A 144,179-nucleotide genomic window follows, 5' to 3' on the forward strand; every position below is an offset into this window, starting at 1 on the left:
GACTTGCACACACTTCTTCTCTTTCCACACACCCCCCTGGTCTGCGAACAGCCAGTAAGTTGCTTTGTGTATTTGTCTGTGCAAAGAATCAGAAAACCTTTATTCGTCTCACGGCGGGGGAAATGTAAAGTGTTACAGCAAAGAGGACTCTTTAAAGTAGAGACACTACAGACTGATATACACCTGAACATCAGCAGGAGAGGACTCTTTAAAGTAGAGACACTACATACTGATATACACCTGAATATCAGCAGGAGAGGACTCTTTAAAGTAGAGACACTACATACTGATATACACCTGAACATCAGCAGAGAGGACTCTTAAAGTAGAGACACTACATACTGATACACCTGAACATCAGCAGGAGAGGACTCTTTAAAGTAGAGACACTACATACTGATATACACCTGAACATCAGCAGGAGAGGACTCTTTAAAGTAGAGACACTACATACTGAAATACACCTGAACATCAGCAGGAGAGGACTCTTTAAAGTATAGACACTCCATACTGATATACACCTGAACATCAGCAGGAGAGGACTCTTTAAAGTAGAGACACTACATACTGATATACACCTGAACATCAGCAGGAGAGGACTCTTTAAAGTAGAGACACTCCATACTGATATACACCTGAACATCAGCAGGAGAGGACTCTTTAAAGTAGAGAGACTACATAGTACTGATATGAACCTGAACATCAGCAGGAGAGGACTCTTTAAAGTAGAGGCACTATATACTGATATACACCTGAACATCAGCAGGAGAGGACTCTTTAAAGTAGAGACACTACATACTGATATACACCTGAACATCAGCAGAGAGGACTCTTTAAAGTAGACACTACATAGTACTGATTACACCTGAACATCAGCAGGAGAGGACTCTTTAAAGTAGAGACACTACATACTGATATACACCTGAACATCAGCAGGAGAGGACTCTTTAAAGTAGAGAGACTACATAGTTTACTGATATGAACCTGAACATCAGCAGGAGAGGCCTCTTTAAAGTAGAGGCCAGACAATACTGATGATACACCTGGAGACATCAGCAGGAGAGGACTCTTTCAAAGTAGAGACACTACATAGTACTGATATTACACCTGAATCAAGCAGGCAGAGGACTCTTTTAAAGTAGAGACACTACATACTTGATATACCCTGAACATCAGCAGGAGGAGGACTCTTTGTAAACGTCGAGACACTACATACTGATCTACACCTGACATCAGCAGGAGAGGCACTCTTTTAAAGTAGAGACCACTTACATACTGATATACACCTGAACATTCAGCACGGAGAGGACTCTTTAAAGTAGTAGCCACTTAATCGTTTTTTTCACAAGTAATTCAACTTCCGGTTAATCCATTCTTATTCAACAAAGCAAAGAAATATCTTGAAGTCCTTTCATCGGTAAATGAAATATAAAATGTATGTGAAGTTATGACATCAAACCCAACAGAATGATGAGATACTGTAAAGAAGTTCATCCTTTTAATTTATTAAATTGGATAATTCACCGGGAAAATTGCATTTCTGTTGAGTGTACAGTGTGTGCAGGTGGACTATAATCAGCTTCTCAAGATGATCAAAGGAATGCAGCGTTCAATTAAGTGGCGCTGTCGAAGGCGTGGGATTGTTCAAGAAGAAGAAAATAGTCTTCCTGCTGCCATTGTGTGGAATACAAATTGTTCCATTCTTCTGTTTAAGTCTGGCTGTGTGAGGCATACAAGCTTTTACTGTTCTCTACACGAATGTAGCACTGACAAATATTTTCATCTTCCAGGTAAAGTGTTCAGTCCAGAACGGCTCCGCTCTTATCGACCTGACTCCTCTTCATTCATGTCAGCGGATACTACACAGCAACCAGGTCGGTGGGCCCAAGGTTTTCATCACTGTGAGAAAACGACTATGTGAAGATATATAATGGAGAAAATGGCTTCGCTGGCAGAGAAAGAAGTCACACTCTGTTCAGTTATGCAACTTTCTCTCGGCTTTTTGTTCATGGTAAATGCATGCGAGTCGCTCTCCTCTGAGACTGTTGACCTTCGCTGCTTCTATACAGAGACGTGGAGAGCGACCTCTCGGACCATTGTTAGAGGCTGAGTGCTGTTGGAAGCTTCTAGAGGTTCCTCCGTCGAAGAAAACACAGTCTTTACAGGAAAATATAATATTGTTCTCGAGTGAGTGGAACAATGGAGCGTGAGATGGGCCGGAGAATCGGAGCAGCGGGTAGTGGTACTGCAGTCGCTTTACCGCACCGTTTGTGACGAAAAGGGAGCTGAGCCAGAAGGCCAAAGCTCTCTGTCTACCGGGCCATTTTTGTTCCTACCTTCACCTATGGTCATGAAGGATGGGTCATGACCGAAAGAACGAGATTGCGGATACAAGCGGCCGAGATGGGTTTTCTCCGCAGGGTGGGCTGGTGGTCTCCCTTAGGGATAAGGTGAGAAGTTCGGTCATCAGGGAGGGACTCGGAGTTTGAGCCGCTCCTCCTTCGCGTCGAAAGGAGCCAGTTGAGGTGGTTCGGGCACCTAGTTAGGATGCCACCTGGGCGCCTCCCTAGGGAGGTGTTCCAGGCACGTCCAGCTGGGAGGAGACCAAGGGGTAGACCTAGGACCAGGTGGAGGGATTATATCTCTTCGCTGGCCTGGGAGCGCCTTGGGACCCCCCAGTCAGAGCTGGTTGATGTGGCCAGGGGCTCTCTGCTGGAACTGCTACCCCCGAGACCCGACCACGGATAAGCGGGAGAAGATGGATGGATGGATAATATAGCAACAAGGGGTTTGCTAGCGGTGTCAAAGACAGTCAATTGAAAGCTTCACACTCATCTACCTTAAGCAAACTGTACTGTGTTTGCAGAATCGATAGCAAGCGAATTGTTACGTTGCATTGATTAAGTTGCTCAGCAGATTGATGAAAAGGCGAATATGTTTTCTACAGTAATGGTAACTGGTCTGCATTTACGACCCCCAAATCCATGTCTTTGGATCTGAGACTTCTATGTGCTGATCTTTAACCTTTTAACCCCTTTTTTATATATCTTTTCAAATCTCTTGTCTCGTGATTCTTCCACGCTGTCTTTAAATAAGGGAGTTGACTTACTGGTTCCATGTTCCCTCTCTCCCAATTCTGTCCTTTCAGATGACACCGTGGGCCAAGACGACGGATCTCCAGACTTCTACATCAACATCTGTCAGCCTCTGAACCCGATCCCCGGGGTCACCTGCCCCCCCGGAGCGGCCGTCTGCTCAGATCCTGATAATGGACCCCCTGTGGTGAGACACTCACAAACACAACTATACTGTACCTCAGTGTTTCCGCCAGACCAGGGCTGAGACGGCGCTCGCAGTTCACGCACGTGCTCCACTAGCACCCCCCCGTCAAGGCTCGCCGGCAGTACACTTTCCGTCACAGGAACACGCTTTGCTGGCGGCGAAAAGAATCCCACCAGACTCCTTTGCCCCTCCAACAGAGGTCCTTTCGTCATTTCAAGCGATAAAAACTCGATCTTCTCTCGAATTTTTTATTTTTTTGTTGGACAATGAGGCAAGACGCCCCCCTGCGGAAACGCTGCTGTACCCTACATACCATCGAGAGGCACAAATAGACCACTTTTTGCGTTTTTAAATATGATATGGAGGGTCTGCAAGTTCAGCTGTTCTTCAGGCCATGTCTTTTTTATGCTGCTGCAACACAAACATTTCCCAAATTGGGATCAATAAAGTAGTTCTTATATTATCTTATCTTATTAGTTTTCTTTTTTTAATCTTGCATACAGTTTGGGTAGATCTTTTTACTTAAGGGGCTACAAGAAACCGTGACAAATATTTGACTCTAATTCGACTTCAGGTATTTCTAGATATCAGTTGTGGCAATATTTATTTCTAAAAATGAGAACTTTCTTATTGACTTCTGCATAATAAAAATGTGTTTATGTCACGCAGTAAATCTCAATTAGAATCTAATGATCCTCACTTCTTGTCCTCTCTCTCAATGTGTGATGTGTTTCTTTCCTGTCCTCTTTCACTAACATTTCCTTTTTCCTCTCCTCTCGGTTAACCGCTCTCTGTCTGTCTCCTGAAGGACATCGGGCGGTACGACCAGCGGTCCTGAGATCAACAGCGCTTCAGGAGAAGTGTCCATCACGTACAGCAGCTCCACGCAGTGTGCAGCTGACCATGCTCAGAACTACACCTCCACCATCATCTTCACCTGCCAGAGGGACTGGAGCTGGTCAGTCTGACACTGGGGGGACAGGAAGAAAGGGGGGGGAGTGAGAGAGGAGGGAGATTATTTAAATATTTGGCATTTGGAAGATTTTTTTTTTTAATTTGAGCAAAACTTAAAATTTGAGCAAAATCCACTTTTTCTTTTCTTTTATACGATTTTTTAAAAAACAATCTTAATGCATTTCTTAACTTACATACCTATCCTTTTATATCTTTATCCAGGGCTCTCCAAACTATTTTTGTGTTAAACTTTCAGAAACACTTTGATTAAATTATTCTCAAGTCATTCATTTTTTACATTTTTACATTATTTTTGAAATAGTAGTAGTACGACTTAATTCTAAAAATGTAGACTTATTCTCATTATTCCAGTTTTTTTTATTTAAAACATTTTGTTTTTAATCTCAATATTTTGGCTTTATTATCAACGTTTCCATTCATTATCAAAATGTTGTATTTATAATCCTTTAACAGAAGATGATATTACCTACACATGCCACAGGTCTTTTTGCTTCTCTGACGATGTTTTTAACAATTTCAATGCATTTCTTAACTTCCATACCTATACCTGTTATATCTTCATCCAGGGCTCTCCTCAGATGCTGAGGCTGCAGCAGTGTGTGTAATCTGTTCGATGTGGGCGACCCCCTCTGGTGTGTTCGGACACCACCCACACCAACACCAGCGGCTGCCAGCTCACTGACTCCCAGCTGCAGTTCACCTTCGACCTCTCCACCCTCTCTGGCCAAGTCCAGGTGAGCCTCATCGATGTGACTATTCACAGAAAATATATCTGACTTGAGCTGTACATGAATATATTCTTTATCTTAGATTATTAGAGGGTTCTGAGTTTTCTCTTTCAATTGTATGAGTTTATAATCTCTGAGTAGATTTGAATTATTTTCACTAAAATAGTCAGTTTTTACATTTGTAATCCCAAACAATATTTTTTTTTATATATAATTTTTTTAAGCAACATTAAGTTTATGAAAATTCTGAGTTTACATGTTGTAATATTACTCCCCTCCCCCATTTACTTTAAATTGCCCTTATAAGCCTTCAGTTCATACTTTTATTGTAGATAACATATTTTCTATCCGTGAAGCAGGGTATCCGTTAGCCGGTAATTACCGTTTTTTAGCTGGTAACATTTATTAAAACCCGGTAAATTCAAAACAGAAGCATTTTTTGAAAAATGAATCTGAACTTTTCGATCTGTTACGATTATAAACTGAAGCCCCATTAACTGACTTTTAAACATCAGCATATCCGGTCATCGTCCGGTAATTACTTGCTAACGGAAACTCTGCTACTCAATTATTATTATTGAAACATGACCGGTAAGTTTCAAATTTGGCCGGTAAAATAAATTATTTCACCGGCAAGAAATAATCCTAGCGGAAACCCTGCCGTGAAGGTAAAGTCAGACAAAATGAACTCCAGTTATTCACGTGTGTTCCCTCGTATTGCTTTTAGGTGTACGTCTATAGATATGATAAGGTAGTAAAGTGAATTCTCTGTATGTCAGGTACCTGTGAACTCCAGCATTTACCACATCAACGTCTGCGGCTCAGTGACAGAGCCGGCCTGTAAGCAGAGTGCCGTCTGCAGGGTGTCTGGTTCTGGTTCAGAGAAGTCCGCCTCGTCTTTTGGGATCAGCAAGGCCATGACGATGGACTTCAAACACGATGAGGAGGCTGTGCTGATGCAGTACGGAGGGGGGATCCATGCCCACCAGGTACGTCTGTTTTTTATTAAAACGACTAGAATCTGGCTTTGGACCTTTCTTTTAAAGATAAAGTATTTTTTTAAAGTATTTGTATTTTTTTTAAGTATTTTAATTGTTTGTGTGTTTTGTAGTGACAGATGATGGCGACGTTGTGTTTGTTCCCTTCACCTTCCTGAAGAAGTCGTACCACCGAGTGCACCAAAGATGGACGGTCTGACGGCAGGATGTGGTGCGCAACGACAGCCAACTACGACACGGACGAGAAGTGGGGGATCTGCAACGCAGGTGACCGCTCATTTCGGTTTCATTTATTTATCTTATATTCTTGACTCGTCTTTATGTAAGAAAAAACTCAGAAAACAGATTTAATCTTTAATTAAGCATTTTCCAAAACACATGGTGTGTCTTATAAGAGCCCTTTTAAATGGGCGTTGTTGGTAGCTGATGAACATTGAGTAAGAAGACATGACATTTCACTGCAAGAAAGGGCTTAAACCCACTAGTACTTCTTCCCATCTGGCAAGGGTAGCAACGTTTAATCGACTAGTCCACTTATCCTTTTAATAATCCAACGAATCACTTACTTTTGAGGTTTAGGTCTCAAGATGTGATTCAGTTAGTCACAAGAGTTTAACAGAGCAGGTAGCACATTTGAAAATGTCAATAGTTGTTTTAACTTAAATGAAATCTGTGCTCATTTATGATACTAAATTAGAAAACCTCAACTTTTTCTCATTTGTTTAAACCTTCTCAAAATGCTTTTTTGAGTTGCATTGTATTAAAATCCCCATTCCTTCTCTCCTTTCTGAGTAACATGTTCTGCTAAACACCTGAGCTCTGCTAAGCGCCCCGATAAACATTCCTGTTTGTCATTTTGCAATAAACGAATTTATATAAATAGTTATCACCGCAATAAACCGTATTTAATTTACATTATTTAATTTAATATTCTGTTCTTGTACACATCATATTCTAGTAACTTTTTGCACTACTTTTTTCTTTTGTATTTTATATATGTTTGCATTGTTGGAGGAGCTGAGATCAGAAGAATTGCATTGCCATCTCTACTCTGTAGCTTTGTGCACATGACAATAAAACCCTTTGAATCTTTGAATCCTGCAGCCTCTGGAAAGCGCCAGTCCTCCATCCTGTTCAGCTGCGATCAGTCGGAGGGCCACGGCTCTCCTAAGCTGCTCTCAGAGACGGCGGGATGTTCGGCCACCTTCCAGTGGCGCACCAGCGCTGTGTGTCCTCCCGTGAAGATGGAGTGTAAGCTGGTCAGCCAGCATCAAAACCTTCGACCTGCGGACCCTCTCCTCCCTCACCGAGCCCTGGAGGTTCAGCCACCACGGAGACTCGTACGTCTGATCTCACAAGATTACATTAGTTTAGAGTGGTTCCCATCCTTTTGTGTCTCGTGTACCCCTTGAGCTGGTCGCCATTCTATAAGTACCCCCTCACTCATCTGTGATAATTCGCCTACATTTTTTATTGTATTAAACCCTTTGTTATCGTGTTTAACCCAACTGCTCCCAAATGAAAATCACTTGTAACTCACATAACTACCCAGAAGTCTTTTAACTTGTTTTAGCACCTACTGTATTTACAATGTTGTCTTTTATGCATGGTTTTTATGAACCTGTTATTCCATTATGTTTATTTATTGTGTTCCTTTCTGTTGTCTTCTTATTAAGTGTTAATGACAATGTAAAGCACTTTGACTTGCTATATAATAAAATGTGCTATATAAATAAACTTACCGTACCTCTCTCCTTTGTGTTCCTCAGGTACTACATCAACCTGTGTCAGGGGATCCACGGCGGGCTCACAGGATGTCCTGAAGGAGCCACTGTGTGCCGGCGCTCCGCAGCAGGAGCCACACACACTCTGGGGAAGGTTTACACCCAGCAGATGACCTACACTGGTGGGTAACTGAGGTCATAAGGGAATATCTGTAAAAGATCCACAAATCAATTACTAATTTTGGCAATACAAATGTAAAGGATTGAAAATATTGAACATATTTAATCGAAGTTTTTTATTTTTGTTTCAGTTAGTTTTAAAGGGGACCTATCATGCAAAATGCACTTTGTGATGTCTTTTTATACATAAACATGTGTCCCCGGTGTGTCAGGGAACTCACGCAGCGTCAGAAAATAAAACCCTCTCTCTTTTCCTCCGTACCCAAATCTCTAAAAACGGGGAACAACGGAGCTGATCCAGATTTGCGTCCGATATGACGTAATATCTGAAATGTGGACCCACGGCCCAATCAGAAACGTTGCTATCAGAAACAATGCCCGACTGTTTTGGACGTAATATGGTCGGTGTTTACATTAGCATCGCTAACACTCAGAGCTAACCTGTACTGGAGAGCATGTGTGTGAAGAAGCAGGAAGTAAAAAGGAACTCCCCTTGTGGTATAACCGGCAAGAGAGAAAGCCTTTGAGCTCCAAACTGTTTCAGAGACAATCCTTGATAATCCATGATATGGCGTTTCATCACGGCAGCATTTAGTTTAGACAGTAGCTGCCGGGTCCCGCATGAGCTCAGACCCCTCCTTTTTTAAAGCTTTATACCCAAATCAGCACTTTTGAAACAGGAAGTGAAACAGAGGGATATGAGGCATGGCTAGAATAGGTGATCTGTTTGGTATTTTGAGCAAAACACTTCATAGACATGTTTTGTATATATCTGTATATATCTGAGACCTATGCTGTTGCCTAAACATAGCACGATAGGTGACCTTTAAATTACTATAGATTCAAGATTCAAAAGTTCTATTGTCATATGCACATAACTACAGTGTAGAAATGGCAATGACATTCTTCTGACCTGAGCTCCTCCAACAATGTAACATATATAATAAAATACAAAGTAGTGCAAAAAGCCTATATACTTAACCTTTACAGGTCTTACCTTACCTACCTTTCCTAGCTTCGTAAGCTTTTACCTCTACCTGTAGGTGCTGTTTTGGTATTACTCGTTAATCTTCTTATAGCTGTGTTTTTTTGTGTATATCAGAAAATGTCCTGATCATAATCTCAAACCACCTCTGCAGATGGAAAGATCTCAGTGAGTTACTCAGCGGGAGACGATGTGTGTGGAAACGGCGTGAAGGCGAAAGACTACGATCCAGCTGAGCTGCGGCTCCACTGTGGGACAGCCCGCCCTCATCAGGTACACAGAACACACACCTGTTTGTGAAAAGATCCTTTTGAATCCCACATGAAAGAGCTTGGATCTGTTAGAAAACAAGCTTTAAGGTGTTATTTAATTGGATTGGATCATAACTAAATTAAGGGGTATTTAAAAAAAAAAAATGAAACAAGCAGGATGAGATGATTTTGTTACATATTCACAATCTGCGTCATTGCACCTCTCATAATGACTCACAATGAACTACACTCGCGTGCACTTGCTAACTGCCTGTTAATGGCAGAACAGAATATTCTGTGTTAAGTTAAACTTTCTCTGGTTTAAGCTTACTTTGGCGTGCATTGCCAAACATAACTCAGCACACTTTGATTTTGTTGATAAAAAAAGTTTTGTAGTTAAGAAATGTCTGATTGTCTTTCTTCAGCTCTCTTATGTAAAAAAAAATGTTTCTATATCTCCATGTTTAGATTAAGATGAAAGCAGTCTATTATTAGCAGTATATTTTCAAAGGATTTTTTTACTTGACCAAATACAATATTACTTGTTTCAACTTTAACCTGACGGTTTCACAGCATTAGCTTTTCCTTCCTTTGGTTTTAAATTCACAAAGGTCCTGAACTACTCAATCTGCCACCAAGCACTAACCTTCTTCTGTTAAAGCTGCTATATGAATACCTTATGATTATTGATGCTATCTGTTTCTGTGCTATCAGTTTTGATGAGGCCTCCTGTGAGTTTGTGATTGGCTGGGAGACTCGCTCGGCGTGTGCGGTGAAGCAGCATGAGGTGGAGATGGTGAACGGGACGATCAAGGTCCCCGACACGGGAGCTAGCCTCAGCCTCGGAGTGCTCTACTTCAGGTGAGAAGTAGAGCCCCCTCTTCTTCATGTCTCTTCTACATCAACATGTGTCCCCTCTTCTCCATGTCTCTTCTACATCAACATGTGTCCTCTCTTCTTCATGTCTCTTCTACATCAACATGTGTCCCCTCTTCTCCATGTCTCTTCTACATCAACATGTGTCCTCTCTTCTTCATGTCTCTTCTACATCAACATGTGTCCTCTCTTCTTCATGTCTCTTCTACATCAACATGTGTCCCCTCTTCTCCATGTCTCTTCTACATCAACATGGTCCTCTCTTCTTATGTCTCTTCTACATCAAACATTGTGTCCTCTCTTCTTCATGTCTCTTCTACATCAACATGTGTCCCCTCTTCTCCATGTCTCTTCTACATTCAACATGTGTCCCCCTCTTCTTCATGTCCTCTTCTACATCAACACTGTGTCCCCTCTTCTTCATGTCTTCTTTTCTACATCAACATGTGTCCCCTCTTCTTCATGTCTCTTTCTCACATCCAACATGTTGTCTCCCTCTTCTTCATGTCTCTTCTACATCAACATGTGTATCCCTCTTCTTCATGTCTCTTCTACATCAACATGTGTCCCCTCTTCTTCATGTCTCTTCTACATCAACATGTGTCCCCTCTTCTTCATGTCTCTTCTACATCAACATGTGTCCCCTCTTCTTCATGTCTCTTCTACATCAACATGTGTCCCCTCTTCTTCATGTCTCTTACATCAACATGTGTCCCCTCTTCTTCGTCTCTTCTACATCAACATGTGTCCCTCTTCTCATGTCTCTTCTACATCAACATGTGTCCCCTCTTTCATGTCTCTTCTACATCAACATGTGTCCCTCTTCTTCGTCTTCTACATCAACATGTGTCCCCTCTTCTTCACGTCTCTTCTACATCAACATGTGTCCCTCTTCTCATGTCTCTTCTACATCAACATGTGTCCCCTCTTCTTCATGTCTCTTCTACATCAACATGTGTCCCCTCTGTGTAAAGACACTCTGAAAGTTTCAGGAACAAAGATTCTCTCTCTTTTTGATCCATTTCTATAAAAACCTGTCTGAAAATGAGCTGATCAGATTTTGGCCACTTTATGATGTCATAACGATGTGTTGTCTTGTGTAACCATTAGCCAATCACCAACCAAGGTAACCCCCCCCCACCCACCTTATCACCTGCATCTCCTCCCAGAATACCATTAGGCGCGTTCACACCGGACTACTTTTCCCCGTACTTTTCCCATTTAGTTCCGTTAGTACCCCTTATGTTGCGTTCACACCAAAAAGAGTACTTAGTGCCGGGAACTTTTACCCCCATTTTTCGTGCCTGCTAGAGAGGTGGTACCAAAAAAGTACCAATTTCTATTGGCTGGGCGAATTGCAAACCACGCCCCATAAAACTCTGAAAAGTTTTGTGAAGCCGCCATTGTATTCGGAGAGAGAATAACTAATGGGAACACAAAAAAAACATGGGAGCGGTGGAGATGAGGAGGTGTCGGCGTTCGGGCGATTTACTCGGAAGGCTTCAGTAGAAGCTGCTGGGACTCCCAGCAGCTTCTACTGAAGCCAGTCCCCAACTCCGGGGACTTCCGGCCGGGGACTTTGGGCGGCAGTATACGCCGTGAAGTGGTTTGCGGCCTGCCAGTAAACCCAAAGCAGCAGAAGAAGAAGTGACGTCAGCGGCTTCATTTGCCTAATCCTCCCTCAGGGACTTATTCCGGTGTGAACGCGGTTGGTACTTTGTGCCCTGGGGTACTAATTGCCGGGGCACGAAGTACTTGGTTTGAAATCGGCTAATGTGTTCTTTTTAACCAGATGTCTCTCAGAGGGGCGTGGGAGGGGCTCCTTATTTTCATCTAAAGTAACAGACAGAGAATCAGCACTTTTGAAACAGGGCTGAAACAGAGGGGATTATGGGTAATGCTGCAATGATCTGTTTGGTGTTTCAGCCAATCAGAGACAGGCTCTGTATATATCTGAGAGCTGTGATATATTGATGAAAAACAGTATACTAGGGGACCTTTAATGCTGATCTCTGTACATGTCTTCATGTAGTGTGTATGTACATGTGTCCCACCTTGTTGCAGAAATAAGATTTTGGTGTTGGTCTGTTTACACCAGGGCGGCCCAACATTGGATTAGATTTGACTCACTAGATTTTCTTGCAAAAACAGTAATTTATATATATTTTTTAAAAATATATATAGGATAAAATAAATTATAAAATACATATTTTTTTGTGAGATAAAAAAGGCATAATAAATATATGATAATAATAAAAATAGGGATTTTCCCAAGTACTCAAAAACACTTACAAAAAATAATTTCATAATGCAATAGAATACATTAGAGATAAAGAAACAAGAGAAAGAATCAGTTTTGGCTCTCCAAGGGAAAAGTGTATGCACTCCTGCTTTACACCCTTTCTCTCCCCCTGCTCCCCTCAGCCAACACGAGGCGTCCGGAGACATCCGTCCGAACGGCGACCGCTACGTGTACCAGATCCAGCTGTCCGGCATCACCAACCCCTCGCTGTCCACCTGCATCGGAGCAAACATCTGTCAGGTCAAACTCAACGCAACGTACAGACGCAGGATCGGATCCTCCAGCAAGGCCAAGTACTACATCAAAGGTAGTTTAGTCACTAACTTACCATATCAGGAAAATGTGTTGATCCTAGTTATTTATGTATTCATTTATTTAACTGGACACAGTGCACATTAATCAACATTTCTGTGCCAGAGTTAGCCAAGAGGTTATTTTTCATCCAGAGTCCCTGGACAGATTTTGTAAGTCAACCTAAAGACACATTTCATTTTAAACAAGTAAATACCATCAAATAAAAACATGCAACATACATTTCTGGAATACTTAATACAAAATGAAAAACAAAACAATAAACAAAACAAATAACACAAAAGAACATGTTAAAACACAGACAGTGGGTTTAAGGAGCAGAAGTGTTGGCAGAGCTGATTCCTCACTAACCGTGTTTTGAGTTGGTTTTAAAGGGGACCGATCATGCAAAATGCACTTTGTGATGTCTTATACATCAATGTGTCCCCGGTGTGTCAGGGAACTCACGCAGCGTCAGAAAATAAACCCCTCTCTCTTTTCCTCCGTACCCAAATCTCTAAAAACGGGGAACAACGGAGCTGATCCAGATTTGCGTCCGATATGACGTAATATCTGAAATGTGGACCCACGACCCAATCAGAAACGTTGCTATCAGAAACAATGCCCGACTGTTTTGGACGTAATATAGTCGGTGTTTACATTAGCATCGCTAACACTCAGAGCTAACCTGTACTGGAGAGCATGTGTGTGAAGAAGCAGGAAGTAAAAAGGAACCGGGTCCCACATGAGCTCAGCCCCCTACTTTTTTATTTTATCAATTTTTTTATTTTTGTAAAGCTTTATCCCCCAAATCAGCCCTTTAGAAACAGGAAGTGGAATAGAGGGATATGATGCATGGCTAGAATGGGTGATCTGTTTGGTATTTTGAGCAAAACACTTCATAGACATGTTTTTTATATATCTGAGACCTATGCTATTGCCTAAAAATAGCATGATAGGTGACCTTTAAATAAACTAAATGTAGTTTAGCCTCTGATTGTAGATGGGATTTAGTTCCATCGCTGAGCAGCTTTAACAGAAAATGAAGACTGACTGAAATAACTTTTCCTGAGTGGAATAATTCAATCTCCTCTCGCTGCATCTCTTGTTATCCTATAACATACATATCGAATTCATTTAACAATAACTTCATGTCTTATCGTCTCTACAGGAGGGAACCTGGACGTGATGGTGCCCTCGGAGTCGGCCTGTGGACGTGAGAAAACCAAAATGGTGTCGTCCACCATCATGTTCCACTGCAACCCGTCGGCAGGCGTCGGCATCCCAGAGTTCATGCTGGAGACGGACGAGTGCCAGTATCTGTTTGTGTGGCACACGGATGCTGTGTGTGGGCTCACGTGAGTTAAAGGGGACCTATCATGCGAAATGCACTTTGTGATGTCTTTTATACATAAACATGTGTCCCCGGTGTGTCAGGGAACTCACGTAGCGTCAGAAAATAAAACCCTCTCTCTTTTCCTCCGTACCCAAATCTCTAAAAACGGGAGAACAACGGAGCTGATCCAGATTTGCGTCCGATATGACGTAATATCTGAAATGTGGACCCACGGCCCAATCAGAAACGTTGCTATCAGAAACAATGCCCGACTGTTTTGGACGTAATATGGTCGGTGTTTACATTAGCATCGCTAACACTCAGAGCTAACCTGTACTGGAGAGCATGTGTGTGAAGAAGCAGGAAGTAAAAAGGAACTCACCTTGTGGTATAACCGGCAAGAGAGAAAGCCTTTGAGCTCCAGACTGTTTCAGAAATAATCCTTGAAGTGGTTTGGAACATGATGGCGTTTAATCACGGCTCTTTCACCTGTCTGTCTCTCTGTCTCCACCTGTCTGTCTCCACCTGTCTGTCTCCACCCATCTGTCTCTCTCTCTGTCTTCACCCATCTGTCTCTCTCTCTGTCTCCACCTGTCTGTCTCCACCTGTCTCTCTCTCTGTCTCCACCTGTCTGTCTCCATCTGTCTCTCTCTCTGTCTCCACCTGTCTGTCTCCACCTGTCTCTCTCTCTGTCTCCACCTGTCTGTCTCCACCTGTCTCTCTCTCTCTCTCCACCTGTCTGTCTCCCTCTCTGTCTCCACCTGTCTCTCTCTCTGTCTCCACCCATCTGTCTCTCTCTCTGTCTCCACCTGTCTGTCTCCACCTGTCTCTCTCTCTGTCTCCACCTGTCTGTCTCCCTCTCTGTCTCCACCCATCTGTCTCTCTATCTGTCTCCACCTGTCTCTCTCTCTGTCTCCACCTGTCTGTCTCCACCTGTCTCTCTCTGTCTCCACCCATCTGTCTCTCTCTCTGTCTCCACCCATCTGTCTCTCTGTCTCCACCTGTCTGTCTCCATCTGTCTCTCTCTCTCTGTCTCCACCTGTCTCTCTCTCTGTCTCCACCCATCTGTCTCTCTCTCTTCTCCACCTGTCTGTCTCCATCTGTCTCTCTCTCTGTCTCCACCTGTCTGTCTCCACCTGTCTGTCTCCACCTGTCTCTCTCTCTGTCTCCACCTGTCTCTCTCTCTGTCTCCACCCATCTGTCTCTCTCTCTGTCTCCACCTGTCTGTCTCCATCTGTCTCTCTCTCTGTCTCCACCTGTCTCTCTCTCTGTCTCCACCCATCTGTCTCTCTCTCTGTCTCCACCTGTCTGTCTCCATCTGTCTCTCTCTCTGTCTCCACCTGTCTGTCTCCACCTGTCTCTCTCTCTGTCTCCACCCATCTGTCTCTCTCTCTGTCTCCACCCATCTGTCTCTCTCTCTGTCTCCACCTGTCTCTCTCTGTCTGACCTGTCTGTCTCCACCTGTCTGTCTCTCACCTGTCTGTCTCTCACCTGTCTGTCTCTCACCTTTATTAATTCAGTAGTTTAAGAGCAACAGGGTAAGGATGAAAAACAGGACAGAACAGATTAATAAAATCAAAGATAAAAATAAAAATGATAAAGTAACTATAAAATAAGAAATGAATGAAAATGAACATATATACATATTAGATTAATAATTAGATTACATTACTAATTGTGTCACATTGTTGACCCCTCGTTGTGCAGCCGACATACATACATACATACATACATAAATACATACATACATACATACATACATACATACCCTACAAATCTTCTGTATACATATCTTCGCCTTCTTCATTTTCTCGCAGAACTATTGATGCAAAGTCCTACGACGACGACGACAGTGAGACTCCAGTGATCGCCAGACGCAGCCAGACGATGAGTCTGATGCTGAGCGCCCTGCTGCTCAGTCTCACCGTGTGCCTGCTGGGACTCCTGCTGCACAAGAGGGAGAGGAGGTGAGAGCAGGAGCATGGGACAAACGCAGAAAAACATTTAAAGATGTTGGCAGAATCTTCACACACGTCTGTCTTGTTTATTTCCTCCCAACAGAGAGCTGGTGATCCAGAAAGTGGCTGGCTGCTGCAGGAGAGTCAACCAAGTCTCCTATAAATATTCCAAGGTAGGTTGAACTAATTATTTATAACAATCTGACTTTGAAATGTTTATATCATATTCAATTGATATCTTTGTGAGTTTGCTGCATGGATGTATAATAAGAACTGGATACAGCGTGGGAGGCGGGGCCGCGTTCATTCCTATGAGAGTTGCTCATTGGCGCATGAGGACAAAATGGCCCAACTTGAGAGAGCGAAACGTCACGAAAGTATTCATATAATCATATAATCCGTTCTTATTGTGCATCCATGGGTAAAGGTAAAACTCATGTAGTGCTGAACACGTCACATGAACGTACCGGGCGGCGCGGTCCCGTGGGTTAAATGCGCGTTCATAATGCCGAGGAAAATAACTCTCAGAATAACGTTATTAGCACATTTTACAACTTGAGGAACGAATGTTTTTAATAAGGGCTTTACAAACGTTCATACTGGGTAGTTTATTTAGTTTCAAAAAAATTATCCAACGATTTACAGACGTCTCGTTCCCAATGTTAGTCAATGGAAAAAAGTGTTTCCGGGCCCAGCGACTGATACGGAAGTGCAGTACCGCCGTTTGGCCACAACGAATATTTTCCTCAGAGCCCGGCGCACTTCCTGGGAGCTTGGTTTGCTGCGATGTGATGGACATCCCTCTCTTTTTTCTGACATCTTATAGACCAAACAACTTATCAATTATTCTAGAAAGTAATTGTTGGATGGTTATTGCCCTTTGTTTTGAATTAAGACGGAACTTCTGTGAATTGACTTTATCTGTTTTATTGTGTTGCTCTGTGGGAGGAGCCTGTGACCTAAGATGTACACTGTAGCTATGTACACATGACAATAAAAGCCTTGAATCTTGAACCAACTTGTAATCCTCAGGTGAACGTTGACGAGGAAGTTGGAGAGGAGGAGATGGAGTGGCTGATGGAGGAGCTTGAAGGCCCTCCCTCTTCCTCCTCGTCTTCACAGCGGGGGAAGAGTAGTCACGGAAACGGCCACATCAAAACGAAGCCGGTGAACACGGACAGCCTGCGCTCGTTCTCCCTGGACGAGCAGGACGACAGCGACGACAGCGAGGACGAGGTGCTGAGCGTCCCGGGGGTCCGGGTCAAATCCTCTGCTCTGTCCCACCTCTCTGCAGCCAGTCACAGCCCCTTCCTGCAGGTGAGATACGACATCTGTCCAGGTGTTTCTACCTGCTGCTCAAACCAGACAGGATACCTACCTGGAGCTCAGTCTCTGTAACGGATAAACGGCCGCGGCGTTCACAGCGATCGCGGCCACTCTAGTCAATGGGTGTTATTCCACCGCTTTACGGCTTAGAAGCGTCCCAGAAGCATCCCGGCGCTGGGTTCCGCTAAAAATAGGCGGCTGGTCTATTTTCGACGCGACGCAAGGCTTTGCATAGCGCCGAGCAGGAAGTGGAACGTTCAGAGCATCCAGTCAATCCCCAAAAGAAACTCATTTTGCAGACCCTATCCCTCCGTAGTCTTTCAAGTAGGAGGAGAAATGCCAGCGTTCTCCTCCGGTTCACAGGCACTGTGTCAATTATATAGAATAATTATGATGATGAATGCATTTTTTTACCACTAAAATACAGCAACACATCGTTGACTCATGTCGTTTATAACTGGACTATTACAATTATTACTAACTTTGTCTGCACAAAGTAGCCTGTCCAGGAAACATGCCCAAATCAAGCTTCTGAAACGCGCCCGGTGGGGTTTGACGCCTTAGGAAGTCGGAACAAAACGGCGGCGCAGACGGACCCGGTGGAATCTAGGGGTCAGTTCCCTTTTATAGAGGGCATACGTGTTCGAAGCAAACTCTTTCGAACGCGTTTGTATATTGCGTCTCCTTTCTTTCACTTTTCCTTTAATGATATAATTTGATTTTAGTCTAAAATCGAGCAACTGTCCCATAACCCATTTCCCCCTGGGAAATAAAAAAGTTTCTGATCTGAAAAATGTGTGATCTTAATTTGTATTATTATTTATACAGTCTCAGTTACAAACTCGTTCGAACACGTTTGTATATTGCGTCTGCTTTCTTTTTTAAATTGTTTTATTTGGGTCACATTATATTAAAAGTTTTGCCAAAAAATGGCAAATTAAATACCGAACGAAATTGGTCAAATAAAATAAAAAAAGTACATAGGGGTCGTTTGAAATATCTACACATGTATCTACTTAATCGATCTATCTATCTATCTGCTTTCTTTAACTTTTTCTTTATCATATCATTTCATTTTATTCTAAATCGAGCAACTGCCACCGAACCACATTTCCCCCTGGGACCAGAGGTTAACCGAATATTTTCCGTCTATGACGTTTTTTTTTTTAACAATGACGGAAAAACTGAAAGCCGTCGGAACAGCGCCAAAGTTTCCCCGCAGAGGGGCTCCGGTGTTATGCCGTGTTATGCATGCCCGGCCAAAAGTATATGATATAGTTTCCAAACCTACATTTGCCGGACAGATCATTGAAATGTCTGCGAGTGCTTTACGCTGCGCTCCCGCGAGGTGCAGTGGGCATGCATAACACGGCGCTAACAGTTCACGAGCGAGTGTGCGTCGTCCCCCCGTCAGAGTTGTGTACAGACCGACGGGTGATAATGTATATTGACGGAAATTGTACGATCCTGTCCGTCAAAATAACGGGCAGCGCAACCTCTGCCTGGGACACAAAAAAAGATTCTGATTCGTGTGACCTTTCTCTGTATTTACATTTCTATAACGTGTCTCTGTGCCATCTTCTGAAAATGTTGTTCACTAACCCCCTCCCCGATGTGTTTGACTCCAGGAGGAGAGCGACGAGGACCTGGTGGGCCTCCTGGAGGACGAGGACAGGAAGAGCAGCCAACCTCGCTCCTCAGGCGTTAATCACGGTAACAACACGGCAGCAAACAGGAAGCGGGACGACGAAGACAGCGACGAAGACCTCCTCAGGGTGTGATGTCTCTTCCTGCTTCCCGCTCTCAACCAATCTGAACTCTTCTCTCTCAGTGAATGTCTCCATAACAGCAACAAAGACACACCAACAGCAAATTGAAAGCAGAAACCTTTCCTCTCTTTTGGGATTTATTTTGTATATGTTGGACTGCACCTTTTCTCGGCCTCAGACTCGATCTGTCGGTGTTCTTATTTATTGATAGCTGATTATTTAAAAGGGTCGTTTTTTGACCCGCATCCTATTTTTTTTCTCACATTTTCTGTCATCATTTCTGAATTAAAATAACTTTCCCTAGTTTAGTTACTTTGATCGAATAAAAGACTACAAATCAACCCCAGATGCACAAAAAGCATCTTTGACTTTGCAACGAGGCACGTCAGTTAAAAAGCTGAACATTAAATTATATTTTTCTTTTATTTCTTGAGTTTTTTAATGAAGTCGTGCCATTGCTTTAGCACTTTATTGTAGCATTGATTAACTGATGTCTCATTGCAGGCGAGGAAAACATTTGGAGTTGATTTTTAGTTTCCAGGATTGTGAGTGATGACTGTGGTAAGATGTACGATTAAGTAGCTCGATATGGAAAGCATATTTTAGGAGAAAGACACAAGCTATCAAATAAAAACAAAGGGGTGTCAGGGAAGGTGTCGGCTTGTTGTTTCTAAAGGGAATGAAGACACCCGTCTTTTCTTGCTGTTTACAGTTGCTATAACAGCTCTCGCGATGCCTTCCTGATGAATCGTGTCCGGCGACCGATTGATAATAAAAAATCTCGTTTTGATCAGAGACATTGTACATAGAGGATTATGTTCTATAATATGGACGTTTTGTTTGTTTGTTTGTTGTCCTCACCGGTGAATTACTCACACATTTGTTTTTATGATTATTTAAGTGGGTGTCTGTCCTTTGTGGAAATAATAGAGATGGCCTTAAGTGTGAATGGATGGTCGACGAGGACGGAGGTTGAAAGAAAAATATGAAATGTTTTGGTTTTTTTCACTTTTCAATCCCCTTCCCTTCCTCCGTCCAAAAAGCCATATTTCTACCCTCCGCCGCTGGCACTAATGTATTGAAGTGGGGAAGTTGTGTTTCCGCTTGCACGCTGTCGTACATTAAAGGCTCAGGTCTGTGATTGTGGATGTCGCTGCGTTGAAAAGTCCGATTTTTTTTCTTCTTCTTTCGAAGCCAATTCTGTTGTGCCGGAATCAGCCCCTTCTTAGCCAAACGCATGAAGCATTAAAATGTCAAGAATGCGAGCAGGTTACTTACATTTAACATATTGTCTGCTTTATTATCTAACTAGTGTAAAGATGGGAGATCCAGCGCAGAGATATCTGGGTAAAGTCAATCAAACTACAGTGTGCACACATTAACTGAGCAAGCCTACACAGTATACACACAGAGTATTTGTGCTCCTTTGGACCCAGACAACGTTTTTTGTCTTTTTCGGTTATACAATTAGGAGCAATTTAAAAACCCACAAAGAGCTGAACATCTGCACCCGTGTAGTTTTGGCCGCAACTAAAACATATTTTCATTTTCCATTATTAAAAAGTCAAAAAATAGTGAAAAGTGGCCGTTATAAATCCTCCAAGAGTCCAAGGTGATGTCTTCAAATGTGTTTTCCAAGCAATATTTTGAAACTCTTAATAGTAATAATCTCTGGGACACTTTTGTTTTTATCACAGACTTGATTATGTGTAAGGTGATAAATGATAATGAAAATAACCATTAGTTGCAGACCCAAGTATCGTCCATTTTCTTATATCAGTATGAAATGGGGTTTATTCTCACCTGGACAAACTGAAAGAACTCCAAACTTGTTGTTGGTGAATGTTCAACCTTGGGAGAGCACCTGTTGATGAATTGACAGAACGTGAACAACGTATTGATTTGACATCACAAACATAATGAGCATTGCTCACATCAATTACATAATTACATAATTACGACAGTACATTCACAATTGTGTTTTTCAGTATTTAATCCACAGGAACTAGAGATATTATCAAAACATGTCGTGCAAAGAAGGCTCACCTTTCAAGGTATTTCTAAAGCTTTTTACACGCATTTTTCTAGGATACCATTTGTCCAAAACACACAGAAAAATGATTTTTTTTAAAAGCTTGAAATGGGAAACAATCAGTATTTTATATGGATGAGTTTGGGATGTCCCATAATAATTAACAAGAAGAGAAAAACATTATGTCTGTCTCCTCATGCTCCGGGTGTTCAGTCACTTATTTTCCAGAAGTAAAATATCCAGAAAGATTTGAAGCACATTTTGTTCTAAATTCTCAATTATCATGTCACCTGTCGACCACATCATTAAGACAAGCGTTAGAAAGAGTTTAAGACAAATAAATGGAGGTTTAGTGCAGAGTTTATAGGTCAGGTTTCCAAAGAACTATTCAATTAGTGATATTATAACTGTCCACAATCCATGTCTATCAATTAAAACCACTCCTCAGTCCAACATCCACTCCGTGTAAACCTCAGTTGTTGTCCTGAAAGTGTTTGACTTCCTGATCCATTCGAAGGAGGTTTGAACTACATCTACCTGTGTTTGGCACTTTGAACTCAGCTCATATCTCACGAGTGAAAGTCGGAGCACTGCTCGTTACGGAGAAGAAGGATGCTACCGTTTTTAATATGTGAAGTCTTCTTATTTTCCATCGTTGCATCAAGTCTGTTTTGCTGTATTTAGCAACCAAAGTTAGCGTGGCTCGTCTGCATGGTACTCTGCGAAGAAATGAACGGACATTTCTTGTGCTTTTTTTGTCTGCACTCGAGCAGAGAGATGGGAAAGTAATTAAAATACAGACAAATGATCTAGGAGGGTATAGCGACTTTAAAAAAAAAAAGCACAAGAAGTTTTCTCTGATGATTGGGTACTATGGGAGATCATTATTCAGTTGGTGTACGTTATGTTGTCTGATGTGTTTTTCAGCTGTTTTCCTATTTAAAAACAACATTGATGTAAAAAGTATTGCATTATTTGAATAAATACGATCTGCTGTTTATCACTGCTGTGGTCTGATAACATGCCTCATGATATAACTCACAAACACACACTCCACAGAATCTGGACTTTGACTTGTTTGGAAGGACTTGTATTGACTAACTTTGGTTTGAACGTGGGTTTAACATAAAACAAAATGTATACATACTTGTTGATGATTTGGGCATGTTTCCAGGACAGGCTACTTTGTACAGACAAAGTAAATAATACTTGTAATAATCCAGTTATAAACAACATGAATCAAAGATGTGTTGCTGTCTTTTAGTGGTAAAAAAAAATGCATTCATCATCATTATTATTCTATATAATTTACACATGTAAACCGGAGAACGCCGGCATTTCTCCTCCTACTTGAAAGACTACGGAGGGATAGGGTCTGCAACATTAGAGTCTTAAAGGACTTGAGACTTGACCCTGATTCAAAGGGCACACAACGTGACCTGGACCCCCGCAAAGGTATCATGACTTGTCTGGGTACACTCATTGGTTTGGACATAGGGCCGGCACTTGGCACAGGCAGTATAGACGAATGCTAAGGGCACATCCATCCATGGGGTGAGCCGAACTTTGTGAGGAAGGAAAAACTAAAATTCACACTATTAATGATACTTAATAACAAAACAATTTCCCAATTTGGAATCAATAAAGTACATCTTATTATCTTATCTTAACAGAACTACGCCTACATTGCGTACAGCGCCAATAAACTTTGGGGCTCCCCCCCCCCCCTAGTCAGGTCAGTTGAAGTGCCCCGGTGGGCAGGGGGGATATTTCTGGACTGACACTTGACCTGCCGTGACTCGGGGGGAAAAGACGCTAACTAGCTCATCATAGTTAGCCATCACCATGTCGAAACTAACCAAGCTATCTGGCGCCCAGGGGAGAGAAGAACATAAAAGACGAGGAGAAACGGGACAAAGGTACAGTAACGTTAATGTGAGGTTGAATCAAAAGCTAATTGAATTGAAGGAACAGAATATTACTTGCTAGCTTACTTTTAGACGACAGCTTCTCAAAAAATTACTATATCATAGAACTTTTTTTCTGTCATTTAATTAAAAACATGCATACAGTGAAATATTTCAAGCCTTTTTTGTTTTACTTGTGATTAGTTTACAGATCATGAAAATCACTAATCCTGTTTCTCAAAATAGTATAATATTAGATAAGACCAATAAAAACAGGATTTATAATACAGATATTTCGACCTTCTGAAAAGGTTGTTCATTTATGTACTCAATACTCGGGGCTCCATTTGCACAGAAACAATCCCTGATGACTTGAGACTAGCTTTTTACAAGACAGGAAAGGAGTTTCAAAGGATGAGTGACATGGACAAGTCTGGTAACATTTATGAGATTTGACTTGAACTTTTTTATTTTTTATTAAACCTTTATTTAACCAGATAAAAGCATTGAGATAGAATCTCATTTGCAATGCTGACCTGGCCAAGAAGGCAGCAACGTTACACATAACACAAACATATAAAATACAGAGAACACAACTAAGTAAACAAAAGACGAAAAAGCAGTCACTACATTGTGCACATTGGGACAGTAAGAAAGGCACACTGCTTATTACTGCAAGAGCAGCTGGTGGTAAGGACTTCAGACAACTTCAATTTAAAACATGCTATTGAGACAAGTGCCCTCAGTTTGAGGCGTGATTGAAGGTCATTCCAAGACCAAGGACCAGAATGAAAAAGACTCCTTTTCCCAGCCTCAGTCCGCACGGCAGGAACCTGGACCCGTATCCAGGCACTGGGTCTGAGGTTGTGCGAGTCACAAACTGGAGCAAATCTGGCACATATGTGCAGTGGAAGCTTTCCTAAAATGGCTTTACATTAATAAAAACCAATGCTGCATCCTACACATACTAAGTGAGGACCATCCAGTTAGGCTACAGTGTGCATGATGAGTCCTATAGGGTGCATTTGATATATAACGCAGTGCAGCATGGTACAGTGGGTCAAGTTTGGCCAACACAGTGGGACAGGCACATCTATAAATGGTATCACCGTAGTCCAGCTGGGACAGGAATAAGCCAGAGACCAACCTCAGAACTCATCTTGATAAGACTTGATCTGGACATGTTGAATGAAACACAATTAGGGAAATACCAGGTGGCTCCATCACCAAATAGTCAGAATAAGAGTAACCCAATCAAATAAAGTGTATTAGTTCTAAATGGCAAGCCTCTAAAACATAGGTGTGAATATCAATCAATCAATGTTTATTTAAATAGCCCAATATCACAAATGTTACATTTTTCTCAGTGGGCTTCACAGTGTGTACAGAATATCAGAATGACAATACGATACCCTCTGTCCTTAGACCCTCTGTCCTTAGACCCTCTGTCCTTAGACCCTCTGTCCTTAGACCCTCACATCGTACAAGGAAACACTTCCAGAGAAAACCCACAGTTTAAAGGGAACATGGGAGAAACCTCAGGGAGAGCAACAGAGGAGGGATCCCTCTCCCAGGACGGACAGACGTGCAATAGATGCCGTGTGTAATAGTACAGGTTTTATTGAAACTGGAACCTCAAAGGTGGGGAAGGTCATTTTGGAGAAACCAGCTCGAGTGCGCTAGAATTTGAAAATACACAACCGGAAGAAATCTGCTACTTCCTTACAGAGCCCCTCCTCCAACACACGAACGCGCACATGACCAATGAGGGCACGAGATAAGTTTGTGCCCAGATGGAAGGCTGACAGGCAGGTAGGCCATCCAGTTACTTTTATTATGTATTTATTGTCAAAGCACTTCAGATATTCATTGCTATCGGGATGTTAAGAGCATTCCATGGAATATAACAAAAAGTGTATCTCGAGCCGGTTTCTCAAACGTACCCCACCTTTATCTCAAAGTACAGTATACAAATCATCAAATAATTCGGTGAGAGGTCAAGTATAAAGATACTAGAAACGTTAGGGCACACATGTTGACATTGTGCACAGCAGGTGCAGAGCTCCGTACAGGGAAGGCCAACAGAGAGGCCTGGAACTTTCCACTCTCTCCACACTTTGCATCTTTGCAATACAAGACTGTATAACTCCATACCAAGGGTTTGGGTTCGGGCTGGGACACCATATCGCTGTCTGGAACATGTTGTTGAAATACATAATCTGTTGGCGGCAGATTTTGCGAGGCTGCATCTGTTGTTGATGCAACAAGTTTGTGCACATCAGTCCATTTTCCTTTTTCTGTTTCCATATAGCAGAAGCCCAATTCTCTTGCGACTGGCAAAGACTCTTGCGAGCTGGCAGAGAGTCCACAATGGGCCAGATTGTTGAGGGGGAGAAGGTGAAGAGCATCTGCACAGCAGGAGTCAGCAGTTTGACATCACTGTACATTGATCAGGAGGAGGCAGACACAAGGATGGTGCTCCATACATCTTGCAGAGTCATATTCCCGCATCATTGCGAGGTCTGATGACACAGGTGTGGAAGTACTGCTCATATATTATGCAAGCAAATACATGTTTGGTTCATCTCTAGTGTACATGCATGCAGGCCATGGAATGAGAGAGAGATGTCCCCATCAACACCACATGTGAGAACATTGGAAAAGACACGTCTAACTGTCTCCCAGCATGTCGTGCACTCACTGGCTGTGGCTCAACAAGTAGTTTGTACAGAATAGGAAGACAACAGCATCAGCAGGTCGTTTTGTGACCCTGACCAGAGCTGGTTCAGTGCTGTGGGCGGGACGGAAACCGGACTGGAATTTCTCAAAGAGGCCGTTTAGTTGGAGATGGTCCTGAAGCTGGGCGGAAACCACACGTCTAACTGTCTCCCAGCATGTCGTGCACTCACTGGCTGTGGCTCAACAAGTAGTTTGTACAGAATAGGAAAGACAACAGCATTCACCAAACTCAAGACCCATCTGAGCGAGCTCAAAGATCTGGCCCATTGTGGACTCTCTGCCAGCTCGGAAGAGTCTTTGCCAGTCGCAAGAGAATTGTGCTTCTGCTATATGGAAAAAGGAAAATGGACTGTTGTGCACAAACTTGTTGCATCAACAACAGATGCAGCCTCGCAAAATCTGCCGCCAACAGATTATGCATTTCAACATGTGAAGAGCAATGTTCCAGACAGCGATATGGTGTCCCAGCCCGAACCCAAACCCTTGTTATGGAGTCATACAGTCTTGTATTGCAAAGATGCAAAGTGTGGAGGCAGTGGAAAGTTCCAGGCCTCTCTGTTGGCCTTCCCTCTACGGAGTGTGTCCCCTAACGCTTCTAGTATCTAGATACTTGACCTCTCACAGAATGATTTGATGGATTGTATATTGTACTTGGAGTTAAGGTTCCAGTTTCAATACAACCTGTACTATTTACACCTATGGTTTAGAGGCTTGCCATTCAGAACTAATACACTTTATTTGATTGGGTTACTCTTATTCTGACTATTTGGTGATGGAGCCACCTGGTATTTCCCTCTCCAAATATAATGACCCTCAGAGTGAGCATTCTTAACTTATAAGCTATTGTGCCACTTCTCCCCCATTCGGAGTTTGACTGTCTCAGAGAAGAGCTAGGCCTATGTCTAAAGAAATCTCATTTGCAATAGAACTGTACCAGATATTTCCATACAACTACTGGTTAGTGTTCAATAGCACCTACTGGTTAGTGTTCGATAGCACCTACTGGTTAGTGTTCAATAGCACCTACTGGTTAGTGTTCAGTAGCACCTACTGGTTAGTGTTCAATAGCACCTACTGGTTAGTGTTCAGTAGCACCTACTGGTTAGTGTTCAGTAGCAACTACTGGTTAGTGTTCAGTAGCACCTACTGGTTAGTGTTCAATAGCACCTACTGGTTAGTGTTCAATAGCACCTACTGGTTAGTGTTCAGTAGCACCTACTGGTTAGTGTTCAGTAGCACCTACTGGTTAGTGTTCAGTAGCAACTACTGGTTAGTGTTCAGTAGCACCTACTGGTTAGTGTTCAATAGCACCTACTGGTTAGTGTTCAATAGCACCTACTGGTTAGTGTTCAATAGCACCTACTGGTTAGTGTTCAATAGCACCTACTGGTTAGTGTTCAATAGCACCTACTGGTTAGTGTTCAGTAGCACCTACTGGTTAGTGTTCAGTAGCACCTACTGGTTAGTGTTCAATAGCACCTACTGGTTAGTGTTCAATAGCACCTACTGGTTAGTGTTCAATAGCACCTACTGGTTAGTGTTCAGTAGCACCTACTGGTTAGTGTTTAATAGCACCTACTGGTTAGTGTTCAGTAGCACCTACTGGTTAGTGTTCAGTAGCACCTACTGGTTAGTGTTCAATAGCACCTACTGGTTAGTGTTCAATAGCACCTACTGGTTAGTGTTCAATAGCACCTACTGGTTAGTGTTCAATAGCACCTACTGGTTAGTGTTCAGTAGCACCTACTGGTTAGTGTTCAATAGCACCTACTGGTTAGTGTTCAGTAGCACCTACTGGTTAGTGTTCGATAGCACCTACTGGTTAGTGTTCAATAGCACCTACTGGTTAGTGTTCAGTAGCACCTACTGGTTAGTGTTCAATAGCACCTACTGGTTAGTGTTCAGTAGCACCTACTGGTTAGTGTTCAATAGCACCTACTGGTTAGTGTTCAGTAGCACCTACTGGTTAGTGTTCGGTAGCACCTACTGGTTAGTGTTCAATAGCACCTACTGGTTAGTGTTCAATAGCACCTACTGGTTAGTGTTCAATAGCACCTACTGGTTAGTGTTCAATAGCACCTACTGGTTAGTGTTCAATAGCACCTACTGGTTAGTGTTCAGTAGCACCTACTGGTTAGTGTTCAGTAGCACCTACTGGTTAGTGTTCAATAGCACCTACTGGTTAGTGTTCAATAGCACCTACTGGTTAGTGTTCAGTAGCACCTACTGGTTAGTGTTCAGTAGCACCTACTGGTTAGTGTTCAATAGCACCTACTGGTTAGTGTTCAATAGCACCTACTGGTTAGTGTTCAATAGCACCTACTGGTTAGTGTTCAATAGCACCTACTGGTTAGTGTTCAGTAGCACCTACTGGTTAGTGTTCAATAGCACCTACTGGTTAGTGTTCAATAGCACCTACTGGTTAGTGTTCAGTAGCACCTACTGGTTAGTGTTTAGTAGCACCTACTGGTTAGTGTTCAGTAGCACCTACTGGTTAGTGTTCAGTAGCACCTACTGGTTAGTGTTCAGTAGCACCTACTGGTTAGTGTTCAATAGCACCTACTGGTTAGTGTTCAATAGCACCTACTGGTTAGTGTTCAGTAGCACCTACTGGTTAGTGTTCAATAGCACCTACTGGTTAGTGTTCAATAGCACCTACTGGTTAGTGTTCAATAGCACCTACTGGTTAGTGTTCAATAGCACCTACTGGTTAGTGTTCAGTAGCACCTACTGGTTAGTGTTCAACAGCAACTACTGGTTAGTGTTCAATAGCACCTACTGGTTAGTGTCCAGTAGCACCTACTGGTTAGTGTTCAGAAGCACCTACTGGTTAGTGTTCAATAGCACCTACTGGTTAGTGTTCAGTAGCACATACTGGTTAGTGTTCAGTAGCACCTACTGGTTAGTGTTCAATAGCACCTACTGGTTAGTGTTCAGTAGCACCTACTGGTTAGTGTTCAATAGCACCTACTGGTTAGTGTTCAATAGCACCTACTGGTTAGTGTTTAGTAGCACCTACTGGTTAGTGTTCAATAGCACCTACTGGTTAGTGTTCAATAGCACCTACTGGTTAGTGTTCAATAGCACCTACTGGTTAGTGTTCAGTAGCACCCTCGACCAATCAGCAATGGTATATCTTTTAGGGATTTCTGTTTTTCTGAGTCCTATGTTCCTATCACCAAAAGTACAATTTCCGTCTAAACTAAAGCTAAGTTTACAGGTCTATAATTCAGTGTTTCTTTAGTTAAATAATTGTCTGACTATTTGGTGATGTAGGACAGCCACCTGGTTCATACCTCAGCAAATCTGAAGAGGATAAGAGAGGTCACTCTCAAGTTATGGGCTTTTTTGTCACCTTTCCCATTCGACCTGGTCCAATTTGGCTCTTTTTCAGGGGTAGTTAGTTCTAAAGAACAACCAAGAGTCCAAATGAAGTCAAAAATAAGTTACAATTTAGTTTCATTCAACATGTCCAGATCAAGTCTTATCAAGATGAGTTCAAGTCAAATCTCAAAAACTAAAGCCTGCTTTGAGGACTTGCTGCTAGACTATTAGATGTGTTTGAATGACATGAACGTTGTCCAATATATTAACTTCTTAACGTCCAAGGCTCAAGCGACTCAAAGACAACTCTGACGTCCGCAGAAAACATGTAAAACAAGTAGCCTTTCCTCAGATCACTGATTAACAGCATCACTAACTTGCTGCACACGAGACGCAAAGCCCAGCGGTCCAGGGAGGCCCTTGTGATGCATTTACTGTATGTTTCTGACTCCTGTGTTACACATTAAAATGACACACTTGTTCTGACGTCTGAGAAAGCTGATCGTTTTAATGTTCCACCTTTTTCACCGTAAGCAACAACGTCTTTCTGAGGACCTTTGCTCCTTCTTGTCCTGTTTAAAAACCCAAAGCCAAAGACATGTCAGCGATACCTCAGTAGAGAGATGCTCAGAGCTCACTATCAAGGCTGCACACACTGTCTTTTCAATTATTTGTGAGCTGTTTTTTAAAGAGCTTTCTTTAGCCATGACCACTTTTGACGACATCTTGGAGGAAGTGGGGACGTTTGGCCGCTGTCAGAAGCGGATCTTCGCCCTGTTTTGCTTGGTGTCCATGCCCTGGGCCGGGGTCTACGTGGGCATCGTCTTCCAGGGATTCACCCCGGATCACTGGTGCAGAGACCCCGCGGTGGTGGAGAGGAGGCAGACGTGTGGATGGAGCCTGACGGAGGCTCGCAGGCTGACGGTGTCTCAGGGGAACAGATCTGAGAGCAGCTGTGAGCGGTACGAGGTGGACTGGAACTCCACGGCTCTCAGCTGTGATTCAGGGGAGCTGGCCCTCAGCAGAATCCCAACAACGGCTGCCTGCAAGGACGGCTGGGAGTACGACTACGAGGGGAGACAGTCCTTTGTTACTGAGGTTAGTAACAAAGGAAGAAACAATGCTAATATAATTGTCTTCTTACAACTCACTGTTTCCCAAGTTGTGTCGTGCATGTTTGGTGCAGAAATATACATTTATTTAAAAGGAATATATGAGATTTAACAAAAATAGCCACCAGCATGAGAAGAGAGAAATCCTTTCATGACTAACCTGTGTGTGTGTGTGTGTTAGTTTGACCTGGTGTGTGCAGATGGATGGTTGGTGGATTTGTACCAGGCTTCGCTCAACGTGGGCTTCCTGGTGGGGAGCATCGCCATCGGCTACCTGGCGGACAGGTGAGCTTAATATTAGTCTCAATCTGTTTTTGACAGAAAATAAAATATCAGAAAAGTGATTAGTAAAGTATCTGACGTGCAATTCCAATGCATTGCAGAATCAAATCAAAATGCTAAAGAGGAAAACAGGTGATCTTTTACATGAGTGTGGAACAAGCTATCTACTCATACATTGCTGCTACATAAACCTGTTTTATAAAGCATTATTTCTGTCATCGTTTCTCTAACTCTTCTCAGGTTCGGCAGGAAGATCAGCTTCCTGATGTCCAACGTGCTGAACGCGGTCACGGGGATCATGGTGGCCATGGCTCCGAACTACGTGGCGTTACTGGTCTTCAGGACGCTGTGCGGCTTCGGAGTGAAAGGAGGCTGGGTGGCCGGATACGTGCTGCGTAAGAACGACCTTTGACCCCACAGCTGGGATTTACAGACTTCTAACACCAATGTCCCTTCCTTGTTTTTCTATCAAGCCACTAGACGCCTTAAACAGATATGTTTTACTCGTTTTCTTTCCTTTATATTACTTACAGTTGAAGAGTTGCTTTGCCTCCGACGGTTTGGACTAGGGATGGGAATTTGAAATCAAATGAATATTCGATTATATTAGACTCACAAAAAAACGGTTAACCGATTAGCCGAAATCTACATACCCTATACACACCAAGTCGAATGTGTCAAATGTATTGAACTGGTGATCACAGTTGACAGCTATAGGCCTACAGCTTTCATGCTTAAAACATAACTTGGTTTTTAGATGAAAGAGGGATCAGACACGAACAACATAACGGGTTAGGGTAACGTAACCCGTGACAACAGAGATCAACAACCTGTAACAGGGCTATGCACAGAATGGAGCTATTCAATACTCATTGTTCTTTAAGAATATGAGCATGTCTACTCAGGGGAGAGGCGGGTGCGATTCACAACCAGGCCAGCTGTAGAGAAGACCCTCTCAGCTGGGATTTGAGCATAAGATGAGGTTTGAGTCTGCGTGTAGGGAGGGGCAGCAGCCATATCGTTATCTAGAACTAGATCTGATGGATTTGGACATAAACGCGAGTGAAGTATAACCGGACGCGAGAGAGAGAGAGAGAGATCAGCAGCTCTGCCCGCTGTGAGGGACCGGTGAGCGGAGCAACACACCTTTAGACCGAACACACTTAGCTATGGCACTGTCGTATACATTGAATTATTCCATTTGATCATATGTAATCAACTTCGGCACCCCTCCCAACAACAAAAGAAAGAAGAATAATAAAAAATATTCATAACCCATATTCGAATACCTGAATCATTTTGAATAATCGATTCATCGTTCCCATCCCTTGTTTGGATGATATTATACGATAAATAACAAACTTTGACACGTGCAGAGAAAAGAGGCCTTTACAGTCAAAACTCAAAGAAAATAACAAACAACTTCTTTCTGTCTTGATAAGGCTTATATAACTCGATAACTTAAAGGGTAATTGAACGTCCGTCACTTTAGAGGAGGCGCCGTGGGGATTGTAGTCTTTCATAGTGTTAGTAAAGTGTCTAATATTCCGTAAAAAAGCAGACACATTGTATTTATTTTGTACGTCGTACACCTCGTCCAAAGCATTGCAGAATCAAAGCAAAATGCTCAAGAGGAAAACAGGTTGACTACAGACGTCACAATTAGTTGGCCTTTCTTATAAAAACAAAATGCTGGCTCTAACAACCAGCTTTGTTATTATTATTATTATCAAAACACGTTGTTATTGTTATCCTCTCAGTCACGGAGCTGGTGGGGGTGGAGTACAGACGCACAGTGGGGGTCCTGTACCAGATGTTCTTCAGCGTCGGCATCCTCATCCTCCCTCTGCTCGCATACTTAATCTCTGACTGGCGCTGGCTGCAGGTCGCCATCACCGCCCCTTACTTCATCTTCCTCTCATACTACTGGTGAGAAAACACAATGTAATGCTTTAAACATGGAGGGAACCGGTTCTCAGTTTCATCCCACAGGCCATCACACTGTTAAACACCTTAGAAAGAACATCCATAACATTCATCTGTTTGCAACTTACACATTATTCATCTAATACATCATATATGTATATAGACTCTCCTTTCACTATTGGATCTGTTGTATTGTGTTGCACTGTTGGAGGAGCCTGTGACTTAAGATTTTCATTTTCATAACTACAGTGTTAATTACGTCAACGAAAACTATGACGAAATATATATTTAGTTTTCGTTGACGAGACCAGACGGGACTAAGGTGTTAATGGTGGACTATCGGACATTCAAAATGCAGCATATTTCCCCCAAGTGTCCGTCTTGTCGGTCAAAACGCATTTTACGCTTCTAACTTGAAATATCATTATTTCCGCTCTCTTCACTCCAGAAGAGCGATCTCCCTGTGCCTGTATGTGGCGGGGGGCGGGGCCTAACTCTCTCCCTCTCTCTCTGTGTGCGGGGGGCAATGACTTTGGATGGTAGAGCTATGGTCACTTTTCCAGTATGAATTATCTCCATCACAAAGCATACGTAACTAAATAAACACATATATAGATTAACTACATAACAGATGACAAATCCAAAAAGAAATAATAGTAATAATAATATTACAAATACAAGAATGGATACATTATTAATACTCAGGTATACATTCATTCCCCAATTCATTTCTATTGAAGTCCAAACAAATTGAAACATGTAAGCCGCTGTAAAACGATGTTACGTCGACTTACAACCACACTATAGTGCATTGTGAACTATGGACTCATCATGTCCAATAGCAGGGTTCATATAAAGGCTTTATTTTGACCTTTGAAGCTTCCTTAGCAGACATTCATTCTTGCAGCTTCAACACTTTTAGTTCCCTGCTTTTGGTGTACATAATTCATTGGTATGATGGTTTCTCCTAAGCTGGATGTCCCATTGGACCTCGCAGTATTAAAACCTTGTATATTTGCAGGCAACAATACGAACGTTGTTGTGTTTGCTTGATGAGAGTTTTGTATCTGCAGGTTTATCCCAGAGTCTCCCCGATGGCTTCTCTCTCAGAAACAGAATGCCAAAGCTGTGAAGATCACGCAGGCCATGGCCAAAGAGAACAAGAAGACGCTGTCCAAGAACATCGAGGTACTGCTGGGATTTTAAAAAACAAACAAAATGCATCTGGTAAAATAGAGTTAAGGAAAAGAAAAACACTTTTTTTCAAACTGTATTTCCTGCTTTTAACACCGCTTTCTTACATTTTTCAAAAGCGAGCACGATATTGAAAATGTTGCACACACCCATCCGCTGCATTGCCGAATCAGCGCTTTGTTTATATGAATTGTTAAGTATTTGAAATGGTGCATCTTCTGCAGACTCTGACGGATGATAACGCACAATCCCGCACCGCCTCCTTCATGGACCTGATCAGAACTCCAAACATGAGAAAAAACACTCTCATCCTCAGCTTCAACTGGTGAGTAAGAATGTGATTGTAGCTACAAATTACAATGTTTATGTTTCATGACATTTTGACTGAGATTAGAGTAGATGACTACAACTCCCAGGGTGCCTTTCAGTCTGAAACAAATTACTTGAAAGGAACATTTGACACATTGTATGTGGATTTTCAATCAGTGTTGATGGTAAATGTGCTCAATTAAAGTAAGACATTCTTCAGTGCTAACTTAGTCAAAAGTGCTAACTTAGTAAAAAGTGCTAACTTAGTAAAAAGTGCTAACTTAGTATAGCAGTCAAATGAAATCTTATTTTACTTCTTGAAAGCTCATTATGTTCGTTAACAGCTGTGGGTTTTCAGATTGGATTGTAGGTGTGAGATTAGATTAATCTAACAACATGAAATCCTAAACTAGTGGTGTAACATAAAATGTACAGAGGTTAAATAATTGCTTTACTTTACAGACACCTTAACAAGCTGCAGTGTTAATGTTAAAGGTCACCTGTTATGCAAAATCCACTTCTCCATGTCTCTTCTACATCAACATGTGTCCCCCTCTTCTTCATGTCTCTTCATGTCTCCTTCTACATCAAAATGTGTCCCCATCTTCTTCATGTCTCTTCCACAGTCAACATGTGTCCCCTCTTCTTCATGTCTCTTCTACATAAACATGTGTCCCCTCTCTCATTCTCCTTCTACATCAACATGTGTCCCTCTTCTTCATGTCTCTTCTACATCAACATGTGTCCCCTCTTCTTCATCGTCTCTTCTACATCAACATGTGTCCCCTCTTCTTCATGTCTCTTCTACATCAACATGTGTCCCTCTTCTTCATGTCTCTTCTACATCAACATGTGTCCTCCTCTTCTTCATGTCTCTTCTACATCAACATGTGTCCTCTCTTCTTCATGTCTCTTCTACATCAACATGTGTCCCCTCTTCTTCATGTCTCTTCTACATCAACATGGTCCCCCTCTTCTTCATGTCTCTTCTACATCAACATGTGTCTCCTCTTCTTAATGTGTCTTCTACATCAACATGTGTCCCCTCTTCTTCATGTCTCTTTACATCAACCAGTGTCTCCTCTTCTTCATGTCTCTTCTACATCAAACATGTGTCCCCTCTTGCTTCATGTGTCTTCTACATCAACCATGTGTCCCCCTCTTCTTCATGTCCTCTTCTACATCAACATGTGTCCCCTCTTCTTCAGGTCTCTTCCACATCAACATGTGTCCCCTCTTCTTCATGTCTCTTCTACATCAACATGTGTCCCCTCTTCTTCATGTCTCTTCTACATCAACATGTGTCCCCTCTTCTTCATGTGCTCTCTACATCAACCTGTGTCCCCTCTTCTTCATGTCTTCTTCCACATCAACATGTGTCCCCTCTTCTTCATGTCTCGTTCTACTCAACATGGTGTCCCCCTCTCTTCATGTCTCTTCTACATCAACATGTGTCCCCTCTTCTTCATGTCCTCTTCTACATCAACATGTGTCCCCTTCTTCTTCATGTCTCTTCTACATCAACATGTGTCCCCTCTTCTTCATGTCTCTTCTACATCAACATGTGTCCCCTCTTCTCCATGTCTCTTCTACATCAACATGTGTCCCCCTCTTCTTCATGTCTCTTCCTCATCAACATGTGTCCCCTCTTCTTCATGTCTCTTCTACATCAACATGTGTCCCCTCTTCTTCATGTCTCTTCTACATCAACATGTGTCCCCTCTTCTTCATGTCTCTTCTACATCAACATGTGTCCCCTCTTCTTCATGTCTCTTCTACATCAACATGTGTCCCCTCTTCTTCATGTCTCTTCTACATCAACATGTGTCCCCTCTTCTTCATGTCTCTTCTACATCAACATGTGTCCCCTCTTCTTCATGTCTCTTCTACATCAACATGTGTCCCCTCTTCTTCACGTCTCTTCTACATCAACATGTGTCCCCTCTTCTTCAAGTCTCTTCTACATCAACATGTGTCCCCTCTTCTTCATGTCTCTTCTACATCAACATGTGTCCCCTCTTCTTCATGTCTCTTCCTCATCAACATGTGTCCCCTCTTCTTCATGTCTCTTCTACATCAACATGTGTCCCCTCTTCTTCATGTCTCTTCTACATCAACATGTGTCCCCTCTTCTTCAGTCTCTTCTACATAACATGTGGTCCCCTCTTGCTCTTCATGTCTCTTCCTCATCAACATGTGTCCCCTCTTCTTCATGTCTGTTCTACATCAACATGTGTCCCCTCTTCTTCAAGGTCTCTTCTACATCAACATGTGTCCCCTCTTCTTCAAGTCTCTCTACATCAACATGTGTCCCCTCTTCTCCATGTCTCTTCTACATCAACATGTGTCCCCTCTTCTTCATGTCTCTTCTACATCAACATGTGGTCCCCTCTTCTCCAGTGTCTCTTCGACATCAACATGTGTCCCCTCTTCTGTCAGGTCTCTTCTACAATTCAACATGTGGGTCCCTCTCTTCTCCATGTCTCTTCTACATCAACATGTGTCCCCCTCTTCTTCATGTCTCTTCTACATCAACATGTGTCCCCCTCTTCGTCCAATGTCTCTTCTACATCAACATGTGTCCCCTCTTCTCCATGTCTCTTCTACATCAACATGTGTCCCCTCTTCTTCATGTCTCTTCTACATCAACATGTGTCCCCTCTTCTCCATGTCTCTTCTACATCAACATGTGTCCCCTCTTCTTCAAGTCTCTTTCTACATCAACATGTGTCCCCTCTTCTTCATGTCTCTTCTACATCAAACATGTGTCCCCTCTTCCTCATGTCTCGTCTACATCAACATGTGTCCCCTCTTCTTCATGTCTCTTCTACATCAACATGTGTCCCCTCTTCTTCATGTCTCTTCTACATCAACATGTGTCCCCTCTTCTTCATGTCTCTTCTACATCAAACATGTGTCCCCTCTTCTCCATGTCTCTTCTACATCAACATGTGTCCCCTCTTCCTCATGTCTCTTCTACATCAACATGTGTCCCCTCTTCTTCAAGTCTCTTCTACATCAACATGTGTCCCCTCTTCTTCATGTCTCTTCTACATCAACATGTGTCCCCTCTTCTTCATGTCTCTTCTACATCAACATGTGTCCCCTCTTCTTCAAGTCTCTTCTACATCAACATGTGTCCCCTCTTCTTCATGTCTCTTCTACATCAACATGTGTCCCCTCTTCTTCAAGTCTCTTCTACATCAACATGTGTCCCCTCTTCTTCATGTCTCTTCTTCATCAACATGTGTCCCCTCTTCTTCATGTCTCTTCTACATCAACATGGTGTCCCCTCTTCCTCATGTCTCTTCTACATCAACATGTGTCCCCTCTTCTTCATGTCTCTTCTACATCAACATGTGTCCCCTCTTCTTCAAGTCTCTTCTACATCAACATGTGTCCCCTCTCTTCATGTCTCTTCTTCATCAACATGTGTCCCCTCTTCTTCATGTCTCTCTACATCAACATGTGTCCCCCTCTTCTTCATGTCTCTTCTTCATCAACACGTGTCCCCTCTTCTTCATGTCTCTTCTACATCAACATGTGTCCCCTCTTCCTCATGTCTCTTCTACATCAACATGTGTCCCCTCTTCTTCATGCTCTTCTACATCAACATGGGGGTCCCCTGCTTCCTTCATGTCTCTTCTACATCAACATGTGTCCCCGTCTTCTTCATGTCTCTTCTTCATCAACATGTGTCCCCTTCCTTCTTCACGTCTCTTCTACATCAACAATGTGTCCCCTCTTCTTCATGTCTCTTCTACATCAACATGTGTCCCCTTCGATCTTCATGTCTCTTCTACATCAACATGTGTCCCCATCTTCTCCATGTCTCTTCTACATCAACATGTGTCCCCTCTTCTCCATGTCTCTTCTACATCACATGTGTCCCACTCTTCTCCATGTTTCTTCTACATCAACTGTGTCCCCCTCTTCTTCATGTCTTCTTCCACATCAACATGTGTCCCCTCTTCTTCATGTCTCTTCTTACATCAAACAACATGTGTCCCCTCTTCATCATGTCTCTTCTACATCAACATGTGTCCCCTCTTCTTCATGTCTCTTCTACATCAACATGTGTCCCCTCTTCTCCATGTCTCTTCTACATCAACATGTGTCCCCTCTTCTCCATGTCTCTTCTACATCAACATGTGTCCCCTCTTCTCCATGTTTCTTCTACATCAACATGTGTCCCCTCTTCTTCATGTCTCTTCCACATCAACATGTGTCCCCTCTTCTTCATGTCTCTTCTACATCAACATGTGTCCCCTCTTCTTCATGTCTCTTCTACATCAACATGTGTCCCCTCTTCTTCAAGTCTCTTCTACATCAACATGTGTCCCCTCTTCTTCATGTCTCTTCCTCATCAACATGTGTCCCCTCTTCTTCATGTCTCTTCTACATCAACATGTGTCCCCTCTTCTTCATGTCTCTTCCTCATCAACATGTGTCCCCTCTTCTTCAAGTCTCTTCTACATCAACATGTGTCCCCTCTTCTTCAAGTCTCTTCTACATCAACATGTGTCCCCTCTTCTTCATGTCTCTTCCTCATCAACATGTGTCCCCTCTTCTTCAAGTCTCTTCCTCATCAACATGTGTCCCCTCTTCTTCATGTCTCTTCTACATCAACATGTGTCCCCTCTTCTTCATGTCTCTTCCTCATCAACATGTGTCCCCTCTTCTTCAAGTCTCTTCCTCATCAACATGTGTCCCCTCTTCTTCAAGTCTCTTCTACATCAACATGTGTCCCCTCTTCTTCAAGTCTCTTCTACATCAACATGTGTCCCCCTCTTCTTCATGTCTCTTCTACATCAACATGTGTCCCCTCTTCCTCATGTCTCTTCTACATCAACATGTGTCCCCCTCTTCTTCATGTCTCTTCTACATCAACATGTGTCCCCTCTTCTTCAAGTCTCTTCTACATCAACATGTGTCCCCTCTTCTTCATGTCTCTTCTACATCAACATGTGTCCCCTCTTCTTCATGTCTCTTCTACATCAACATGTGTCCCCTCTTCTTCAAGTCTCTTCTACATCAACATGTGTCCCCTCTTCTTCATGTCTCTTCTTCATCAACATGTGTCCCACTCTTCTTCATGTCTCTTCTACATCAACATGTGTCCCCTCTTCCTCATGTCTCTTCTACATCAACATGTGTCCCCTCTTCTTCATGTCTCTTCTACATCAACATGTGTCCCCTCTTCTTCATGTCTCTTCTACATCAACATGTGTCCCCTCTTCTTCAAGTCTCTTCTACATCAACATGTGTCCCCTCTTCTTCATGTCTCTTCTTCATCAACATGTGTCCCCTCTTCTTCATGTCTCTTCTACATCAACATGTGTCCCCTCTTCTTCATGTCTCTTCTTCATCAACACGTGTCCCCTCTTCTTCATGTCTCTTCTACATCAACATGTGTCCCCTCTTCCTCATGTCTCTTCTACATCAACATGTGTCCCCTCTTCTTCATGTCTCTTCTACATCAACATGTGTCCCCTCTTCTTCATGTCTCTTCTACATCAACATGTGTCCCCTCTTCTTCATGTCTCTTCTTCATCAACATGTGTCCCCTCTTCTTCACGTCTCTTCTACATCAACATGTGTCCCCTCTTCTTCATGTCTCTTCTACATCAACATGTGTCCCCTCTTCTTCATGTCTCTTCTACATCAACATGTGTCCCCTCTTCTCCATGTCTCTTCTACATCAACATGTGTCCCCTCTTCTCCATGTTTCTTCTACATCAACATGTGTCCCCTCTTCTTCATGTCTCTTCCACATCAACATGTGTCCCCCTCTTCTTCATGTCTCTTCTACATCAACATGTGTCCCCTCTTCATCATGTCTCTTCTACATCAACATGTGTCCCCTCTTCTCCATGTCCTCTTCTACATCAACATGTGTCCCCTCTTCTTCATGTCTCTTCTACATCAACATGTGTCCCCTCTTCTTCATGTCTCTTCTACATCAACATGTGTCCCCTCTGTGGAAAGAGACTCTGAAAGTTTCAGGAACAAAGATTCTCTCTCTTTTTGATCCATTTCTATAAAAACCTGTCTGAAAATGAGCTGATCAGATTTTGGCCACTTTATGATGTCATAACGATGTGTTGTCTTGTGTAACCATTAGCCAATCAGCAACCAAGGTAACCCCCCCCCCCCTTATCACCTGAATCTCCTCCTAGAGCACCATTGAGTTCTTTGTAACCAAATGTCTCTCAGAGGGGCGTGGGGAGGGGCTCCTTATTTTCATCTAAAGTAACAGTTTCGGGGTTATCTCATTCTGAACAGAACTTCGGAAAAAAACAAACAGAAATGTTCCTTGTCTCCCGCAGGTTCACCAGTGCTGTGGTGTACCAGGGTCTGATCATGAGGCTGGGGATTCTGGGAGGAAACGTCTACATCGACTTCCTGATCTCCGGCCTGGTGGAGTTCCCCGCTGCCTTCCTCATCCTCTTCACCATCGAACGCATCGGCAGACGCATCCCCTTCGCCTCCGCCAACATCATGGCTGGAGCCGCTTGTTTGATCACCGCCTTCATCCCTGACAGTGAGCCAATCAGAAGTCCTCAGAGTATCATTTCCTGGTTCCCTGAAAGCCTTCCTTTGACTGTTTCTCTCTCTCTCTTTGCTTGCAGGCATGTTCTGGTTCAAGACGGTGGCGGCCTGCATCGGTCGGCTGGGGATCACCATGGCCTTTCAGATGGTGGTGTTTGTGAACACTGAGCTCTACCCAACGTTTGTCAGGTAAATATAGAAACTGTCCACACTCTGAAAGTCTAAATTGTTGTTTGGGAGGGATGGGGTTAGGGTTAGGGTTAGGGTTAGGGTTAGGGGTTAGGGTTAGGGTTAGGGTTAGGGTTAGGGTTAGGGTTAGGGTTAGGGTTAGGGTTAGGGGGTTAGGGTTAACCAATACAAAAGACACTTCCAAAAATGCCTTTTGTATTGGTTTATTGGATAGGGACAGTACAAAGTATAGGATGTAAAAATGCTAACTTAAATCTGTAGTCACTAAATACACAAGTAAAAAATTCAAAATGCATTTGATTACATTAAAAGTCATCACAGTTAGGTTTGCCATTATTTAAGATCCTGAAAGTGAACTTTCCCTTATTGGACAGGGATTAACCTTTTCAATATCTCCTTCCCTTACGGACAACACAGTTTGTCCAAATGTTGTTGTGGTGAAAGTATGTTAGCATGTTAGCCTGCTTAAGGTCCATGCTAAAAGTTAGCAAGGTAAAATGTTATGTTACACGCTAAACGCCAGACTTCGCTGCTGTACATCCATATTAATTACCTGAATATTCTATCATGCTCAGTGAGTGTGAGATTCTCCCTAAATTGAACAGATAATCCCTTTCATTTAGCTAACAGTATGCATTTTCCACTGTTGACAGCCTCAGGTAAATGAATGTGGAGCATACACCACGTATTTGCACAGGTTTAGTGGACACAAAAGCTGTGAATTCCCCCCTCAGTGTTTTAAAAATAGACACACTGTATGTGCATATTATCTCTAACTGAACCAAACCCAATGATCTGGTTGTCTCTTCTGTCTCTAGGAACTTTGGAGTGTCTGTTTGCTCGACTCTGTGTGACGTCGGAGGCATCGTGGCTCCCTTCCTGCTCTACAGGCTGGCCGTCATCTGGCTGGAGCTGCCTCTCATCATCTTCGGTGGGTTTTATATTAATATGAGCGATAAAAAACGAATAAAAGTGATAAAAACTATGACACTTATGGTTAGAAAAATCTCTCTCGTCTCCGGCTTGAGCTTCAATCTCAGGATCCATGTGTCTGTGATCCTCTCCAGAATGGAAGTAGTCATCACATACAGAGCATCAACTAGTTCCTGAACAGTGTCCTTCACATGCTGATATCCAAGAGAGGGAGTTACACAGTCACAAGATGGAGGAATAGAAAGCAGTATTCAATGTTTACTTCAGATTAGCTCCACGTCAGAAATGAGCATGCTTGATGTCTATCTCCATAGAGGCTGAATCATCATGTTAATCACATAGCTATCATATGCCTCAAACAGTCCTGATGCTCTTCTAGGTAATCACACATCCTGTCATGTTCACAGCTACAGTTGGGATACCTTTGTTATCATGTGGACTCTGATATTGGAAGAGGACATTCAGAACACTTATTATCTTGTCTGTGTTGTGCAGGGTGTCTTGCCTTCGTGGCGGGGGGTCTGGTTTTGCTGCTTCCTGAGACCAGAGGCATGCCGCTGCCCGACACCATCGACGACATCGAGCACCCCGAGAGGTGAGAATCCAGCCGTTTATTTAATATATCCATCTTTATACGACACATTTTGGCATAATCCATTGTGTGAATAAATAAGTCTGAAAGGCTTTGTATCTGTGTGTATGTATATTTAAGATCCAGTTTCTTACCTATTGTTGAAGATGCCTTGGTGTTTTCACAATAACATGCATTCGTTCAGGGGCTGCAACCATACTTGCCAACCCTCCCGATTTTCGCGGGAGACTCCCGATTGCATTGCCCTCTCCCGGTTTCCTCCCGGGGTCATATTTCTCCCGATTTCTGACAAAATCTGATTTACTCAGGACTGTTTCCACTCAGACTTTAATACAGCTACACCATTGTTTGGTTTCCATGGCAGCGCGTCTCTTTAGTCTGAGAGGGTGAGCCAATAGTCATAGAAAACAGAACAAGAATCGACAACTCGACCCTCTGCTCACTCCTTTCCTGTAAAATACTGGTCCAGCCCACACACCCATATGCTCCATCAAGGATGGTGCTACAGGCCGCAAGGCAGTGCACTTACAACTACAATAAGCATGTTAATGTTAATCTAATACAGCTCCGGCGGTCCACTAACACCCCCCCCCCCCCCCCCCCCCCCCCCCCCGCGCGCGGTGGTTTTGAAATGCTCCCGATTTCTGAGGTCTCAAGGTGGGCAGGTATGGCTGCAACAAAGGCTAAATGTTTGTTATGGATACATTTTGGAGGTTTTATTCTCAATTAAAAGTGTTATTTATGTCATGAAATAGTGAAAAATGTTTGTTATGATTGTCGTCTTAAATTGTCCTGTTGATCCGGACCAACCAGAAACTATTTATATTATTGTTTTTTGTCATAAATAACAGTAAATGTATAACAAAAACGACAACAATAACACATACAAGTGAATGAGCACGATATCCTGTGAACAATGCAACATTAAATATTATTAAAAAAAATTGTTATAAGGCAAAAAAACAGGTTCATTTATGAAACAAATTTCAGCAAAAGGTGAACAGAACTAACTGTGTGTGTGTGGTGTGTGTGTGCTGTGTGTGTGTGTGTGTGGTGTGTGTGTGTGTGTGTGTTGTGTTGTGTGTGTGTGTGTGTGGTGTGTGTGTTGTGTGTGTGTGTGTGGTGTGTGTGTGTGTGTGTGGTGTGTGTGTGTGTGTGTGTGTGTGCGTGTGTGTTCAGGAGGATGGAGAAAGCCATCCTGAGGAACCCAGCAGCGGACCAACCTGCTTCCCACTGTAAACATATGCAACAACAAAGAAACAGCTATGGTTTAACTGCGACTGACAGAAGTATTTTTTTTTTATACTCTTTTTTGGATTTCACTGCTGTGTCAAAGTTTCCTCTGAATATTCTTACACACAGACGATTTAAGCCTCAGGGACGAGTGACGTTGGATTGAAGTGTGTGAAGAGAGACGTTAATCATGTTATTATAATTATTATCATTATTATTATTATTAGGGGCGACTGTGGTTTAGTGTGATGATCACAGGTTCAATCAACATGTTGTTGTGTCCTTGAGCAAGGCACTTCACCCTAAAAGCTCCTGCGGGTATTAGTGTTGCACGGTGTACCGATACTTGAAAGGTACCGCGATACCCTGCCGTTAAAAACGGTACGATTCCTCCGTTTCATTAGTATCGGTACTTTAAGAATGACGGGGGAAAGTACTCCGGTGAGAAAGCGCCGTTTTAATAAGAGCCGTGTGTGTTCAGCGCTCTGCTTCCACTCCCTGCACTGCAGCCGTGCCTGCAGTCCCGCCCCTCTCAAGCACGCTCTAAGTGCCTCCCCTCTCTCAAGCACTCTCTCAAGCACGCTCTAAGTCCCTCTGCCAGAGCATGTGAGAAAACGAGAAGCATGGCTGCAAGTGGGAGTGCAGCTGCCGCTGCGTCTCGGCTTGTTGTCACAAAAGACGCCAGAAGCTAAATTTGGAAGTATTTGAGCTATATCTCTGACAGTGAGGGCAAGCCTACGGACACCACGAGGCCCGTCTGTGAGACATGTTTTAGATCCCTGCAAACCAAGGGAGCCAACACATCAGACTTCGCTAAGCACCCGCAGACCGGAATCCAGAGCTGTTTAAAGAATTTAAAGACAGACAGGTTAGCGAATGTGATAGATAACATAATTACATCATGCTCAAGCCCATGCCTTCAAACAAGTGTAATTTATTTTGTGACAAACGAACGTTTTCGTAGTTTGACGAGGCAATTCATGGCAATGATAACTGTCTAATATGGCTATCTTTTTAGCTAACTTACCAATGTGGCTAACATCTGCAATATACATTTTGTCAATAATTATTTATATTACTGTACTATTACATGTTAATAAAATATAAAAAAAATTATATTTTATAAAACAAAAAGGTTGTTTGAGATGATGCTTAATTGTATTTAATACGAATTATTGTCATTTATTTTGTTTATTGTTCTCATTGTTTAAAAGTTTGTGTTATAGTTATGGTTCTGGTGTGAAATAAAGCACAATAATTACATTTAAGACTTTTTTAAGACATTTATTCCCTTTTTTTTAGAAAAGTATCGAAAAAGAATCGGAATCGCAATTCTTGACTTGGTATCGGTATCGAAACCAAAATGTTGGTATCGTGCCAACACTAGTGGGTATTGTCCACAGTATTGATGTATTACATGTCTATTATATGTCGTGTAAAGTGCTTTGAGCACTTGGAAAAAATGCTGTAATTAATACCATGAATTATTATTTTTATTAAATTATCAAAGAGCTTTCTATTAACATAACATGAGCGGAAAGTGTTTATAAAAACATGTATTAAACATTTTCCCTGACCTCACATTGAGCATTTTGGTTTTCAGTTTCTATCTTCTGCTGCATCAACTAACATCAGACATGTCTTTTTTTTGGTTGGTTTAGTCACTTAGTTTGTTGGTTAGTTAGTAAGTTAGTTATTTGATTAGTTGGTTAGTTTGTAGTTTTTAAGTGAGTTAGGTAATAAGTTAGTGATAGTAGTCAACTTGTTAGAGAATAAGTCAATCAGTAAGTGAGTTAGTCAGTTAATTTATCAGTTAGTTAGTTAGTTGGTTTGTAAGTTAGTTAGTTAGTTGGTTACTAAGTCGACTAGTTTGTCAGTTAGCTAGCCAATCAGTGAGTCAGTTAGTAAGTTAGTTAATTTCTAAGTTTGTCAGTTATTAAGTTAGTCAGCTAATCAGTTAGTCAGAAAGTCATTTAGCTAGTCAGTTAGTCAGTCTGTTATTTATTTTGTCAGTTAGTCAGTTAGTTTATTAGTCAGTCAGTTTGTCAGTCAGTCAGAAAGTCAGTCTGTAAGTCAGTCAGTTTGTCAGTCAGTCTGTAAGTCAGTCAGAAAGTCAGTCTGTTATTTATTTTGTCAGTTAGTTAGCTAATCAGTCAGTCAGTTTATTAGTTAGTCAGTCAGTCAGTCAGTTTATTAGTTAGTCAGTCAGTCAGTCAGTTTATTAGTTAGTCAGTCAGTTAGAGTTATTTAGCTAGATATACTTTATTAATCCCAAATTGGAAAATTATTTTGTTACAGGACAAGTGTGCTCAACATTAAAATACAAATACTTAAGAGGGGAAAGAGTGAACAATTAAAAATAAAAATGAAACATAGTATAAACAAATATAACTATAAACAATAATACAATATACAACATTCTGGATAATTAAAATGTTCTTTAAAAAGGTCAAGAATACTGCAGTAGCAGGAATATAGGCTCATAATATACTGTATACATATAATGGTATATAATTGCGATTATCCATGATTGATAACAGCTTGTTAAGATAATCATAAGTCAGTTAGTTAGTTAGTTAGTAAGTTAGTTAGTTAGTTGTCCTCTGCAACAGCTTAACTGGTCTTCACATATAGAGCTGTCCATGGCCAAGCCCCAGCCTACATCAATGACCTGATCCACCCGCACATCACAACCCGGGCCCTGAGGTCCTCTGAGCAAGGCCTCCTAAGGGTGCCCCGAACCAGGCTAAAGACTAAGGGTGACCGTGCCTTTGAGGTGGTGGCCCCAAGGCTTTGGAACAAACTCCCCCAGATAATAAAAACCTCGGCCTCAATAGAGATTTTTAAGGGGCAGTTAAAGACACACCTGTTCCGACAGGCCTTTGGGTCGTCGGAGGAGGTGAGTTAGTGGCTGTCTTTTTTATTGGTGTTTTGTCGTATGTTTTATCCTAAGTATTACCTGCTGCTCTTTTATCCCTTTTATTCTACATTTTATAGTTGTACTTTGAATTGTGTCCTGTGTACTGTACTGTAAAGCACTTTGTACATCCGTGTTGAGAAGGGTGCTATATAAATAAAGTTTTACTTACTTACTTACTTAAATGCACCATATTAAATGCATCCATGTGATTGTTATTTCAAAAGTGTTTGTAGAGAAATGGTAACCAAATTAACTTTTTCCCCATCATACTTCACACAGGAACTTGAAGAGTTAAATGAATGCTATCCGAATGCTTAATTATCCCAAAGAAAAAAAGAGTAGAAACAGCTGTGTCTTGTGACATAATCAGGCACATTTTCTATCTGTTGTGCAAGCCTGGAGGCACACTCACAGAATACAAACTGAATTTGTTTTGGCTCGGTTCAGGATCACTTAATGCGTAACTTGTTCTCTGTTTAGCTCTATTAAACGGTAACATATTCCACTGCATTAACTAAATCCAACCGGCTTTTTTCTGGACTTTAGCTTAATTTTGAGCAGAGGTCTAAATCTGCTAAACAGATTTCTGGCATTGCACAGAGATCCTTTGTGTGCAGTCTATATTAAGCTTATTTTTTAATATCATAACTTGGATCACAGCAGCTATGGCGACCTTTGATGACCTCTTGGAGGAGGCTGGAACTTTCGGCCGCTGTCAGAAGCGCGTCTTCGCCATGCTCTGTCTGCTGTCTCTGCCTCTCTCAGGGGTCTACGTGGGCATCGTCTTCCAGGGATTCACCCCGGATCACTGGTGCAGAGACCCCGCAGTGGTGGAGAGGAGGCAAGCCTGTGGATGGAGCTTGACGGAGGGTCTGGGGAACAGATCTGAGAGCAGCTGTGAGCGGTACGAGGTGGACTGGAACAAAACCACTCTCAGCTGTGATCCTCTGTACCTGAATCTCAGCAAAGCAACTCCCTGCAAGGTGAGTCCTCAGCAGAGAGTACACACATCCTTTACTCAAGTAGAAGTACAGATACTCGTGTTTAAAAATCCTCTGGTAAAAGTAGAAGTACTGACTAAACTTCTTTACTCAACTGAAAGTAAAGAAGTTTGGGCTTTGAAATGTACTTAAATAAAAAGTACCCATAACTAGCAGCTATTTTAAAGAGTACCTGACCTCCCTTTATATTAATAGAACAATAATGTCATTGTTAGCTAATGAATGTTTCCATGCTGAACAACGGCAACATGACAACGTTTCCATTGGTCCCTCTTCTTTAGAGAAGACCAGGAAATGATGGATACACGGATCGTGTTCAAATCAATAGGCACGCAATGACTCTAAATAATAATGATCACGCCACACACATTCAAACTAAAGGAACCAGCCTGTTTGGAAAATGTAAGAAGTAGAAAGTACAGGTATTTGAGTTCAACATGTGAGAAGTAGAAAGTACAGGTATTTGAGTTCAACATGTGAGAAGTAGAAAGTACAGGTATTTGGGTTCAACATGTAAGAAGTAGAAAGTACAGGTATTAGCATCACTTGGGCCACTTGGGTGGGTGGAGGGGGTCCGGAGGAGGGACTCGGGCGGACGGCCCGGGGGCAAGGCAGAGTTTGAGGAGGGGGTCTCCGGCGGACGGCCCGGGGGCAAGGCAGAGTCCATGGAGGGGCGAAAGCCACAGCGGGCGAACTCATGGGGCCGAGGGCAAAGACCACAGCACTCAGGGGACCGGGCTCGAGGGCGAAGACCGCGGCTCTCAGGGGGCCGGGCCCGAGGGCGAAGACCGGACAGCTCCGGAGGCCGGGCAGGACCCGGTGTCGACCGGAGAGGAACCGGAGCCGGTAGGACAGGTGTCGGCAATATCCCCCACGGAAGAGGACAAGGAGTTGACAGGACCCCCGGTGAGACCGGTGATGGCGGGGCCTCCAACGGAACAGGACATGGGGTTGGCAGGACCCCCTACAGAAGAGCAGTCGGCGAGATCCCCAACGGGACAGGACATGGAGTTAGCAGGACCCCCGACGAAACAGGTGTCGGCTGGACCTCCAACGGCACAGGACATAGGGTTGGCAGGACCCCCGGCAGGAGAGTAGTCGGCGGGACCTCCAACGGCACAGGACATAGGGTTGGCAGGACCCCTGGCAGAAGAGTTGTTGGCGGGACCCCCAGAGGCACAGGACACAGGGTTGGCAGGACCCCCGGCAGAAGAGCAGTCGGCGAGATCCCCAACGGGACAGGACATGGAGTTAGCAGGACCCCCGACGAAACAGGTGTCGGCTGGACCTCCAACAGCACAGGACATAGGGTTGGCAGGACCCCCGGCAGGAGAGTAGTCGACGGGACCTCCAACGGCACAGGACATAGGGTTGGCAGGACCCCCGGCAGAGGAGTAGTCGGCGGGACCTCCAACGGCACAGGACATAGGGTTGGCAGGACCCCCGGCAGGAGAGCAGTCGGCGGGACCTCCAACGGCACAGGACATTACATTACATTACATTTAGCTGACGCTTTTATCCAAAGCGACTTACAATAAGTGCGTTCGACCAACAAGATACAAACTTGAAGAAAACAGAATCATATAAGTACATCAGGTTTCATAGAGCAAAAACATTTCAAGTGCTGGCTTTGGTCACACCCAGATTCCTTGCAGTCTGAGACGGGGAAACAACAGAGGTGCCGATGTTGATTGTTAGGTCAAGAGTGGGACAATCTTTTCCCGGAAGGAAAAGCAGTTCAGTCTTATCAAGGTTGAGCTTGAGGTGGTGAGCAGACATCCACTGAGAGATGTCAGCTAGACAAGCAGAGATGCGTGCGACGACCTGGGTCTCTGAGCGGGGAAAGGACAGAATTAATTGGGTGTCGTCAGCGTAGCAGTGGTATGAAAAAACCATGCGGGCTAATGACTGATCCGAGCGAGTTTGTGTACAAGCAGAAGAGGAGGGGACCAAGAACAGAGCCCTGAGGGACCCCTGTAGTTAATTGACAAGGGTCGGACTCGGACCCTCTCCAAGTAACCCTGTAGGTGCAGTCTTTGAGGTATGAGGTGATGAGGGAAAGTGCAGAGCCTGAAACTCCAAGTTCTTGGAGAGTGCGAAGGAGGATCTGATGATTCACCGTGTCGAATGCAGCAGACAGGTCCAAAAGGATGATGACAGAGGAGAGGGAGGCTGCTTTAGCCGTGTGCAGTTCCTCAGTGACAGCAAGGAGGGCAGTTTCTGTGGAGTGACCTGCCTTGAAACCAGACTGGTGCGGATCCGGAAGGTTGTTCTGATTGAGATAACAGGAGAGTTGTTTAAAGACAGCGCGTTCAAGTGTTTTAGACAGGAACGGGAGTAGAGAGACAGGCCTGTAGTTTATAACATCAGACGGGTTGAGAGTGGGTTTCTTTAGGAGAGGGTTTACTCTTGCCTCCTTGAGACTGTTTGGAAAGTGACCAGAAGTTAGAGAAGTGTTGATGAAATGGGTGAGAAACGGTAGAATATCAGGAGCGATAGTCTGAAGGAGGTTTGAAGGGATAGGGTCCAGAGGGCAGGTGGTAGGACGGGCAGAGGTAATGAGGGTAAGAACCTCACTTGGAGAGAGAGGGGAAAAGGAGGTAAGTGTGTTGGTGGAAGGAGGGTCTGGTGACCCAGCGGTGAGTAAAGGTGAGTCAGAAAAAGAAGAGCAAATATCATTAACCTTTTTTTCAAAGTGGGTAACAAAGTCGCTTGACAGAAGGGAGGAGGGGGAAGGGGCTTTGGGGGGGTCCAAGAGGGTGGAGAAGATGGAAAATAGTTTTTTGGGATTGGAATAGGAAGATTGGATCTTATCTTGAAAGAAAGTGCTTTTGCCTGAGAGATCGAAGCAGAGAAAGAGGAGAGGAGAGCCTGATAGGTTAGGAGGTCGTCATGGTGTTTGGATTTCCACCGTTTCCGCTCTGCTGCCCGAAGGACGGTTCTACTAGCACGCAGTGCGTCATTTAGCCAGGAAGCAGGAGGGGACTGACGAGCCTGCCGAGATGTGAGAGGACAGAGAGAGTCCAGAGAGGATAAGAGAGTAGAGAGGAGAGTTTCTGCAGCAGAGTTTGGAGGCAGTAGTTGGAACGAGTCAGAGGAAGGGAGGGCTGAGAGCACCGATGAGGCAAAGGTAGAGGGGGAGAGGGAACGACATGGTTGGCAGGACCCCCGGCAGAAGAGTAGTCGTTTAGTTCCTCTAAAGCAGCAGGTTTCAAGGATATCGTTTCATTTCTTAAAAAGTTGAGTTCTCTCCTGTGACCCTGAAGTCATGCAGAGGTGTCCTGATTGCTTTCATGTGTTAAAATCATTCATTCATCACTTTGTTGGCCTTGTGAGAAGTAAAATGTCAGTGGTTTGCACAGAGGAGGTCAAAGCAGAAATGAAAAGGCTTTGCAAAGTAAAGGGTTTAAAGAGATAAAGAGATGCTTGATTTCTTAATCTAATGTGTAAAGTGCTTTTGCAGTAAAAGCAATGTTTTGTTTCTGTCTTTTAAGGATGGCTGGGAGTACGACTATGACGGCAGGAAGTCCTTTGTCACAGAGGTGAGGAGAGACTTTTGATACATCTCTGCTTCAAAATAAGGTTGATTTATATCACTTTAACAAAACAATTAAAATTATGCAGTTCTACTTAATTAAATACATGATTGTACACATGGCATACGTTCAGCGTCTTCTGAATTGAAACCTTGCATCTTCTCTTCCTCTCAGTTCGACCTGGTGTGTTCAGACTCATGGTATGTGGACATGTACCAGGCATTTGTCAACGTGGGATTCCTCGCCGGCAGCTTTGCTTTTGGCTTCTTTGCTGACAGGTAAACCACACTGTTCATTAGTCATAACTTTAGTTGTGTTTCATTTATAATTACAAAAGAGAAGGCAAGGCATGTTTATTTACAAAGCACTTTTCGACACAAAGTGCTTTAGTCAGTCAAAAGTCAAAGTCAACTTTATTGTCAATCTCAAAATATGTTTGGACACACAGAAAGATCGAAATACTGTTTCTCACAGTCCCGAGGTATAAAAAACTCACACATTAAAATGCAAGAAGACTCAATCATTTTAAAAAAATGACACAAATAACCGATTACTTCAAGTAAGCAAGGATATATATAAAAAAGATGATATGCATAGTGCAAATGGGAGGTTTACAAAAATGAAAGACAATAAGAGCATTTAGAAATAGTGCAGCGAAAACACATTATACATTTGCCTTTAAAAACAGTCATTAAAAAGCAAAGATAATAACATAAACACAAATGAAGGTAATATAGAATAATGCAGGTATAAAATACATGAATACAAGTTACAGTGCAGCGTAAGATGTGAATAGTTCCATTAAAAGTAGCTTCAGAAAGAAAAGTCTTCAGCTTGGATTTAAAAGTAGTCCGAGTTGCAGCGGACCTGCAGGTTTCTGGGAGTTTGTTCCAGATATTTGGAGCATAATAAGTGAACTTCTCCATGTTTAGTTCTGACTCAGAAAGCAGACCTGAGAGATCTGGATGGTTCATAATTCATAGAGGGATCAGAAATGTATTTTGGGCCTAAACCATTCATTAGCCGCTTTCACACCAAGTACTTTGCCATACTTAGTTCCCAGCACTTAGTACCCCCATGGAACTAAGTACAGATCGCGTTCACACCGGAATAAGTCCCTGAGGGAAGATTACGCAAATGAAGCCGCTGACGTCACTTCTTCTGCTTTGGGTTTACTGGCAGGCCGCAAACCACTTCACGGCGTATACTGCCACCCGAAGTCCCCGGCCGGAAGTCCCCGGAGTTGGGGACTGGCTTCAGTAGAAGCTGCTGGGACTCCCAGCAGCTTCTACTGAAGCCTTCCGAGTAAATCGCCAGAACGCCGACACCTCCTCATTTCCACCGCTCCCATGTTTTTTTTTGTGTTGCCATAAGTTAATCTCTCTCCGTTGGTACGCGGGGCTAATGCTAATAATGCTAATGCCAGCAAATACAATGGTGGCTTCAAACATTTTTTGAGAGTTTTACGGGGTGTGGTTTGCAATTCGCCCAGCCAATCAGAAATTGGTACTTTTTTCTCCCCAGGAAAGTACCTGATCTCTAGCAGCACTAAAAATGGGGGTAAAAGTTCTCATGAACTAAGTTCTCTTTTTGGTGTGAACGCAAAATCCCAGGTACTATCGGAACTAAACGGGAAAAGTACTCCAGTGTGAAAGCGCCTAATGCTTTATAAACCAGCAGCAGTATTTTGAAGGACAAACCATGTTCCCCCTTCCCATTAAAGCAATAGCTTGAGAACAAACACTGAGTTGGTCAAACAAATAGCCCTACTGTAGGTTGTTTAAAATTATAGAAAAATACACAGAATTGTATAAAAAACATCATGAAGAATAACAGGAAAAGCCCTGATTCAATATACTGTATTCACAAAGACACAATTTGATTATGGTTTGTGAGATACTGTTGACAAAAAAGCTGTTAATGTTTAGACTTTGCACTAGTTGACATACAACCCCAAAGGATTATTTAACTTTAAAGCAATGTATGACTTTTGTACTTATATTAGAGACGTGAGGAATGGTTTTCTGATGTTACCTTTTGATTTGATTTATTTCGAACGTGTAAAACAATAATACCAAAAAATTATAATAATAATGAAATGAAACTGTATGATACTGTACAAACTTAACCAGTGTCAACTTGATAAACAAAAATATTACTGACTCCAAATTATATATAAACAAATTATCTACTTAATTACTCATCCGAAAAGGGGTAGGAAGACGTTTACACTTATTTAATCCCACCCCTTCTCCCAAAAACTACATTATTAACATATATACGTCTTTTTTGTATTAAAGAAGGACAATTGATATTGAAAAACAAACAAAAGAAAAACATAAAACAGATAAATAAACTGTGACGGAGTGGATCACAGAGTGACTGACTCCGCCACTGACAGCCGACACACACAAACACCAAACATTTCCTGCTCTCTTCCGTTCGTCGTGCGGCCGCCGTCTCCCCAGCAAAGGGAATGTGGAAAAGACGGAGGCGCATCACCTCCGTGATTTAAATAGGATGTCATGAACCATGCAATTTATTATTTCCTTTGCGTTTGTTAATTATGGGGAATGATTGTGTTAAGAGTTAATTAACCTGTTTATGTTTGGGTCGGATCTTTATGTTGACAATGTGGTTTTGAGTTAATTGTGTAACCTGTTGACGGTAAGCCTGTGGGGAGGGGCTATGGGTTCAAAAGGGACGGTGTTGGCCCTGGAAGAGTCACTCGGGAGATTGTTGCAGTGAAGGCAACAGCCAGAATGTGTTTATTCCATGAGTGATGGACGGCCTGGTTTGGTGACTTTTATTTTGTTTGACAAAAGCGAAACAGCACAACTTAAACAAACAGTAGGCTATATATATTTTTGTTGCTGTCAAATAAAGTTTTGGAGCTTAATTCAACCGACTAAGCCTATGTTTCAAACGGACAAATAGAACCCTGTCACATAAACAAACACATAAACAAACAAATACTTAAAAGAGTAGTGATGTGATGTTCGCGAACGATCCGATTCTTTTGAACGGCTCTTTGGTACGAACGAAGGGAACCGAGTCGTACTTGGTGAGAGCCGTTCTTTTTATCGTTTACGGGAACTTGCTTTCCTGAATGCACATTTGCCGTATAGATGATGGCATAACGCATGCTGCTGGTTAGTAGTTTGGCTGGCTGAGAGATGTAGCAAGTTATACATTTTTTCTGTGAGTAAAAGTAGATTTCTGGCAATACAGTCAATCATTATCCTGGTCATTATTTCGCAGAAGAACGGCTCTTTTGAACGGCTCTATTGAATGGCTCTCGGAAAGGAACGGAGCCATAAGATCCGGCTCCCTTCAAAGAGCTGTAATTCCCATCACTATAAAAGAGGTAAATGATAATCAAGAAAAGTTAAAATAACAAACCAAATAAACCGTAAACACCCAGCATGAATAACAGGAAAATCCCTGATGCGATACATACACACTTAAATGATGGTTCCTGAGTTGTCTGTAGATACTGTTAGATTGTGTACTAGTTGATAAACAACACAATGTATGACTTTTGTACGATGACTCTTTTATTAGAACGTGGCAATATGATTAGAGACGTGACGAATGGTTTTCTGATGTTATAATAATAATAATAATAGATTTATTTTGTAAGCTCTTTTACAGGTGCTTAAAGTCGCTTTACAGAGATAGTGAAAAGAAAAGAACAACAAATAAATATAGTTGAAGTCAAATTACACTGAACAAAAATATAAATGTAACACTTTTGTTTTTGCTCCCATTTTTCATGAGATGAACTCAAAGATCTAAAACATTTTCTATAAACACAAACTAACCATTTCTCTCAAATATTGTTCATAAATCTTAAAAAATCTGTGATAGTGAGCACTTCTCCTTTGCCGAGATAATCCATCCCACCTCACAGGTGTGGCATATCAAGATACTGATTAGACAGCATGATTATTGCACAGGTGTGCCTTAGGCTGGCCATAATAAAAGGCCACTCTAAAATGTTCAGTTTTATCACACAGCACAATGCCACAGATGTCGCAAGTTTTGAGGGAGCGTGCAATTGGCATGCTGACAGCAGGAATGTCCACCAGAGCTGTTGCCCGTGAATTGAATGTTCATTTCTCGACCATAAGCCGTCTCCAAAGGCGTTTCAGAGAATTTGGCAGTACATCCAACCGGCCTCACAACCGCAGACCACGTGTAACCACACCAGCCCAGGACCTCCACATCCAGCATGTTCACCTCCAAGATCGTCTGAGACCAGCCACTCGGACAGCTGCTGCAACAATCGGTTTTCATAACCAAAGAATTTCTGCACAAACTGTCAGAAACCGTCTCAGGGAAGCTCATCTGCATGCTCGTCGTCCTCATCGGGGTCTCGACCTGACTCCGGTTCGTCGTCGTAACCGACTTGAGTGGGCAAATGCTCACATTCGATGGCGTCTGGCACGTTGGAGAGGTGTTCTCTTCACGAATGAATCCCGGTTTTCACTGTTCAGGGCAGATGGCAGACAGCGTGTGTGGCGTCGTGTGGGTGAGCGGTGTTCTGATGTCAATGTTGTGAATCGAGTGGCCCATGGTGGTGGTGGGGTTATGGTATGGGCAGGCGTATGTTATGGGCAGGCGTATGTTATGGACGACGAACACAGGTGCATTTTATTGATGGCATTGTGAATGCACAGAGATACCGTGACGAGATCCTGAGGCCCATTGTTGTGCCATTCATCCACGACCATCACCTCATGCTGCAGCATGATAATGCACGGCCCCATGTTGCAAGGATCTGTACACAATTCCTGGAGGCTGAAAACATCCCAGTTCTTGCATGGCCAGCATACTCACCGGACATGTCACCCATTGAGCATGTTTGGGATGCTCTGGATCGGCGTATACGACAGCGTGTTCCAGTTCCTGCCAATATCCAGCAACTTGGCACAGCCATTGAAGAGGAGTGGACCAACATTCCACAGGCCACAATCAACAACCTGATCAACTCTATGCGAAGGAGATGTGTTGCACTGCGTGAGGCAAATGGTGGTCACACCAGATACTGACTGGTTTTCGGACCCCCCCAGACCCCCCCCAATAAAGCAAAACTGCACGTTTCAGAGTGGCCTTTTATTATGGCCAGCCTAAGGCACACCTGTGCAATAATCATGCTGTCTAATCAGCATCTTGATATGCCACACCTGTGAGGTGGGATGGATTATCTCGGCAAAGGAGAAGTGCTCACTATCACAGATTTTTCAAATTTGTGAACAATATTTGAGAGAAATGGTTATTTTGTGTATATAGAAAATGTTTTAGATCTTTGAGTTCATCTCATGAAAAATGGGAGCAAAAACAAAAGTGTTGCATTTATATTTTTGTTCAGTGTAAAATCAAGCAATACAACAACAATCACACATTAAAAGCCAGATTGAAGAGGTGAGTTTTTGTGAGTTTTCTGAAGGTGGTGAGGTCAGTGCAGTCTGATGGGCGGGGGCAGCGACGGAGAAGGCTCTTATACCTTATAAGGTTATACCTTCACAGCAACTCTTATTTTGAAAGAACCTCTTGCCCTTCGTCTTCCTCTCTGCAGGTTTGGCAGGAGGATGAGTTTCCTGGTGTCCAACATCCTGAACGCTGTCGCAGGAATGGTTCTCGCTTTCGCTCCAAACGTCATCTCCATCCTGGTGCTGAGGGCCGTGTTCGGCATCGGGGTCAAAGGAGGCTGGATGTCCACCTACGTGCTGCGTAGGGACAACTCTGTTCAAAAACTGAACACACACGCATAGTACACACCTCACCTGAGCCTTACAGTAACACATGTAGTCATTTAGTGAAGGTCAGATATCTCTAAATGCCCCTTTTTATAGATCTATGTTCACTCTGTGGTTGTTTAAATCTTTCCTTTTGCTCTTTGTTTGACTTGCTTCACCTTCCATGCAAACATTTAACATCACACTTTGATAGTCTTTCAATTTAAAGCCTGATTTTAGAGACTATTAACCTTTTTTATGTAAATTTGTTTGTATTTTTTCTTTAATTTACCGCTTACAAGTCTGAGATTTTTAACTGTAAATCTGTGCTTTTTTATTATTCTGATACATACCAATTTAATCTTAGATAAAATGTAGTTTTACTCATATAGTGTTGATGTATTTTTTTCTTAATTCAACCTTTATCTCAGAGAATATCCTAATTCTTTCTCGTAAATAGCTCATGTTTTTTCTTTCAAATGTACCACTTTTAATCTCGGAGTATATTCAATTCCACCCCATCATTTTATGAGTTTTTCTCCTTAAAATTGTTAATCTTATTATTTTTTTTATCATAAACTGTTGATTATTCCTTGGAAATGTATCACTTTATTCAAACATTTATTTTAATTTTTCTCAAGTTATCTTTTTAATCTCAGAAATTATCCAAGTTATTCCTCAACACGTGTCCCCTCTTCTCCATGTCTCTTCTACATCAACATGTGTCCCCTCTTCTTCATGTCTCTACTACATCAACATGTGTCCCCTCTTCTTCATGTCTCTACTACATCAACATGTGTCCCCTCTTCTTCATGTCTCTTCTATATCAACATGTGTCCCCTCTTCTCCATGTCTCTTCTACATCAACATGTGTCCCCTCTTCTTCATGTCTCTTCTACATCAACATGTGTCCCCTCTTCTCCATGTCTCTTCTACATCAACATGTGTCCCCTCTTCTTCATGTCTCTTCTACATCAACACGTGTCCCCTCTTCTCCATGTCTCTTCTACATCAACACGTGTCCCCTCTTCTTCATGTCTCTTCTACATCAACATGTGTCCCCTCTTCTTCATGTCTCTTCTACATCAACATGTGTCCCCTCTTCTTCATGTCTCTTCTACATCAACACGTGTCCCCTCTTCTCCATGTCTCTTCTACATCAACACGTGTCCCCTCTTCTTCATGTCTCTTCTACATCAACATGTGTCCCCTCTTCTTCATGTCTCTTCTACATCAACATGTGTCCCCTCTTCTTCATGTCTCTTCTACATCAACACGTGTCCCCTCTTCTCCATGTCTCTTCTACATCAACACGTGTCCCCTCTTCTTCATGTCTCTTCTACATCAACATGTGTCCCCTCTTCTTTATGTCTCTTCTACATCAACATGTGTCCCCTCTTCTCCATGTCTCTTCTACATCAACATGTGTCCCCTCTTCTTCATGTCTCTTCTACATCAACACGTGTCCCCTCTTCTCCATGTCTCTTCTACATCAACACGTGTCCCCTCTTCTTTATGTCTCTTCTACATCAACATGTGTCCCCTCTTCTCCATGTCTCTTCTACATCAACATGTGTCCCCTCTTCTTCATGTCTCTTCTACATCAACACGTGTCCCCTCTTCTTCATGTCTCTTCTACATCAACATGTGTCCCCTCTTCTTCATATCTCTTCTACATCAACACGTGTCCCCTCTTCTCCATGTCTCTTCTACATCAACATGTGTCCCCTCTTCTTCATGTCTCTTCGACATCAACATGTGTCCCCTCTTCTTCATGTCTCTTCTACATCAACACGTGTCCCCTCTTCTTCATGTCTCTTCTACATCAACACGTGTCCCCTCTTCTTCATGTCTCTTCTACATCAACATGTGTCCCCTCTTCTTCATGTCTCTTCTACATCAACATGTGTCCCCTCTTCTTCATGTCTCTTCTACATCAACATGTGTCCCCTCTTCTTCATGTCTCTTCTACATCAACATGTGTCCCCTCTTCTTCATGTCTCTTCTACATCAACATGTGTCCCCTCTGTGGAAAGAGACTCTGAAAGTTTCAGGAACAAAGATTCTCTCTCTTTTTGATCCATTTCTATAAAAACCTGTCTGAAAATGAGCTGATCAGATTTTGGCCACTTTATGATGTCATAACAATGTTTTGTCTTGTGTAACCATTAGCCAATCAGCAACCAAGGTAACCCCGCCCCCCCCCCCCTCCCTTATCACCTGAATCTCCTCCTAGAGCACCATTGAGTTCTTTTTAACCAAATCTCTCTCAGAGGGGCGTGGGGAGGGGCTCCTTATTTTCATCTAATGTAACAGACAGAGAATCAGCACTTTGGAAACAGGGCTGAAACAGAGGGGATTATGGGTAATGCTGCAATGATCTGTTTGGGGTTTCAGCCAATCAGAGACATGTTTTGTATATATCTGAGACCTGTAATATATTGATGAAAAACAGTAGGTGACCTTGAATGTGTCTCCTGTTCTTCTGTCAGTCACAGAGATCGTTGGAGTGGACTACAGACGGACGGTGGGGATATTGTACCAGATGTTCCTCAGTGTGGGGAACATCATCCTCCCTCTGCTCGCTTTCTACATCACAGACTGGCGCTGGTTGCAGGTCGCCATAACCGCCCCTTACATCCTCTTCATCTCCTTCTACTGGTGAGGAACCACATCCCAATCTCCACCATAAAGACTATAATCCTAAACTTTCAGAGGCTTAATTGATGCCACGTGTGTGCACCGCTGTAGTGCTGAGGTCTTGAAAATTTAGTAAAAGGTAGAAATATAGATTAATATGCTTCGAAACATTGCTTTAAATCAGTGTTTCTCAAACTTTATCATACCAAGGACCACTTAACCAATAAAAAATCACTCGCGGACCACCTAACTCCACAAATATCCAAAATCACAGTTTTTCTAGAACAGATTACAAATGGCCTGAAAATGGTACAAACAAGTGGCAACATGTGTGATGAAGGTGTTGCGCTGAGCTATATCATGCAATCGAAAGTGAAACTTAAACTCACTCCATTGCGGAGATATTCCCGCGAGAGTGCGGAAAACTCAAATGTATTTATTTATTTCAAATGTGAAATTTTACCAATATAATCATGGACCACTAGGGGGCGCTCACGGACCACCAGTGGTCCGCGGACCACACTTTGAGAAGCACCGCTAAAACTTTTGAAGCAGCAGGAATAAGTCCTAAAACCCAGAAAGAAGTCAGCATTTTAGCATTTCTGCCTCCCTAATATCGAAGTTTATCGATTTTACTGGGTTTTGGTTATTTGACTGAAATAAGGTACGTGATTAACACAAGATTATATTTTTAAGTTTCTTCTACAACATCAAATATGTCAGTAAATTCCTGCCTGGTAAATTTAAAAGCTTTAATATGTTGTAGAAAATACAGTTGCTAACAAGTTGCTAGATTAGACCCCTTGTACTCAACAGGTTTAACTTTAGCCGCCTTTAGCTTAGCTTTAGCCTTTAGCTTAGCTTTAGCCTTTAGCAGTGGTGAAGTGAAGTCATGCAACTGCAGTGTTAATTGTGTATTGCCTTATGTTAGCTTTTCACTTCAGGTGATTGCAGTTATGATTAATAATCCAAAAAGTAGTGTTTATATGTGGATTTTATCCTGGAGCTACTTCCTGGTTGGCCTACCCTGCAGATCACTATTTAAAATATGAATTTGTTCAGTTGCTGTAGATTTGTTTACCTGTAAATACACTTCTGTCACAGGTTTATCCCAGAGTCTCCGAGGTGGCTCATCTCTCAGAACAACTCTGCCAAAGCTATGGAGATCACTGAAGCTATAGCTAAAGAGAACAAGAGGAAACTCTCACACTTTGAGGTAAATCAGTTCTTTACTCTCAGATCTCCTGAAAGCAAACCTCAATGAATGTCACAACTGAATGTCTTGGTTTATAGAAACTGACAGAAGAAGAGGGTGACTCCTCCTCTGCCTCTCTGATGGACCTGATCAGGACTCCAAACATGAGGAAACACACTTTGATCCTCATGTTCAACTGGTGAGACTAGAGATGGCAAAAGTACACACATCCTTTACTCAAGTAGAAGTACAGATACTCGTGTTTAAAAATACTCTGGTAAAAGTAGAAGTACTGACTCTTTACTCAAGTCAAAGTAAAGAGGCTTTGAAATGTACTTCAGTAAAAAGTACCCATAAGCTGTTTTAAAGAGTACCTGACCTCCCTTTATATTAATAGAACAATAATGTCATTGTTAGCTAATGAATGTTTCCATGCTGAACAACGGCAACATGACAACGTTTCCATTGGTCCCTCTTCTTTAGAGAAGACCAGGAAATGATGGATACACGGATCGTGTTCAAATCAATAGGCACGCAATGACTCTAAAGAATAATGATCACGCACCAAACACACATTTCAGACTAAAGGAACCAGCTGTTTGGAAAATGAGAGAAGTAGAAAGTACAGGTATTTGGGTTCAACATGTGAGAAGTAGAAAGTACAGGTATTTGAGTTCAACATGTAAGAAGTAGAAAGTACAGGTATTTGAGTTCAACATGTGAGAAGTAGAAAGTACAGGTATTTGGGTTCAACATGTAAGAAGTAGAAAGTACAGGTATTTGGGTTCAACATGTGAGAAGTAGAAAGTACAGGTATTTGAGTTCAACATGTGAGAAGTAGAAAGTACAGGTATTTGAGTTCAACATGTAAGAAGTAGAAAGTACAGGTATTTGGGTTCAACATGTGAGAAGTAGAAAGTACAGGTATTTGAGTTCAACATGTAAGAAGTAGAAAGTACAGGTATTTGGGTTCAACATGTGAGAAGTAGAAAGTACAGGTATTTGAGTTCAACATGTAAGAAGTAGAAAGTACAGGTATTTGTGTTCAACATGTAAGAAGTAGAAAGTACAGGTATTTGGGTTCAACATGTGAGAAGTAGAAAGCACAGGTATTTGAGTTCAACATGTAAGAAGTAGAAAGTACAGGTATTTGTGTTCAACATGTAAGAAGTAGAAAGTACAGGTATTTGGGTTCAACATGTGAGAAGTAGAAAGCACAGGTATTTGAGTTCAACATGTAAGAAGTAGAAAGTACAGGTATTTGAGTTCAACATGTAAGAAGTAGAAAGTACAGGTATTTGTGTTCAACATGTAAGAAGTAGAAAGTACAGGTATTTGGGTTCAACATGTGAGAAGTAGAAAGCACAGGTATTTGAGTTCAACATGTAAGAAGTAGAAAGTACAGGTATTTGTGTTCAACATGTAAGAAGTAGAAAGTACAGGTATTTGTGTTCAACATGTGAGAAGTAGAAAGCACAGGTATTTGAGTTCAACATGTAAGAAGTAGAAAGTACAGGTATTTGAGTTCAACATGTAAGAAGTAGAAAGTACAGGTATTTGGGTTCAACATGTAAGAAGTAGAAAGTACAGGTATTTGTGTTCAACATGTGAGAAGTAGAAAGCACAGGTATTTGAGTTCAACATGTAAGAAGTAGAAAGTACAGGTATTTGGGTTCAACATGTAAGAAGTAGAAAGTACAGGTATTTGGGTTCAACATGTAAGTAGAAAGTACAGGTATTTGTGTTCAAAATGTAAGAAGTAGAAAGTACAGGTATTTGTGTTCAACATGTAAGAAGTAGAAAGTTCAGGTATTTGTGTTCAAAATGTAAGAAGTAGAAAGTACAGGTATTTGTGTTCAACATGTAAGAAGTAGAAAGTACAGGTATTTGTGTTCAACATGTAAGAAGTAGAAAGTTCAGGTATTTGTGTTCAACATGTAAGAAGTAGAAAGTTCAGGTATTTGTGTTCAACATGTAAGAAGTAGAAAGTTCAGGTATTTGGGTTCAACATGTAAGAAGTAGAAAGTTCAGGTATTTGTGTTCAACATGTAAGAAGTAGAAAGTTCAGGTATTTGTGTTCAACATGTAAGAAGTAGAAAGTTCAGGTATTTGGGTTCAACATGAGAGAAGTAGAAAGTACAGGTATTTGAGTTCAACATGTAAGAAGTAGAAAGTACAGGTATTTGTGTTCAACATGTAAGAAGTAGAAAGTTCAGGTATTTGAGTTCAACATGTAAGAAGTAGAAAGTACAGGTATTTGGGTTCAACATGTAAGTAGAAAGTACAGGTATTTGAGTTCAACATGTAAGAAGTAGAAAGTTCAGGTATTTGAGTTCAACATGTAAGAAGTAGAAAGTACAGGTATTTGTGTTCAAAATGTAAGAAGTAGAAAGTACAGGTATTTGTGTTCAACATGTAAGAAGTAGAAAGTACAGGTATTTGTGTTCAACATGTAAGAAGTAGAAAGTTCAGGTATTTGTGTTCAACATGTAAGAAGTAGAAAGTTCAGGTATTTGTGTTCAACATGTAAGAAGTAGAAAGTTCAGGTATTTGGGTTCAACATGTAAGAAGTAGAAAGTACAGGTATTTGTGTTCAAAATGTAAGAAGTAAAAGTTAAAAGTCGGCAGAAAAACAAGTAGAGGAGTAAAGTACTGATACCAGAAAAATATACTTAAGTACAGTAACGAAGTATTTGTACTCCACTACTTCCCACCCCTGCGTATGAGACATTTCTTTCTTGTTCCCTGTCTCCCGCAGGTTCACCAGTGCTGTGGTGTACCAGGGTCTGATCATGAGGGTGGGGATCGCTGGAGGAAACGTCTACATCGACTTCCTGATCTCCGGCTTGGTGGAGTTCCCCGCTGCCTTCCTCATCCTCCTCACCATCGAACGTATCGGCAGACGCATCCCCTTCGCCTCCGCCAACATCGTGGCTGGAGCCGCTTGTTTGATCACCGCCTTCATCCCTGACAGTGAGAGGAACCTTTTACTAACTTCACTAACCTCAATATCACCCTTTGTGGACTCATACCAGACTCAATGTGGTGCAAATGTATACGATTTGAATTTCAGAAAGGACACGTTCTTTTTATGTTTGATGAACCACTTTAGTCTCACAGTATGTGCAGGTTTTTTCCTTGTAAACGTGCATTTTACCGTCGACTTACCACAGCTTTTTCTTGTGAATTTGTGCTTTCCTTTTGGTAAATCCAGCACTATATATATATACGTTTCTTTTGTCTAAAATCTAGGACATTTTGAGTATCTTCTCGCAATATTTCTACCCCAAACCCCTGGCTATGTTTGTATTTATTTCCAACAATATATCATGTGGTATTTTGGTAGTAGTACTTCTGCATACGTGCAAAAAACTTCCATAAATCCTCTTTGCTTGCAGGCATGTTCTGGTTCAAGACGGTGGTGGCCTGCATCGGTCGGCTGGGGATCACCATGGCCTATGAGATGGTGGTGTTTGTGAACACTGAGCTCTACCCAACGTTTGTCAGGTGAAGTCACGCTCACCCCCTCTACATATAGCTCGTTCTTTTATAAAGTTATAAAGTTATAAAGTCATGCTAAATGTTTGTGTGACGGGTTCAGGAACCTGGGCGTGTCGGTGTGTTCGACTATGTGTGACGTCGGAGGCATCGTGGCTCCCTTCCTGCTCTACAGGCTGGCTGCCGTCTGGCTGGATCTGCCTCTCATCCTCTTTGGTAGGTTGTGATGCCGCCAGAAATGTGAGGTAAAGGTACATACACTGAACAAAAATATAAACGCAACACTTTTGTTTTTGCTCCCATTTTTCATGAGATGAACTCAAAGATCTAAAACATTTTCTATAAACACAAAATAACCATTTCTCTCAAATATTGTTCACAAATCTGAAAGAATCTGTGATAGTGAGCACTTCTCCTTTGCCGAGATAATCCATCCCACCTCACAGGTGTGGCATATCAAGATGCTGATTAGACAGCATGATTATTGCACAGGTGTGCCTTAGGCTGGCCACAATAAAAGGCCACTCTGAAACGTGCAGTTTTGCTTTATTGGGGGGGTCTGGGGGGGTCCGAAAACCAGGCAGTATCTGGTGTGAGGGTTAGGGGTAGGGTTAGGGTAATGTTGTGAATCGAGTGGCCCATGGTGGTGGTGGGGTTAGGGTATGGGCAGTCGTATGTAATGGACGACGAACACAGGCCACTCGATTCACAACATTACCCTAACCCTAACCCTACCCCTCACACCAGATACTGACTGGTTTTCGGACCCCCCCAGACCCCCCCAATAAAGCAAAAATGCACGTTTCAGAGTGGCCTTTTATTGTGGCCAGCCTAAGGCACACCTGTGCAATAATCATGCTGTCTAATCAGCATCTTGATATGCCACACCTGTGAGGTGGGATGGATTATCTCGGCAAAGGAGAAGTGCTCACTATCAGATTATTTCAGATTTGTGAACAATATTTGAGAGAAATGGTTATTTTGTGTTGATAGAAAATGTTTTAGATCTTTGAGTTCATCTCATAAAAAATGGGAGCAAAAACAAAAGTGTTGCGTTTATATTTTTGTTCAGTGTATTTACATGAGATGGATTAATACCACTTCTTACAAACATGAGGTCATTCAGAGAACAAAGAGAAAAGATTTATTTGGGGTGGAGAGAAACTCATCTGATTTATCGCTGAGATATCGTTATCTTTCAACTATCAGATGTCAGTGATTTGGGCTGATCACACTATTGTGAGAAGAAACAGAACAACATAAATAGACAATTTGTGCATGCAGTCAAGGCTTTAGGAGATAGACTTAAAGAGCCTGCGACACGAGTTTCCCCCATCATCCAAACCCATCAATTTGAGTAAATATTGTCCCCTTGAAACCGTTACTGAACTGATTTTGGATATTTGTACTTTGATAACCATTAATCTGCCCTTCAATGTTGACCATTTTCTGGATCTTCTCGGGGATTCTTCAAGTCCCGCCAGATTATGTGTGACGTCATTGCGGGCACAGCGCTCCAGCTGCACCGTTCAGGATCCCAGCATCTGCATGTAAACGCACGATGGCGCACACAGCAGCAAGCTCAGACAGCGATGACAGTTTAATGTTGAACGTGTCTGAGAGCTCATATGAGGCTGAAGGATCGCTTTATGTTGTATCTGTTTGAAGTTTAGGAATTAGGTGCGTCAATATGGGCGATCATACGGTCATGTAGCCAGTGGTGGACTGGGACTAAAAATCATCCCGGGACTCTCGACCGGCCCACTTCGGTACCGCTAGTAAATTGTCAACGGGGGGAGTGGGGGATGTCAGGGGCGGCGGGTGCTGTAGATAGTAAATGTAAATATGTAAATATTTGTGTCACTGCATCCTGGTAAAATACAAATATAATGCAATGTCTGTGTCTTTGACATTAGCGCTGCTAGCCACCTGTGCCCTGTACTACGAAGCCAGTTCAACAGACCCTGGATATGTTTGAGTAACACACAAACTAACAACAACAAACTAACAAACGAGATCTCGCTAAGCGGTCCTACGACGCTGGTTATCAACTCGGTAAATCAAGCCAGGGTTTCTCTCTCCAGCTGAGAGCGCGTTCACGTCTAAGACACGAGTGGATCTGACTTTAATTACATTTGACTCGAGTGTTTCGTCAACATAATGTGTTGCTTAAAATAATACTTCTCTTCTGCATACAGTATGTGACACTGTAAGTGTTGCACGGCCAGATACGGCTCGAGAAGCTGACTCAGATAAGGAAAGATATGATATATTATGATATTATATGATCGATGATCTGATTGATGATGTAATATGAATGATAAGTGCGACACGTCGGCGTCTTCTCTGCATACGGCAGTTTAAACTGTATTTCCTTTATCCTGTAATATGACTTGAGAGATTTAAACTCTGCACACTGAGTTGATCTCTTATCTATAGACGCCGGAGGCGGGCAGCGTCAGGTAAAAAAAGTTATTTAGCCTTCCCAAACCTGAGCCTCACGCGCCGCCTATGGGGGATGTGCTAGTGATTTATCCGACCGGCCCACTTCGGTACCGGCCCATCGGGATTCGTCCCGATGGCCAGTCCGCCACTGCACCCAGCCCAGGTAAACTGTCAACGGGGGAGCCTCGCTGCGGGGGAAACGGGTGGACCTAGTGTCCCGATCGGAGTGGGAATAATAATAATAATAATCCGTGCATTTTATCCATTAATTTCCCCAACATTGTGGTGAAAAAACCACACGTTTAATCCATGTTGGTGTACTACAACTACAAAAAGCATCGGTTTGTTTTCTCATCAGGTAATGCAGACTGGCTCAAACAAACTATTTTTAATCATCATTCTCACGATCATTTAATGTATTATATGTTCGCCGAATTGACATGAAAGCACTAATAAATGTAGTTTCATCCACTTGAGTTTACAACTACAAAAATAATCGATTTGTTTTTATATCACATCCTACGGGAGGAAATTCAGTAGCTCTCACTACCGATTTGTAATCCTAATGTAATCATCATCTTCACCACGATCATTTATGTTTATGTTCGCCGAATTGACATGAAAGCACTGACAATATGAATATACTGTAGTCAACTTCATTAAAACGTTATTAACGTGCCTAAACTCAGTAATTCACCATTTCTACGCATGACAACACACTTTGTCCGTGTTTGGCTCTCTCGCCGCACAGTGAAGCGTTCCCGCATTGACGTCACTTCCGGCTTCCCCCAAAACTTCAAAATGAGTCGAAGGAATTTCCCAGCGATGTTCGAAATTATTGATATTTAACGGAACGGTATCGCTTTTTCTTTTTTAAACTGACGGTTCGAGATTACTAGTAGCCCAATATTTCATTGCACAATAGTTGTTGGGATGCTGTCACAGGCTCTTTAAGGTGTTATGGATCCGAGAAGCCTTACTTAAGAGGTGAAATATACTTTCAGCTCTTTTTAGCTTGGTTCTGCTTCATCGTGAACTAAACATGGCATTTAGTGAGATTATAGGAGCATAACAATCGAGCAGATGAAATACACCCAAGCCTGATTCTATGTTCGCTAAGTTAATTATTTGGTTTCTTTGCTTAACATTCCTAATTTGGGGGATGTGTTTTCAATAATTAGTGTGAAGCAAGTGTCATTTAAATGTCAATCTTGTGCATTCCCTGCTGCTATCAATGCACCCAATTTGTAAATCTTCATTTAAACAAGAACCTTTATAAATACATCTCATTAGCTCCGAAATTATTGCAGTTGGCTTATTAGTTGGCAAATCGTTAGCATCTTAAAAAGTCTGTTTGACCCTCTTTCCTGTTGCAGTGCGACACATTGAGATAAAACCACCAGATATTCCTGAAAATAGCTTGTAGATATATTTGTTTTAATGTGTAACAGATTCAGTGTTTTCTATCCAACAGGAGTGGTTGCCTTCATAGCTGGAGGATTGGTGTTGCTGCTTCCTGAAACTAAAGGAGTTCCTCTCCCCGAGACCATCGACGACATTGAGTTTCCTAACAAGTGATACATCTTTTATTAAACATTGTTATGCTTTTAGACGATGATGCACTAGCTTAGAGAGCGACTAATAACAACTAGTTTGTGTTGCGTTGTCAGAGTTATAGCAGTAGGTCATTTTAACTGACCATGTTTAATGTGTAAAAAAAGTGATTATTTCTGTCTCTAAAGGTAGAGCAGAAGTTACAGAAAATAAAAATACCTCATTATACTATACAGTGGCGAGCCGTCAGGGCCCTCTAGGTCCTCTGTGAGGGCCTAAGATATTCTACAAAAATAATATTTAAAAACATTAAAAAAAAATATATATATTTTTATATATTGTTTTAGTTATATTTTTCATTAGTTTTACCAAAATAACTTGATTTAATTGTATTTAAAATAACATTTCCAAATAAATAAATCCTTCGAATCTGCCTATTCAGTTTCTGTTGGAATGTGAAGGGTTAAATGAAATAAGCTCGTCTCTGCGAGTGTGAAGAGAGGAGCTGATTGGCCGTCCAGCTATGAATTCACAGAGGGCCCGCTATAGTAACTGAACGAGAGAGTAATGTCAAATGACAGTACAATTGACCAATCATATCTTCCATCTAAATGGGTGGGTGTTATTATCGCGGACTTTATGACAAGATCCGCCCGCTGTGAATCTTTTCTTGTTTCCATAGCAACAACAACTTCCTGTCAACAGCGTTAACTCGCCTTCAAAATAAAAGCATGCCAAATTACACTTAAGACATACAACTGCAACGAAAGTAACAAACACAATGCAATATCCTTTTCAATTTCAAAGAACACAAATAGGGTTATCTACAGGTGTTGTTTTGTGTGGTAGAGGGTCGCTTTCATTTATGCGTTTTGCACCCCGGGTCGTTGTTTTGATATTCCGCTGAAGTATACGCTGTGACCTATGGCTGTGACGTAATAACTCGAGGGAAGGGGGGGGGGGGGGGGTCAGAGGGGTCCTAGGGCCTAGGTATAAAAGTCACGGCTCGCCACTGATACTATATAAGTACATTTTTTGTAAATATAATAGGTTACTTTGAACGGCTGGCAATACATGTTTATAATCGTTGTCATTTTATTAATTTAACTATTTTAAAAATTACATTTAAAGAGGGATTACATGTATATGATTGATTTTCGTCCAATAATTGTGAGAAAGATGATCTGAATGTAATACAACCCGAATGAGTGATTCACTTTATAACATTTAAATCCTTAATTCAAAATGTAACAATTAATTATTATTTTGTTTTTAATTTAATATGATTTGTGTGTTTTTACTCCCAGGAAAAAGACGGATGTCGCGGAGAACCAACAACTGAAGAAGCCTTTCAAATCCGACCTGAAAACAACAAGGACTCAACAACTGTTTGACGCTGTGTGTGTGTGTGTGTGTGTGTGTGGTGTGTGTGTGTGTGTGTGTGTGTGTGTGTGTGTGTGTGTGTGTGTGTGTGTGTGTGTGTGTGTGTGTGTGTGTGTGTGTGTGTGTGTGTGTGTGTGTGTGTGTGTGTGTGTGTGTGAGAATGTGTGTGTGTAGATTTATTAACATTATGCCAAAAAAAGGAACAGTTTGTTTTATTTAACTATCTATAAACCATGATTTAACAATTCCCTTTGTATTAGGTTTTATTGTTCAACTCTTACAGAGAATCACAGCTTCACATCCTATCCTTTGCTTATTATATTTTTCCACCACAGGAAATAAAACACGTCTTTTAAAATCGATAATCTCCGACTACAAACTCTGTTGGAGCAGAACAGTACGAACATGTTAAAGTATGTTCAAAAAGCACGATGAAAAGTCACTTTTTGTGCGGCCGATGCTGTTGTTGTTGTTGTTGTTGTTGTTGTTCAGTATTTGCTGGATGTTCTTTAGTTGGCTTTGATGGTTGTGTCGATCCAGTCCACAAACTTGGAGACTCGGGCGTAGATGCCGGGCTTCATGGCGTTGGCGCAGCCGAGACCCCAGGAGGTGACGCCCTGCAGGACGTACTGGTTCTGAGAGTGACACACCAGGGGGCCGCCGCTGTCACCCTGCAGGTGGGGGGGGGGGGGAATATCAATTTAATCTCAGAGAATACTTAAATTTACATTTTAAATCTTAGTTATTTTCTTGTAAATTAACACAACTGTATAACATTATTAAAAAGACAACACTAAATTGATTTCTATGCAGATTTTTTTTAAATCATAAAACGCAGGATTTAAAATCATTTAAATCATGTGCTTTTTTTGGTTTTTCAATCATACCTGGCAGCTGTCATTCCCCCCCTCGATGTTTCCGGCACACATCTCGTGATCTTTGACTCGACCGTTCAGGTACGAGGGACGGTTACAGATCTTATTCTCGATCACAGGGAAACCCGTTTCCTTCAGAACGCCCTCACCCCCCGTCCCTGAAACACACACACACACACACACACACACACACACACACACACACACACACAGTTAGCCACTCTATAGTTTGTCTGATAACAACTTTGGCATAATTTCCTTCAAAAAATGTGGATATCAGTCTTTGTATTAAATAATCTGAAGAGCAAACTTGGAGAGAATCACTGGAACTTTTACTTTAATTTTTGGAGCATTTTCTCTTATTTATTTTAGACTTAAGGCAATAAAAGTATCATTTTTTTTTTACTATAGTAAGGACCTTATTTACATTAAACATTCACTCCAGAGGCCTGTACTACGAAGCAGGATTTTCGCTTAGCGGCTAACTTCAGGGAAAACTGAGTTTCCGGTCCTACGACGCTGGTTCTCTTTTTAGCAGGCTAGATCTCCATGGTAACTTATGCTTAGCGGCTAACCTGGTCGGGACCAGGTTAGGTTGCAGGCTAAGAGCTCAACTCAGTGAAAGCACCGCCTGCTGACCAATCAGAGCTCAGTGTGCGGAGTTTAAAGCGACCAAGTCATATTACAGGAGAAAGGAAATACAGAAAAGCTGCCGTCGCAGGAAAGACGGCCGGCAAAAATCACCGACTGTGTGAACGTGAACATTAATAGAATATCACCTCCCATCTTCAGAGCAATCTGACTATTATAACATTAGCGTTAAGAAAGCTTACTTAAATATCTGCCACAACATAAGTAACCGGATCAGAGTAACATTAAGTACAGTCTGCGGCATATCACTTCATAATGTATCATATATCTCCTTATCTGAGTCAGCTGAGCCGTATCTGGCCGTGCAACACTCACAGTGTCACATACTGTATGCAGAAGTATTATTTTAAGCAACACATTAAGTTGACGAAACACTCGAGACAAATGTAATGAAAGTCAGATCGTGTCTTAGACGGGGCAGTGATATCATAAACCTGTTAATGTACGCATTCAAACACTTGTTCTGTTCCCAGCTGTGTTCACCTTGCAGGTGCAGCTATGTGGCTTTGATCCTGGATAAAGTGTTTAAGTCATGGATGTTTAAAGTTTAACTTCTTCTTATGTCTAATATTATAGTTTACTTTTCATTCAGGAAGTATGACGCTGCGCTGTCAGTACGCTTCTCCATGTTTGTGATTGGTCGAATGCTCCAGATACCACCCCTTTCATGTGAACGCGCACCTATAGGACACGGCTGGCTTGAGCGATCCACTTGATAACCAGCGTCGTAGTACAGTTTAGTGAGAGCGCGTATGTTTTGGATTAGGCCAACCGGCTAACTCAAACATATCCAGGTTAGGTTGAGCCGGCTTCGTAGTACAGGCCTCCGGTCAACCAAAACTTCCCTCTCTTTACAAACACCTTATTTTCTAATAAAAAGACATCACAGCATAAAAACGTTTAAATACACTTTAGCAGTACCTTGAGTTTCTCCCCATCCGGTCACATAGCACTCGGTTCCACTGGGAACGACAAAGTCCTTCTCTGGCAGACACACCGGCAGCACTTTGTCATTTATTATTGCAGGCCTGAAATCACACAACAGCACAGGAGGAAGAAGTGAAACATAGCAATACTACGGTGTAACAAGTAGAAAATATAGTCATCATGCAGTACGGTCCACTACGGAATAATGTCATTATTAAGCATCAATGTGTATTATTGCCATAGCTGGTAAAGGGGGAGCTTATAACAACAACAACGTTGTAGTACTTTGCACGATATATGTATACCTTTAAAGGTTTTCCTAAATTCATTGTTTTCTTTATTTATACTGTGAGTCAGAAATCTCTCCTATAGTAGCACTTAAATAAATCAGACTTATCTGTTTCATTTCTATATATATTCTGAAGGTTTTTAATGAGGGGTTGGTTCAGATAAAGTTTAATTAACAATATTTTCTGATTGATGGACGGATAGAAAATATATTCACTCTGCAAAACAATTAATTTTAATAGAAACAAACAAAGATGTTGAACCTAGCTTCAACCAATGTTCAGATTTCAGTTTTGGAAATATATTCAAACACAGAAAACACATCTCAGAAAACATATGGGTTAGGGTTTGGCCAATATCATAAAAATAGCTTCTCATTTCTGTATAAAGACCTCAAAAAGGTTTGGATTATTTAAAGATATTGCACTTGATAATCTGAGTTTGTATGATTATGCTTTATTCCACTTTTTCTGTAAGTGGCTTTGGTTGAAATCACGAGTTAAATGATATAATGTATGTTAAACACCACATTTGAGTAAATTAACTCCTAAGTAATGCTATAACTAGTATGATTCATTATTACGAGGATAGACTCACGTCTGCAGCTTCAACAGAGCGATGTCCGCTCTGTTGGGTCCGAGGACCAGTTTCTCCAGGTTCCGGTCCTGTTTGGACGCCTCGTTGGCTCGCTCTGTGTGAACGCCCAGCAGCACCTTATAGGCTGAAGGGCGCTTTGACCTGAACAACACATTGAAAACATTCAGTAAACCAATCATTGTGGGGTTGAAGGATTTAGTCCAGGGGTGTCCAAACTTGTTTCACCTAGGGCCACACACAGAAAAATATACGAAGAGCTGGGCCTCTCACTCGAGGTACATATATCGCCTCATAAGTTCAGTTATAAATTAGCTTAATCAATCCAATGTAGGTAAATTATTCTTGACACTTGAAAATGCTGTTATAAAAAAACAGCCTACATCCCAGCTCTCTGTAGGGTTTATTTTGTTGGCAGCTCATTCCTTAAAACAGAAACCTCAGATTGATTATCATAAGAGGAAATATGAAGGGTCTATTTCAAGGTTGTTATGTAATTGAGTTATTGGGCTTTTTCTTATCAACTTAGATTTGTTAAAAGATGTTTTCTGACTGAATTTATTTGAAAATCGGGCTTATTGACACATGAATACTGTAATATATTTCAACCTATATATTTAATAAGACAAGCTGAAGTTTATTATACTTAAGTCATTATACTTTTTGAATTAGCTGAGGGCCGATTAAAAATGGCCCCTGGAAACCCCTGATTTAATCTTTAAATATGTTTTAATTAATGTTCTCTGACCTCTCCAGGCAGTGAGCAGCAGTCAGAACCCACTGAGGGTGGACCAGCGTTCCTCCACAGAAATGAATTCCCGAGCTGGTAGAAAATAAATAAATACAGAAATGTGTTAAAGTAGGAAAAAGACAGATATAATATCGCCTTTTTTGATATCAGATAATATAACACACCTTAAACCCTATACGATTTTGTTTGTGGACACAAATACATGGATTTTTACAGACATTTTGAGTAAAAAGCACAAAATATAATACAAATAAATGTGTACTTAATTATATGAGCCAGAGACGACTGGTTTCTCCTTTTACACAAGCTCAAGGTTCAAGGTTCTTTATTGAACTAACATAGCTACAGAGTAATTATGTCGTTGAAAATCTTAGGTCACAGGCTTCTCCAACAATGCAACACAATAATACAGATAAGCAGACAATATTAAAACAATATTAAAGTATACTATATTAAAAGTAAAACAAAAAGAAAAATAGTTTAAAAAAAAGTGGAATAGTGCAATACGAGTCTACATACAAGTTATTACTAAGTAGCAGATGAATGTTCTGGAATTGTTTCAGCAGTTCGGTTGTTTAACAGTCTTAGTTGGAGAGAGCAAGACAATGCGGCCATCTTCACGGGCGCATCAGGCTGTCATATGAGCCAATGTTTATCATATTCTGACAAATGTCGTACATCACTTTGAATAATACTTCAGTTTTGGTTTGACTCACCTGGTGCGGAGGCTGATCTGCCACGGCCAGGAGTGAGCTTTGGATACGCAGCCGCCCACGATCCGACCAAAACAACGCTTCGGTTTGATGACCGGCGTCCCGCAATTCATTCCAGCTGCAAAGAGAGAGTTTACAGTCAACAACACAAGGAGGACAACAATTTGGCATCCATTGGCAATCTATCCAATATTATTCTTGATATGTTACTCTGGACAACTGATGTTGTCATGGGTCGGAACACATAGGTTTAGTAGTTACAATCTTGCTGTTATATTGTACACAAAAATATTGTTTACATACCACAGTCGGGTATCTGACAGTAGTCCCATTTCTTGTTCCTGTCAGTCGTGTAGCACCACGGTCCGTTCACATCTCCATCTGGGTTTCTGCAGCCCTAACAATGAAAAACAAAGACGGAATCAATCAAATAGAAACACATTTTATGATTTTTTAATTTCTAACCTTAACCTTAACACACACACACACACACACACACACACACACACACACACACACACACACACTTACATTTCCCTCCAGCCCTTTGGTGGGGTGTGTTTGTGGGGTGAAGCTGTTGTGTTTCTGGGGGCTCTGGGCGCTCCAGGCCTGGCAGGTCACGCCCAGCACGGTGATTGAGGTCACGCCCCGGTATGTGTCTCCATTTCCTGTTTTACAGTCTGACCCAGCAACACACAGAGAATTAGGAATACAGGCTCAAACGTGGCAAACACAAGGTTTTACTTTTTTAATGCTATTATATTTCTATTTTAGACATTTACATTTTGGATTGTTTATTTCTAGTCTTTTAATTTCTCCAATGTACAATACCTAGTTGGTTTCTATTATACTGTTTTTCATCAATATATTACAGCTCTCAGAACCTGTCTCTGAAGTGTTTGGCTCCAAACACCAAACAGCTCATTGCAGCATTACCCATAATCCCCTCTGTTTCAGCCCTGTTTCCAAAGTGCTGATTCTCTGTCTGTTACTTTAGATGAAAACAAGGAGCCCCTCCCCACGCCCCTCTGCAGAGACATTTGGTTACAAAGAACACAATGGTGCTCTAGGAGGAGATTCAGGTGATAAGGTGGGGGGGGTTACCTTGGTTGCTGATTGGCTAATGGTTACACAAGACAACACATTGTTATGACATCATAAAGTGGCCAAAATCTGATCAGCTCATTTTCAGACAGGTTTTTATAGAAATGGATCAAAAAGAGAGAGAATCTTTGTTCCTGAAACTTTCAGAGTGTCTTTACACAGAGGGGACACATGTTGATGTAGAAGAGACATGAAGAAGAGGGGACACATGTTGATGTAGAAGAGACATGAAGAAGAGGGGACACATGTTGATGTAGAAGAGACATGAAGAAGAGGGGACAAATGTTGATGTAGAAGAGACATGAAGAAGAGGGGACACATGTTGATGTAGAAGAGACATGAAGAAGAGGGGACACATGTTGATGTAGAAGAGACATGAAGAAGAGGGGACACATGTTGATGTAGAAGAGACATGAAGAAGAGGGGACACATGGTGATGTAGAAGAGACATGAAGAAGAGGGGACACATGTTGATGTAGAAGAGACATGAAGAAGAGGGGACACATGTTGATGTAGAAGAGACATGAAGAAGAGGGGACACATGTTGATGTAGAAGAGACATGAAGAAGAGGGGACACATGTTGATGTAGAAAAGACATGAAGAAGAGGGGACACATGTTGATGTAGTAGAGACATGAAGAAGAGGGGACACATGTTGATGTAGAAGAGACATGAAGAAGAGGGGACACATGTTGATGTAGAAGAGACATGAAGAAGAGGGGACACATGTTGATGTAGAAGAGACATGAAGAAGAGGGGACACATGTTGATGTAGAAGAGACATGAAGAAGAGGGGACACATGTTGATGTAGAAGAGACATGAGGAAGAGGGGACACATGTTGATGTAGAAGAGACATGGAGAAGAGGGGACACATGTTGATGTGGAAGAGACATGAACAAGTGGATTTTGCATAATAGGTGACCTGTACAGTCTAATAATGTACCTTTCTGTGCGGGGTCCAGGGTGGGGACCAGGGGGTTTGAAGGTTGGATGGGAGTTGCTCCTCCTGAAGGTTTGATGACGCATTTCTCCAGGTTGCAGTACTCCCAGCGGACACTAGGGTCTGTAGTGTAGCACCAGGGGGCCCGGTCTCCGTCAGGGTTCCTGCACAGATTCCTCCTCAGGTCCCTGTGGAAGAGAACACCTTAGTACAGCGAGCAACAACTGAACACACACACACACACACACATGCACTCACACACACACACACACACACACACACACACACACACACACACACACACACACACACACACACACACACACACACACACACACACAAAGACTGCAACCACTACTATTTAGAAATACTTATAGAAATATATATTTAGACTGTAAGTATAAATATGCACATTTACATTGAATTGTATCTCGTCTCACTGGCATCGCTACTACCTCTGCTTTGCACTCTTATTTATTTATTGTGTCTAATTTTTTACTGCAGTGAGAGTTCCCAAATAAATGTTGTTGTACTTTGTATGATGACAATAAAGATATGTTCTATTCTATATTCTATTCTATTCATCCAGTATCCTATAAGGTTTTATATTTCACATACTAGATTATTAAAACCAGGAAAGGAACTAAAGATCCATGTGGGTTTTTTATTTATATACGTATATATTGGATCTTGTATGTTATTGCTATAATGCAACAAACTGCTAACAATTAGTTAAAGGTCCCATGTCACGGCCATTTCTACTGATCATAATTCCATTGTTGAGGTCTACTAGAATAGATTTACATTGTTCAATGTTCCAAACTCACATTGGTTTCTCACAGCATCTCTGTATAGTATGTGTATTCACTCTCTGTCCTAAACGGCTTGTTGGAGCTCCTGCCCCCCCCCCCCCCCCCCCCCCCCCCCCCCCCTCCCTGTGTCGGACCCGGAAGGAAAAAATGGAAAAAGAAAAATCTCCAACAACGAGGCATTCTAGGGCAGCATGGACACGTCTTCTCTGTGTTAGAGTTTTACTCGCTACAGGGTGTACTTTGAGGGTTTGTGACTCTGCAGACCGTTTACATGCAGAAAAAGCTACATAACAACAAGGGGACGGGTAATAACCAGAAAAGCATATGATGGGACCTTTAAGCCACTCTTATTTGCACTTATATACAGTAAAAGCAATACTTATATAGTCTGGCAATTGTGCTGCGATAATTAGCCAGGGTATACTATTCCATATTCACATAGGTCTAAATACACAATAAAGAATAAGGCTGGCAGGAGCTGCTTTTTGATGCTCACGCTTGGGGGAAGGCCTGTGGAGTTTTGTTGTGGCGGTGAGGCGTCATGGCGCTCCAGCGCTGACATCTTTTCCCGCTGATGGTCTCTGTCGTCACTCCTCTGTAACTCGTCCCGCCCCCCTCGTAACAATCCTCCTCCTCCACGGGGATCACGGGCTCATCTGCAGCGAGACACAGGACTGCATTTTTATACAGCGTTTTGCGTTTCTTAAAAGTCATTATTTCAATATTCCAGGCCCATTTGTTGGTTCTTTCTATCTGTCGGAGTAGAGTTAGAAGTTGTGGTATTTGTGGTCATGATCAGAGATGGGACGTAGTGGAGTACATCATCATCTTTATATAAAGAGACTCTTGGTCCATTATTACAAGACATACAACACTCACATATAAATTAAAAAAGGCAGTTATACCAATGCTTCCACAGAGGTGCCTGGTATCGTACAGCACTGAGACACGGATTTGAAAGCAGCATAATGACAGAGTTATGAGAAACATTCAATCGACAGATGAATTTCTACATTCGATTTCTCAAAAGAGCATGGAACGTGTTGACTCGTGCTTTACAGAACATTTCACTTGCACTGCACCACCTTGGTTTTCTAAGCAGTATACGCAAACAGTCATTATATGCAACCTGGAGCTTCTGGAGAACGAACTGCATATTTATATCTAGCATTTGTACGCTTTTTGAGATCCAGGACAGGCCCCTCTCTGGGCCTACCTGCCTGAACCCAGGCCCCAAAAGCATTCTTGGCTTCAGCGTATTGATCAGCCACATGTTTATTCCACCCTGGCTTGACGTAGTGTCTCTTCCTAGAGTAGGTACAGCACGGTCTACTGGCCTCCCATACAGCTCCCACAATACAATCATACATGATACAGAGGTCTTCACGGTGAGAGCTTTCATTACAACCCACATCAACACACAGAGTTGCCACTTTGGGTAGATATACATCACTCAACAGGACATCAGTTCACCCATAGTACAATAGCCTATCCTCATTTGTGAGCTTGGACCCATCCACTTTAGTCGTACAGGCATTATTAACCTCCTGAGACATCTCAGGGAGACTATCACAATCTAGTGACATTACAAAAGGAATGTGATCTGACATTGATGCCTCATACACAATCTCAATTGATCTTACAATGTCATGGGCATTAGCAGTGCTTATGCAATGGTCAAGCCATGAAGTTGTATGCCAGGCCTCGCTTATATATGAATAGCTATCTGTAGGCAGAAGTATTTGGCTTGATAATATAAGATTGTTATCATCACAAAACTGTAGCATATGCTTAGCAAACAAGGACCTTTTGTCTGATATGTCAGCATTCATATCACCCACTACAAAAACACTGGTGGAATGATTATCAGCAATAAAATAATGTATAAAAGCAAGTCTGTTCAGGTATTCATCTTCATTATGCTGTGACTCATATGGTGTATATACATTGAGAATGCTAAACTCCTTGTTATTCATTTTGATCTGTACAGCAATACACCAGTCAACTTCAAGCCTGATGACATTAATGACAGCGTCCAGCTTTTTGTGCCACAGGATAGCCACGCCCCCTGCTATCCTTCCTCTCACTATTCCCAGAGATAGGTCCGTAGTGGACTCACCAGCCCCGTGAAAATTGTCATTAAGAGAGTTCAACTTTTACAAACACTTCGTTACTGTACTTTACTATTTTCTGACGACTTTTTACTTTTACTTCTTACATGTTGAACTCAAATACCTGTACTTTCTACTTCTTACATGTTGAACTCAAATACCTGTACTTTCTACTTCTTACATGTTGAACACAAATACCTGTACTTTCTACTTCTTACATGTTGAACCCAAATACCTGTACTTTCTACTTCTTACATGTTGAACTCAAATACCTGTACTTTCTACTTCTTACATGTTGAACACAAATACCTGTACTTTCTACTTCTTACATGTTGAACTCAAATACCTGTACTTTCTACTTCTTACATGTTGAACTCAAATACCTGTACTTTCTACTTCTTACATTTTGAACCCAAATACCTGTACTTTCTACTTCTTACATGTTGAACTCAAATACCTGAACTTTCTACTTCTCACATTTTCCAAACAGCTGGTTTCCTTTAGTCTGAATGTGTGTTTGATGCGTGATCATTATTATTTAGAGTCATTGCGTGCCTATTGATTTGAACACGATCCGTGTATCCATCATTTCCTGGTCTTCTCTAAAGAAGAGGGACCAATGGAAACGTTGTCATGTTGCCGTTGTTCAGCATGGAAACATTCATTAGCTAACAATGACATTATTGTTCTATTAATATAAAGGGAGGTCAGGTACTCTTTAAAACAGCTGGGAGTTATGGGTACTTTTTACTGAAGTACATTTCAAAGCCCATACTTCTTTCCTTGTACTTGAAAAAATAAGTTTAGTCAGTACTTCTACTTTTACCAGAGTATTTTTAAACACGAGTATCTGTACTTCTACTTGAGTAAAGGATGTGGGTATACTTTTGCCGTCTCTGGTCATTATTAATATAATCATTAATGAGGGTTATACCTGGTCCGGCTGCGTCTCCACAGCTCGGCACCTTGCAGTACTCCCAGCGGGTCTCAGTGTTGGTGGTGTAGCACCAGGGCATCCTCTCGTTGTCCGGGTTACGACAGTGGTTGCTATCCAGGCCTCTGACGGGAAAAAACGCAGAAATAATCATGAAAACAATCAAATATATTTTAGAAAAAGTAATCATAGCACAGTATAAATAGTCTTTAAGTCTGGCATTAAAAATGGTAGTAGTATTAGTAGTAGTAAGTATAAATCTATATTAAAATAAACTAAAAATAATAAAACTAAAGAAGTCATTATGCAGAATGGTGATTTTTTTGGAGGGGAAAAAGTATTATTATTTCACTGGATTATAATTAATAAAATTACCAAAAGAAGTTTAAATATTAATAATAAAATAAAACATATATAAAAATACTTTCCACCACTGAATAAGCCCATCGTTAATATATGATGTATTTGTTCTTACTTGCAGGGGTAGTTTTCTGGGGAGCGGTTGTGTTTCTGAGGAGTCTGAACGGACCAGCTCTGGCACTGTTTCCCGGACTCGGTCACTGAGATGGTGCCGCGGTACAACTCTCCCTCCTCGGTGGCACAGCTCAGCTCCGGGACGATGGTGGGGGGCTCGGACGCTGAAAATAGGAAGTTCAGTTATAGATCTCACAGGGGAACAAACAACGTAAATTATGGCAGTGTTTTTAATAATGCCAAATTACCAGAGGTGGGAAGTAGTGTAGTACAAATACTTTGTTACTGTTCTTAAGTGTATTTTCTGGTATCAGTACTTTACTCCACTACTTATTTTTCGGACGACTTTTTACTTTGACTTCTTACATGTTGAACACAAATACCTGTACTTTCTACTTCTTACATGTTGAACTCAAATACCTGTACTTTCTACTTCTTACATGTTGAACTCAAATACCTGTACTTTCTACTTCTCACATGTTGAACACAAATACCTGTACTTTCTACTTCTTACATGTTGAACTCAAATACCTGTACTTCCTACTTCTTACATGTTGAACTCAAATACCTGTACTTTCTACTTCATACATGTTGAACACAAATACCTGTACTTTCTACTTCTTACATGTTGAACTCAAATACCTGTACTTTCTACTTCATACATGTTGAACTCAAATACCTGTACTTTCTACTTCTTACATGTTGAACTCAAATACCTGTACTGTCTACTTCTCTCATTTTCCAAACAGCTGGTTCCTTTAGTCTGAATGTGTGTTTGATGGGTGATCATTATTATTTAGAGTCATTGCGTGCCTATTGATTTGAACACGATCCGTGTATCCATCATTTCCTGGTCTTCTCTAAAGAAGAGGGACCAATGGAAACGTTGTCATGTTGCCGTTGTTCAGCATGGAAACATTCATTAGCTAACAATGACATTATTGTTCTATTAATATAAAGGGAGGTCAGGTACTCTTTAAAACAGCTGGGAGTTATGGGTACTTTTTACTGAAGTACATTTCAAAGCCTCTTTACTTTTACTTGAGTAAAGAAGTTTAGTCAGTACTTCTACTTTTACCAGAGTATAAAAACGAGTATCTGTACTTCTACTTGAGTAAAGGATGTGTGTACTTTTGTCCTCTCTGCAAATTACAATGAGAGTTAAAAAACTAAAGTGTGAAAAAAACAGGCGGGAAATCACAAAGGGGTGACGTGTTTTTCAAAATAAACAGGAAACAGAAAGACAGACCATGACACAAACTTTCTTTTGTCAATAATCTATGATGAAAAGTGTTTCAGAAGGAACATTTTATAATGGTAGTTTAGTTTATGATTCTTTTTGTGTTTCTACTTAAAGTATTACAGACTATCATTGACATGTATACCTAAAAAAAGACATACTTTTATTGGGGGTGCTTAGGGGGTGCTATGGCTATCCTAGGGGAGCTTCAGCACCCCCTAGCGCCCCCCTGGCGCCGCTATTCTACTAAAGTATGTTTTACATTTTAATTGTGAAATATTCATAAAACTAATATATGCACGGTATTAACTTTTTTTAACGGTATTTCCTTTTGTTCCTCAGGTTGCAGAGTGGGGTCAGCGACTAAACACCTTGCTCAATGGCACCTCAACATGTCAAAGGGTGAGTTTAACTATTTAATACATTTCTTAAAAGTTTGTATATGTGTTAAGCCGTGCATTTAAGGTGTCACAATGGTTAACAGAAGTCAAGGCAAATATTTGGACTTACCGCAGCGGGGAATGGAGCAGAAGTCCCAGCGTTTGGACGGGCTGGTGGTGAAACACCAGGGTTTGGGGTCTCCATCCGGGTTCCTGCAGTAATTCCCCTCAAGATATTTCTCTGGAAGACTAGAAAAAGCATAAATCATCGAACAGTGAGAATATGTGTTCGGACAAAACATATTTGCTTTATTTCCTCAATGCATTTATTAACTAAAAGGGCACTTTGAGAGTGCAGACATTAACTTATAATTATAATAAATATACAAAATGTTACAGCCAAAAATGCTAAGGATACAGATCTTGCAATGGTAACAAGAAAATCATATTATCAAAATACTTTATTTATCCCTTGGGGAAATGTATTGTTATCAACGTTGGTTTATTTTGAATTAAGAAAATACAAAAACATGATATAAAAATACTTATATACACAGAAATACTGAAGTTTGTGCAACAGGCTTCATGCACGTAAGGTCGGTTCTGCATCATCCATCCATCTTCTCCCGCTTATCCGTGGTCGGGTCGCGGGGGTAGCAGTTCCAGCAGAGAGCCCCAAACTTTATTTTCCCTGGCGACATCAACCAGCTCTGACTGGGGGGTCCCAAGGCGCTCCCAGGCCAGCGAAGAGATATAATCCCTCCACCTGGTCCTAGGTCTACCGCTTGGTCTCTTCCCAGCTGGACGTGCCTGGAACACCTCCCTAGGGAGGCGCCCAGGTGGCATCCTAACTAGGTGCCCGAACCACCTCAACTGGCTCCTTTCGACGCGAAGGAGGAGCGGCTCAACTCCGAGCGGCTCAACTCCGAGTCCCTCCCGGATGACCGAACTTCTCACCTTATCCCTAAGGGAGACACCAGCCACCCTGCGGAGAAAACCCATCTCGGCCGCTTGTATCCGCGATCTCGTTCTTTCGGTCATGACCCATCCTTCATGACCATAGGTGAGGGTAGGAACGAAAATGGCCCGGTAGACAGAGAGCTTTGCCTTCTGGCTCAGCTCCCTTTTCGTCACAACGGTGCGGAAAAGCGACTGCAGTACCGCTCCCGCTGCTCCGATTCTCCGGCCCATCTCACGCTCCATTGTTCCCTCACTCGAGAACAAGACCCCGAGATACTTGAACTCCTTCACTTGGGGTAAGGACTCATTCCCTACTTGGAGTGGACAGTCCATCGGTTTCCTGCTGAGAACCATGGCCTCAGATTTGGAGGTGCTGATCCTCATCCCAGCCGCTTCACACTCGGTTGCGAACCGATCCAGTGAGTGCTGAAGGTCGCAGACCGATGAAGCCATTAGAACCACATCATCTGCAAAAAGCAGTGGTGCAATCCTTAGTTCACCGAACTGCAGACCCCCTCCCCCATGACTACGCCTCGAAATCCGATCCATGTATATTACAAACAGGATTGGTGACAAAGCGCAGCCCTGGCGGAGGCCAACCCTCACCGGAAATGTGTCCGACTTACTGCCGAGGACCCGGACACAGCTCTCGCTTTGGGAGTACAGAGATTGGATGGCCCTGAGTAGAGACCCCCTGACCCCATACTCCCGCAGCACCTCCCACAGTAACTCCCTGGGAACTCGGTCATACGCCTTCTCCAAGTCTACAAAACACATGTAGACCGGATAAGCGTACTCCCAGGCCCCCTCCAGGATCCTTGCGAGAGTAAAAAGCTGATCCGTCGTTCCACGACCAGGACGGAATCCGCATTGTTCCTCCTCAATCTGAGGTTCGACAATCGGCCTGACCCTCCTTTCGAGTACCTTAGAGTAAACTTTCCCGGGGAGGCTGAGTAGTGTGATGCCTCTATAATTGGCACACACCCTCTGATCCCCCTTTTTAAAAAGGGGAACCACCACCCCGGTCTGCCACTCCTTCGGTACTGTTTCCAACTTCCACGCAACGTTGATGAGACGTGTCAACCATGACAGTCCCTCAACACCCAGAGCCTTCAGCATTTCCGGGCGGATCTCATCCACCCCCGGGGCTTTGCCACTGTGGAGTTGTTTGACGACCTCAGTGACCTCACCCCGAGAGATTGGTGTTGATCCCCCGTCATACTCCAGCTCTGCCTCTAACATAGAGGGCGGAGTTGTCGGGTTCAGGAGTTCCTCAAAGTGTTCCTTCCAACGCCCTAACACTCCATCAGTTGAGGTCAACAACGTCCCATCCTTACTGTACACAGCTTGAATGGTTCCCTGCTTCCCCCTCCTGAGGTGTCGGACAGTTTTCCAGAACAACTTTGGTACCGCCCGAAAGTCCTTCTCCATGTCTTCTCCGAACTTCTCCCACACCCACTGCTTTGCCTCGGCCACGGATGAGGCTGCTGCCCTTCGGGCCTGTCGGTACCTTGCAACTGCCTCGGGAGTCCCCCGGGATAACAAATCCCTGAAGGCCTCCTTCTTCAGTCGGACGGCTTCCCTGACCACCGGTGTCCACCAGGAGGTTCGAGGGTTACCGCCCCTTGAGGCACCTAGGACCTTGAGACCACAGCTCCCCGCCACGGCTTCGGCAATAGAGGCTTTGAACACCGACCACTCTGGTTAAATGTCCCCAACCTCCACAGGAATGCCCGAAAAGCTCCACCGGAGGTGTGAGTTGAAGGCCTCCTGAACTTGGGCCTCCTCCAGACGTTCCCAGTTCACCCGAACTACACGTTTGGGCTTACCAGGTCTATCCAGAGGCTTCCCCCCGCCACTCGACCCAACTCACCACCAGATGGTGATCAGTTGACAACTCCGCCCCTCTCTTTACCCGAGTGTCCAAAACATACGGCCTCAGGTCCGATGATACGATAACGAAATCGATCATGGACCTTCTGCCTAGGGTGCTCTGGTACCACGTACACTTATGAGCATCCTTATGTTCGAACATGGTGTTTGTTATGGCCAATCCATGACTAGCACAGAAGTCCAGTAACAAACCACCACTCCGGTTCAGATCAGGGGGGCCGTTCCTCCCAATCACGCCCCTCCAAGTGTCTCCATCATTGCCCACATGTGCGTTGAAGTCTCCCAGCAAGATTAAAGAGTCCCCTTCAGGAGCCCCATACAGGACTCTTTCCAGGGTCTCCAAGAAGGCTGTATACTCTGAACTGCTGTTGGGTGCATAAGCACACACAACAGTCAGAGTTTTCCCCCCCATAACCCGCAGGCGTAGGGAGGCGACCCTCTCGTCCACTGGGGTAAACTCCAACAACGAAGCACCTAACCGGGGACTTGTGAGTATCCCCACACCCGCCCGGCGCCTCACACCTTGAGCAACTCCGGAGAAGAATAGAGTCCAACCCCTATCCAGAAGTAAGGTTCCAGAGCCGACGCTGTGCGTAGAGGTGAGCCCAACCAGATCCAACTGGTAACGCTCCACCTCCCGCACAAGCTCCGGCTCCTTCCCCCCCAGAGAGGTGACGTTCCACGTCCCCAAAGCCAGCTTCTGTCACCCGGGTCTGGTCCGTCGAGACCCTCCGCTTTCACTGCCACCCTTCTGGCAGCGCACCCGACCCCATCGCTGTTTCCCGTAGGTGGTGGGCCCGCGGGACGGAGAAGCGGAGGTGTTGCCCACGTTGCCTTTTCGGGCTGGGCCCGGCCGGGCTCCGTGGCAAGCCCGGCCACCAGACGCTCGCCGACGAGTCCTCCTTCTGGGCCTGGCTCCAGAAGGGGACCCCGGGGTTCCTCCGGGCCGGGTATCCTCACTTCTTGTATCGTCTTTCATGAGGTCTTTTGAACAACAAACAAACCAAATACCTCTCCTCTTTTTACACAGAGGTTAATATAATGAATCCTCCTGTGGTGGATTGATAAATTGTTTTTGTTTGTGGTCTTACGCGCTGGGGTTGTAGCCGTGGTTGTGAGGTTTCTGAGAGTCCCAGCGTTGGCAGGTGTAGCCGTTTTCTGTCAAGGAGATTTTCCCTCTGTAGTTCTCACCACTGCAGTGAATACACTCCTCTGTCAAATAAAGCACAAGCCATTTAGACAATCACGTGCAATGTGTTGTAGAGCTAAACAATAGCAGTGCTAGTGTTACATCATCATTAACACTTAATAAGACAACAGAAAGGAACACAATAAATAAACATAATGGAATAACAGATTCATAAAAATGCATAAAAGAGATGCAGAATAGTTTTAAAACAACTCTGTAAATACAGTAGGTGCTAAAACAAGTTAAAAGGCTTCTGGGTAAGCAGCTGAAAAAAGTAACGTTGTTAGCCTGAAGAAAGCAAAGGAGTCCAATGGAGGCGTTTAAGTCAGGGGGGGGATTCCCTCTGGAGGTAATTTTAGCCTTTGCAGACCATTTACATGCACAAAAACCTTTATAACACACTACAGGAAAGAGAAAAACAAACAAAAAGCATAATAGGGTCACTAATCTGGTCAAATGTGTTTACAAAGTGCAATATTTTCTTCTTAAAGGTCTCCTATTATACTGTTTTTCATCAATATATTATAGCTCTCAGATATATCCAGAACATGTCTCTGAAGTGTTTGGCTCCAAATACCAAACAGATCATTGCAGCATTACCCATTATCCCCTCTGTTTCAGCGCTGTTTGCTTTCTAGACCGACAACTTTTTGGTGCTTGAAACAAACCGGATTCCGGAGCTTTGAGGCGGCTCCGCTGCGGTGTTAACAGGAAAAACCGGTGCTTTTCAAGCTCCAGCTCCTTAGTGCCCCCATGGAACTAAGTACAGATCGCGTTCACACCGGAATAAATCCCTGAGGAAAGATTACACAAATGAAGCCGCTGACGTCACTTCTTCTTCTGCTTTGGGTTTACTGGCAGGCCACAAACAACTTCACGGCGTATACTGCCACCCGAAGTCCCCGGCCGGAAGTCCCCGGAGTTGGGGACTGGCTTCAGTAGAAGCTGCTGGGACTCCCAGCAGCTTCTACTGAAGCCTTCTGAGTAAATCGCCAGAACGCCGACACCTCCTCCTCTCCACCGCTCCAATGTTTTCTTTTGTGTTGCCATAAGTTATGCTCTCTCCGTTGGTGCGCTGGGCTAATGCTAATGCTAATAATGCTAATGCCAGCAAACACAATGGCGGCTTCACAAAACTTTTCAGAGTTTTACGGGGCGTGGTTTGCAATTTGCCCAGCCAATCAGAAATTGGTACTTGTTTCTCCCCAGGATAGTACCACTTCTCTAGCAGGCACTAAAAATGTGGGTAAAAGTTCTCGGAACTAAGTTCTCTTTTTGGTGTGAACGCAAAATTCCAGGCACTAACGGAACTAAACGGGAAAAGTATGGGGAAAAGTACTCCGGTGTGAACGCGTCTAATGGTCTAAATCAGGGGTACTCAAATACAAATCTTAAAGGTCCAAAATAAATGTTTCAATAAGACAAAGGTCCGTTTATTACGGTCATTCAAACTTTTAAACAATTGCAACAAGATTCTTAACACGAGGTTGCAAAAACAAAAATAATCTGTATGCAGTCAGTTTTCATTGTTATTGTGTCTGTGCTTGACCCCTCAGAGTCGCAGTGTAAGAGCTGCACAGTTATGAATAAAGGCAGCTGCACCCTCTTTCATTCAGCATTCCCATTAGTGCTTTATAAATGTCTTGCCCCCTTGTGTATCCACTGAGGTTCATCAGGCCCAACACATCTTCAACAAACTCCCCCTTTGCCTCATCATAAAAACTCACAAACACCAGCAACTGAGCATTGTCAGTGGTGTCAGTGGACTCACCCACAGCTAAGGAAATGCACTGTGCATTTTTTATTCCATCACAAAGCTGATTAATCAAATCACCAGCCAGTATTTATGTTCTTCTGGTTGCTGTGGAATCTGAGAGGGGGATTTGCTTGATTTGACCTGTTATTTCCTCTTTTTGTTTGCCTTCAACATGGTCATGGGGGGGGGGGGTTACCTTGGTTGGTGACTAGGCTACTAGCTACAGTACAGATGGCTACTACACAAGCCAAAAAATCGTAATGACATCATAAAGTGGCCAAAATCTGATCAGCTCATCTTCAGGCAGGTTTTATATAAATGGATCAGGACAAAAAGAGAGAGAATCTTTTTTCCTGAAACTTCCAGAATCTCTTTATGCAGAAGGGACACATGTTGATGTATAAAAGACATGAAAAAGTGGATTTTGCATAATAGGTGACCTTTAAAAGTTGACTACAAGCTGCTTTAAAATGTACTTATGAACATTACTTGAGTATACTGTATGTACTTAACTTTCCAACACTGGAAAACCAGACCCAAAAACACAGATAATAAATGTTTTTTACCGGTGCAGCTGGGCACGTCGCAGTTTTCCCAGCGGGTGTTGGAGTCGGTGGTGTAGCACCAGGGTCCGCCGCTGTCTCCATCCGGGTTTCTGCAGAAGTTTAACTCTAAGTCTGCTCTGGGATGCTCACCCGGTGTGAAGCTGCACACACACATTGAGAGAAATCATAGTAACTTAAATAGATAGATATATAGATAGATGGATAGATATATGATAGATAGATAGGTAGATAGATAGATGGATAGATGGATAGATGGATAGATATATGATAGATAGGTAGGTAGATAGATAGATGGATAGATAGATGGTTAGATGGATAGATAGATAGATAGATAGATAGATAGATAGATAGATAGATAGATAGATAGATAGATAGATAGATAGATAGATAGATAGATAGATAGATAGATAGATAGATAGATAGATAGATAGATAGATAGATAGATAGATAGAGAGATAGAGAGATAGATAGAGAGATAGAGAGATAGATAGAGAGATAGATAGATAGATAGATAGAGAGATAGAGAGATAGATAGAGAGATAGATAGATAGATAGATAGATAGATAGATAGATAGATAGATAGATAGATAGATAGATAGATAGATAGATATATAGATAGATAGATAGATAGATAGATAGATAGATAGATAGATAGATAGATAGATAGATAGATAGATAGAGAGATAGAGAGATAGATAGAGAGATAGATAGAGAGATAGAGAGATAGATAGAGAGATAGATAGATAGAGAGATAGAGAGATAGATAGAGAGATAGATAGATAGATAGATAGATAGATAGATAGATAGATAGATAGATAGATAGATAGATAGATAGATAGATAGATAGATAGATAGAGAGATAGATAGAGAGATAGATGGGTACTTTATTGATCCCAATCTGGGAAATGTTTGCGTTGCAGCAGCCTAAAAAAAGCAAGGTAATGTACATAAGATAAATTAAGACACAAGAAATAAACAATTCAAAATATTTCTGAAATAGAAATATAATAGCATTAAAGTAAAAATATATATACGTGGATGTGGAAATACAACTTTCCAGGAACAAATATAATGCAGATAGATCACATATATAAAGATATAATGTGATATGATGTGTAAAGTAATATCATGAGTACATACTTGGGCCTGTGCGGGTATTTAGCATCCCATCTCTGGCAGATCTTTCCTGTTTTTGATTTGCTTTTCGTTCCTCTGTAATCTGTTCCTATTCCATTAACACACTCCAGGAGGTATACTGCACGAGACGGACACAACAACACACACATCGTTATTCAATATATGAAATGATTTTGTAGTGCGCTGTAGAGTACACTATTCTCTGAGTGAATCATTGATCTGATCCCACTCAATTGATGTTTTTATCCCCAGTATTCACAGTACTGTTAATCTGCTCAGTGTTTGCAGACAGTCCAAACATCACTGATCACGCAGCATATGGGCTAAACATTAACCATCAGTGTTTGGAGGGTTACTTTTCTAATGAAATAGGTCAAAAGGTACCCCTAACATGGAAATGATTCATGTTGATAAGCTGATTGATAAGCTAAACATGTATACATTTAAACCAGACACTTTATATCTCACAACTCGATTGATAAATGTTTTTTTACTATAACTTGAATTACTGTATAATTAGAACAGAGCACAAAAATCAATGTTATATGTACATTTTCTCAGTAATTCAAACTGATTTTTTTTTCAGTAATTAATTCATATATTTATTTATTTTGTCTCACTTATTAGTCCTAATTACAAATACATTTATTATATGTATTTATTCAATATATATATATTTTTTCTATTCATTTATTTGTTATTTTTTAATTTATGTACTAATTTAATTGTTTGTTTATTTTCTTTCATGTACATATTTAATTGTAATAAGAACCCGGACCCATTTCTACTTTTGGGGAAATTAAGGGGAGCATAATTTAGACTAAATAGACCACCTAGAACCCATTTCTGACAAGTAACCCCCCCTAGTGTCACATATCTGAAATGTGACATATATGTCACATTGGGCTTTAATGGTCAAATAACTCTTATTTATAACTTAATTAATGAGGATGATTTTTTGGTTTAAATTAATTTGAACCTTCTTTGAATTGAAGAATAAAGAATACATATAATTGAATCAGCTAAATTAACGGAGCAGATCATAATCATATTTCTAATTGTGCATATATGCCACTCCGGGTTTACTGTGAAAGTTTAGGGTTAAAGTCCCGATCAGTGTCACAGCGATGTTTATCTGATGTGTTTCATATCAATTTGATCAATAAATGTTTCCACAACAGGTTAAATATAATAAAGGACATGTTATGTAAGCATTTTCATTCTTAAATGGCTTGAATTTTACCTTTAGCAACAAAAAAAAGCTTTTGAAATGTAGCTAGTTCTGTCATATGTGTTAGTCTGGCACATAGACATCTTGGACATGTTGTCATGGGAACACAAAGTCACATGACCTGGACCATGACCCACCAGACTGTTCAGCGTGTCACCTAGGGACTCCATGAGATAAAATTAAGGCTAAAGCTGTATAAGGAACTTTCCAGAACATTTAAAGGTCATGTGACACCCGTGTCACGGTGGGTCCTTATGGGTTAATAAGTCACTCTATAACATGTGATAAAAGTAAAGAAAAGAAAACTTAATTAAATTGAATCAAATTAAATACAACAAAAATCATATTATAATACAAATATAAATACAATAAAATGTAAATACAAAATTAAAAAATACAAATAAAAGATATATATTATAACAGAAATTATAAAATGTCCTACCTTTTTTTTCGTATAACGCAGCGCTGCTTCTGCGCAGGATGGTCTCTGTTTTAGAGTTAGCTGCAGCTGTCCAGCAGTCCTGATCCTTCTCAACGTACAGGAAGGATCTGAGGAAACACACACAGGAAGCTCAGAGTTAAACGTAAAAGATAAATGGTGAAATGGATTTGAACAGAGTGAACTTACCTGCATGTCCAGGTCGTTTCAGCGTCACATTTGGCGGCACACTCGGCCACAGTGTTTACTGAGTATTGTCTTTTCTGCAGAGAGAGGATCCAAGCTCCCTCCGTTTTAGCGTAGCTCTCCGTCTTGTTGCCGCTCGCTGACATCAGACACAGGAATATTAACTCATTACGTTTCAGATATAAAGATCATTAAACATCAATGATGTCATCCAAGCTAATTAATGTGGTTTGAAATCAAGGATACATTGGATAAAGACAATTATACCATCATTATAATACATAAAATAATAAAGAAATACATACAGTTTTAAAAGTGATACAACATATTTTTAAATAACAATAATAATGATGATGATGATGATGATGATAATAATAACAATAATAATGCTAATGATAATAATGATGATGATGTTGATGACGATGATAATAACAATAATAACGCTAATGATGATGATGATGATAATAACAACAAAATAATAAATACAGTTCTAAAAGCAATACAACATATTTTAAAAATAATTATTCTACTAATCATAACAAATCACTTTCGACAGGTATAATGTGTACTAGGGATGTAACGATATATCGAATATCGCGATATCGCGGTAAATAAATGTCTCAATACCGTCGTGGGACTGACCAAATCTACCGCGATTTTTAATTTTTAATTTCATTTATTTTTTAAACCTTTATTTAACCAGGTGGTCCCATTGAGATCATCGATCTCTTTTTCAAGGGAGACCTGTCCAACATGGCAGCAAGTAGGTTACAACATGAACATAAAACAACAGATAACACAAAAGGACATGGTATTTACAGGGCTACATGTACACACCTAGAGACATTGACAAGTACCAACAGTATATTTATATCTCGCCCTGTCAATAAGCCTCACCTTCTTGGCAAACACTGTATTGTTTTTTAAGTGGTGGAGAGACAATGCACAGTTTTACCCACTGCTGTTACCCATGGCCAAAGCATATCTCTCTGTCCCAGCAACATCAGTACCAAGCAAGAGAGTTGTTTCCACAGCAGGGGATTTTGTAAACGCCCAAACATCCCAGCTTCTACCTGGAAATGTGGACATGCTCATATTCCTAAAAGATAACCTTGATGACGCTGAGTGAGTGAGTGATGTTGAGTTACTTGAAAAACTAAAGTGAAACTTGATTTATTTTATTGCAGGGTCTGATTATTATATTGTTGACACTTTAAAATACTACTATCTACTAAAATGCTTTAAAAATCAGATTTATTATTTAATAAAGAAAAAAAAATTCAAGAAAAGAAAAAAAAGAAATTCCCTTTTTTTTCCTTTATTTTTCAATATCGCGATAAATATCGTACCGTGGACTTTTTATCGCGATATTATCGTACCGTGAGTTTTTGGTATCGTTACATCCCTAGTATATACACTGCAGTACACATACAGTATATACTATCCTAAAGGAAGTGATATTAAGTTATACATTTTTGGTGTTTAGCATTTTAGAAAGTCATACGGTTCCAGAGTACAAAAAACTCATTCATAAGTTTGTTTATAAAGTTGAGTCATCTAACATTGTGCCGGGAAAACCCAGTGTTGAATATTGTGATGACTTTGAGTCATAGAAAGCAAATACAAAACACGTCACGGTATCTTTACGTTTTAAAAAAAATGCAAATGATCAAGGTTAGTACATTGTAATACATGTGTAATTAAGTACAGCACTTTTATTCAATGACTATCTGTGGGTCAGAGTCAGGGCCGGTCCTAGACATTTTGGTGCCCAAGGCAAGATTATGATTTGGTGCCCCCCCCCCCCCTCCAAGCAATACACAATAGAATATATAAAATCTCTACAAAAGACCAATACACTACAAAAACTGAAACGTATTGACATGTTGGTTATATACATAAAGAAGGTTTCAAATGTATTCATTATTGTATGCACATGTTTTAATTGGGGGGTGGACGTCACATCCTCTAGGGGGGTCCGGGGGTATGCCCCCCCCCCCCCGGAAAGATTTGTTTTAACATTTTAAAGTAAAATGCTTCAATCTGGTGCACTTTGAGCAGAATGACTAGAGACCTGATCTCGGGGGTACAACTCTAAAACACCCATATGAAAAAGATCGGTTTACATTTTAATAATCAAATAAGTATTTGAACGTAACCAATAACCTACCATAGCCAATAACAAATTCATGTAACGTATTTTATTTTTGTTGTTCATTCATATCTTATTTGAGCAGTTAACATTATTTATGCATATTTTTGTATCTCTCCAGTTTTAAATGATATTGTTGGTTTACTGTCCTATAGTATACATTGGAATGATTTCAAACCTGTTGTTATTTATCCTAATAATTATAAAGGAGTGCCTTGGAAATATGTGTTTACATAAATTGTGACCAAACCGTTTGAGACCCACTGAGATAACTTAGACTAAAGTGAACTATCTAAACACTCAAGAGTCCTTTACCTCACTGAGCTGTAGTTATCAGCCTCAATCCAACAACAATCCGCGGTACCAATGCGCGCCCTCTCTCTCTCTTTCTCTTGCTCGCTCGCACTTTGGCTGTGAGCTGCGGGCGCCAGATAAGTCAACATCCCCCACTTTCCTCACTAACAGCGCCCATCGTACAGGGCAAATGAAAAGTGTAACCGGGGTGAAAAGGGTGTTACCTTTACTTAATTATGAATGTTGTTACATCAAGACTGAAAATTCGGATGAGCCAAACAGTCAAAAATGTTTTTTTCCCTCCCAGAACTACCAGCGCAGCTCCCCCCCAGGTCTGGCGCCCTAGGCGACCGCCTATGTCGCCAGTGCTACGGGCCGGCCCTGTCTGTGGGAAATAGGTCTATTAAATTATAAATATCCCATTCAGGAAAACCACATGACATAACAAAGTTATGATCTAATAATTGTAATGATCTAATTGTCTAATCATATATTATGTATGTGTAGATGCATTAATCTCATTTAAAGTACGTGAGACACTGTCTTTGTTAATATTTGATATGTGTGGCCCGTGGTTGAGTTCATTGATCACAATTCCAGATTTAATTTGAAAAAAATGCGATTGTTTTCGACGATTTGATGATTGTTGATGTTCAAATTGTCAGGTATTTCAATGAGATTTCTGAAATGTAATTAAAAAATGTGTGATTTTACAATGATTTGATCAACTCTGGGTCCACATGAATGACAGTATTTGCTTTGTGTCACTTATTTATAGGTAAACTAAGCAAATAAAACACATTTGTTTAGCGCTTCTCACAGACATTACGTTTTTTTGATGATTTTCAAACTGTTTTCTTCCCATTCCTTGAAAACTAGGTAAAGATCATGTGTTAAAGTGAACACATGATCTGTTATGTGCTTCTAGATTTGTCTCTTTCTAGATTCAAGATTATCATTCGAATCAAAAAGAATTACAGCGTATTTTGGCTAAAGATAATTTTAATTCCCAGGGACTTCCAACATCATACAATATACTCAAGACATAAAACTAAACAAAATGGCGCAAGACAATGGTGCAAGGGACACAAATGGTGCTGGTAAAATGCAGAAATGTCTTCATCAAATGATCAAAATAGTATTAAAAGACACATTTAATCAACTTGGACACATTGTCCTAATGAGTTCATCTCAAATAGGGCAAAATATCATCTTATTGTCTGTTTCTTTACATATATAACAGCATTTATATTGTTTTTTAACCTTAATTATCATTCAAAGATGCCTTTATATCTTACCGGTGCAGATCAGGGCTCCCAGGAGGAAAGCCACTTTACACAGGTCCATGTTGAGGCCTTTTTATTCTAGCAGCTCATATTTGACGAAGTCACCAAGCGTCCTCCTGGTGTGTTATTGGGCTCCCTTCAGGATGTCCTGAAAATAAATAGGACAGTTCAATCGCTAGTCAATCATTGGCCCGACAAGGACGGCAAAAGAGGTCAAAAACCTTATCAAACGTAGATTTTTACAGCACGTAAACCACATCTTCTCCGTTATATGTTATATTTATCAGGATAAACAAATGTAGCATGTTTTTTAATACTTACCCAAAAGCTTCTCAAGCTAATCTGTTTCTTTTCTGCAGCTACAAAAGATTTTAGGAGATGAGCTTTGACCGATTTTTTGACATCATGTGACCTTTTATGTCTTATCATTAGGCCCATTTTCTCTCTATCACTTTACTGGAATTTGCGTCAAACCTAAGCATGTCCTTTGCTACGCTAATACTTCCATTATAACATAAACGGTTGCATGTTTATTTCAATTATGATGTGTACAAGTGTGTTATGATGTTATTATGTGACACACACTTTATTCCTTATTTTACTGGGGCATACTATGTGATCTACATCAAATGTGATCAATAGTTACAGTTAATCTTTAGCTAAAAGGGACCAAGGTCCTCAACTGCAAACATGTGATTACAAAACAACCAACGTTAGTGCTGAGAAATACTGATTAATACGGGAAATGTGTGCCTTAAAAACATCAATTTAACATTTTGGGGTATAAGGGTCAGGGTTTGACTGATGTCTCTGCTTTATCAGTACTTTTTATTTTTGATGATTTCAGTACATTTGGAAGAAGTATTTGAGTGCAAGATATTAAAGTGGACATATTATGATATAGTGGAACAATATATTGTAGGGCCATGAGAAAACGCCATCCTGTTTAAACCACATCAAGGATTATTTCTGAAACAGTATGGAGCTCAAATACTTTTTCTCTTGCGGGTTTATCACAAGGTGAGTTCCTTTTTATATTTCCTGCGTTTTAAACATATGTGCTCTACAGTACAGGTTAGCTCTGAGTGTTAGCGAGGCTTGCTAATGTAAACAAAGACGAGATTACGTCCAAAACACGTCAGGCATTGTTTCTGATAGCAACTTTCTGTGGGTCTGCCGCCGATTTGACGTCATATCGGCAGCAAATCTGTATCCGCTCGTTGTACCCACGTTTTTAAAAGATTTGGGTACACACCGGGGTCGGGGACACATATTTATGTATAAAAGACATCAAAAAGTGCATTTTGCATGATAGGTCTCCTTTAACATATTACATTACATTGCATCGCATTTAGCTGACGCTTTTATCCAAAGCGACTTACAATAAGTGCATTCGACCAACAAGATACAACCTTGAAGAAAACAGAATCATAAAGTACATCAGGTTTCATAGAGCCAAACATTTCAAGTGCTACTCAACTGGCTTTAGGTAAGCCAGTCCTTTATTAGTATATAAGTGCTTTGTTAATAATTCTATCTATCTATTACTGTTGTCATATGTCTACTAAAAGAGAAAGAGCTGGATGCTTTTTCTAACAAGACACACATTATTATTTTACTGTTGATATATATATTTAGTGTTTTTTTACATGCTGCTGTAACAGAAACAAATATATAAAAGAATATTTATCAGAACTCATGTAATACCTTGTGATGACCTGCAGAGGGTGCTGTTGATGATCTGCATTTGAATGTGAGACTGAAAGGATAACCTGATGAAGTCAATGGGGTACTTTCAAGGATATTAAGTACAATGGAGTTATTCATAACAATATCCACAATCACCTGTTCAGTGTCGCTGGAGGATTTGTGCACAATAGGCCGCGTTAATGAATGAAAATCACACAGCACGATACAATTCAAGGACTTTTTTTTAACAATAGCAAAATAATGTTTTATACCCACCATATATTTGTTCTGCCTTTTTTTAATGTAATTTACTAATAGTCTATCTATTCAAGGCAAAAATTAAATGGAAAGCAGGTGTAAGAGGCAAAAATAAAGTATGTTTCCAAATAAAATCACGCGTTCTTCATCTTAAAGTACATTTTACCTCAAAACCAAGGAAAAAGGAGACAAAAACCAAGGATCCTTCAATGTGTGTGTGTGTGTGTGTGTGTGTGTGTGTGTGTGTGTGTGTGTGTGTGTGTGTGTGTGTGTGTGTGTGTGTGTGTGTGTGTGTGTGTGTGTGTGTGTGTGTGTGTGTGTGGCCTAGCATTACTATACTTGTGGGGACCTAAATCTGTTTACACAGTCACGTGTGGGGACTCGCCTCCCTTATGGGGACAAAATGGAGGTCCCCATGGGGGGAATCATTAATTTTAGGGTGAAGACTTGGTTAGGTTTAGGATTAGGATTAGGGTTAGGGTTAGGTTAAGAGTTAGGGTTAGGTTAAGGGTTAGGATAAGGTTAAGGGTTAGGGTTAGGGTTAGGCATGTGTTGGTTATGGTTAAGGTTAGGATAAGTCTCCAGGAAATGCATGTAAGTCAATGTAATGTCCCCTGAAGTGATGTATACATGGTATGTGTGTGTGTGTGTGTGTTTGTTTGTGTGTGTGTGTGTGTGTGTGGTGTGTGTGTGTGTGTGTGTGTGTGTGTGTGTGTGTGTGTGTGTGTGTGTGTGTGTGTGTACTCAATCAATATGTTAAATCCTTGAAATTGTCCTCTTTAGTTTGGATAGCAATTTAAAGTAATATTTTCCTTGAAGTTTTCAGAACCAAGGAGCAGACAAAAAACCGGGATTTTTAAATGTGAACTGAACAGGTTATGTATTGACAAACAAAATAAAAGCACTTAGATCTTCGGTTTTTGTTTGAATATTTGTCCTTACCTTGTTCAAAATTGATCTGCAAACATAGAAAAAAGGTTTTTAAACACACCATTTGACAACATTACTAAATCAAAAATCCTTCAACATACCTTTAATGGACTCTAATACAATTCAATGTAATATCTCCAGTCCCTAAACAAAAGCAGATGGATGTTCTGAGCAATAAAATACATTTTAAAAAAACGTCAGCGATGCTCCTACTTGTAATGACAATTGTTTCAATAAGAGACTCGGTGTATTGTTTTTGTTCCATTTTACAGCAAGTTGAAGGTCAGTCTGCTGCTTTATACAGTGGTATCACGTCAATACTTCACACACAGGAGATGGTGTGTGTGTGTGTGTGTGTGTGTGTGTGTGTGTGTGTGTGTGTGTGTGTGTGTGTGTGTGTGTGTGTGTGTGTGTGTGTGTGTGTGTGTGTGTGGTGTGTGTGTGTGTGTGTGTGTGTGTGTGTGTGTGTGTGTGTGTGTGTGTGTGTTCAATCAATATCCCACCGTCAGACCTCAATTCAAAGACGTCCCGCTCTCTTTACAGGAGCTTTCTGCAGCTGCTTCACTCAGGATAAAGGATATTTTTCCCCTTTGTGAAATGAAGAAATATAATTGTATTTGTTAATTTACACATGCAGTATGTCACAGATGGATGTGCTTAAAATCATATATATTTATTTGTAATCTTTCTTTACATATATTCCTTTTTTTTTACCTCGTATTGCAGTTTAATGTTTTTTAAAGGTTTGTGTAATTATGCTGGTCATAATTCCCTTGAATAAGCACATTTCAATTTCAAGAATTTCAAATAAAAACATTAAATGTACTCAGGCAGTATGATGCAGCTGGATGTGCTTGAAACCTCTATTTCAGTTTTACTACATTTTTAATAACTGTTTTATCTTGTGATGGTTTGTGTAATTATGCTGCCGTTTTGGTCAGAATTTCCTTGAAAACCCCGTTTCTATTTAGATTATATTACAGCTGGATGTGCTTGAAACACGTATTTATTTGTACTCTTTTTACTTTTTCTATATCTCTTTTATACTTTTTTAGTGGCTTGTTTAATTATGCTTCCTCTTTGGTTAGAATTCCCTTGAAATACACAAATCGAATTCCACGTTTTGTAAGGAAAGGTCAAATAAAAACAATTCATTGATTTATTTATTACAGCTGGATGTGCTTGAAACATTCATATTTTTCCCGCCTTGTAGAGGCGGGAAAAATATGACAGTAATATATAATAACAGTATATAACAGTAGTCCCCAGAACATTTGAAGAAAGGTCAAATACATTTTTTAAACAATTTCAGTACCCAATTACAGCTGCATGTGCTTGCATTTTTTCATTTGCATGAAACAAATTAATGATCTGCTTAAGGGGTGTCAAACTCATATACACAGTGGGCCAACATTAAAAAATCGGTACTAGTCGAGGGCCGGACTGGTTCAATGTTTATTTTAACACTTATTGAAATGAACTTATTGCACATATTCAACCTGGAACTAACAAAGCTTAAATGATTGCCTATAAAAACAACATTAAACATTAAATAATCAGCTGCATTCATTTCTTATGGCTCTATCTGCAGCTTCTCCAGACTCATTTCTTATGATTACATTTTCCCACAGGCCAACAACAGCTTCAACAAAACTATTCCCCTCAAAGAAAAACCCAAACATGCCCTGTTGTCGTGAGAGAAAGTGCAGAAGGAAACATCCATGTAAACTCAGTGTGCTGCTCTGTGATGCTAGTTCAAGCAGATACTTGGCATCTCATCTTGGGTGCAAGGTCATCAATGTTTGGGCTCAGGCTCTGAGCTGAGGAGACCCTCAGGATGGAGTGAAGGTGTGAGAGCAATATACCGAAGGGCCAGATCTAATAGTAATTAGAAATTATACTGCGGGCCGAAATTAAATCCACCAAGGGCCTGATTTGGCCCCCGGGCCTTGAGTTTGACACATGTGGCTTAAAGTAAGCGTCATAATCTACTTTTCATACTCTCAGGTGTAGGAAAATAACATTTTTGAGAATCAAAAGCTGCATTTAGACAGAATTAAACCAAAATAATGGGAACAAAATCTGATAATATGACAAAAAACGAAACAAAATTGCAAAAATATACAGAAAATACAACCGAATACATAAACGCTGCAAGTCTTACAGATCAAACTTCAAAAATAACTATACAATAGAGAATTTCAGAGCACAATAATGTGATAAACATGCTAGTCTTATTCTTAAGGATGTATAGCTAATATGAAGAAAAGCCGAGGGACTTCACAATCTCTGCTCTCGCATTAGAAAAACTTCCCAAAAACACTTAGAGAATATGTGCTGTATGAGATAATGTGTTTAAAATCATGCAATCATATTGGTAATAAATATATGAACACTGCTAGCTAATTCTCTATCATCTTAGACCCACTGTCAACATATTCATCAGTCGTTGGATTCCCTGTATTTATTTCTAAATCTGCTTTTGTTTACCTAAATGCACGTGTTGTTCCCCGTGCATGGTGCCAATGTGTCGGTAAAGTGTTGATGATCTCCATTCATCTTTATATATTGCAGTGTGACGGCCTGCTGCGGTAATCAATGTGAGTTGTTTTCTTCTGACCAACAAACCGATCGAACCCCCAGAAACATGTCATGGCCACTTTGTATTATGGACAAGAAAAACCTCATTTATTTCTCCTTTCTGAATGTCAGCTCTTTGTGCGTTTTCAATTACAGACTCATTGGACAGAAGGCCTCCGGCAGATGGACGCAGAATGATGGTACATTAGAGCCCACTATGGTAAATTGTGTAACACGTTAAAAACATTGTTCGTTAAATTGAAAGCATTTTTCTTTTGATTAAAACATTGCTTGAGTGACTTACCCTTGACTGGACCATTGTACGGCACTGTGGTTTCGAAGGATGTGTGATTAAACACATGCCCCTTAAACTACACACAGTACAGGTATTTTATCCTCTGTGTACACATGGATTTTTACAACAGTTGCACATGGACGTGAAAAATAGAGTGAAACCGTGCTTTCAACCCCTCCACATCACACAACTGTATCTTGTCTTCACTTCTTTGTCCTCTGGAGGGAAAGTGAAATAAGTCATTTAAAGTGCTACGCAGGTTAGCACTATTGTGTGAAACTCGTGTAACTCCTCTTGATTGATTAAGAAAATATTTCGGTAACACTTTATTTTGATAGTCCATATTTAACACTCTATAAGTCGTCAGTTGACATTTAGTAGCATGTCAACAGCGTATTAACCAATATTCAACCTTACTATCTGTATATTGTGTCAACATCTTCAAAATTGACAATCAACTACTCAAAATCAATCTGTCAGTTGTCAACAGGGTCATGTTGACTATCTGTTGATAATCTGTTGAGAGTCAAGATGTCAACTAAAGATTACATTAAGCATTAGTTGATGAGCAACTTTAGAGTTTAGTTGACTTTCTGTTGATCGTCAACTAATCTAGAGTTGACTATCAGTATACTTTTAGTAGGGATTCTCCACTAAGCGTTTGTAGGCATGTGTTAGGACTATCCAATTAAAGTGAAACACAGTTGAGAACAGTAGAAAGTCTATAACCTATCAACAGAACACATTTGTCAAATCTATAGATCAACACTTGAGATGTAACTTATATTCTACTGGCAGTTAGTTACATGCATGTTACTTGTCTGTTGAAACAGTGTTGTTGAATGTCAACTGATGACTTGTAGAGTGTTAACTATGGACTATCAAAATAAAGTGTTACCAATATTTCCTTTTTAGGCGAGGGCTTGTTTTAGAGACCTTTGTCCCTGTTTTGGACGTCAGAAAACAAAGAGTGTTAAAATGGAGAAGATCAGTTGAAACCAACCTTTACTAATGTTATAGGAAAGTAAGTTATTTGTATTTACCTTATGCTTCACCTGCTCTAGGCTTCTTCCACATTGCCTAATTGTGTGTTCAGGTTAGCGCATAGGCTCCGTTGCCATCTTTATCAACCTTTACTTGCGTTTTTAAGCTTTTAATAGACTGTTATGAAGTTATAGCACTTTTTAGGGCAAGAAACAACCATTTAGACCAATATGTGATGAGTTTATCCAAATAACGCATGTTTGGGAATTTACAGCCATGTTTGGAGCTGTGAGAAGCAGCTGGCCAGTCGGATTTTAAAAAAAGCACGTCAACAATGTTGTTATAGTTAATCTTAAAACTGTACACACAGGTCCACAGTGCAAGTTTAACAAAAGGGTGTCCGATAATACTTCCAGCTTTTTTGATAGTCGTTCTTCTTCAAATCGAAGACTAATAGTCAGTTTTATTCTTTATTAACGGGAGAAAAGTTTCGCACATCCTATGAATCACTTGTTAAATGCATTATTTAGATTTGTACTTTAATCAGCTGGTGACCATGATATACAGTATCCTGCATTATTATAGTAAGATATAAGATGTTTTCCATAATCTACGCTAACAAAAGAGGCCCTCAAATGGAGCCTTGAGGAACATCACACACATTTTGTTTTGCTTGGTGCTTGTTTTGGACATTGTTAGTGTATTCTAGAACCCTGAAGGCAGGAGAGACTGAAAAGAGTCAAGGGAAGCTTATAAAAGTTAACAGCATTTAATTACACAAAAGATGCGGTGGTGTACAAAATGAAATGTGCGAGTGGAGGCGCTCTCCTCATCCGACCGGTCAGTCCAGGTCAGCAGGTAGAAGAGGTCAATTCTTGGCTTGCTCTTCCTGTTGTCATCTGAGGTCTTCTCCTATTGGCCGGCGTCGTCGGGGGCGGGTCCAATGCAATTCCTGCCTTTTTCTGTTGTTAAATTACATCATTCCTGGGGGGTATACTACGAAGCAGGATTTTCGCTTAGCCGGCTAACTGCAGGGAAAACTCCGGCTTTCCGGTCCTACGAAGCTGGTTCTCTTTTTAGCAGGCTAGATCTCCATGGTAACTTATGCTTAGCGGCTAACCTGGTCGGGAGCAGGTTAGGTTGCAGGCTAAGAGCTCAACTCAGTGAAAGCACCGCCTGCTGACCAATCAGAGCTCAGTGTGCGGAGTTTAAAGCGATCAAGTCATATTACAGGAGAAAGGAAATACAGAAAAGCTGCCGTCGCAGGAAAGACGGCCGGCAAAAATCACCGACTGTGTGAACGTGAACATTAATAGAATATCAGCTCCATCTTCAGAGCAATCTGACTATTATAACATTAGCGTTAAGAAAGCTTACTTAAATATCTGCCACAACATAAGTAACCGGATCAGAGTAACATTAAGTACAGTCCGCGGCATATCACTTCATAATGTATCATATATTTCCTTATCTGAGTCAGCTGAGCCGTATCTGGCCGTGCAACACTCACAGTGTCACATACTGTATGCAGAAGTATTATTTTAAGCAACACATTAAGTTGACGAAACACTCGAGACAAATGTAATTAAAGTCAGATCGTGTTTTAGACGGGCAGTGATATCATAAACCTGTTAATGTACGCATTCAAACACTTATTCTGTTACCAGCTGTATTCACCTTGCAGGTGCAGCTCTGTGGCTTTGATCCTGGATAAAGTGTTTAAGTCATGGATGTTTAAAGTTTAACTTCTTCATTTTTGACTAGTATTAAAGTTCACTTTTCATTCAGGAAGTATGACGCTGCGCTGTCAGTACGCTTCTCCATGTTTGTGATTGGTCGAATGCTCCAGATACCACCCCTTTCATGTGAACGCGCACCTAACTAGATAGGACACGGCTGGCTTGAGCGATCCACTTGATAGCCAGCGTTGTAGGACCGTTTAGCGAGAGCGCGTATGTTTTGGATTAGACCAACCGGCTAACTCAAACATATCCAGGTTAGGTTGAGCCAGCTTCGTAGTACAGGCCCCTGGTGTCTGTGGTTATTTAAACATTCCCTAATAAACGTTATTCAGCGGCAATAAATGAGTGCTAATCCCAGTGTGCTCAGTGTACAACATCACTGTCATGTCATTTCACCTTTGATTCACGGATTGAAAATGCAGCATTTGCCACATGCTAATGCTAACCGGAAGTGAAGAATTTTCAGAATAAAAGTATTAAATGAATAGTTAGTGAACTTCCGGTTTTTCAGAATAAAACTGATTTAAATTAAATAGTGTATTTAATTCAAATTACGCCATATCAACATTGATTTTAATTTCTAACAACATCATGTTAGAAAACAAAGACTGTGTTAACAGGGAGATGATCCGTTTAAAACGACATTTACAAATATTATAGGATTAGCACGTTTATTTGTATTTTCTTTCATTGTTATAGTAAGATATAAGATGTTTTCCATAATCTACGTTAGAAAATGAATGTTGATTTTGACCAAAGAGGCCCTCAAATGGAGCCTTGAGGAACACCACTTCATTTTCGTTGAAATGTGTAAATACAAATCAAACCTGTCAAATACAGATCATGTCCAAACTTTGTGTCTTCTTATCTTCTGTTGTTTCAGGAAGATCACAATGCATCTCCTTATAGACGAACACACACACACATGTATATATATACGGTGCAGCAGAAATATGCACACGTGCAAACACAGGGTCCAGTGTACGGGGTCCAGCTGTCTCCCACTCTGCCTCTGCTGTAAGAGAATACCCCAGGCCGGCGCTCTAACCCACTCCATCAATCTCTCTCTGTTTGACAGAAACTATGCCCACCTGTTCTCCCACAGCCCGGACGCAGAGACCCGGAGGCCGCACGTCTTCAGAATCAGGTTGGAGGTTTAGAGAGACAAACTTTGGTCAGTGTTTGTGTTCACTTACATGGAAAATAACTGGCATAATGTCCAGAGTGATTAATCAGAATCAGAAATCCGTTATTCGTCCCAAAGCGAGGAAAAGTCTCCGTTAAAAAAAGCCTTTGATTAAACTTGTGTTTCTTTTTTTTTTCTATTACACCTCTAGTAGCACTTTGGGATTACTTTTAGCAATGAAAGGTGCTTTACAAATACAATTTATTATTATTATTATTATTATTACAAATACCTAGTTTCAGCACAAGGACACAGTGCAGATAATAGACCAACATTACATTAAAAGACAAGCACACATTGATACAATTAAATAAATGTTTATGGTACAAAAGATAAGTAGCAGCATTATAAAAAGTAAGAAAACATATAAAAGTAATATATTAGGAGCTGGCAATAATGATAGTAAATAGTAAAATAAGGTTTTAATTTACAAAGCATTAACTGAAGTGTCTTTTTAAAAAAAACAGTTTAGGATACGGTGGTTCTTTGTGTACTAATTAAACTCAATAAGACTTCTTTACATGGGTTTTTCCAGTTGGGAGGATTTCATATTACTACTTTGAACGACTCCTTCAATACATTTTTGAAGGACAGGATTGTACTTTATTTCTAACAGCTGTCAGATAAGATAACAAAATAAAACAATAATCTGTTTACCCAAGGTCCTTCTCCCTCTTTCCTTCCTTCACCTGAGAAACACTATATTAACCTCCAGTCTGGTTGATGCCCTAAAACCTAAACCAGTGCACCTTAAAACATCTTCCACAGCTGTAATTTCCGTAAAGATTATAAGTTTTTAATTCCTACCTCAAACATTCCTTGCAGGTTTTGGGATTTGCGAGATTTGAACCAACGATCCTCTGATCCCTAAACTTCAGGCTACTGCTGCCCCTCGTCTAAAACACGTTAGACAAAAGAGAAATCCTCTTTAAACTCCGTCTTTTACTCCCATTTCCCCCTTCTTTTCTTCTTCTCATGGCCATAGATCACCTGTCCAACCAGATTTGCTCGTCTTCACACCTCACCAATCACTCTTCATCCCCTCTTCTCATTTTTCTCTGGTCCTCAGCTCCATCAGGAACACACACACACACACACACACTAACACACACACACCCTGAGGCCCCATGGTGGTTGCTAATGCTTGCTTGCAGGAAATTGTGCATCTGTGGGGGGAAAGAGGGTTAAGGAGGAAGGGGGTTCAAGGTGGGTCTCCTCTCAGGTTACCTGTCCAGGTAAGTCAGTGTTTGTTTAGGGTTACCTCCCAGTAGTCCGGAGGTCCAGGCTGGAAACGGAAAGCTCTCTGCTCAAGTGTGTGCGGGGTTTTATTGTGAGGCACTGTTGACGTTTGAAAGAGGTGATACTTAATCCGACTATTGTGGGGAACTCTCTAGATCCTTCTCTCCATTTGGTGTCATTTACGCTGTATCTCTACCTTTTGTTAAAGTGACCAATTTTGTCGCCACCTCTTTTTAAAGTATAGTTTATTAAAAATGTACTGACGAATAGAATATAAGAAATGTTATTATGTTAGTGAAGAAAAAACAATCCTCTAGTAACTCAAATTTGTTCATAAGTAAATGTGTTTTTTTGAATTCCACCGTTGAGATATATGAAATCAAAATGATTTCTTGCAGCACTTTTTGGAGCTATTTCGGTAATTGATGCATCTGTTCACACTGTTACAGTTTCCACTTCTCGTGCAGTTGAAATCGATGGAAATCAAGCGTGTTGGAGGTAAACAAACCTCAGTTAAAGTCAGTCAGAGTGTGTTCAACACCGGCGTTTGTTTGCTTTACCGCACAGCCGACAGTCCTGGCACTCAGAGCCTGGATAACAAGAACCACAGCTGAGTTTCCACTCCGCTCAAACAAATTGCACGTTTAGCTGCTTAATTGTTTTGGCTCACGAGAAGCACATCAAGCATGATTTATAATGCAGCGTATCACCGTGTTTGTTGATGCAAGGTGTTTGTCATGTGACATACTGAAACTGTTAGTTTTCTTCATAATGCCAATCCAACATGCACTCACAATCAAAATATATGGATGCTGATGTTGGACTGATGTTTGAAGGTTGATATTGTGTGGATAAAAAATGTTGATGGATGAAGTTTTTTGACAGAATTTTCCTCTGATTTTAATTTGTCGGGAAAATCGCTGCAACTGTAATTACTCACCTAACTGAACATGTGTTAAAAAACCTTAAGAAAGTAGTAATAACTTGACTTACAACCTTGTTATTCATGCAGAAATCAACAGGACTTGTAGACTAGATAGTGGACTCGTAGCATTCACCTTCTTATGCATGAAAATAATATATTTTTGCTTGTAGTGTCTCATCTTAATGGTGTTTAAGGTCTTTTCCCCCTCTCTCTGTGCCCTATCTTCCTGAGTTTCAACAAAATGTCCATCACTCTTTCCCTTGGTCTGTTTCTTCTTGCCACAAGTACTGTTGCAAAAACCCAAAGGTAGAAATGCTGGGAATGTTGCAGAACATAGCAGGAGGATTCACTCTGCATTGTGAAAGGCTGTTCCGCTCCGTCTCTCCTGCAAACATTCAAGAGAAACCCGATAGCTTCACTTAGCTCTGATCTGCTCTAAAGACAGAGATCATGAACTAAAGGATGGAGAGATGAGACACAGGGCCAGGCTGAAAAGTAGAAGTGGTTTTTCTTTTACCTTGAAGAGATATTGAAAATGTTATGCTGTCATGTAACGGTGTAAATGAATGTCGTGCACATACCAGACTTCATATCAAGTAGACAACAAACACTTTAAGTGCTCTGTAAGAATTACTACTGCACTTACATATAAACATTTCCAAAACGTTTCAAAGACTTCTGTCCTTCATCGAACAAAACAAGGATATTGCTAGAAAAAGGAAGCCAATTGGAGTGGAAGTAAGACTAAAATATTCTATGGACAGTTACAGATTTCAGTGAGATGAATAAAAGACGGTGGACTTTAATGAAATCCTTTCAAACTTGTTAAACGTCTTTCTCTCACACAAATTGGCACTCGATTAAATGTGTTTTTGTTCATTAGAGAGGATTTTTTGAGCCTTTTAATCCTTCATTTCCACTTCCTGTAAGTATTTTTATTCTGATTTATCTTCAAAAAGAAAGGCTGTGCCGTTAAGTTTTAGATTCTCAAACTTAAATATGTTTTATTAAACCTGTGATGATCATTGACGTCCAGAATAATGCTGTGCTAAACTTGTTGCGTACCGTCAAAAGTGTTGAGTCAGTCATGTTGTTGTTTGGTCATTCTTGTATTGTCTTTCACTTCCTGTTTTGTTTTGACACTCACTTGTTACGTCTCATTCCAGAGGCCTGGGGCCTATACTACGAAGCTGGTTCAACCTAACCTGGATATGTTTGAGTTAGCCGGTTGGCCTAATCCAAAACATACGCGCTCTCGCTAAACTGTACTACGACGCTGGTTATCAAGTGGATCGCTCAAGCCAGCGGTGTCCTATCTAGCTAGGTGCGCGTTCACATGAAAGGGGTGGTATCTGGAGCATTCGACCAATCACAAACATGGAGAAGCGCACTGACAGCGCAGCGTCATACTTTCTGAATGAAAAGTGAACTTTAATACTAGTCAAATATGAAGAAGTTAAACTTTAAACATCCATGACTTAAACACTTTATCCAGGATCAAAGCCACAGAGCTGCACCTGCAAGGTGAATACAGCTGGTAACAGAACAAGTGTTTGAATGCGTACATTAACAGGTTTATGATATCACTGCCCCGTCTAAAACACGATCTGACTTTAATTAGCCTACATTTGACTCGAGTGTTTCGTCAACTTAATGTGTTGCTGAAAATAACACTTCTGCATCCAGTATGTGACACTGTGAGTGTTGCACGGCCAGAAACGGCTCAGCTGACTCAGATAAGGAGATATATGATACATTATGATGTGATATGCCGCGGACTGTAGGCTACTTAATGTTACTCTGATCCGTTTACTTATGTTGTGGCAGATATTTAATTAAGCTTTCTTAACATAATAGTATAATAATAGTATAATAGTTATAATAGATGGGAGGTGATATTCTATTCATTTTCACGTTCACACAGTCGGTGATTTTTAAACGAAAATCCTGATTCTACGAATCAGGATCAGGATCAGGATTTTCGTTTAGTAAGCTAACTTCAGGGATTTCCGGTCCTACGAAGCTGGTTCACTTTTTAGCGGGCTAGAGAATTTATGCTGAGCGGCTAGCCTGCTCCGGAGCAGGATAGGTTCCAGGATAAGAGCTCAACTCAGTGAAAGCACCGCCTGCTGACCAATCAGAGCTCAGTGTGCGGAGTTTAAAGCGATCAAGTCATATTACAGGAGAAAGGAAATACAGAAAAACTGCCGTTGCAGGAAAGACGGCCGGCAAAAATCACCGACTGTGTGAACGTGAACATAAATAGAATATCACCTCCATCTTCAGAGCAATCTGACTATTATAACATTAGCGTTAAGAAAGCTTACTTAAATATCTGCCACAACATAAGTAACCGGATCAGAGTAACATTACTTAGCACTGTGAGTGCAGACGTCAATGTGTCCCATTATCATTCATATCACATCATAATGTAGGCCTATCATATATCTCCTTATCTGAGTTATCTGGCCGTGCAACACTCACAGTGTCACATACTGTATGCAGAAGTATTATTTTCAGCAACACATTAAGTTGACGAAACACTCGAGTCAAATGTAATGAAAGTCAGATCGTATCTTGGACGGGGCAGTGATATCATAAACCTGTTAATGTACGCATTCAAACACTTTTTCTTTTGCCAGCTGTATTCACCCCGCAGGTGCAGCTATGTGGCTTTGATCCTGGATAAAGTGTTTAAGTCATGGATGTTTAAAGTTTAACTTCTTCATATGTCTAAATAGTTGACTTTTCATTCAGGAAGTATGACGCTGCGCTGTCAGTGCGCTTCTCCATGTTTGTGATTGGTCGAATGCTCCAGATACCACCCCTTTCATGTGAACGCGCACCTAACTAGATAGGACACGGCTGGCTTGAGCGATCCACTTGATAACCCGCGTCGTAGTACAGTTTAGCGAGAGCGCGTTTGTTTTGGATTAGGCCAACCGGCTAACTCAAACATATCCAGGTTACCAGCTTCGTACAGGCCTCTGGTTCCTTGACTCCCTACCCTTGTGTGTTTCTCCCGCTCTCATCAGCGTCAGCCCCGCCCCTGATTGTTTCCACCTGTGCCCAGTTATCTCCTGCTTAAATTCCCCAGTCTTCCTTTATTTGTTGTTAGTTCGTCTTGTCCTGTCCCCATGCCGGTACTCTGCGCATCAGCGGTTGCGCTTTCTGTCACATGCCCTATTCATGCTCCTGAAACCTATTGTAAGTTTTGTTCCTCACGTTGAGAGCGATTTTTGTTGTGCCTTATTGAAACCTATTTTTTTTCGCCTCGTTAATAGTTTTTGTATATCCTTTTTGGCAAATAAAGTGTATTACTTATACTTTATCTCTGACTCCCGGGTCGTGCATTTGAGTCCTTTTTTCCCTTGTGTATCCAAGTTCTTAACAAAGGTAATTGAATGTATTTGCTTTTGTTCGGTATCATTGATCCCTTTCTCTGGGCTCCTGAGCACAAGCCTGAACGTGTTGCATCGACTCACTGCTTTTAGGGGGAAAAAAGAGTTTTCTTTCTTAAAAACAACTGCTGGAAACACACAAGAGTGACGAGACTGATACATAAAGTAAATGTGGCGTAAAACCAAAACAATTAGCTAAAAAGTAAAAGCTCCAGGGTTGATGACTTTTCTTTGTGGGTCTGTCACTTCAAGAGAGCCCTTTCGAGTTGCATTTAGTCATTTGATTTATAGTTTAAACATATTAAATAATAAATCAAGTTGTATTTATATAGCACATTTTTAAAACGATTTTTGGTCGAGCCAAAGTGCTACAATAAAAACACTTTACAATAAAAACAAAAATAAAAAGTCGTCCTCCGCTCTGACTAGAAGGCCAGAGAGAAGAAGTGAGTTTGAAGTGATAATAATAACCGTTTTATTATTCACATCTGTTCATTTAAGGCTCCCTATCATGTTCAGTTTTCATATTTGCCACTCTGTTGTCCACTAATAGTCTAGCTCTGTTTTATTGATTTTGAAATCTAGTGATCCCAGATTCCTAGGAATAAACTCATCCAAATGCACGAGAACAATGCACTTTACCTATCCAAGTAAAACAGTTTATTACAGGAATAATTAGCTCAAATAAACTTGTAAATCAAAGCATTCCTCCATTCTCTGTGCTCTTGTCCTTGTGCTTCACACAATTAGCAATGCTCCACGTCTTAATTACCTCTTTGTCTATTTATTGCAGTTTTGTATCCCCCCCCATCGAGAGAATAACAGAGAAACCTCTCCATCTTTCTCATGTCCGTCATCGCAGAAGTCAGAAGTCGATATCAATCCTCAGCTGTCTGGCTCTCAGCTGAAACAAATTCAAACACACGCCATATGGCTGAAATTAACTGTATTTTGTTTAACTGTGTCCAAAACAAAAGGCTCTCATAGCACCTGCCGACCTTCCTTTCTTTCCGTGTGAAAGGCATATTGAAACTTGAAAGTTGAAGCCTCATTAGCGCTGTAAAACGTTGTTGTACAAATAAGGAATAATGAAAGCAAGCTAAACCTGTCATTGTGTGAAGGACAACCACAGGTGAATCTAATTTCATTTACAATGGATCCTTTTTATCCACACAGGAAGATCATTTTGAGTTTTTGCAATTTCTATCAACTTCATCCTCAAGCTTTAGGACAATCAAAAGCTGCATGTTTGTTTGTTTTATTTTAAAGAGGACATATTGCGCTAATTTTAAGGTTCATATTATATGTATGTGTCTCTACATGTCTCCATGCTTTAATGTTCAAAAAGCTCTTTATGTTTCTCGTACTGCCTGTGCTGCAGCACCTCTTTTCACCCTCTGTCTGAAACCAGAGCCCAGTCTGCTCTGATTGGTTGGCCGGCTCTGTTGTGATTGGTCAACCTGCTTAGAGATGTCCCGCCCCTTAGCCTATCACATACAATGTGTTGGAGCGCTAGCCAGTAGCGGTGCGAGTGTTACATAGTGATGTCAGGAACTTTGGGATTTTAGCATTTGCAGACCCTTTTCATCAGGGGTGTCAAACTCATGGCCCGGGGGCCAAATCCGGCCCGTGACTTCATTTCATGTGGCCCCACAAGAGCTTGCAAAGAATATAATATGTTTATTATACGGTTACATGCTGCTTTACAGAAGCACATTGCCCATAAACTACATGTCCCACAATGCATCTCAAATATGACTTTTTTTCTCAGAATTTGACTTTTTTTTAAATGTCATTTTCTTTTTTTTCCTCCAGAATGTGGCTTTTCTTCTTAAATCATTTTGTCACATTCTCACTGAAGAGACTTGCAATTATTTGCCCTAGACTTCTGCTCTCAGACGTAGTTAATGATGAAGTTGTTACCCTATCCGATAATAATCCAATGCAGAGGCAATCATGTCATAATACATTCTTTTATATATATTAAAATATGTATATATGTATTTTTATATAGTCTTATATATAAAACTGGCCCTTTGAGTGCAACCATGATGCTAATGTGGCCCGAGATGAAATTGAGTTTGACACCCCTGCTTTACATGCACAAAAACCTATTGAACACACTAAGGGAAAACTCCCCAAAGCCTCATAGGGCCTCTTTCAGGCAATCATACTTTATTTGCCTCGTATAAGAGAAAAACGTATAATCTCTACAGCAGATACGGCTTTTAGGTGATAGATATCTCAAAAGCCAAGTGTCATGAAGTGATATATTGACTAAAGTCTTCTGACAAAAACAGGTTATATGTGGTATTGAGTGAACTGTAATGCTCTCTGAATGTCTTTTATCCACAGGGTCAAAAGCTGTCTTACCTGTATTATCAGGCCTTTAATCTGACTCTTGAAGGATATTATATTTTATAGATAACAAGCAAACCCTTTAGAAAAATGGTTAGTCCATTTATCTTACAGAAACCGTTTTTTTATGTCTAAGAAAAAACCATCTTTTCCAGACCATTTTATTTTTGTTACAATTACATACAATTCTACATTATTGTATGTTCATGCTGGTCTGCTCATCAAGAACATATTTTGAGTTTGCTATCTTGATCAAGGACACTTACACATACAGAGAGAAATGACCATGACCTAAACCATCAACCTTCAAAATAATGGGCCACAGCCCTTTGTCCAATCCTAGCAAAGGTATAGTCAAAGTCAGTGCGTTAAAGTACATTTAATCAAGGGATGAACTTCATTATTTAATTGCAAGAGCCGCTGCTCTGCTCAGAGACAATAACTGATACAAAGGTCATTATAGTTTTGGTCTTTTAACTTAGTAAAAGTAGTTCTAAGTAAGAAAAGTAGTAGTTGAAGTAGCAAAAACATGATGATTGAGTTGGTCCTTGTAGTATCGAAATAGACACGTGTGTGTGTGTGTGTGTGTGTGTGTGTGTGTGTGTGTGTGTGTGTGTGTGTGTGTGTGTGTGTGTGTGTGTGTGTGTGTGTGTGTGTGTGTGTGTGTGTGTGTGTGTGTGTGTGTGTGTGTGGCCTAGCATTACTATAATTGTGGGGACCTAAATCTGTTTACATAGTCACGTGTGGGGACTCGCCGCCCTTATGGGGACAAAATGGAGGTCCCCATGAGGGGAATCATTCATTTTAGGGTGAAGACGTGGTTAGGATTAGGGTAAGGGGTAAGGGTTAGGGTAAGGGTTAGGGTTAGGCATGTGTTAGTTATGGTTATGGTTAGGATAAGTCTCCAGGAAATGCATGTAAGTCAATGTAATGTTCCCTGAAGTGATGTATACATGGTGTGTGTGTGTGTGTGTGTGTGTGTGTGTGTGTGTGTGTGTGTGTGTGTGTGTGTGTGTGTGTGTGTGTGTGTGTGTGTGTGTGTGTGTGTGTGTGTGTGTGTGTGTGTGTGTGTGTGTGTGTGTGTGTCCTCTGCTCACTCCACTTACATCACACCAGTTGTCCCAGTAGGACAGGATCCAGCTCGCACTAAATGTTCCCTTTTTTTCATGTTTATAGACTTGGCTCGAAAACTGCTTAGAGGGAGAGTCTGTGTGGGTTTGTGTGTGAAAGGATTGCTTGGATAGTTTGAAGTGCGGTCGTATGAGATACTTATCAGACAGGAATACCCACACAGAAGTAAAGTATTGTTAACAATTGTTATAGGTTCTTATAGGGAAATAAAGCTCTCTTCAGATTCAACATACTCCATTCACAAAAGCAGTTTTAGAAAGCTGCTGTTGATGGTGTGCTTTTACCTTGATCTGTTGGTTTGTTTGTTTTATTGTGTAACGTTGGTGAATCTAAACTTACTTTTAAAAACACCAAAGTTACACAACAAATACAAACAACTAACCGTACTCAATAGCAACTCAATTGTTCTGCTAAGGTAAAAGCAGTGGTTTTGTTAAAGGAGTCTGGTGGCCTTGAAGAGTGATTGGTTGCACATTGTAAAGGGCTGGTGAATTTAAAATCAACTAAATGAGTGTGTGTGTGTGTGTGTGTGTGTGTGTGTGTGTGTGTGTGTGTGTGTGTGTGTGTGTGTGTGTGTGTGTGTGTGTGTGTGTGTGTGTGTGTGTGTGAGAGAGTGAGTGTGTGTGTGTGTTCTCTCAAAACAGCTGCGTTTGAGGTTACCTTGTGCAATAACAATGTGCATTATATCCTTTAACAACATGTACACTGTACATTTTACATTTATATTCGATTAATATATAATATTCCTTGCCTCACATACTTATGTATAACTTGATTTATATTTTGTTACTGTACATTTGTAATTCAACATGTATATTTTCTACTTTTTAATTGTTGTCTTTTTATGCTGCTGCAACATAAACATTTCCCAAATTAGGATCACTAAAGTACTATCTTATCTCTTATCTTATCTTGTTTATTCACTGGTTGTTATTTCAATATTTGTTTATGTAAACTTACTTTCAAAATGATGGTAGTTATATTATTTATTTGTTGTCTTGTATTTGGGTATTTGGGTTTCACACCATTTTAGCTCCAGTTGACGTGATGGTCCTCACAAAGAACAAATAGTTAGTGGTCCACACTAAGTACTAAAAATGTGTGTGTGTGTGTGTGTGTGTGTGTGTGTGTGTGCGTGTGCGTGTGCGTGTGCGTGTGTGTGTGTGTGTGTGTGTGTGTGTGTGTGTGTGTGTGTGTGTGTGTGTGTGTGTGTGTGTGTGTGTGTGTGTGTGTGTGTGTGTGTGTGTGTGTGTGTGTGTGTGCTCACTGAGTTGAAGAGCAGTTGTCGATGACAGCTGCATGGGAGCAGGGAGAGAAAGAGTCGAGTGGCTTCAAATAGCCGTCGTTCCCCTCATTCATCGGAGCAGCCCTTCCCCTCTTCTCCCTCTCAGCAGCCACGGGTGTGAAGTTTACATTTTCTTTTGTTGACACAGGCATGGTGATGTTTTTTTAAAATATCCGCTTACTCCATAAAATAACGTTTCAGAAATGTCCCAAGTATAGTCTGCAGGTAACTGTTAAAATGTCATGGTGGGTACTTCAGTTAGCATCAAAAATGTTCATTTATATGTTAAACGTTAAAGGTTATGTGTGTATTTTTAATTAATGGATTCATTGAATGTATAAACTGTTTAAAAAAAGCCTATGAGGACATCTTTAAATTGTTTGTTTTCTAAGATCGACAGAGCAAAACCTAGATTTAAATGATATAAAATAGACAAAAAGCAGCATAACTATTGGTGCCTGATGAAAGTGATTGATTATTCATCAAAATTGTTGTCAATGAATTGTTTGTCTAGCAATAATTACAGTGACTTTTTCCTTGAGTTATCTTAAATTGAAATAGTTAATGTACAACTCAATTATCAAAGATGTCCCATAGTTGTCAAGATGTTATTTAACTTGCAAATCCATTCTAAAATCCAAATATGTCCTTTTTCTATACAAGCAGTCTCGCCACAAACAGCGTCAAAATTGTACTTTGCTTCTGCCAATTTATCTTCACAAAAAGAAAATGTAATGATTATTTTCTGTCTTCCTGGATCTTTTGCAGCTGTCAGAATCCCCTCCATTTCTTTCGTGCATTGAGGCAATTGTGTTCACCGACCGCACACTTATAAATACATTTCATACGCAGTTTCGTCTGACATTTTTAAGCACACTTCATTTTGATTTAATACGCTCAAACGTTTGCAGCTGTCACTTCTACAAACACCTTGTGAAATCATTACTTAAATATATTTCGTAATCAGTCAAAACTGTTTAATTTAACTTTTACAGTGCCATAAAATACTGACATTGAACCAATACTCCATGTAAACCAGAGTGTTTGGACTTTTTTTGCCAAATTCTTGCTGTGCGGCCTTTCTCAACACCAACACGGCCTTTCCTCCAGCCACAACTCTCCCAGTGTCTGTTGCCCAGTTGTCCCAGTGAGGCAAGTCCTGCCAAGTCCTTCAGGCGCTTGTCTTTGGAGTTTTTTGACAACACATGTCTCTGTCCGTCCGTCCCCAGTCTTTTTCCAGTTTAGGAATGTTGTCCTTGCCTATTACAGGGGCACAAAGAGTCTTGTCTTTGTGCACATCCGTCAAGATCAGTTTCTCTCGTTCCTCCGTGAGTCCACTTTTGTTTCCACGCTCGTTTTGTATCCACAATTAGCTGCTGCTGCTGCTGCAAAGTCCTCCGTAATACCGAGCTGCAAGTAGACCAGAAGCAGTTACAGCACAAAACGGCCGTCTGAAAGATTGTCAATTTCTCTGTCCCATAATATCAGAAGAGCAACAAAGGAGTGAAGGAAAGAAGTCAAGCAGGGGAGGGGGAGGAAGAGTCTCAGCAGGCTCTAAAACCAATACAAATCTTTGCTCTTATCCTGTGCCTGAAGACCTGAGAGAGTAAAGGGAAAGAAAGGAGGACACAGAAAAAGGCAGTGGAAGGAAAAAAGAAAAGGGAGATTAGAAAAAAGAAGCGCTCATGTCATGTTGATAAAAGCAGGAGGAATTGCCCGAGGCAGAGAGGGGATGAAAGCAAAGACGGCAACAGAAAAGGAAGTTGACAGCTGGTGTTAAGGTGCTGACTGACAGTCAGTTTGTTGGTTCAAACCACTTGTGGTAAGCCGATCTGAGGCAGGGGGAAAGAAATCCTCATTTAAATCTGGTATTCAAGGGGTTACTTTGCTACGTGGTCGTACTGAATGTCTTTAACGCTGCTTTTATTCAAACACTTCAACAATAATGAGATGGGTTGAACATTTAACAGACAGGTGTGGACCCAATCAAGCAATGCACCGATGTTAAAGAGTGAAGATGCATCTCAATCTGCTGCAACTTTTGCCTGTTTCCAATGGTGGTTTTCACATTTGTTGAAGATGTAATGACCGCACAATAGGGTCCGATCATTTTAATGATTCGACACCTGGTTGAGAACGTGTAAGATTATGTTATACTTTCAAATCATAAAATTAGCTTGTTATGATCAATAATTGTAATTTCCATTAGCAGCACCTGGTCTCGATTCTGCTCAACGTTAATAGGGTTTTAATGTATTAACTATTCAAATGGATATGCAAGAGATAGGATTGTTGAGAGAACTTCAGGCAAAGATTGTTTTGTACAATTTTGGTATTCTTAATCAGGAAAATAAGCATATAAGGAGTTGTGAACAGGTGAAGAACCATTGTCCAAGACCAACATACTAGTCTTATGGGTTTTAGATGTTTGCTGACAAAGAAAAAGCTCAAGGCTTGATAACACCTCTATATACCCCCTAAAACCACAGGCCTTATTTATGTTGTATTAAGTTATAAAAAGACTGCCATGACAGATTCTTTACCGAAGTCTTTGGTGTTTGATTTGACCTAAAACTCTTGGCTTAGCACTTTGAGGAAAGCCAACAAATTGTCATAGGTTTGACGGATGATACCATTCTGTTTCTCTATATTGTAGAACAGTTTTTCTATTGTTGTATACTCTGTGAATCTATAGCACATATGTTGGTCCTGTAAGAGGAATACATCCACTTTCGATCTTCCTGAGGTTTATTCTTGCTTTTTTTTAAACCCCATTTCAGTTGTTAACTCATTTAAAGGGCAGCAGATGTACCCATTGTTGATTGTAAAGCCCATTGATGTTAGGCTACATTTGATGTGAAACATTGACATTACCTGTGTCCATGTTGAGTCCGATCTCCGCTCCGGCTCCAGTGAAAGCACCGCTCCATGAACTCGTCCCTGACTCTCCTTTCCCCCCCAGGTCGCAGGGCGAGGCGCTGGGCACCGAGCTTCCAGACGCCATGCGGTGATGATTCCTCACCGACGGCACCAACAGGGATCCATACCGAGGATCGAACGCCGTGCTGTACATCTCGTGAACCCCCGGACGCGGGTACGCCGATCCCTGGCTTCCTATAGCGCCCCCTAGTGAGTAAGGGTGGTGGTGGTGATGGTGGTGGTGGTGGGACGGGTGCCAGGAGTCGGGGCTGGGCTGGTGGAGGTGGCTGTGCAGGGAGGAGGAGGAGGAGGAGGCGTACGGGTCCCCAGGGAACGAGAGCTCTGAGTGGGGAGAGGAGAGAGCACTGCCCAGCGAGGAGGACGGCTGGTAGGAGCTGTTCCAGAAGGACGGAGGGAAGCTTCTCTGGTTCATCGGGAATGATCCATCTGCAAACACAGGTACTGTTAGAAAACTATCACTATTACGTCATATCGACAGCAAATCTGGATCAGCTCCGTTGTACCGCCATTTTTAGAGATGTGGGTACGGAGGAAAAGAGAGAGGGTTGAGTTCCCTGACAAACCGGAGACACATATTTATGTATAAAGGACATAAAAAAGTGCATATGCATGATAGGAGACCTTTAATGCTTCATCTGAAAGTCTGGGACTTGTAGTAGTGTGTCGGTGTGATTTCAATACAAGACAGAAGTAAAACTGGAACATTGAAATCATCTCGGATATTGTTAGAAAAATATCACTCGTCACAAAAATCTATAAAATGTACATTTAACAAAACATTTACATTTAACAAAAAATGTGTAACACTGTAAACTATGAGAAAAGCAATTCCCCAAAATGAAAGCAAAAAAGATCCAACATCTAAAAAAAGAAACGACCGCAGTTCATTATTTACACAAACTCACTATTTGTTTAAACTTTTATATTTCAATCAAACACAAAGTCAGAGGAGAGACTAACTGCTAACGGAGAGTAGAATAAACACAAGCCGAGGCTGGCAAAATTCTAGCCCCATGGAAACACTTGATGAAGTTGTGATTTTCGATGCACGTTTTTGTACAGTTCAAAGTATTTCCAAGGATTGTTTCTTCAACCCTCATATTGTCTTCGTTTCCCCCTTACTTTAGTGTTTGCGGTCAAATTTGACCGGTCCTTTTTTTATCTGCTATTACATTAACACAAAAAACATTAATCATCACCAAATTTCATTTAACACCCTTTCAAACTGTAAATATTGTATCAGACTACTGGTATACATGAACAACTGCAGTAAATATACAAAGAACAGACACTGAACATGTATTGCGTGTGCCAGGTGTGATCCATGTGGGGGGAGGGGCACTTAAGAGCGGGAAATGTGTCAAATTGTTCTGTGTGTGTGTGTGTGTGTATGTGTGGCCTAGCATTACTATACTTGTGGGGACCTCAATCTGTTTACACAGTCACGTGTGGGGACTCGCCTCCCTTATGGGGACAAAATGGAGGTCCCCATGAGGGGAATCATTAATTTTAGGGTGAAGACTTGGTTAGGATTAGGGTTAGGCATGTGTTGGTTATGGTTAAGGTTAGGATAAGTCTCCAGGAAATGCATGTAAGTCAATGTAATGTCCCCTGAAGTGATGTATACATGGTATGTGTGTGTGTGTTTGTGTGTGTGTGTGTGTGTGTGTTTGATCTGATCCGGATGGTTACTAATTCCTTTTCATGTTTGAGCGGGAACACCATGGATGTTACAAAGTTGACTAAATCATCCAAAATGCAATGAAAGTGGTGATCCGCAATTGTATATGTTTAAAGGTCTACTGTGAAGGATATCATAAAGCCTTCATGCAATCGAATGTAAAACAAAAAAGTTATGATTGATGAAAGTAGTAAATCGGTCAGATTTGACCCGAACACAACAGGAGGGTTAAGTGTCATTACATCTAGACTTTGCACTGTCACATTAACTGGTGATTATTTTTGATTACTGACTGTTTTTTTATCATTTAAAAAAGTTCTCCTTAATCTTGTCATCACCATGATTAATCACATGTTACCTTATGGAAGTGTACAGAGACCAAGACAAAGTAACTGAATCTGGGGAAATGATATTGTCTTTGAACAGCTTAATTCCCACACTATCAAAACCAGGACAAAAGGAATAAAACACACAATGGATTAAACCAAATTTCTACAAGAGAACTTCCAAACACATGTAAGCATTTAATAGATTTCCCTTTTGACATTAAGCGTCCCGATGATGCTCAAAACTGTCTTTCAGTGTCTTTTCTCCACGCTGTCAGACTCCCACTAAGGGACAACACTTAAATACTGAAGGCAATAAGACTATTAAACACCTGAACCTTTTAAAGAACATCCATCTGATTGCATTTTGCAAATTATTTATCTATATATCATTCCATTTACTTGTATATCGACTCTTCTTGCACTATTTCTATTTTATCTGTATTTACTTGCACACCTCCAAACATTCGCTTGCACTGTTTTATCTGATTTATTTGTTCTATGTCCTATATATATATTCATGTTGCATTGTTGGAGGAGCCTATGACTTCAGTTTGTCATTGACATTTCTACACGGTGCAAAAAGCCTTGAAACTTGTTGTTTGTTGTTTTATTGTCATGTGCACAAAGCTACTGTGTAGAAATGGCAATGACATTCTTCTGACCTGAGCTCCTCCAACAATACAACATATAATAACATACAAAATACAAAGTAATGCAAAAAGTCTATATGCTGTACATGTCAATAGAATATGATGTGTACAAGAACAGAAATAAAAGAATGTACATTAAGACAAAATTAACTATTGCGTGGATAACTATTTCTATAAATAAGTATATTGCAAGATGACAAACAGATGAATGTTTATCGGGGCACTTAAAGGTAGGGTAGGTAAGAATGGAGAAACCAGCTCGAGTGCGCTGGAATTTGAAAATACACAGCCGGAAAAAATCTGCCACTTCCTTACAGAGCCCCTCCTCCAACACACATGAACGCGCACATGACCAATGAGGGCACAAGATGAGTTTGTGCCCAGATGGAAGGCTGACAGGCAGGTAGGCCATCCAGTTACTTTAGCCGGGCCGGCTCAGATGATTGGTCGTGCTTTTTACAGCGCCACGGCTTCCAGATGACATTTTTTAATGTATTTTTTGTCAAAGCATTTAATGTATTCATTGCTATCGGGATGTTAAGAGCATTCCATGGAATATAACAACAAGTGTTTCTGAAGTGAATGACCTACCCCACCTTTAGCAGAGCTCAGGTTTTTAGCAGTCTTATGGCCTGTGGGATAAAACTGTCCCTGAGTCTGGTGGACTTGAAACGTAGATAAAATAAGATAAGATGCACCTTTATTATTCCCCGTGGAGAATTTCAGTAGTTTAGCAGCAACAGGGTAAGAATGAAAAACAGGACAGCACAGATTAATACAATTAAAGATAAAATCAAAGATACAAATTAATATTGATAAAATAAGAAATTAATTAAAATGAACAGATATACGTATTGACACACACACACACACACACACACACACACACACACACACACACACACACACACACAACACAGACTGTCTATAACACCCCTTGTTGTGTTAAATACCAACTATGTGCAATATATATATATATATACATATATATGCCGTTAATAACTGCAATATACCTTTCTGCTAAATCCTCAGAACTGTTACAGGGTGTGTATTTTGTAAAAAGTGTAACTTTTTATTATAATTTCTTTTTTTGAATCTGTTTGTATGCATGCTTAGTTCACATTGAGCTGTCTTTGACTCTTTTCTGCTGTAACAATGTACATGTCCCCTCTGTGGGACGAATAAAGGTATTCTGATTCTGATTGGTTCATACACGCACACACACACACACACACACACACACACACACACACACACACACACACACACACACACACACACACACACACACACACACACCTCTTACGGCCTTGTGGCTGCTGGAGGCCGGGTATGCAGGTGTGTGGCTGAGCGCTCGGCTGAAGTGTTCGTCCACCACGGCGCTGATGTCTCCCTGGAAGTAAGTGAAGAGGACGCAGCGCGAGCTCAGGTACTCGGCGCCCGGAGGAAGCTCCTTGTCCTCCTCCTTGATGGCGGGGGGGCCGAGGCGGCTGTCCTGGGGGTCTTGCATTTTGGTGTACAAGGCCAGTTTCTGAAAAAGACATTACAGTACATTTCAATTAGCGGAAACTTCTATCAGAATAAGAATCCGATTTATTGCCAAGTGGGTTTAGCCCTGTTAGGCCCCCGGTTGTTATTTTACAACATTACTTTAAGCTATCCTAAAAGAGAGACTACATTTACATGGTCAAAAGGTCCTCTTGTTCAGCCTCACAATGCTATTGGGTAGTAAATGTGTTTATAGGTCCCGCCCTCTGGAGCATACACTCACACCATTTCCGAATCTTCAAACGAGCAACATGTCTTTGTTTTATTGGACTGGATTTGTCAGATTCAAGTAAGTAAAATGCCTCAAATATTTTATTTGCGATTATTACAATGTCTAAAACATGTACATATTTAGTTGGAATACATTCATCAAATTAGATTTTGAGCAGCTTATGTCTTACGTAAAACATTTGATTTCATTTCTGCACCAGAGGCTACAACAACATCTGAAAGGTCATAAAAAGAAATTGTTTTTCTATATTTGGGCTTTTCAGGGCAAACACAGAGTAAGAGGGATGTATTTGGAAGATAAAGATCATAAAATAGAGTTATAAAAACTATTTTAATATTACAAATTAAGTAGAAATATTCACAACATTGTAAATATTAGGAAAAACTAAGTACAGTAAAAATATGATACAATTCTCTGGAAAATTAAATATTTGAACTGTTAGAATTTAAAGTGGAAAGCTGCAGATTTTAAAGATCAGAAATGTACAGAGGGTGCACAGGGGTCACAGCATTAAAATGAACAACATTTGCTCAGATTATGTGCAACAGCAATTACTTAAGTGACCTGACACTTTTATCAGAATCTGATTTATAGCCAAATGAAGCTCAGTGCAAGTTCAACCAGGAAAACCGTCCCCACTCATTAATTTACTATTTCTATGTAACTACTCTCTCTCCTCTCAATAAGTGATCAGGAGCGTCACTCCCCAGCTTAACCAATCACTTCGCTCAATTCTCACAAGCCTATCATAGCACTCCGCTAACCCTTTTAAGTCTGCTCTCCCCTCTGACAGTTGTCATTTCAGGTGACTCGACGCAACCCTCCTCCACCCCTTTCACCTCCTGTCCCTCTGAATCCAGGGTCAAGCTAAGCCACTCCCCTTCAGACCAAACTCAACTATCCATTCACCACCACCAGGGTCAAGCTAAGCCCCTCCCCTTCAGACCGACCCCAACTATCCATTCACCACCACCAGGGTCAAGCTAAGCCCCTCCCCTTCAGACCGACCCCAACTATCCATTCACCACCACCAGGGTCAAGCTAAGCCCCTCCCCTTCAGACCGACTCCAACTATCCATTCACCACCACCAGGGTCAAGCTAAACCCCTCCCCTTCAGACCGACCCCAACTATCCATTCACCACCACCAGGGTCAAGCTAAACCCCTCCCCTTCAGACCGACCCCAACTATCCATTCACCACCACCAGGGTCAAGCTAAGCCCCTCCCCTTCAGACCGAACCCAACCATCCATTCACCACCACCAGGGTCAAGCTAAGCCCCTCCCCTTCAGACCAAACTCAACTATCCATTCACCACCACCAGGGTCAAGCTCCTCCCCTTCAGACCGACCCCAACTATCCATTCACCACCACCAGGGTCAAGCTAAGCCCCTCCCCTTCAGACCGACCCCAACTATCCATTCACCATCACCAGGGTCTAGACCCCGGGGGGTTTCATTCGGGTCGGTTCTCCCCTCCCGAATGATACTCCTACTCAACGGGGCCTAATCGCCAAAACTCCATTACATTCATTTGTGTATTCCTGGCAATAAATATGTATTCTTACATCAGAACCGTCTCTCCTGATTGAAGCAGGTTTAAGCGCAATATGAATTTGCTTTGGTGCATTTGGTGCAAACATAGACAGAGTAAGAGGAATTCATTTGGAAGAAAAGGACCACGTTATAAAACACAGAAATGTGCAACATATATCATCTTACTTACATGAAACCTTGGATGAACCTTTTATTATATGCAAATAATAATATATATCATATGAATTAGACAAATGTATTCAAGTACACAGACATATTCTCATACATAGTAGTATTTTTTAAGTCATTTGAATGTCATTGCTGCTGCACTGAAAATACACTTTTTTTAACTTACTGTGAACTTACTTTTATGAATAAGAATCAGATTTATTGCCAAGTAGTTTTAAGCATAATAGGAATTTGCGCATTTGGTGCAAACATAGACACAGTAAGAGCATTTGGAAGAAAAGGACCAAGTTATAAAACATATTTTAACATGAATGTAAATAGAAATGTTTACAAAAATATAAATATTCAAAGCAACTAAGTAACGTAAAAATATGATGAAATGCTCTGAGTAGTTAAACTGGAAGTCTGTGCACATTTTGAAGAGTTAGCGTTGACCAGAAATGTGCAACATATAGGAGGGGTGTGAATGGGTCACAGTGTTAAAATGAACTAAATGTAATCAAATGATTTGCAAAAGCTTCTTACAATAAGTGCATTCAACCATTAAGACACAAAGGTAAGCTGCAAGTACAACTATGTTACGTGCCGGTGCATTATGCAAGCTGTTTATCTAAAGTCCCTTTCTATCATTTTGAAGATTGAAGATTCAACTTATTGTCATGACGTAGTACATGAACTATGTAACGAAACGGTGTCTCTGCATTTGACCCATCCTAGTGTTAGGAGCAGTGGGCTGCCATTATGTACGGCGCCCGGGGAGCAGTGTAGGGAACGATGCCTTGCTCAGGGACACCTCGGTAGCCAAGTCCCTATGGACTTCGCCACCACCGCCCATTTTGCATATGTGCATTCATTTTTAGGGGGGCATTTTAACTTCTATAAAGACTTAAACAAATAAGTGGTATTTGACTTCTTCTAACCCCCGTTAAAAACATGTCCGTTTCAGGAGACAGCAGGTGTGTAGTAGAACATAAATCCACCTAAGCCAGTGTCATCTATTTATGTACAAACTGACATGAATTATGATGATGTGTCCTCCTAAGGACATTTAAACAATGATACAATTTGCTTTCTCACAATGAGCACAATTACACCTAAAACTCAAATGAGTAAACAGGTATATTATCATTTAGAGTACAATTTATTTTCAAATATTATAACTTTGCACCTTTTACTGATGACTACAAAACTTAGTCAGCTCTTACTTTTATTTATTTGTACTTATATGATAAATAGAGGAACACACAAGTACCGAACATGTTGCAAAAACCTATATGGTAATGAAATCAATTCAAATAGTTAAAAGACATTGACCTATTATTAGAAGCAAATATTAACATATACACCGAAATATTATCTTATACTTTTGTCATTACTGCTGCACTCGCTGAAAATACACTTTTTTTCGTACTTTTCCCCTTTTTGATTTACTTATATGACAGATAAAGATGAAAAATAACTATTTGTAAATGATATTACTTCAAATTACAGTTAAAGGACATACAACCTTTAATTTCTTTACAAATAATAATCATAACACATGCATTAGACAAACTTCTCCAAGAAAAAATATATTGTTGTATAAATACTGCTAATACATAGTGATCTATATATATATTTAAAAACTAGAGTGTGTATTGTGGGCAGACTGGCTGATCCAGAGTCTGTTTCGGTGGCAGACAAAGTGAGTTTTGGCACTATGTGAAATATGCCCTGGTTGTTGACCGAGAGGTTTTAAGAGAGTGAAAAAGACCTTTAACAAGTCTGGAGAGAAAAAACCTGCTGCACTCAAACTGTTCAGTCATGAAGCAAAAACAAATGTTTTAGAAAGTGAAATCAATCTTATTATTTCGCAACTACGCTGTAAAAAAGAGTCAAGGCGTGATGACAGATCATTGATTTGAACCCTTAATTACAGTATGGGTCATTTAACATTGTAAAACGATACAGGAAATTAGGTCTAACGCAGATAACGCTGTAAGTCCTGGACTATGTTTGGCCTTAAACCAATAGAAAAGTGAGGATATAATAAATAATTAATGTTTAAACTCGACAAAAGTCTTTAAAAACACGTATACAAACGAATGGATGCATAATATCCTTCAGTTTTGACTTAAATAAAGCTCATCTGCGATTTTTACTTCAGAAATAATCTTCTTTTTTTACACTTTTAACGAACTAAAATCCGCTTAAATAGAAAGAACAAACAATCTGTTCCCTGCAGTTTGAAGTAGAAGAGTAAATAAGGTAATTGATATCGATTTAAATGCAAAAAAGTGAACATGTGACCCACAAAAGTTTTACATCGCTCCAAACGTGAAGCTTTACGCACTGGATCCTCTCCGCAAGTTGCGCACACTTTCAGTCAATGCCGTGCTTTTAATGGTGTTTAAAGTTCTTATTACACTATATTATTATATATAAAGTGATCTTAAGGACTGTGTTACTATTTCTAAATATAGAATCCATAGTTTGTGTCGGTATGAGCTGTTTTGTCTCCTATTTGCACGCAATAAAGTTGTAATTTGTGGATTTAAATAAGGTATAAATAAGGTTTTCTGTACATGATAACAATAATTAAAAGCCCACGGTGCATGTTAGGGCTATTTAAAAAGAGTTTATAAACAATAAGTGGTCCATACCTGGTGGTGATAGGGGCTGTAGGAGCTGAAATAAGGCTGAGGTCCAAACACTTGGTACATCACATCCAGGCAGCTCATGGCGAACAGAATCACGGAGAAGAACCGAGAGTCATTGAGAGAGTCTGAGCGGCCGGAGAGGAAGCGGTAATCCCGGCCGTGGAGAGGGTCTCTGTGCGGCTCTTTACGCACTCTTTACGCACTGCACGCGGCTGTGCGCACTGAGAGGATCCCCCTCCTCACCCTCCCTCCTCCCAAAAAACACCCAGCCTGACGCCTCCCTCCAGCCAATCAGAGGCCAGAGCTCCACCTCTGCCGTAACGAGCTTTTAACTGCGGAGACACGAAACCATGGCATCTATTTAGCGATTTAATTAATTATCTGTTTGCCAAAAACATTTATAATTTTGCCTCGTGTTACTGCTGCATTCATTTTGTCATTTTTCTACTCTTACTTTATTGATTTATTTACTTTTTTAAGATGAATAGATGTAAAAAAAAAAAAGTCCATATCATGATACAAACAACTATATAATATGAAATGACTTTATTAGAAAAACAAGGAACCTTTTTTTATACAAATATGAATTGTTAATTTATCATTTAATAAGATAATATTATAATGAATGATTAACACTTTTAATATCTTTCTCATTTCACCAAAAATTATGCTACAATTACATATTTTTAATCCTAATTAATGGACTTTATAAACCAAAGGTATGTTTTATAATGCACATTGCAAGCTATCCATATTTACCTTAATATTTACTTATAATTCAAGTATTGGTCATGTTACGATTTATTTCTCTGTATATAAACACTATCTTCACTAGCGTTTCATGATGTTTTGATTACACAAAAATACAGTAAATGTTAAATAAGTAATGTAAAAAACCTACAGCAAGATAAATGTGCCACCCACTCTGAATCTAATGCAACAAAAGCTCATCTGATGCAGCTCCACTTGCACAACTTGGGATTTTTTTGGTTCTCGGAAAGTCAATTCAGTCTTGCATTTTTAATATTCTTTTATTCATTTTCAAGGTCTTTAGATGCTTTGAGGAATATTGGACTGGCCTCAATTCTCTGACAGGTGTGGCACTCAAAGGGAGACAGCTTCTATGCTTTCATTTTCCTTTGAATGGAACTTTATTTTGAATGTTTTTACAGTACATTTTAATGGGATAGTGAATGAAGGCTTAACTTGTTTTTTTATATTGTCCAATATAGTGCTTTCAGATGTGTGCGTTTGAAATAAATAGATGGAAAAAATAGCAAAAAACATCCAAAATGTTTAAATGTTTGTAGCCCTTTTCCCCCAATAATGGATTAAAGTGTTATAAATGTTTCTTTTATTCGCCACAAGAGTGTTAGAGAACTACATTTTGATGACTTAAATTCAAAAATGCAATGCCTAGTAGTTTGCTATTATCATATATGATGTATTTTATATCATGTTTGTCAATCAGAGCATGCCCAGTCGAAGTTTTTCTGGCATCTGCAGCCGTAGTAAAGAATGTAACAACTGGCACTTACTGCTAATTGAAATGAGTAAACAAATCAAACCGACCAATGAGAGGAATGTGATGCTGTGCAGTCCCACAATCCCTCAGTGGCCTCCCAAATTCTGGAGGTCAAAGGTCAAATAGCTAGCTCCCAGTTTGGTGCTATTACTAGAGATCACCGGCAACTTGTCCAACAATTACCGAGCTACATTACATTTACTCAAGTACTGTGTGTATAATGTACAGGAACTTTATATTCCTGCTATATTTCTACTCCACCACATCACTTTTGGCACAAACAAGAAATATATAATCTTTTACTTTGTTACATTTCTCTCAAAATGCATTTGCAGCTGTAAATTAGTGCTATATTAAAATGTTTCTCAAACTGTCAAAAATGTTCACCTTTAGATATCAAATGTGCAATGTAATCTTACTTTTCAGTTGCAATTTATTTAGACAAACATTTGATCTTGTACAGTCTTCACCTCAAAGATAATTATAATTTCTGAGTCATTAATTTTTTAACTAATCAATGTCACGTTCCTAATGACTTCAACATCTTGACATGTTTTGATTCCACGGGGATCTGTATATTGTGGCTTCTTAAGGTTTTTGATTAACTCTGATATTTGCACGTATTCAATCCAATCCACTTTATTTCTATAGCACATTTTAAAAACAGAGGGTTTGCCAAAGTGCTTCACTACGAACATATCATTATAACAAAATATAATATTACAAGAATAGATAAAAGGCACACAAGAATAAATACAAGGCACATAAAGGCTATGGACAGACAATAAAAGCATACAAATAGGTAGAGCGTAGCTCAGACTGACTCGAAAGCGAGGGAAAAGAGGTGGGTCTTTCGACTACATGAGTTTCTTGGGTGACATGTAAGGAAACATTTAATGTCCTAAGTTATGAGAGTAGTACGTTGTTGTTGTTGTTGTTGTTGTGTGAGAAATTGGGGCAATACACAATGCCCTATTATGCCTTTGGGGGATTTGCCTTCCCTGTAGTGAGTTATATAGGTCTTTGTGCATGTAAATGGTCTGCAAAGGCTAAAATCGTGTAGTGACATCCCTATAATACTCGCACTGCTATTGGCTAGCGCTCCAACACATTGTACTTGATAGGCTAAGGGGCGGGATATCTCTAAGCGGTTGACCAATCACAACAGAGCCGGCCAGCTAACCAATCAGAGCAGACTGGGCTCTGGTTTCATAGAGAGGGTGAAAAGAGGTGCTGCAGCACAGGCAGTATGAGAACAATAAAGAGCTTTTTGAACATTAAAGTGGACCCATCATGCTATATATATAGGTTTTTTTCAAAATACCAAACAGATTACCCATTGTAGCCATGCCTCATACTGCTCAAACACCTCTTTTGCAGCAGCCCTGTTAGAGTAACGCGGATCTTGGGTTAGCTTGAAAAAAAGAAGAGGAGGCGGAGCTAATGCCTGATCAGAATTCTACCGGAGATAAAGTTAAATTCGGTTGTAATAAAACGCCATCCTGTTTAAACCACGTCAAGGATTATTTCTGAAACAGTATGGAGCTCAAATGCTTTTTCTCTCGCGGGTTTATCACAAGGTGAGTTCTTTTTTTATTTCCTTCTTTTTAAACTCATGTGCTCTCCAGTACAGGTTAGCTCTGAGTGTTAGCGAGGCTTAATGTAAACAAAGATTCTGTGGGTCCGCCGACGTCACCTCGGATGGAAATCTGTATCCGCTCGTTGTACACCCATTTTTAAAAGATTTGGGTACGGAGGAAAAGAGAGAGGGTTTTATTTTCTGATGCTGCGTGAGTTCCCCGACACACCGGGGACACATATTTATGTATAAAAGACATCAAAAAGTGCATCTTGCATGATAGGTCCCCTTTAAAGCATGGAGACATGTCACAGTAGAGACACTACATACTGATATGAAACCAGAAAAGGAGCATTAAGTACACATTTTTGTAGGTTATTATAACCATTATGTTATCTCAATGGTATTTGCCCTTGTATAAATAATCTGGTGCAGTGATTTGTGTCATTGTGGCACTTGACGGCCCTTTTGGCTGACCCCTCTACCACCAGCACACCTGTTGCCCACAACAAGTGGCGCAGAGAAGCTATTAAAACCCAAAATATCTCCCATTGAAGTGTGACGCTCAGCTCATCCTGCCATTGATCTGTGGGTATTATGGACCTCGAAAACGCCAAGGTTCAATGAGGAATGATCGGCATCTTCTCTGCTGTTTGACAGAAGGTCACGGCAGGAATCAGGTGTTTCGAAGCCCTTCGAAGGAAATCATTTTCCAAACAGAAGGAACAACAAAACAAAAGAGTTTCAGCAGGTTTTCAGCAAAAGACCAAGTCAAAGTTAAGTCAGAAGTTCTTGAAAGTTGAAAGAGTCTTTCATATCTAAACGCTGACCATCACAATTATGTTATTCTTTATTTATGTTGATTTGTTCCAGGATTTTAACCGGTCAAAACTTGTCAAGTTTCAAGAAAAGGTAAGAAAATTCTTAAAAACAAAAAATAAAAAGGCCAAATATTATGTTTGTCACATTTATATCAACGTTCTTATTATTCTGATGCCACATTTGGTAGAATATCATCATTAATCTTTTCCCTCTTAACACAAAAAACACAGTTTTATGGTCTCAAACTGCTATGGTTAAGAATTGGGAAGGTTTTAGCACAAAAAATTACTACTACCTGTAAAGGGCTTTGTTAATTGAACATAAATCAAGCGGAAACCCCTGAAAACGTAATGCCATTGTGAAATAGCCTTAAACCTGCAATGTGTCAAATGGCCAGCAGGGGCGACTCTTCTGGAATAATTCAGATTGTATAGAAGTCTACGAGAAAATCACCCTACTTCTAACTTGATTTAATACCTCTATACAAATGTTCCTGGCTTGTTTATGGTCTTAATCCCTATAGTTTCAAGTCTTTTCAATACAGCCTGATGTCCCTTTTGTAATTTAAGGTCCAATTTAGAGTCAAATAAAGGATAAAGCAGGGTATGCGATTAAGGCGTGGTCATTATTGCTTGTTATGGTGGCAAGGCGCTACCTTCTTTGCATTTCTTCTCAGAACTTTAACGGTTTAACAATGTGTTTACAGTTCATGGAAGTTAACTGCTTATATTATAAGATATATGTACCTGTTTTCAGTCGATGATGTAAACATGTGTTGTTTTGGGTCACTTACTGGCAAACTGTTGCTCTTTCTTCAATATGTTTTTACCAAAGAGCAGCGTAATATAACAGTGCAGCACAGTTATAAAAGCTTTAATATGCTTATTGATTTTGGACTCTCTATTATCCGACAGGTTAGCCGTGCAAAGATGGTTTGCCATTGGTCAATGCAAAAAATGTGAAGGTAAAGATATGTTAAGGTTGAACTTATTAAAATAACTAATGTAGGAGTCGGGGACCCTATCGAAGTGTTAAAAATAGGAGTCGGGGTCCCTATCGGAAAGGAGAAGAACGAAGAATAGGGAAAGAAATTAGTGTAAAGAGCAAAGGATCATGTATTTTTGCACCCAAATTACTGAATGACTTCAGGTCCAGTTAACGGGGATAGATTAAGTCGCTCTATAATATTGTCAACTAACTAACTTCTTTGCTGTTGTCATAATGACTACAACCTGTAAAGAGCTTTGTCAATTGAACATGGCTTTAGAACACATCATAGCACAGAGACAGCTCTGGTTAAAGTCACAAATGACATTCTAATAGCCTCAGACAAGGGACTTGTCTCTATTCTTGTCTCGATCTCAGTGCTGCATTTGATACTATCGACCATGATATCTTATTGCAAAGACTAGAGCACTTAGTTGGCATACAGGGAACTGCTTTAGGCTGGTTTAGGTCCTATCTATCTGAACGCTCTCAGTTTGTACGTGTTAACGATGAATCTTCCACGCAAACCAAAGTTAGCCATGGAGTGCCACAGGGCTCAGTGCTCAGACCTATTTTGTTCACATTATATATGCTTCCGTTAGGCAATATTATAAGGAATCACTCTGTACACTTTCATTGTTATGCGGATGATACTCAACTATATTTATCAATCAAGCCTGATGAAATTAATCATCTAAATAAAATTCAAGACTGCCTCAAGGACTTAAAAACGTGGATGACCTTACATTTTTTTATGTTAAACACGACCAAAACTGAAGTTATTGTACTTGGCCCGAAGAATCTACGAAACAAATTATCTAAAGATATACTAACTATGGATGGCATTAATTTGGCCTCCAGTGAGACTGTAAGGAATCTTGGTGTTATATTTGATCAGGATTTATCCTTTCACGCCCACATAAAATCAATTTCAAGGACCGCCTACTTCCATCTACGTAACATTGCAAAAATCAGGCATATCTTGCCTCAAAACGATGCAGAGAAACTAGTCCATGCATTCGTTACTTCAAGGCTGGATTATTGTAACTCTTTATTATCAGGGTGTACCAAGAAGTCAGTGAAGTCGCTTCAGCTGATTCAAAATGCTGCAGCTTGTGTACTAACCAGAGTTAGGAAAAGGGACCACATTACTCCTGTTCTGGCTGCCTTACACTGGCTCCCTATAGAACACAGGATAGAATTTAAAATTCTTCTTCTCGCCTACAAAGCCCTTAATGGGCAGGCGCCATCTTACCTTATAGAACTCATTATACCCTACTGTGCTACTAGGGCATTGCGTTCCAAGAATGCAGGGTTGTTGGTTGTTCCTAGAGTCTCTAAAAGTACAATGGGAGCCAGAGCCTTTTCTAATCAAGCTCCACATTTGTGGAATCAGCTTCCAGTTTGTGTTCGGGCGGCAGACACCCTATCCGTTTTTAAGAGTGCGCTTAAGACCTTCCTTTTTGATAAAGCTTATAGTTAGGGCTGATTAGATTCAGCCCCTAGTTTTGCTGATATAGGCTTAGTTTGTCGGGGGGCATCTGACTTCTTCCTTCTCTCTGTCTATACCTGTGTACTCTCATGTTCTGATTAACCCAGCTTCCCCAAATGTCTTTCTTTTTGGTGTCTATATATGCCGGGATCCGGAGTCATGGATGATCCTGCGCTCCTGTGTCCTGCATCGCGAGCCCTGGATCTTGAGTTGTGGCTGTGGTCCTGGATCATAGGTCTTGGATGGATATCCTCGTGGATTCATCTTCCTACACACATGCATTTCCAAACATTTGGACTACCTATGTTGCAAATGTATTATCTTTTCAATTTACACACGGCATCTATTGCACGTCTGTCCGTCCTGGGAGAGGGATCCCTCCTCTGTTGCTCTCCCTGAGGTTTCTCCCATTTTCCCCTTTAAACTGTAGGTTTTCTCCGGAAGTTTTTCCTTGTACGATGTGAGGGTCTAAGGACAGAGGGTGTCATATTGTCATACTGATATTCTGTACACACTGTGAAGCCCACTGAGACAAATGTAACATTTGTGATATTTTTTTTTGCTATATAAATAAACATTGATTGATTGATTGATTGATAAATCAAGCTGAAACCCCTGAAAACGTAAAGCCACTGTGAAAGAGCCTTAAACCTGCAATGTGTCAAATGGCCAGCAGGGGGCGACTCGGCTTAAATCAGATTGTTTTGAAGTCTATGGCTGCGTTTCACTTCTCTTATTTTTCATTTCCTCGCTCCTCGGTCTCGGTCTCACCGGAAGTTGATTTGTCTGCGCCATCTTGAGTAGCGTCCCAATGGCCTTATTTTTGCCGGAGGACCGAGGATCGAGGATCGAGGAGCGATAACCGAGGAACCACCAGACCATCCTCCGATGAAATCCTCAGACACTCGCGCCGCCCACTTACTGTGTATCGCTCACTGATTGGACGAGGCAGTGCATGTACTGATCTGATGCTTCTTGACATGAGAGCAGAGTGAAGAAAATACATGAACCTCACGGGAGTCACTCCTCAGTTTATACCATGTTTTGTTTCAATTAATGTTTCATTTAGTTACAAATATGTGATATATCTGAACAACAAAGTGGTCAAAAATCATTTTATTCATTTTTTGGAAACATTTTCATGATCGCTTTTTTCGTTTTACATTTTCATTGATTGTCATTTCCATTCAGTCATTAAGTGCTATTAAAATGTTAACGTGCTACATATCCAAACAAACATAGATAACATATATCTTTTTCTTCTCTCAATTATTTTATTTATTTTGTGCACTCTAATCAATATTAATCAAACTATTGTTCGTTTATACATTTTAAGAATGGCGTTTATCTTTTTGAGAATTAGTTCTTATTTTATTTAATGTATTGGGGTCTACAACAGATGATACAAATGTTTGTGTCAGTAAATGTGTACTAACAGAGGCGGGGGGGTGTTTGTAGAAATAACGGGGACAGAGCTGCTGTCAGACGATCAGCTGTGCAGCGTCATCACAAACGGACGTCGCTTCACGTGACGCTCCGGAGGAACGGACGTCCCATTGCTCTTAAAACTAATTTCCCTGCTTCTCGTGGTTTCCTTGCGTCTCTCCATTCTTCCCTGGTGGGAGGGACTAAACGCAGGGAAACGACGAAAGTGAGGGAAGCAAGGATTCAATTTAACCGAAGTGAGAAGGGCCCTATGAGAAAATCACCCTACTTCTAACTTGATGTAATACCTCTATACATATTTTCCTGACTTGTTTATGATCTTACACCCTATAGTTTCAAGTCTTTTCAATACAGCCTGATGTCCCTTTTGTAATTTAAGGTCCAATTTAGAGTAAAATAAAGGATAAAGTAGGGTATCATGTATTTTTTCTTTTAATGTTTATGATCTTTGCTTTTTAATGACTGTTTTTAAATGCCATTTTCTGAATGTCTTTCATTTTTGTAAAGCACTTTGAATTGCCTTGTGTTGAAAGGTGCTATATAAATACACTTGCCTTGCCTAATGTATACTCCATTATCCATTCCTCAAAGCAATGCAGTTGACATTAATAGATTTGGACACTATTTGAATTGTTGCATTTCTTCTTCTAATTCACAGACTTTGGAGTAAATCCTCTGCAGCAGACGGTCCATCGTTTCCAGTGAAGTCTCACAGCTGTCGAGTCCTCTTTCGATTTACTCAAATCCAAGTCTCATTCCTGCATGTGCATTAGCCTCAAATAAGCCCGATATCTTTAGTGTACGTATAAGTTTTGTGTTTGTGTTTTTTCTAGATTCTAAAAAACAACTCATCACTTGGTATGTTTTTCTTACTGTAAAAAGAAAGTATACCCACTGGTGAGATATGTAAGTTTCAGTTTCAGATATTGATTGTTGTTGAGGTTATTTTTTAAGTTTATAAATGACAAGGTGTTAGAATCTTAATTTTTATAGCAGTAGTAGAAATGACGTAAACCAACAAAACCTCGTGAAAATGTTTCAACTCTCCAGTAAGATTACCGAAAGAAACTCTGAAATATGAGACACTTTTTGCACCCAAATTACCTCACAGACTGACACACAATTACGAGCATGTCCTACGTGCACAGACACACACAAACACACATGCACACACACACACACATGCACACACACACACACACACATACACACACACAAACACACACACAAACACTCAATGAAACATTAATCCTCTTTAACACACAATTAACAGCTTGAGCATGAGTGGAAAACTGACTCTGGGGTGCTTGAGACTTAACAAATGCACACACACACACACACACACACACACACACACACACACACACACACACACACACACACACACACACACTGGAATGTGCTTGTTGCTGATCCTCGTGTTATGTCTACCTAAATAGAGACAGAGTACTGTTTCATTTTCCTCACCACCAGAGAGGAAAAGCTTCTGTTCATTCCAATTGTTTTGAAATTTTGAAATTGAAATATCCCCTGCATTCCCACCAAGAGTTTGACCTGCACCGTCCCTTTTGTACCACAATCATTTATCTTAATAACTAAAGCCACTTTACAGTAATAGCCCCGTGAGGCTCTAATGCGCGATACAACCAGAGATAAATGTTAGTTGGATGAAAAATTGACGAAGAAATCCGTACATGCTAACCACTAGTGGGGACAAAAATGTAAACTGTATTAACTTTATTTATCCCAGGGGTGAAACTGGGTTTTGTGTGATGCAAAATATGTATATTACAATATATTTAGTAGTGTTTTAGTATTAATAAAGAAAGTTAACGCTGAATTGCTCAGTGCTTAACACTCCACCATGAATGTAATAACTTTAGTCCATTTAAGCCGTATTCTGATTGTTCTAAACTTACGATTAACTATAAGTATGAACATTTTGAAGGCAGGACTTGTGATTATTTTGTGTAATTTAAATGACTGTTACTTTGATAAAATGCCTACATATTTAATACATACATTGAATACAAGGGAATAACTGCGCTCTTTTAGAACAAAATGGATTTTGAATTGTTCTGTTTCCTTCACATCGATAAAAAGCAGTCCAATGCGTTTGAGAGATAATGATTTATAAATACACAATCAATCAATCAATAAATATGGATTAGAAACTCAAGATTCTGGTTTTAAAAGAAGAATGAATGAGATGTATCTTAGTTTACTTTTCCCGAGCATGTTTTAAAAAATAAATGGCTTCCTTATTTTGCTATATACCTGTTTAGCACATTTTCTTTAACGCATTTTGGGTGTATTTTTTTTAATTATACAGCATTTTAATAATACTATAGTTGTTATTAAAATTAAGTGCAGGACATATTGAAAGCACAAGGTGATTTCTTCAGATCAAATCTAATTCACACTGATAATAAAAACTTAACAAATCAGCCGTTTTTATATAAAATACAATTTCTCATGGACTGTTTGATGCAGCGCCATACAATGAATACACAGTCTAAATATTCCTTTTACTGTATGTACTGACGGTAAACATGTGAAGACTGAGCAGGTGTGTGTGTGTGTGTGTGTGTGCTTGCGTGTGTATGTATGTGTGTGTGTGTGTGGTTGTTGAGGCTCTTTCATCCTTCAGCGCTCGCTCTTCCTCTCTGATGGAGGAGTGTGCATGTTTTGTTCGGCCGCATGATGAAGAAGACCCGATGACCCTCCATTTCCCACTAGTCTCCCCAATGTCCCACCAAGGACAGCACTCTGTGTGTGTGTGTGTGTGTGTATTGAAAGGTTTTTGAGCATGTATAGGTACATCTAGGGGTGATTGTTTGTTTTATATGTAAGCATTAACGTTTGTGTAGGGGTTCCAGTGTTCAATTGACACACACACACACACACACACACACACACACACACACACACACACACACACACACACACACACACACACACACACAGACACACACACACACATATACAGTACATACACACTTAAATACACATACAAAAATACATTTAATTGAAAGCTTTTCGCCCTTGAAATCATGTTTATATTTAGGGGGTGTATGTTGGTTTCTCCAAGGAACACTGCAGGTTTTTTTCAATTTCTTAAAAGAGAATAAATTATAAGTACAGTAAATTTAAACGACTTTTTATTTTAAATGTTAACATATCACTTGTAAAGTAAGCAAAACAAAATATCCAGATCGAATGTATGGTCTGATTTTTTTAAAGAAAAATAGCAAACAACAATTGGATGTAATGAAATACAGATACATTCATCCTGCATATTGTTGACGCGATAATAATATCCTGTATACTATTCCTTTAGTATCTAAGTAACACAATGTAATGAAGCCGTTGAAATAATACATGTTTCTTCTTTAAATTGATACAACAAACCTGCAAATTCAATAGTGCATTTTATATGTATTAATGAACACTCTTTATATACAAAATATAACCCTCAACACTGTGTTAAATGGACTAAAACAATATTAAAACGTACAGTAAATTCTCTTTTATTTTAATTAAATTATTGTTAGCCACTGAAATAAGAGTATGCTTGACATGAAATGCACAATACGACAAACCTGAAACTTTAAACACAAACATATCTGGAATACCACCGTTGTGCACACACACACACACTCACACACACACACAAACACACACACACACACACACACACACACACACCTGTCACTTACTCTACATTAAGAAACAATGAAGTTGGTGTGTGTGTGTGTGTGTGTGTGTGTGTGTGTGTGTGTGTGTGTGTGTGTGTGTGTGTGTGTGTGTGTGTGTGTGTGTGTGGGTGTGTGTGTGTGGGTGTGTGTGTGTGTGTGTGTGTGTGTGTGTGTGTGTGTGTGTGTGTGTGTGTGTGTGTGTGTGTGGTGTGTTGCTGAGAGGAAGTAGCTAAAATCCCAACAGTGGAACAAGTCTTTAACTCCACATGTATCACGGTGAGCCTCCGTCAGCTGTTAGTATGTGTGTGTGTGTGTGTGTGTGTGTGTGTGTGTGTGTGTGTGTGTGTGTGTGTGTGTGTGTGTGTGTGTGTGTGTTTTACCGCACTAACTACCTCTTCCTTCCTTACACTGGTCCATTCATATAATCCTGTCAGCTCTTTAGACACGCCTTAACTCACAGGATTTATTGAGAAAAAACCACCAACATGAGTCGATACAGCATGTGCTAAGTATGTTGTTTCCTGTGTGTATATGTACTATATAACTTAATTACATTTAATATGATATAAGATAAGTTTTGCCATAATATAGCAGTTCTAAAATACTTTACTGTGTTTATCACATTTTCTTATTTACATCATCATTTCAACACTTACTTTTGCCAATGAATCTCAAAATGAGCGTTAAATAGTGCCAAAAAAAGGTAGAACTTTGGGAATTGTAACAAAACTACTTCAATCAGGAGAGACGTGATGTATGAAATACATGTTTATTACAGGGACACATAATATGAAGGAATAGTGATTGACGGATTACAACAAGTGAATTAAATGGTGTTTGGCTATTAGGCCCCGGTTAGCAGGATGATCATCAGGAGGGGAAAACGGCTCAGATGAACCCCCCGGGGTCTAGACACTGGTGGTGGTGATAAGTAGTTCGGTCCGGTCTAAAGGGAGAAGGTTTTAGCTTGGCCCTGTATTAGGAGACAGGAGGCGAAGGGGTGGTTGTGCGTTGACACCTGAAATGACAACTGACGGAGAGGGAAGAGCAGATTTAAAGGGGTTAGCGGGTGCGATGATTGGCTAGCCGGGGAGTAACGCCCCTAATCACTTAATGAGAGAGGAGAGAGTATTGAAGTGACGTGTGACACCAGAGGATATTGGTCTTCCTGATTGAACTTGCGGTAAGCTACATTTGTTTACATGACTTCAGAACATCCTGTGCCTTAAACAGTGTATGATGAACCACTCAAATATATTAAAATCCCCAAAATGCATCTCTTTCATTTCCTTTAACAATTGTCATTTTACATCTGAAAATATAGTTTCACTCCATTTGAAATAAAGTCGGTACAGAAAGATCAAAAAAGATTGTACTCGTGTCCCTGGATATTCATATCTTTTCATCAAAATAACTGATTTGCGGAAAAATAAAACATTTTCATAATCTAACAAATAGTCTGTTTTTCATTTTAAGATTACCCAAAAAGATGGGTGACATTTCTTCCACCCTTTCACAATTTCATTTTGAATTGATTTAAATGTATTATCACGCCAGGTATAGCAAGGACAGTGTTTTGAACGTGTGTGTGAATATCTATTTATTTTGTGTTATTATTCATTGTGTTGGTTTTTGGAAATAATAACTTCTGTGATGTCCTTGCAACAGAAAACCTTGAAGGATCGGGGATTACCTGCTGAAGTGGAATAGGGATAAAATCTACTGTCTGAATTTACATTAGGATTATTGCAGTGAATAATATTTTAAACATATAACAATTAGTGGGAATAGTGATATAATAGAACTTTAACCTGCTTATATTTAATCAGAGAAAGATGATATTGAGATGCATTCAAATCACGGGACGACAATTTGTTGAGTGAAAATAGGACGTTGTAATTTGTTGCTTGGACGTAAAAAGTTGTAGTTTACTGTCTAAATGTAAAACGTTTTAGTTTGTTGCCTAAACTTAAGACGTTGTAATAGTAGCTTGTTGCCTGAAAAAAAAATGATAGGTTTGTTGACTGAACGTAAGACCTTGTAGTTTGTTGCCTTAACCTACAGGAGTTGTAAATTGTTGCCAAAACGTAACAAAGTTGTAGTTTCTTGCCTAAACTTAAAGTAGTAGTTTGTTGGTGTTACGTGCCAGGCAGGCTGTACTTGTGTGGTTCTCCTTCCCTCCTGTTTTTCTCTCTTCTCCCTGGCTGCGTTTCACTTCGGTTAAATGGATTCCTTGCGTCCCTCACTTGCGTTGTTTCCCTGCATCTAGTCCCTCCCACCAGGGAAGCATGGAGAGACGCAAGGAAACCACGAGAAGCAGGGAAATGAGTTTTAAGAGCAATGGGACGTCCTTTCCTCCGGAGCGTCACGTGAAGCGACGTCCGTTTGTGATGACGCCGCACAGCTGATCGTCTGACAGTAGCTCTGTCCCCGTTATTTTCACAAACACCCCCGCCACACATTTACTGACACAAACATTTGTATCATCTGTTGTAGACCCCAATAAATAAAATCAAATAAGAACTCCTTCTCAAAAAAGATAAACGCCATTCTTAAAATGTATAAACGAACAATAGTTTGATTAATATTGATTAGAGTGCACAATAGAAATAAAATAATTGAGAGAAGAAAAAGAGATATATTATCTATCAAAACCCAGTTACATTAACATTCATTGGATTGCACACTTTGTTTGTTTGTGTGGATATGTAGCACATTAACATTTGAATAGCACTTAATGACTGACTGAATGGAAATGACGATAAATGAAAATGTAAAACGAAAAAAGCGATCATGAAAATGTTTCCAAAAAATGAATAAAATGATTTTTGACCACTTTGTTGTTCAGATATATCACATATTTGTAACTAAATGAAACATTAATTGAAATAAAACACGGTATAAACTGAGGAGTGACTCCCGTGAGGTTCATGTATTTTCTTCACTCCGCTGGGAAACTGCTCTCATGTCAAGAAGCATCAGATCAGTGCATGCACTGCATCGTCCAATCAGTGAGCGATACACAGTAAGGGGGCGGGGCGAGTGTCTGAGGATTTCATCGAAGGATGGTCTGGTGGTTCCTCGATTATAGCTCCTCCATTATCGCTCCTCGCTCCTCGGTCCTCCGGCAAAAATAAGGCCATTGGGACGCTACTCAAGATGGCGCAGACAAATCAACTTCCGGTGAGACCGAGGAGCGAGGAAATGAAAAATAAGAGAAGTGAAACGCAGCCCCTGTCTTCTGCACAGCTAATCAGCTGCTGATCGGTATCTGCCTGTGCACCTGAGTCTGATGGCTGATTGGATCCTCTCACCCTCAGTTGGCCTATCAGCAGCCAGGGCCGACCATAAAGGAGGCACCCAGGAAGTCTTCTCGCTCTCTCACCCTGGGCCTGCGGCTGATTGAGAAGCCTGCAATTGACTGCCTTGTTAAGAAAGTCATTCTACTTTGTTTGTTCTGACCTTTGGAAATGTGTGTTGAGAGGTGCGGGAGTTAGGTACGTCTGGGGTACCCTGTACATTTCTCATCACGTAGATAACTAATGTTAAGACACACTAGGTTAGCGGATTGTTGCCACCCCTGTATTCTGTTTTGTCCAGTTCTGAGTAGTTTAGTCAGTGAGGGTTTTTGTTTGAGTTTTGGTTTCAAAGGATAGATGTAGAGAGAGGCCTGGTTTTGTTATGCTTATTTCTTTTGTTTGGCACAATCTCCTTTGTCTCCTCCTCCTCACACAAAGAGTATTTCTGTTAAATTAGGTTTACAAGGAATAAACCTTTTGTCAACCTTTACGCTGACTCCCTCATTTGTATTGGTTGTTGTGTGTTATTGTCTCCAAGTCCTAGACCTTAGTGGGGACGTAACAATGGGGGCTCGTCCGGGATATCTATTTTCCTGAGCTAAAAACAACCAATAATTGAGAAGTCATTGTAGGTGTTGTACATTGGCTGAAAAATGGGTTTTGACTTACAGGATTTTATTGAAAGTCCAAGTGTTGATAATTTGTATTCCTGTCGCAAAGATGACATGTTATGTATAGCAGCTCACTATAACATTTCAGTAGACAAGTATAGAGTAAAAAAAGAGCTAAGAGATGAAATCCTGCAAAAACTAGATGAGTTAAAGATTCTTGTAATCCCAGGCATGTCAACTCAGCCTAGGGCTGATGTGTCTATTGATGATGATGGTGAACGTGTTGTTGGTGCTTCCTTTATAGAACAGAAGAGCCGGGCTGTATTAGCTACACCTAGAATCAACAAGGTTAATCCTGAGGCTCCTCCTGCAACGCTTCCTAGGTTTGAGGCATTCTCTCCGGGTAGCTTTGGTGCAAGTAGTGATGCCAGACTGAAGGTCCGTCTTGCCCGTCTTCAGCTGGAAGTCCAGGAGAACGAAATGGTGCGTAGAGCGGACTATGATTACAAACTGTAGATTCGCAAGTTAGAGATAGAAGCTGAGAAAGAAATCACGTTAAAGCGGCTTGAAGTTGATGCCCTGAGAATCTCTTCAGAGCAGACATTTGAGAGGTCAATACCTTCGCATACAGTCTCTCATACAAAAAGTTTTGATGTTAGTAAAAATATTGCTTTGGTGCCAACTTTTAGAGAGTCAGAGGTTGACTCATATTTTTGTGCTTTTGAGAGAATTGCTACCGCACTAGTCTGGCCTAAAGACATGTGGCCAATCCTACTTCAGTGCAAATTAGTAGGTAAGGCTCAGTAAGTGGTTTCTTCACTTTCTTTGGAAGAAAGCTTGCAGTACGAAGTGCTTAAAGAGTCGATCTTGCGTGCTTATGAGTTTGTGCCGGAGGCCTACAGACAGAAGTTCAGACATGAACATTTGTTGAATTTGTGCGAGAGAAGGGCATTCTCTTTGATAAATGGTGTGCGGCTAATGAAGTGAAGGATCATTTTGAGTCTCTTCGTCAGTTGCTTCTCTTGGAAGATTTTAAGAATTCTTTGCCTGAAAGGATGGTGATATTATTAAATGAACAGAAGGTCACTTCACTGGCAAAGGCAGCTGTCTTAGCGGATGAATTTATGCTCACGCACAAGACTGTGTTTTCTTCTCCCTTGCGCCCAGAAAAAGCTTCAGTTTCACAAACCGGAAGACCTGATCTTGGCCCCACAACTTTTGAAAGGTCTAAAGGACCACCATCACCTCCACGGGGGCCCCGTGAGTGTAACTACTGCCATAAAACAGGACACCTTATTTCAGGGTGTCATTTCTTAAAGCGTAAACAGCAATTTTCGCAACGCTTTCAAACGCCAATAGGCATGGGACTCATTAAAGGAGTGTCCCTATCACGATGATGTACCTGATCCCTGTTTCAAACCCTTTATTTCAAAGGGCTTTGTTTCTTTAACAGGGGATCCTAAAGACCAGCTGCCAGTACAGGTACTTAGGGACACAGGAGGTTCTCAATCTATTATTAGAGAAGGCATCTTACCTTTAACCTCCAGATCATCATGTGGATCAAGTGCTGTTGTTCAAGGGGTAGGCATGACATTAGTTGCGGCTCCTTTGCACAATGTTTATATTCACTCATCTCTTGTCAAAGGATTGCTGTCCTCCCTGCCTTGCCCATCAAAGGTGTTGATTTCATCCTCAGTAATGACTTGGCTGGGGGCAAAGTTAAGCCAGTACCTGAGGTCATTGATTCTCCTGATCTAAGTTTAGACGCAGGGAAATCAGCTGAAGTACCTCACGAAATCTTTCCTGCTTGTGTGGTTACAAGGGCCCAGTCAAAGAAATACGGAGAGGACTTGTCTGATTCTTTTCTTGCT

General features: G+C 40.8%; 5 protein-coding genes across 7 annotated transcripts; 3 read left to right on the plus strand and 2 right to left on the minus strand.

Annotated features, from left to right (window-relative positions):
- Positions 1 to 3,147: 3,147 nt before the first annotated feature.
- Positions 3,148 to 22,018, plus strand: igf2r (insulin-like growth factor 2 receptor). Its single transcript, XM_034197106.1, has 15 exons — positions 3,148 to 3,282; positions 4,091 to 4,240; positions 4,824 to 4,991; positions 5,765 to 5,974; positions 6,097 to 6,250; positions 7,088 to 7,323; positions 7,753 to 7,889; positions 9,027 to 9,145; positions 9,838 to 9,984; positions 12,424 to 12,608; positions 13,764 to 13,950; positions 15,746 to 15,895; positions 15,990 to 16,059; positions 16,919 to 17,203; positions 18,841 to 22,018. The coding sequence occupies exons 9-15, from the start codon at positions 9,917 to 9,919 to the stop codon at positions 18,991 to 18,993; spliced, it is 1,098 nt and encodes a 365-aa protein (XP_034052997.1). The 5' UTR covers positions 3,148 to 3,282; positions 4,091 to 4,240; positions 4,824 to 4,991; positions 5,765 to 5,974; positions 6,097 to 6,250; positions 7,088 to 7,323; positions 7,753 to 7,889; positions 9,027 to 9,145; positions 9,838 to 9,916; the 3' UTR covers positions 18,994 to 22,018.
- A 776-nt stretch (positions 22,019 to 22,794) lies between these two features.
- LOC117533395 (solute carrier family 22 member 2-like) lies at positions 22,795 to 44,364 on the plus strand. The gene is made up of 12 exons (XM_034197096.1): positions 22,795 to 22,932; positions 29,687 to 30,081; positions 30,277 to 30,380; positions 30,618 to 30,772; positions 32,138 to 32,306; positions 33,377 to 33,491; positions 33,722 to 33,822; positions 40,136 to 40,350; positions 40,439 to 40,547; positions 41,366 to 41,478; positions 41,976 to 42,075; positions 43,252 to 44,364. Exons 2-12 carry the CDS (start codon positions 29,689 to 29,691, stop codon positions 43,469 to 43,471), a joined length of 1,794 nt encoding a protein of 597 aa, XP_034052987.1. The 5' UTR covers positions 22,795 to 22,932; positions 29,687 to 29,688; the 3' UTR covers positions 43,472 to 44,364.
- Positions 44,365 to 46,562: 2,198 nt separating this feature from the next.
- LOC117533397 (solute carrier family 22 member 2-like) lies at positions 46,563 to 69,352 on the plus strand. Its single transcript, XM_034197098.1, is given in 13 exon segments — positions 46,563 to 47,208; positions 50,721 to 50,768; positions 50,937 to 51,040; positions 56,344 to 56,498; positions 58,996 to 59,164; positions 60,248 to 60,359; positions 60,437 to 60,537; positions 63,097 to 63,311; positions 63,737 to 63,845; positions 63,940 to 64,052; positions 67,756 to 67,855; positions 69,143 to 69,198; positions 69,201 to 69,352. Coding segments are annotated over 13 exon segments (1,629 nt in total). The 5' UTR covers positions 46,563 to 46,890; the 3' UTR covers positions 69,230 to 69,352.
- A 61-nt stretch (positions 69,353 to 69,413) lies between these two features.
- Positions 69,414 to 95,544, minus strand: plg (plasminogen). The gene is made up of 20 exons (XM_034197097.1): positions 95,425 to 95,544; positions 95,116 to 95,251; positions 91,375 to 91,510; positions 91,189 to 91,295; positions 89,519 to 89,633; positions 88,379 to 88,518; positions 85,959 to 86,079; positions 82,145 to 82,263; positions 80,396 to 80,558; positions 79,921 to 80,045; positions 77,372 to 77,531; positions 76,067 to 76,251; positions 74,549 to 74,697; positions 74,321 to 74,414; positions 74,021 to 74,135; positions 73,302 to 73,376; positions 72,557 to 72,697; positions 71,666 to 71,772; positions 70,106 to 70,251; positions 69,414 to 69,889 (listed from the first exon to the last, which is right to left on the minus strand). Exons 2-20 carry the CDS (start codon positions 95,162 to 95,164, stop codon positions 69,728 to 69,730), a joined length of 2,409 nt encoding a protein of 802 aa, XP_034052988.1. The 5' UTR covers positions 95,165 to 95,251; positions 95,425 to 95,544; the 3' UTR covers positions 69,414 to 69,727.
- Positions 95,545 to 110,545: 15,001 nt separating this feature from the next.
- Positions 110,546 to 127,060, minus strand: vgll2a (vestigial-like family member 2a). 3 transcript variants are annotated; one of them, XM_034197109.1, is made up of 4 exons: positions 126,853 to 127,060; positions 122,006 to 122,237; positions 117,981 to 118,472; positions 110,546 to 111,236 (listed from the first exon to the last, which is right to left on the minus strand). In XM_034197109.1, exons 1-4 carry the CDS (start codon positions 126,928 to 126,930, stop codon positions 111,211 to 111,213), a joined length of 828 nt encoding a protein of 275 aa, XP_034053000.1. In that variant the 5' UTR covers positions 126,931 to 127,060; the 3' UTR covers positions 110,546 to 111,210. The 3 variants fall into 3 exon arrangements, with proteins under 3 accessions (XP_034053000.1, XP_034052999.1, XP_034052998.1); XM_034197108.1 differs by lacking the exon at positions 110,546 to 111,236 and adding an exon at positions 116,060 to 116,516; XM_034197107.1 differs by lacking the exon at positions 110,546 to 111,236 and adding an exon at positions 116,060 to 116,704.
- Between the last annotated feature and the right edge of the window lie 17,119 nt (positions 127,061 to 144,179).

Source organism: Gymnodraco acuticeps, unplaced genomic scaffold (genome assembly GCF_902827175.1).
Source record: "Gymnodraco acuticeps unplaced genomic scaffold, fGymAcu1.1, whole genome shotgun sequence".
In the NCBI taxonomy this organism is placed as follows: Eukaryota; Metazoa; Chordata; class Actinopteri; order Perciformes; family Bathydraconidae; genus Gymnodraco; species Gymnodraco acuticeps.

What these genes read in the sequence shown, in the direction of transcription:
- LOC117533395 (XM_034197096.1), top strand. Translation starts at nt 29,689, where the DNA reads ATGACCACTTTTGACGACATCTTGGAGGAAGTGGGGACGTTTGGCCGC. An exon ending in GGTGGCCGGATACGTGCTGC is followed by an intron (nt 30,773 to 32,137) that starts GTAAGAACGACC and finishes TTATCCTCTCAG; the next exon opens with TCACGGAGCTGGTGGGGGTG. An exon ending in CACCGCCTTCATCCCTGACA is followed by an intron (nt 40,351 to 40,438) that starts GTGAGCCAATCA and finishes CTTTGCTTGCAG; the next exon opens with GCATGTTCTGGTTCAAGACG.
- plg (XM_034197097.1), bottom strand. Translation starts at nt 95,164, where the DNA reads ATGGACCTGTGTAAAGTGGCTTTCCTCCTGGGAGCCCTGATCTGCACC. An exon ending in TGGAGACGCAGCCGGACCAG is followed by an intron (nt 77,532 to 79,920) that starts GTATAACCCTCA and finishes GTCTCGCTGCAG; the next exon opens with ATGAGCCCGTGATCCCCGTG. An exon ending in CCTGGACCCCGCACAGAAAG is followed by an intron (nt 74,698 to 76,066) that starts GTACATTATTAG and finishes TTGCTGGGTCAG; the next exon opens with ACTGTAAAACAGGAAATGGA.
- vgll2a (XM_034197107.1), bottom strand. Translation starts at nt 126,930, where the DNA reads ATGAGCTGCCTGGATGTGATGTACCAAGTGTTTGGACCTCAGCCTTAT. An exon ending in ACAGCCCCTATCACCACCAG is followed by an intron (nt 122,238 to 126,852) that starts GTATGGACCACT and finishes TGTCTTTTTCAG; the next exon opens with AAACTGGCCTTGTACACCAA. An exon ending in CAGCCACAAGGCCGTAAGAG is followed by an intron (nt 118,473 to 122,005) that starts GTGTGTGTGTGT and finishes CTGTGTTTGCAG; the next exon opens with ATGGATCATTCCCGATGAAC.
- igf2r (XM_034197106.1), top strand. Translation starts at nt 9,917, where the DNA reads ATGGTGAACGGGACGATCAAGGTCCCCGACACGGGAGCTAGCCTCAGC. An exon ending in CTCGGAGTGCTCTACTTCAG is followed by an intron (nt 9,985 to 12,423) that starts GTGAGAAGTAGA and finishes TGCTCCCCTCAG; the next exon opens with CCAACACGAGGCGTCCGGAG. An exon ending in GTCACAGCCCCTTCCTGCAG is followed by an intron (nt 17,204 to 18,840) that starts GTGAGATACGAC and finishes GTTTGACTCCAG; the next exon opens with GAGGAGAGCGACGAGGACCT.